The sequence below is a fragment of the Heterodontus francisci genome, chromosome 3, assembly GCF_036365525.1.
Source record: "Heterodontus francisci isolate sHetFra1 chromosome 3, sHetFra1.hap1, whole genome shotgun sequence".
Classification (NCBI taxonomy): Eukaryota; Metazoa; Chordata; class Chondrichthyes; order Heterodontiformes; family Heterodontidae; genus Heterodontus; species Heterodontus francisci.
The window spans coordinates 80,682,680-80,788,921 of NC_090373.1; the positions used below are offsets into that span (position 1 = coordinate 80,682,680).

The 106,242-nt window shown below is 42.6% G+C and overlaps 1 protein-coding gene across 3 annotated transcripts; it reads right to left on the bottom strand.

Moving 5' to 3' along the window:
* Positions 1-15,704: 15,704 nt before the first annotated feature.
* On the bottom strand, positions 15,705-86,272 carry selenoi (selenoprotein I). 3 transcript variants are annotated; one of them, XM_068023721.1, is made up of 10 exons: positions 86,097-86,271; positions 45,197-45,265; positions 42,650-42,758; positions 33,088-33,162; positions 30,589-30,851; positions 24,788-24,896; positions 21,814-21,862; positions 20,986-21,166; positions 17,903-18,085; positions 15,705-17,000 (listed from the first exon to the last, which is right to left on the bottom strand). In XM_068023721.1, exons 1-10 carry the CDS (start codon positions 86,151-86,153, stop codon positions 16,935-16,937), a joined length of 1,161 nt encoding a protein of 386 aa, XP_067879822.1. In that variant the 5' UTR covers positions 86,154-86,271; the 3' UTR covers positions 15,705-16,934. The 3 variants fall into 3 exon arrangements, with proteins under 3 accessions (XP_067879822.1, XP_067879832.1, XP_067879839.1); XM_068023731.1 differs by lacking the exon at positions 17,903-18,085 and having other exon boundaries at positions 86,097-86,272; XM_068023738.1 differs by lacking the exons at positions 42,650-42,758; positions 45,197-45,265; positions 86,097-86,271 and adding an exon at positions 33,273-33,315.
* Between the last annotated feature and the right edge of the window lie 19,970 nt (positions 86,273-106,242).

Sequence of the window (106,242 nt, forward strand, 5' to 3'; positions counted from 1 at the left end):
GGAGAGAGGGCAGCCCTGTCTGACTCCAGATTGGATCGAGAAACTTTGATTCCCACCCATTGATTGAGACTGCGCTACTGATGTTTGTGTAGAGCAGTTTCATCCAATTGCAGATTCCCTCCCCATACTCCATTTTGGAAAGCACGGCCATCATATAGGTGTGCGATATCCTGTCAAAGGCCTTCCCCTGGTCCAGGCTGATGAGGCAGGTGTCCACCCTCCTGTCCCGTACATATGCAATCGTATCCCTGAGTACAAAGAACAAGGAACAGTACAGCACAGGAACAGGCCATTCAGCCCTCCAAGCCTGCGCCAATCTTGATGCCTGCCTAAACTAACACCTTCTGCACTTCCGGGGCCCATATCCCTCTATTCCCTTCCTATTCATATATTTGTCAAGATGTCTCTTAAACGTCGCTATCGCATCTGCTTCCACCACCTCCCCTGGCAGCAAGTTCCAGGCACTCACCACCCTCCGTGTAAAAAACTTGCCTCGCACATCCCCTCTGAACTTTGCCCCTCGCACCTAAAACCTATGTCCCCCAGTAACTGACTCTTCCACCCTGGGAAAAAGCTTCTGACTATCCACTCTGTCCATGCCGCTCATAACTTTGTAAACCTCTATCATGTCGCCCCCTCACCTCCGTTTTTCCAGTGAAAACAATCCAAGTTTTTCCAACCTCTCCTCATATCTAATGCCCTCCAGACCAGGCAACATCCTGGTAAACCTCCTCTGTACCCTCTCCAAAGCCTCCACGTCCTTCTGGTAGTGTGGCGACCAGAATTGCACGCAATATTCTAAGTGTGGCCTAACTAAAGTTCTGTACAGCTGCAGCATGACTTGCCAATGTTTATACTCTATGCCCCGACCGATGAAGGCAAGCATGCCGTATGCCTTCTTGACTACCTTATCCACCTGCGTTGCCACTTTGTGACCTGTGGACCTGTACGCCCAGATCTCTCTGCCTGTCAATACTCCTAAGGGTTCTGCCATTTACTGTATACCTCCCACCTGCATTAGACCTTCCAAAATGCATTACCTCACATTTGTCCGGATTAAACTCCATCTGCCATTTCTCCGCCCACGTCTATATCCTGCTGTATCCTCTGGCAATCCTCATCATTATCCGCAACTCCACCAACCTTTGTGTCGTCCGCAAACTTACTAATCAGACCAGCTACATTTTCCTCCAAATCATTTATATATACTACAAACAGCAAAGGTCCCAGCACTGATCCCTGCGGAACACCACTAGTCACATCCCTCCATTCAGAAAAACACCCATCCACTGATACCCTCTGTCTTCTATGACCGAGCCAGTTCTGTATCCATCTTGCCAGCTCACCTCTGACCCCGTGTGACTTCACCTTTAGTACCAGTCTGCCATGCGGGACCTTGTCAAAGGATTTACTGAAGTCCATATAGATAACATCCACTGCCCTTCCTTCATCAATCATCCTCATCACTTCCTCAAAAAACTCAATCAAATTTGTAAGACACGACCTCCCCTTCATAAAACCATGCTGTCTCTCGCTAATAAGTTCGTTTGTTTCCAAATGGGAGTAAATCCTGTCCCCAAAGAATCCTCTCTAATAGTTTCCCTACCACTGATGTAAGGCTCACCAGCCTATAATTTCCTGGATTATCCTTGCCACCCTTCTTAAACAAAGGAACAACATTGGCTATTCTCCAGTCCTCTGGGACCTCACCTGTAGCCAATGAGGATGCAAAGATTTCTGTCAAGGCCCCAGCAATTTCTTCCCTTGCCTCCCTCAGTATTCTAGGGTAGATCCCATCAGGCCCTGGAGACTTATCTACCTTAATGCTTTGTAAGACACCCAACACCTCCTCCTTTTTGACAAATGAGATGACTGAGACTATCTGCACTCCCTTCCCTAGGCTCATCATCCACCAAATCCTTCTCTTTGGTGAATACTGATGCAAAGTACTCATTTAGCACCTCACCCATTTCCTCTGGCTCCACACATAGATTCCCATCTCTGTCCTTGAGTGGGCCAACCCTTTCCCTGGTTACCCTCTTGCTCTTTATATATGTATAAAAAGCCTTGGGATTTTCCTTAATCCTGTTTGCCAATTACTTTTCATGACCCCTTTTAGCCCTCCTAACTCCTTGCTTAAGTTCCTTTCTACTGTCTTTATATTCCTCGAGTGATTCGTCTGTTCCTAGCCTTCCAGCCCTTACAAATGCTTCCTTTTTCTTTTTGACTAGGCTCACAATATCCCGTGTTCTCCAAGGTTCCCAAAACTTGCCCAACTTGTCTTTCTTCCTCACAGGAACATGCTGGTCCTGGATTCTAATCAGCTGATGTTTGAAAGACTCCCACAAGTCAGATGTTGATTTACCCTCAAACAGCCGCCCCCAACCTAAATTCTTCAGTTCCTGCCTAATATTGTTATAATTAGCCTTCCCCCAATTTAGCACCTTCACCAGAGGACTACTCTTATCCTTATCCACAAGTACCTTAAAACTTATGGAATTATGGTCACTGCTCCCGAAATGCTCCCCCACTGAAACTTCGACCACCTGGCCGGGCTCATTCCCCAATACCAGGTCCAGAATGGCCCCATCCCTAGTTGGACTATCTACATACTGTTTCAAGAAGCCCTCCTGGATGTTCCTCTCAAATTCTGCCCCATCCAAGCCCCTAGCACTAAGTGAGTCCCAGTCAATATAGGGGAAGTAGCGTGAGACTATCAGAGATCTACCTGCCGGGTATAGTGCAGGTCTGATCAGGGCAAATCACCAACTCCAGAGCAGATTTGACTTGACTGGTGATGGCTTTGGACAGAATCTTGTAGTCAGCATTAAGCAGTGAGATGGGCTGCCAATTTCTGAATTCTGCCCTCTCCCTCTTCCGCTTGTAGATGAGGGTGATGTTGCCTTTCCTCATGGATTCGGACATGCTGCCAGCCGGGAGCATCCTGCGTATACTTCCAGCAGGTCCTGGCTGACCCAGTCCCACAGGGCCGAATACAACTCAACTGGTAAGCCATCGCTTCCGGGAGTTTTACTCATCTCTAAGGACTTGACAGCCTTTGTCAGCTCATCCAGAGTTAGCGACTTGTCCAGTCTCTCCCTCATGCTGTCATCTAAGACCTCCGTGATAGATGATAGGAAGGACTGAGAGGCTCTGCTATCTGTGGGCTTCGCATCATACAGCCCAGCATAAAAGGATTTGCTGATGCTTAGTATGCCGGACTGCAAAGATGTTACCGAGCCATCCTCTTCCTTCAGGCTGCTGATAACAGAGCTCTCTCTGTGAAACTTTTCGAAGTAGTAACGCGAGCACGTCTCATCCTGCTCAATGGAGCGGACTCTGGACCGGATGATGATCTTGGAGGCCTCTGCGGCAAAGAGCGAGGCCTGCTGGTTCTTCACCTCATGGAGGTCCTCCTTGACCTCGATCCCCATGGTCTGCAGCCGGAGCAAATTTTGCATACTTTTCTGGAGTCGGGACATTTCTGTTTCTCTCTCGCCCTCTGGACACCTTTGAAGATAAAGAACCTTTTGATGCTCGCCTTGATCGCCTCCCACCAGTGGACTGGAGACTCAAAGAGGGGTTTCACAGTCCTCCAACCTTTATAGTCCCTTTTGAGTTCCTCAATGTTCTCCAGGGTTAGCAGTGCAGCATTGAGCCTCCATATACCCCTGCCAACCCGCTGGTCATCCTGTAAGTGACAGTCAGCTAGTAAGAGGCAATGGTCAGAGAAGAATACCGGCTTGAAGTTGGTGGATCTGACCGTGACAGCACAGGACAAAACAGGAAGTCAATCCTGGAACGGGCAGACCCGTCCGTTCTTGACCATGTGTATCTACACTCTGCTGCGTCTGCAGGTTTGCTGAAGACGTCGTGCAGCTTGGCATCTTTTACTGCTTCCATTAGGAATCTGGACGTAGCGTCCAGTTTACTGTAGTCACTGCCGGATCGTCCAACTGCATCAACGATGCAACTGAAGTCATTGCCTAGGATGACCGGCCTGGACTTCGCCAGCAGCAGTGGGTGCTGCTGGAAGACGGTCAGCCGCTCGCTGCATTGAACCGGGTCGTACATATTGATCAACCGGAACGGAGCATTGTTGTACATTACATCTGCTACGAGGAGGCGACCGCCCACCACCTCCTTAACTTCGGAGATGGCGAAGTTCCCTCCCTGCAGCAGAATACCCAGGCCGGAGGAACGGGAATCATTTCCCCGACCAGATCGATGGCCCATGGGACCACCATCACAACCATTGCCTGTAGGTGCTGAGGTGTGGTATTCCACACTCCTGTAGAAACAGTAGGTCGGCTTTGACCTTGGCGAGGTAATCCAAGGTTGAAACACATCGCGTAGTGGATTTAATTGAAGCAATCCTTATACCCATTTTTAAGTTAGTTGCTGCTTCCAATGCCATTTGTCCTTGCTAGTCCCAGTCTTTCGGGATGTTCCTGCATACCCAGTGTACGCAAGCTGTTTCACGATCGTTGGGCTCAGAAACACCTCCTGGTTTTTCATGCAGGGTTTGTTCTGCTGGGGTGACATCGGGGGGTCTTGGAGGCAGCAAGGATTGAGCTATCCTCTGCTGTTCTCCTCTGTTCCTCCTCGAAAACATCACTGCTCCTGGCTTCCCGGAGCTGGGGTGCGCCAGACATGTCTTTGCTCTCGGTGTCCCAGAACTGGTATGCGCTGGCCATGTCACTAGGTGTGGCGCTTTGGGTTTGGGGCACGCCGGGCCCATCACTGCTTCCAGTGGCAGGGGCTGGGGGGCTTCATCTTCCAGCTCCTTTGAGTTCTACCACCTCTTTTGAAGGTGCCGTCGTTCCGGCACTTCCTCGTCCAATGAGGAGGAGCTGCTGTAGTCTGTTTCAGACAGTAGCCTCCTCTTGCCACTGGTATGGATGGTGGCCTGTTCCGCTTTTGGAGGTTTTTTCTTTGTGGTTTTCCTTGGTACCACTTGCCACTGACCTGTTTGTCCATCTGCTGCCTCGTCCTCCATTGATTCTGTCTGTGGAGGGGGGGGGGTGGTTTCCGGGCACAGGGTAGGTGCTCGGTTGCTGGTTTCAGCAGCCTCCCCTTTCTTCTCCTTCTCAGATAGACTTTCCTCGCTGCGGAGAAGGTTGCTGGTCTCCTTTCCAGCACCAGATGCCATCGTCATTCCTTCTCCCAGCCTTTCCTTGGACCTTGCCGCCTGAGCATAACTGAGGCAGCATTTGGGGCAGGTTTTGTAGAGGTGGCCTGCCTCACCTCCCAAGTTGCAACACTAACTCTGCTTACAGTCCTTGTTCTGATGGCCGTCCTTCTTGCAGACAACCGTGCTGCAGTTAGCTGCCACGTGACCAGATTTGCCACAGGAGAGACAAATTCTGGGCTGCCCAGCGTAGATCAAGAAGCCTCGACTTCCCCCGATAGCGAAGCTGGATGGAGGATGGATGATGGCTCCATTGGCATCAACCTTCAAGGTCACCTTGACTTGCCGCTTGCTGGTCCAAATCCCAAATTGGTCCTTGACATCAGTGCTGCTGCTGGCCACCTCGATGTACCTGGCGAGATAGGTGAGTACATCCACCACAGGAACATGGGAGTTGTAGAGGTGAATTGTCACCACCCAGTCACGTTGTGACGGAAGCGTGAAGAGTGGCTCCGCTTTGAGGATGGACAGCGGCGCTAGGTTCCCTTTCTCCTTCAACACCTTCAGGAACTTGATGCATCCCGTTACATTTTTAAATGTCACGTCGAAATATCCACTGCTGGGTAAGTCCTGCAGGCAGAAGATGACTGTAGCTTGGAATCCACAGCAATCAATGAGGATTTTCTTGATGAAGGTGCTCAGACTCCAGCCCATCAACTCAGAGCTGGAGTTCTTTAAAGCAGCCAACACTTGCTACAGATGTGGTCACTAGGGACCCCATTGTGGTTCACCAGCTCCCACATCATGCAGGTACAACACATCGCCTGGCCCTGCATCTCTATTTTATTTAATTAGATTTTACTTTGTTTTTTAAATTTCCGACTGGTCTTTAGTTTTTAAATCTGTCATATATTTCTCCTATTCACCTTTAATCTGAAATCAACTTGGAACAAATAATTCAAATTAGCAGTTATTTACCAACCAATGAACTTATGGTTTACCTGTGATGTCACTGTTTTTTTTCCACTCTGTTTTTACTCCCTTAAATTGGTTCCCCCAAAAAACACTACCTACTATATTAAAAATTGTAGACCTCTCTCTTTACTTTAGTTAGTTATGGAGCTATTCAGAGTTATTCCCTAACAGCTGTTACTCACCAATCACCTTGCAGCAATCCTGTGATGTCACGACTTTTTTTTCACAACTCTGGCGCGCCTGAACTGCTCCCGGAAGGTACGCCGGCTCGCTGAATGAACTCACTCTCTCTCTCTCCCGGTCTCTTTATTCTCTGGCTCCGCTCTCGCTGTTTTTCACTCGCTGAAGTAGAATTGCATTGAGTTGAAGCATCCATGCTGCATGAACCCAAGATTCAATTGGGGAAAAAAATGCAAAATAAAACCCAAGAATATTGATACATACTTATCTGGTTCCAGAAAAAAGTTTTGAATATTGCTGAAAAGAAAGACTTGCATTCACAATCACCCAAAGCACTTTACAGCCAATGAAGTACTTTTGAACTGTAGATACTATTGTAATGTAGGAAATGGAGCAAATTCCCACAAACAGCAACACGATAATGACCAGATAAAATGTTTGTGATGTTGATTGAGGGATAAATATTGGCCAGGACACTGGGGATGGGTCCCTTATTCTTCAAAATAGTGCCACTTTTACATCCACCTGAGGGGCAGAAGAGGTCTCGGTTTAACGTCTCATCCAAAAGACGGCACCTCTGACAGGGCAGCACTCCATTATTTCACTGGAGCCTAGATTGTTGTGCTCAAGTCCTGCAGTGGGACTTAAACCATCAACCTTCTGACTGAGAGGCGAGAATGCTCCCAACTGGGCCACCACTGACAGGAGTATTAACTTCTTAGTAGCTACTTTACTGGATTTATTTCACTTGTGTAGAAATTTACATCTTGCAATAAGTTTCTAGTTTAGCATGAAAGGCATTGTACTTTTCCAAATATTTCACGATTGAGGTATACAAAATTATGAGGGGCATTAATAGGTTAAATAGGAAGAGAGACTTTTTCCCTTAGCGGAGGGGTCAATGACCAGGGGGCATAGATTTAAGGTAAGGGGCAGTAAGTTTAGAGGGGATGTGAGGAAAAAAAATTTCACCCAGAGGGTGGTTGGAATCTGGAATACACTGCCTGAAGTGGTGGTAGAGGCAGGAACTCTAACATTGAAGTATTTAGATGAGCACTTGAAATGCCATAGCATACAAGGTTACAGGCCAAGTGCTGGAAAATGGGATTAGAATAGGTAGGTGCTTGATGGCCAACACAGACACAATGGGCCAAAGAGCCTGTTTCTGTGCTTCATAACTGACGCTATGGAGGAACAAGGAGTAAGGTGGACATCCCATGCCTCTTTTTCATGTATAATTTAAGAAAAATGTAACTGTTGTCTTATGGCGCGCACACCAATTCATTCCACACATACTTTCAATGTAGGGAATCATGAGGCCATCCACTTTGAACCTAAAAAGGACCAAACAGAAAAGCTAGAAACTGTGGCAGTGCAGGTACATAGGTCATTAAAATGTCATGGACAGGTTGAGAAAATAATCAAAACAGCTAACGGAATGCTGGCCGTTATCTAGAGGATTAGAATACAAGGGGATAGAAGACATGCCTCAGCTATACAAAAACCCTGGTTAGACTACACAGAGAGCAGTTCTGGGAACCACATCTTAGGAAAGATATATTGGCCTTGGAATGAGTGCAAAGATTTACCAGAATTATACCAAGGGTTAAATTACCAAGAGAGGTTATATAACTAGAGTTGTATTCCCAGAATTTGGAAGGTTAAGGGTGATCCAATCCAAGTTTTCAAGACATTAAGGAGGATAGGGTAGATAGAGGCTATTTTCACTGATTGGGGAGTCTAGGATTGGGGGCATAGTCTAAAATTTAGAGCCAGACCTTGCAGGGGTATAATTAGGAAACACTTCCACACGCAAAGGGTCATACAAGTTTGCAACTCTCTTCTACAAATGACAATTGATGCTGGGACTGACAGCTTTGGTATCCAAAGATCCTAAGGGATACGGAGCAAAGGCAGATATATGGAGTTAGATCCTAGTTTAGCCATGGCGTTGAATGGCAGAAAAAAATCCCGAGGGGCAAAATTGTCTACCCGTTATAGGAAGATAGATTCTTATGATGTTTATACATTTCACACTATAGGAGATATCGGCTTGTCCATGGATACAATACCATTTTTGCTGTAAAAATGAGCAGTGTTGGAAGAAGCCTGAATTGTATTAGTGCAAATTTAACCACTGATGCACTATGAAGTGTTTGACTTGACTAGATCATTGCCCAATTATTCTAGCATGAAGATATTGTCCGTCCTTCTATGAGATGTGGAAATGAGTAATGTAAAACAATTTTAGCACCATAGGGTTCAAAAACAGCTGCATCTAACTAGCATGATCAGTCGCAAAAATACGAAAAGAGCTGTAATAATGCTCCGCTTCTGGCTCATCTATGATCCAGCACATCAAAGAACCCAAGTTCAACTTCACAGAATCGTTACAACACAGGTGACCATTCGGCCCATCGTGTCTGTGCTGTTTCTCCAAAGGAGAATTCACCTAGTGCCACTACCCCACTTTCTCTCCATAGCCCTGCACATTCTTTTCAGATAATAACCCAATTCCCTCATGAATACCTCGATTGAAACTGCCTCCATCACACTCTCAGGCCATACATTCCAGACCCTAACCACTTGCTGCGTAAAAAAAGATATTTCGTCAAGTCTCTATTGCTTCTTTTGCCAATTACTCAATCTGTGCCCTCTTATTCTTGATCCTACCACTAGTGGGAAGAGTTTATCCCTACCTGCCCAGACCCCTCATGATTTTAAATACCTCTATCAAATCTCCTCTCAATCTTCTCTGACGAAAACATTCCCAACTTCTCCAATCTATCCAGGTAACTGAAGTTCTTCATCCCTGGAATCATTCTCATGAATCTTTTCCAAACTCACGCTAATGCCTTCACATCTTTCCCAAAGTGTGGTGCCCGCAACTAGACAATACTCCAGCTGAGACCGAACCAGTTTTTTTTTATACAAGTTTAACTTCCTTGCTCTTGTACTCTACCCCCCTATTAATAAAGCCTAGGATGCTGTATGCTTTATTAACCACACTCTCAAACTGTCCTGCCACCTTCAATTACTTATGGACATATAGAGGTCCCTATGCTCCTACACCCCCTTTACAATTGTACCCTTTATTTTATATTGCCTCTCCATGTTCTTCCTACCACAATGAATCACTTTACACTTCTCTGCATTAAATTGCATCTGCTAAGTGTCCAACTTACATTAAATTAATGAAAATGTGTCTGCAAACTTTGATATTCTTTGGGAATGCAGAAATTGTGCGTCAGAATTTAATCATGTTTTGGGGATTTTTTTTCCAAGACGACAATATCTCTCATACTTTGCAGCTGTTAAAGAACATGGACACCAAAATGAAAATGATTTGTATGAAGGGCAATAAAGGGGTTGCATTTTTCAATTAAGTGTGAAATGTAATTGACATAACCAACTATATTCAGGAAATCACAATACAATATCCTATGAGACACAAGATGACAAATCAAATTGCTATTGTTTTCCAACTTTATTAAAATTTCACAAACTTATTCTTTACAATAAATACATACCGTAGTAGCATTATACAAACTAAATTAAAGCTACTACAGACCTTATCCAACAGTTGACATACATTTTGTTCTGATGGTCACAGCGGAGAGGGATTCTACAACAGAAAGATGCACTTTATTTTTTGCTGAACCAGTGCACATCGATCATTGGATGTAGCACATTCTGTGTGCTATATGAAGTTCCCAGCCAAGTTCAGTGAAAAATGAGACATGCAGGTTAGCAGTGTGGAAGTAATGCAACTAACTGAATATATAGTTTTGAAGAAATGGCATATAGAAAATATTCAGGGAGGAAGTAGTCATATTTCCATAAACATATGGCATGAAAGTTTAATGACCTCAAATACATTTTCAAACAGACCATAATCTATGCAATATTTACTTTCTGGGAGCATGATAGTACTGATGTAACAGTACTGTGAATTTGTTATTCATTACAATGTAGATCACTATTTCATGTGAAGATAACAAGCAGCACCTAAAATGTGTATTTTTTGACTTTTGAAAACGAATACCAAAAGGACAATTAACAAATTATTGTACCCTAGAGACCTGCAAAATGAATGGGCTTTGTATCCTATTTTGCTCTATTAAGAGTTTTGAATTATAAGTACATCAGACTTTGAAAATGCACTAATTGTGGAATACAAAACTGACAATATGTAAAATACTGCTCTACATTTCTCGACTCTGCTTGACAGCAAATTTATTGAGTTGTAGAATGTGTACCAGGGTGTCTTCAAGCAATATAACAGTCTGAATCAGCATATACTTAGTTTTCAGTATCAAATTAGTATTTGATATTATCTGCATACGTAGTGTTTACAAATAAGTGCGTACAGCTTACACTATATATATGCTTTGTGTTTCAGATGCTGTTATTTTTGTATCAAAATAAATTAATGATCTGCAGGAGAGTGAGAATGTTGTCAATGGCCATTAGAGATATTACTATCAGCTGGGGTATTAATACCAGTGAGTCCAATATCAGTCATCCCATGTTATCCTACTTCTAATAAAATCTAACGAGGTAGAATGGGTATTTCAAGCAACAAAGGCAGCAAGGGTTTCCTTAATAACTTGTTCTTCAAAACAATTCTATATATTCATAAAGATTGTAGATGGATTCGGGGACAAAGGCAGATCAGACATTCAATCCTCATGAAACAATAGTAAATTAAGTGGTCAGTTTTAGTGTGACATGTTTTTATATATTACAAGAATAATCTCACAATCAGCAATTAACAGTGTTATCAAATGAACAGCATACATTCAAAACACTAACTCTTAATTGAACACTGATTATTTAATTCCTTAGCTGCATCTCAATTTGACAAGGTCTCATTACAAGAACATAATTAACACCAGCCACTTAAAGGTAATTGATTGCCAATTTACCAAAACTATAACTGCATCATTTTGAAGTGCAATCTGGGCTCTTTCAAAATTCTCCTAGGATGATAGCTATACCTTTAGCACAGAACGGTGCATACATTTATGAAGTCTACCTATGAAAAGCCAATTAAAAAACAATTTAGAGATTAAATAGTGCAAAAAGATGAACTGAACTCATTGAAAAATATAATTTAAGGCTTTAAGAGAAAATTTGCATTGTCAAAAAGCTTCTTGCTCTCAAGAACAAACTGTTACTGGTTTTCATCATAAAGGCAGGTCTTTTTCCAGGAGCCCATAATTAGCAGGTGTAGCAGTTATACACTTTTTCCTCTTTGTGCCTTATGTCATTGCCACATTAGCTTGGAAAATATAATTTAACAAGGTGATGCGTTCTTCAACCTATTTACAAATAGTGCTTTTCCTCCCTCATTACAGTTACATAATCAATGAAACCTCTGCAGTTGGGTAAAACATGGTCCTAGCCACAACTAATAATGCCAGTGTTTAACAGCAGGAAAATATTACTCAATCTAAAAAAATTTGAACATTAAAACTTGTTTTACTGAATTTCATAACTTTTTAAGCATTTCATTCTTCTCAAAGTCTAAGTATGCTCTTTAAGAGTTAATAGTCAAGTATCAGATAAGGTGCAATCTTAGTTATTTTTAAACATTGTTTAATCAAAAAGGCTATCTGCAGCAATCAGGCTTCTCTGAAACACATGTATGCAAATAATCAGTTAATAATCAGATTAAATATCAGAAGTGCCAAAGAAAACAAAATTTCATGACAATGCAGAGCATGTGTATACCAATACGGAATGATAAAGCTAGGCATAAGAAACATCTGAATGAAATTCCTCCCAATGATTAGCAAATTCATCAAAATAAACATTCAAGTGTTAATTAAAACACTTGAAAATTAAAACACAAGATTTTCAAAACACTGCCTTACTAGCATGAAATTGTTAACTTATGTTAATGTAACCCAATTGAAAGCCTTCGAGTGAAAAAAGTACAAAAGTCACAAAGGTCTTTAATGTACAAAGAAACAATTTGAATTAATTCTGAAAAAATATGCATCAACTCTAATGTCACAAAAACTGAAAAGCTGCATTAAAATCAGTTAATAAGTTAATTTCAATTTTATTAAATCTTCCAACAAAAGGGGTTGTGAAAATCTGAGATTTTGACAAGTGTTTAAATTATGCTCCCTTATGCAAAACCCCTCGTAAAACCTCAAAAAAATGCTACATCTGCAAACTAATACTATAGTAATTTAGTTTTTCTAAAAAAAAATTCTTAATCTTGTTGACCAACTCTTTCTTCTAAAATATTACTCCTTTCTCAAGGTGAAAACACATTGTATCAATCACGAACAATTTATGATAAAAGGAAAAAATTGCCAATTGATTTCATAAATCCAGACAGATCCTGAACTGAAAACAATACATTTTTAATTGCCATTCAAGTTTATAGACGAGCATGTGAATCTTTTCTTATCGGACTTTTTTCTTCATATTCTCTTGTTCCCAGAACACCATTATAAACTTGTGAGAACATGTGGGAGGGAGAAGAGACATAAAATGAGCAGCCCTGAACATTCACAGTCTCAGAAAAAGATCAGGACAGTTAAATATTACTGCCAAGCACATATCTAATCAAGATAAAACTGTAAATATTCAGATTAAGTTAATTGTATGGATAAAAGGTTAAGTATCAAAATTGAATACCTTTACTGAATGTTTAACTGTAATCAGGCTTCTCTGAATTATTGAGTATGCACATAAATAATTAAAGCAGTTAAGCAATCATCCACATAAGTGAGCAGCAAAATGGTTTATTAACTAGATTAATAAAATCTGCTTTCAAAGGATAGAAAACAGATCTCAATATAGTTGAATCCTAATATTATTAGCTTGCCAAAAACATTTCAAGATCAGTGTGCAAATTGAACTGAACAGTGCACTGGAACATCATGCTTGAAAAGCACTTCATAATCGAGTCAAAGTTCAATATTATAGAAACATTAAAACATTGTGTGTGGAAATAATCAGTGACTGTATAGGCCCTCTTGTACTTTGGGTATATAGAAGCAACCACAATGTACCTTTGGACCCAAAACTACAAAAGGCAATAGTTACTGCATCCACTTCATAATTACATCTAAAAGATGTTTGCAGATTTCAGTGCTAAATACAGTTGAGATAATTGTGCTAATAGAGGGGGATGTAAACAAAGCCAAAATTGACCATCAGCCCTTCCTATCCAATATTTTAAGTTTGAGAAAATTTAGATGGCCACTGCTAAAAAAAAACTGAGTTAAGGTTAAGAGGCTACTCTGTTCTTTCTGCTATATGTGCATGGTTCAAAAGAAAACAGAAAGGCCAAGGAGAATACTGCAGTCCTGCAAGAAATGTCAAAGTCCGAGGTGAAAACTGCACCCACTGCATTATCTCTTTCAGAGAAAAGCAAAAAAAAGAGTATGTACTGCATTGGAAAATGTTCAATACTATCTATCTTTTATAAACAAACAAAAATCAGTTACACGCGTCACCTCTGAGTGCAGCAATGTTCACAATTTTTCTCCACGCAGCACCTGATTAATTGAACTTTTATTTAAAGCTTACAATTTAGGGGAAAATTATATTTCAGGTTACTACTGCAAATTTAATATAAAATATAGTAAAATCCTGTGATACTTCAACACACAAGCTACCTCACTCTTTACTCAATGCCAGAAAATTTGAGTGCAGTGTGCAACAGAAGAACCCATTTACATGAGAATATGCACATTCTCCAGTAATTTTGTATCTTCCAAGTCAGAATTCATAGTATACTTGTTATATCATGGACCCAGTGTACTTTAAAATAGCTTCCTTACCCATGGATTTATTCCTATCAATAGGACAACAGTTCCATTTTTCATTAACAGCAAGAATAAAATTGCATCCTGCATATTTTGTACAATATAATGGCTGGTTGGGAATGATTCACAGAACATGCACCTACAACAATTCGAAGCCATTGAGATGGTTCACACATCAATGTTTCACACCAAACAATTAACAATTACCAAAGCAAAAAACTTCAGATGCTGGAAATCTGACATAAAAACAGAAAATGCTGGAAACACTCAGCAGGTCTGGCAGTATCTGTGGAGATAAACAGTTAGCATTTCAGGTCTGTGACCTTTCATCAGAATGAAAGATCTGATGAAAGGTCACAGAGCTGAAACGTTAACTCTGGTTAATAGTTGTGGTGAGAGAAACAACGTTCCATTGGACACAATCATGCTTGTGGCAATAAAGATGGAAGATGGAGAGGAAAATAAAAAGGAATTGCAAACAGCTACATGGACAGTGACATTATCGTAGAAGACAAATATTGACAAATGTTACAGTAATTATGTAAGCAGCAGTTGATTAAAGCTACTTTCTGTATTAATTATTTAGTAAATGTCTGAAGCCACAAATAATCAGACCTTACTGGAGTTGACGAAGAATGTGCTGCTTGCATTTAGATACCGAAAGTTTCTTAAAGGTCTTGCATCCCAGTTCTCTACATCTACAATGTACAGGCCACTGCTGGATCAGCCAGCCCACTATCTCCAGCCTGGTTTGAACCAATGCACTATTAGGATTTAATAACCTCCATGAATTCAAAAGGGATAAATTACATGCACTGAAAACCAAAGCTGAAAATTAAGAAAAATAATGATATTTGGATATAGAGTTGCACTCTTCAATAAATATAAAATAGCCGAGTCAAACTATCTGTAATGCACTCCATAGGACACATAATATGAATGACAAGTGGGCTTTGAAACATGTGTTTTGGTTGAAACTCGAACAGTCGAATTGAACACTTCGATTTACTTATGATCTGAAGTTCAGCTTTAAAACAGAATGAATTACACCAAAGCTGAACTTTAGGTACTCGTCCATGACAACATATGTACAAAATATCAGAAATAAACATGTGCAAACCACAGTTGAAATATTAAATGATAAATAAAAACATGATTACTCATAATTCCACAGAAGGAAGATACTGCACAACAAAAAGGCAATATACATCAAGTGGGATTCTTTTCACTATATTCACAATTCCCCACTTTAGTACTGCAGGTAGTTAAAGTGGTCAATCAAAAGGATTTGAAGTTTTGTAATAATATTAGTACAACAGTCTAATCAGTATTTTTAATGCTTGGAGACAAACTATTGATACAACTGTGGTGCACATCTGCAAAACAACTTCGAATTGTAAATTAAATTGGTGCAGTATGCTGTCTCACAAGCATTGCATGGAAGATGTAATATAAATAAACTTTTTATTTGATGGTAAATTCATTTGGGCCAGTTGAATTGCTTTAAACTGAAATTGGAGCCAGTTCAAAAAAGGGTTAGTATGGAATAGTAAACAAAATATTAGAACTGACACTATTCTACTGGTCCAAACTATATTTTGAACAGAAATTACACTGATGTAATATGAAAATGAATATTGCAATATTTTATTGTGGCAAACTTCACTGGTAATGGATACAGTACCTCCAAAGAAAAGAGACCATTGACTAAATTGTACTCAACATGAAAGGATCCATCAAATTAGATTCAAAAAAGTATGAATTCTTATACCATGAAGCACGACTGTCTGAACATTCCCCCCGCCCCCACTCAGAGAGCAATTGCCAAAATGTGAAAATACACACAATATATTCATTGCCCTTCCTAAACAGAGTTTAGGTACAAAACCTCTAGTTTTGTAAATTGTGTTTCGTAAACTAAACACAATTACTGCTAGTCATGCTTGTTCTTTCCAAGTATACTTTGCTCTGAGACTTTTAATATACTCTTCATTCAAGCACAATCCTCCATTAAAGAAAACTAGAATTTATAGTAGAAAATCGGCATGCATTCACCATCACAAAACTGAAAAGTTGAAACAGATGTGAAAACAGCAATTTGAGGTTTTGATTTGTTTCTGATAATCAAAAGTTTAACAATTACTTCACATTTTCAATTCCCCTTGCAAATTCTATAGTTTACTTACTCAAAAAAGCCTTCAAATGCATGCTTAATAGGAGTTGTGGCAAACTCCTATATACTCAGCTCCATTACTATTCCATCTTTTAAAAAACCCGCTATTTCAAAAATCAGCAGTTTTGCTCAATTGGGCTGCAAAGGCAAGTGAATATTCAGTCTCCAATATTATAAGCAAGGCAGAATTGTCTTTCAGAACACATGTTTAAGTAAAGATGTGGACAGAACTTACAATGAGTAAGTTACAAAAACATAACCGCATTGCCCAAGGACTAGGTTGTGAACCGGTAAAATGGAAGTCTGTTAAAATGTTTATTTGCCTGTTTTCTTGGATACAAGTTACTATCGACTTTATTGAAAACTCCAATGGTATTAATAGAACTTTAATGAGGGGATCATCACTCCAAAAGAAAACTCCAGTGCCAACCAGTTGCACACAATCTCTGCTTGTGCACAATTAATGTCTATTTAAATACTTCATTGTGTTATTAAGCCTTTATCAGCAAATCTCTTACAAAACAATATTTTAATACTTATAAAGGGACCATCTGAATCTTCTGTTTTCTACTGATGGTGGGCACAGTTTGCAGTGATGGCTGAAGCATTCACAGGCTGCTGGGATGGTCATTCTTTACAATACTTCAGAAGCCTGCAAGCCAATTTTCTGTTCCTCCTCTAGTCATTCTGTATTCGGTTTCTTCAGGGAGAAGACGTAAATGTGAAAATGTTTGCTCAGCTGATTCACCTATGTAAGATAAAATAAAAATACTGTACTCCCAAAAAGAGGATTTTTTTCACTTACGAGAAAGTGACACATCTAATTCCTTTATCTATTTACAATTCCAAGGTGTTTTGGGTTATTTGGGGCGTTTTTCTTTCATTGTGAACTGTTCTGAAACTACTTAGACCTCTTAACCCATTCACCCTGATTGAGTAATTTTCATTGGTTCAATTTTTGGTCACTCATGCTTGGAATGTTTCCCTTACCTGTCTCCCTTCCATGGCAATCATGTTATACTTGTGTTTGTCAGTGTAACAGTTTGAAAATTCTGTTTCCCTAGGGACAAGTATATGTTTTTTTCTAATTCACTAATGCACATAGCCACAGCCATTACATGAAAACCAAAGATAGAGACAAAACAAGAACAGTCACAGGAACAAAAGCACAACCATAGGAATTACTTCACATTTTTTTTTTTCTTTAAAGTTTATCCTGGCCCAAAGGAAAAAAAGCTCTAAATATTTAGCGACACAACCATGCAATGAAAACGTAGCTGATGAAATGGAGATAAATCAAAAGAAAAATTAGAACCACATCTCGATGACCGGTGATGCTAACAAGCAACACCAAACAGCAGCAAAGAGAGAGAACACTTTCATTCCATCAGTCTGGATACCTTCTAAGCTCCAGAAGTCTAACAATATTATGCTAATTCACTGAGCCATCCAGCATCTATTCTAAAATTAAAACAGAAATGCTGCAAATACACAGTACAATCATCATTGGTAAAGAGGTTTTGGGTCTTTATCCTTTAACAGAATTGCCCTTTAAAGCCACTGTGTACCATGTACTACAATTAACAGTAATGAGTTAACTACTGCATAACTAGAAATACAAAATGTGGCAAAAAACTCAAATCTACTCACCACACATACTCCATAGTGAATATGTGCGAGGGTTATAACTGTAGTCAAAACAATGAGAAGATAATATTCTTTGTCTTCTAGGATACCAGAGATCTCAAAGATGACACCTGCAGCCAATGGCAGGAGAAGGCAGCTAAGGGGCTGACAGCGAGTGCTACTCATCTGGCAAACTATGAGTTTACACTGTAAAGTAGAACAAGCAGTTAGTCATATTCATAGAAATAAAAAAGGACAAGAGGGTTTCTCTATAATCCAAAAACATTTACGAATATTTTCACGATTTGAAAACCAACAGGAAATGCTCCCAATGTACTAGCCAAGATTTATAGGTTACCCAATAACATTCATTTCATTTGCTCTTTGTGGGAATTTGTGCACAAACTGCCTGCTATATCTGCATCTGCATATGCAATTGTGACTGCACTTCAAAAATGTTATGATATATTAAGGCATTGTATAAATGAAACTTTCTTACAGTTTACAGAAACAAGAGTAATTGTTGAATATTGTGATGGAGTCTGCGGTTTGCGGGACCAGTAGGGGAGGTGTGCGAGCCTTTGTCTGAACAGGTGCCTTGTCAAATGTTCTGTTAAGTGCACAGACCCTGGTTTCAAAGCTTTATTTTTTTGAGACAGGCTCTAACTGAAAGGGAAACCAATAGAGGGGAAGGGACATCTCTCTGTATTCTCTGCACCACTACATCAAGCAGACATTGACTACTTGTGCAATCCAAAACAATGCCAGGTATCTCACTAAACAGGGAAAAACTTGTTTTAATGGCACTAGGTTGGCTATACACTTTAGATGCAGATTAATTGCACTTATGTCCGTAGCCACGTCAATTATTTTCTCAACACGGTTCAACATGTTGGTGCCTATCCCTGGTTGAGTTCATGGTTTGTTTCAAAATGCTTTGTCGAGTGACAGCAGTAGAAAAAGTCACATGAATAAGCTCAAATTGAAAGTAATCTAGTGAATAATTACCACATTGTTCTCGTGACATCAATTGTATCAAATCCATTTAATCAACTAAGTGTCCAATGTTAATTTGTCAGCTATCTAAAGAGTCTAATCCTAAATTAATAACCAATGTACATCAATCTCAAATGGATCTTAACTGTAAATGAAATAATGTTGCGTTACTGAGACATAACGGAGTTGAATTTGTTGTCTGACTTCTTTCATGATTTGGCAAGGAAGGGTTAATTACCTAGCAACTTGTACGTATTTGAATTGCAGGTTCACAAAGTAAAGGCTAATACTCTTCAAACTGATTGATTTAGGACAGTTTGTCAAGCCAAGTTTGGGCTTTCTTCATTTCTAGGCATAAATTGGGTCATAAACTCCAGATGCTTCTTTGATAAGGAGCACAGGTGAAGGGATTAAGAATTATTCTGGTGCCCTTGATAAATATTCTTTTCAGGGTATACATTTCCCATTGTTCTTACAACCCAATGACAATGACACTCATTTTCCATGTGGATTCAGTTGTCTAAATGAACAATGGAAAGCAAATCATGTCTTTTGCCATCAAGGACCTTATTGGCTGGAAAATTTCCTGCAAACCACCACCATTTTTTTTATCAGGTAAAGAAAATCTGTGAATTTCCTTTTCATTAAAAAAGAGAATCCAACATTTAAAAAGTACAAGCATTCGTGTATATCCATATTTGTGTGAGTGCTGATAATTCTTTCTACTGGCAAATAGTTCTAAAACAAGTGAATGAATCATCCAAAGTATTGAGTAGACCATATCTAACAAATATCAACAAAGTTTGTAAGATAATGGTGAACAAATCTCTCGTTAGCACAAATGAAGCACTCCAAACCATCTATTGGGTATAGAACAGCATACTGAAATTCAATCAAGGTTAACTGGAATTGTGCACCACCTGAATATGCTGCGTTTCAATAAATCATGCAAGTGAATTCCTAGCCTCTCAAAAATATATCTGTTAAACAACACAAAAATCAGTAGTCAAGGTTGTACTTCAATACCAAGTGCGCATGTGCCACTTGCTTATCCTCAACTGCAAACGGATTGTGGCACCAAGGAAGTTCAGAGAACTTTTCACTGAGCACTGCAAGGATGATTGCCATCAGTCCTACAACTTTCATACAATGCTTTGAATTATTTTTCCTCTCAAATAAGAGAGAGGCACCACAGCCTGAAGCAGAAAAACACAAGCTGAAGCAGAAAATTAATAAAAAGGATAGGGAGACTGTTGCCAAAGATGCATGCAGTTGGCAGTTAAGATCACAAACCTCCTTTGGTTCTAATTGTGACTAATTGATGAGAAACATTTTGTAAAAACTGATGAACCAAATCATCCAAATATGAACAACTCTAAGTACTGCATCTATAGATTGGTAGAAGCCATAGACAACTACTTCATAAATACTCCATCAATATTAAAGCTGAAATAGAAATGCTATAGTGTCAGAGAAATACAGCACTGAAGCAGGTCCTCCGGCCCACCGAGTCTGTGCTGACCATCAACCACCCATTTATACTAATCCTACATTAGTCCCAGATTCCCGACCACATCCCCTCCTTCCCCTACCTACACTAGGGGCAATTTACAATGGCCAATTTACCTATCAACCTGCAAGGCTTTGGCTGTGGGAGGAAACCGGAGCACCCGGCAGAAACCCACGCGGTCACAGGGAGAACTTGCAAACTCCGCACAGGCAGTACCCAGAACCGAACCCGGGTCACTGGAGCTGTGAGGCTGCGGTACTAACCACTGCGCCACTGTGCTGCCCTACGTTTCCCTTCAATGTGCCAGAGGGAAATACATGACTACAGTACATTTAAAGTTTCTGCGGGTTTATTTCCTCTTCAAAATGTCCAGTGATGAAGCAACAGAATGGTCTACATCTATTAACTGCCACCCCAGCACTGCCACAGTTTGGGGTATAAAATAAAGGAATGCTACGTAAATTCAATAACAGGCCATCTTGGGCTGCTGTCAAATATCTTTTAACAACCAGTGTAACAGTAACATTTACAGAGCAAGGAACAGCTCTCTATCTTCCCCTCATTCATGAGAAATCTAATAATATGCATGTGCAGATCTTACCGTAATATTAGAAAACGCTGTGCCAACCAAAAAGTATACTATTCTTGGATGTTTTTCTATAACATCGTATGGTGATGTACAGACCCAGAGCATACAAATACTGAAAAGCAACACTGGTGAGATGAACGGCAGCATGGCTTCATAAAAGGAGTGGTGCTTCAGGGTACTAGACCTGTATGCCCTAAGAATGAAGGATAACACAGTTAATCAAAACAATGAAATTCTACCTGTTAATCCAAATTTCCTAGGTGATGCACATAATATTTATAGTGCTATGTTGATAATAGAATGCTTTAACATGCAGTACAGCACACAACACTTCAAAAATCTAAACTCTCAGCTCAATGCAGACCTCTAAAATGATCTCTTCCCCCCCCACGCCCACAAAGTTTTGCACAAATTTTTACTATTGTATATTATTTTGCAAAACTTAAGTTTCCATGGCATTTCTCCCCTTGAATGTGTTTAATAACTTGTCCTAAAGGATCGCAGATACAACAAATTATCCAAGAATATATATGTTATCTTCATAGCTAATCTCAAAAGCTTTTAGAATCACAGACTCTATGAGTCTATGACTTTACTCGGTTAAACACATGCAGGAAATTAAGTCCTCAAATTCATTTCAAAGAATATCTGAATATAGAATAAATTAGGCTGATAAATGGACTTCAATTTGAGATTAAGGTGCATGACACCAAGTATTCAAACTATTAATAGCTTTTAAAATATTTACATATTTAAAAGAAAATGTTCAAATTATAATATTAACACTTGACAAAACCCCACAAATATGGAAACTCAAATTTATGTAAATTAGATACTTACTTGAAAACATTATACAAACTCACTGGAAATGTGATGATAAAGGCACAGCCTAGAAAACAAGATTAAATAATTTTCAATTTATAAGCAATAGTATATGTCCAATAGAGTAGTTGGGCTATATTTTCAATCTAATACATTTATAGTGACAGGCTGAACAAATCTCCATATCCAAATAGCTTAAAAAAGGAAAATGGTATGTTCAAGATGAAAACAATGCTTTGATACAGTTATGACCAAGCACAAGATGTAATACATTTCCCCACATTACTTTACATAAGTTTTAAAATAAATAAAACTAGAGCCCAATGTCATCTTCGCCCTGTCAGATTGCAATTCACAAATGTGATGTTGAAAAACCAAATACTGCACTGAGATATCAGAAATTTATGCTACTGTAACAGTTACATCATTGCAGTATACACAGTCTATAGGATCCAGTTCTGACATTCAAGTCCTGGTAATCTCGCCCAGGAAGCTCAGACATCTTAGTTTTATTCATGGTTAGATATCTTATCTTCTGCTTTATCCTGTTTGAATTTCTTATGCCTCATTAGTGAATAATTCCTAAATCCGAACACCAACGTGCATCAGTATCACTAGCATCACGTATAGCAAAACCAATGGGAACGTGACTTAAATACTATAAGTGGCTCATGAGGCTCCATGACATACACTTATAAGCTCACACGATCGGCAATCCTAATTTATAGAATTTAAAGGCCCGGATTTTGTGGTGGTAATGACAGAGAAACTGTCAGCGTTCAGCGTCAGTACTGCTCTGAAACTGACAGCAACTTCTGGAGTCCACACATGCACAGAATAATATGGAAATCTACAAGCTGCTCGCAGTGATTCTCTGCTGCTCCTGCTGAGGCACCTTCAGGGTGCAATCAATGGAAAATCTATTGAATTAACGAGAACTTCCACTCTTACACTGTTAGTCTTGTAAAAGCCTCGAAAAAGTTACACCTCGATGAATGTGTAACTGGACTTTAAATGGTGTACTAACTTCATAATTACAGCTAAACATCCTTACTCGTACTGAAAAACTAATTTTATATTTGTGGAATGTCAAATTTCTCCATTATTATAAAAGAACACTTTTTTTTTTTAAATTTAAGTTGCTCTTTATTTTAGCTTCTATCCTAATCCAATCGATCATTTACCTCGCTATCAGAAAACTTAAATTGAAAGTGAATATTGATTTCCTGGTTTGCTGTAAGAATACTTTAATATGATTGACTGCTTAACCTACATGCTGACATCATTGCCTCTACACTCAGAAATCCCCTTCACTTGGGGATATATTTAAACTGCAGCTGGGAAAGCGAAAAACCACACCACAAAGATCACTAAATCTTTGCGGGCAGCTATCTTCGAGGTCAGCAACAAGCTTGGTTGCTTTGCCGCTGACCACAAAATCTGGGCCAGATTTTTAATAATTTCTGACTTGTATTTTTGTCATTGTGTATCACCTATTTACTATCTCAACTTTTATTTTACCTATGTAGTATTTAACATGTTAACAATATTGTTTAACATATTGTTTTTAAATTTAAATTCCAATAATGCACTTGGTCTATTTTTGGGTTCCAACCTCATCTTCGTGGTAATGTTCAACTTGGGACCTGTACGAGTAAAATTCCTTCTATAATTGTCTGAAGACTTGCCCCAAAGATAAGAATGTGGAAGTTTGACCTGATTGCTTCAACAAAAAAAAAACTAGGTCAAAGTTGGCCATGATGATTGGCTAACATTTGGAATCCAAAAGCTGACAACAATCTAAAGTAAGTTTTAAAAACACTACTTCACATATTACCTACATGCTAAACAGAGAAATGGGATATCGCAGAGACTTAAGGAAGCGTGAATTTGGAACACTCCATTCCCTACAAAAAATACAATTCTCCTTAGCCTATCTCAGTTTTGTCTATGTATGGCAGACTTTTCTCTTCAGCATAAGTTGCTAGTCAAAAAGGATATCGCAAAAAGAACAAAGGCAAAATGCTGCGGATGCTGGAAATCTGAAATAAAAACAGAAAATGCTAGAAATGCTCAGATCAGGTAGCATCTATGCAGAGAGAAAGAAACAGACTTAACGTTTCAGGTGGATGACCTTCCATCAGAAGAGTTCAGCATTTACTGTTTTTATGTATGGTTATAAGAGTCCTTTATTCAGAATTTAATTTTTATGGAATTTTTAAAGCCACTCCTTTTACAGGTCTATGCACCATCCCTGAGTCATAAGGACAAGATGGTAACACTCTCCCACCCAGACTGAAAGAATGCAACTGACTGTCCTTTGACAGTTGCACGGAGATCAAGAGCACACCCTGTGGAGAACTACAGATGCAAACCTACATGAAGCAGAGGCACAACTTCACAAGTTTTATGAATTGTCAATACAAAGTGATTGACAACGCAGCCCACAGCTGACGTCATCAGACTGCACCTGCGCAGACTAGCTCCTACTCTCTGTGCATGCGCTGCATTCCGCATTGCCAGGACTAGTTGGCGCATGTGCAGATGACATCATCGTAATGCAGGCAGAGAGCGGGGGTGGGAGAAGCAGGGAGAGCGCAGCCGAAGACCTTGGTGGTCCCCACCGCCCACTCGCTCCTCCTGCCCGCTCCCTCCCTCCAGCCATTGTGTGCTGCCATGCGTTTTGGTTGCCTTTGAGATTATTTGAGCAGTGCCATCTTTAGTACTGGCAGCTGCCTGACGTCGCAGACGGTGACGTTTTAGTGGCACAGGCTGCATTTGCGCATGTGCCCCTACAGCGCCACCTAGTGGTAGCACTGTCAGTAAACGCAGCCAGTTCCGAACAAGGGTCACTGACCCGAAACGTTAACTCTGCTTCTCTCTCCACAGATGCTGCCAGACCTGAGTATTTCCAGCATTTCTTGTTTTTATTGCAGCCTTTTTAATATTGTTTTCACACCGATAACACTTATATTTAATTGAAGATACATACTCAGAATCATGATACTGAAGAGATCTCTGTACTGGAAATTAAGGAAGATGGGTCCATACCAAGCTTCAACGCCTACTATAGCAGTTATGATGTATACAATTGAAATGGTCTGGAAGAAATAAAGAGGGGTAAGTTTTTTGTTGCTTCTATTTGTGGTCTGTTTTACTGCAATGCTCTGTACTCATAAGTGGCTGTCTTCAAGAGATTTGTAATATCGAAATCATTTCGTAATTAGCTGAACATTCCTAACCATCTCTAAAGCAGCAGCACTGTAAATGATTTGATCTTGACAGTATTGAAAAGGTGGCAAGTATAAAAATGCTAACCATATGGAATCTACTATTCAACGAGGTAAATGTAACAAATATCATTAACTGGCATATTAAAGTTGCATCTTGAGCATATAAAATGTATATCTTCTTAGACTTTCCACACTGCAAACATTACGATTACAGCTGACAGGAATTATAATTTATAAGTGCATCTTTGCACATTAAAAAAAAAAATTGACATTTTATAGGATAAAAATAAATATCCTGTGGTGTTGCAGTTTGGTCTTCATTAAAATATTTTAATTTTAAAAGCAAAGACTGACATTTAATCGAAACAGCACTGGAGTCTTACTCAACTGTTTCAGAAGAACAGACAGTGAATCCAGACAGTGCCCTTCAAGGTCACTATCTCATTATGGGCACTCACCTGTTTTCAACAAAGTGTCAAACCTAAAGATCACTGTTTTCGGAACTGAAGGAAATAAGTAGAGGTATGCAAGCAAAGATAAAATGATTTTAGTGGCCTGGTTTTTGCGGTCAGCAGTGAAGCAAGGATGCTCACTGCTGATCTCAAAGAAAGTCTCGCGCAGAGATATGGCAATCTCTGGCGAGAACCTCACCTCTTGCCATGCATTTGATTGCAGCATAGTTTAATGGGGATTCCCAGTGATGAGCTGCAGTGATGTCATCAAGCTGTCCAAGCAGCCAGTCAAATTAAATAATTCTCTCATAGTCAACAGGAAATGCAAAGCATGAATAATCAAGTCACTTTTTTTTTTAAAATGAAAGCAAAATAAAGATTGGGACAAACACACGAGGTTAATTAGAATCATAGAAAGCTTAAGGGACAGAAAGAGGCCACTTGGCCCATTGTGCCTGTGCCAATCCACCTATTCTAATCCCACTTTACAGCATTTGGCCCATAGCCATGCAGATTACAGCATTTGAGGTGCATAGCCAGACTCCTTTTGAAAGAGTTGAGAGTTTCTGCCTCAACTACCCTTTCAGGCAGAGTTCCAGACCCTCATCACCTTCTGGGTGAAAAAGTTTTTCCTCATCTCCCCTCTAATTTTTCTACCAATCACTTTAAACCTATGGCTCCTAGTCATAGTCTGCTAAGGTGAATAGGCCCTTCACCTCCACTCTATCCAGGCCCCTCAAAATTTTGTACATTTCAATCAGATCTCCCCTCAGCCTTCTGGAAGCTGAAATATCATGAACAAAATTTTAAAAAAATTTTTAAATCTAGTAATTAATCATAATAGAGACATTTAACATTCCATAAATATAAAATTATCTGGTCAGGGCCAGGTTGGTTATTCAGCAGTATATTACTCAGATTGCTGTTAAAAACAGAGTTATACCTCATTTAACAAGGCATAACTTTTTATGGGGTTTCTGAAAGGAGCACTGAAAGGGGGAAGTCCTAGCCAAATCAACTGATTTCACTGATTGCCGGCTGGGTGAGGGGCTAAGGGGGAGGAGTCCACAGAGCAGCCCGTGGCAGGACTGAAAGTTACAGACCGCAACTTGAGGATTTCCATGCCAATCTGCACTTGCACTAAATCCTGAAGTTGCAGTCAGATTCAAAGGAATAATGAGATTCAACACCAACAATTTGCTGTCAAAAACTCTGCAAATTCCAGGTCACTGAAGAGAGACAGAAGGGGTTAAGGGTACCTAGTCAGACTAGTAAATGGTGTATTTGGGGATTGATGCTGGGTCATTCACAATTTACATTAATGATTTGGACTCCAGAATCACAAACAATTTCAAAATTGAAGCTGAGGGGTGATCTGGCAAAAGTAGACTGGATACAGCTACTTGAAGGAAAATCAGTGACAAACCAGCGGGAGCCATTCAAAAGCGTGATTCTACAGGCACAGTGTAGACATATCCCCACAAAGAAAAAGTGTGGTACTGCCAAATCTAGAGCCCCTGGTTACCTAGAAGCATACAGGGCAGGATAAAGCAGAAGAAAGCAAGCTTGTGACAGTCAGAAAAAACATACTACTTTAAAAAGCCTTGAGGAGTACAGAGTGCAGGGATGAAGTAAAAAAAAGGAAATTAGGAAAGCAAAGGGAGGACATGAAAAAATATTGGCAGGTAAAATCAAGGAAAACCTAAAGATGTTTTAACAGTACATTAAGAGCAAGAGGATAACTAAGGAAAGGAAGGCCTAGCAGAGCTGTATAAGGGAACTTATGCATGGATGCAGAAGATGTGGGCAGGGTTCTTAATGAGTACTTCACAAAGGAGAGGGATGATGCGGATATTGTGGTTAAGGAGGAGGGGTGAAATATTAGCTATGATTAGCATAATGAGAGGGGAAGTACTAGAGGGTCTGACATCCTTGAAAGTGAATAAATCAACACGGCCAGATGGATTGTATCCCAGGCTGTTAACAGAGGCCATGGAGGAAATAGCAGATGCTCTGAGGATTATTTTCAAATCCTCAAGATACAGGCGAGGTACCAGAGGATTGGAAGTCTGCAAGCATTGTACCATTATTTAAAAAGGGGGTGAACGATAGGCCAAATAATTATAGGCCAGTAAGTCTGACCTTGGTGGCAAATTATTAGAATCAATTCTGAGATATAGGATAAACTGACACTTAGAAAGGCACAGATTAGTCAGGGCTGGTCAGCATGGATTTGTTAAGGGAAGGTTGTGTCTTAATAATTTGACTGAATTTTTTGAGGAAGTAACAAGGAGAATTGATGAGGGTAGCTTTTTTTTTTAAATTCTTTCATGGGATGTGTGTGTCGCTGGCCAGGCCAACATTTATTGCCCATTCCTAATTGCCCTTGAGAAGGTGGTGGTGAGCTGCCTTCTTGAACCGCTGCAGTCCATGTGGGGTAGGTATACCCACAGTACTGTTAGGAAGGCAGTTCCAGGATTTTGGCCCAGCGACAGTGAAGGAACGCCGATATAGTTCCAAGTCAAGATGGTGTGTGACTTGGAGGGGAACTTGCAGGTGGTGGTGTTCCCATGTATGTGCTGCCCTTGTCCTTCTAGTTGGTAGAGGTTGCGGGTTTGGAAGGTGCTGTCCAAGGAGCCTTGCTGCATTGCTGTAGTGCATCTTGTAGATGGTACACACTGTGCGTCAGTAGTGGAGGGAGTGAATGTTTGTAGATGGGGTGCCAATCAAGCGGGCTGCTTTTTCCTGGATGGTGTCGAGCTTCTTGAGTGTTGTTGGAGCTGCACCCATCCAGGCAAGTGGAGAGTATTCCATCACACTTCTGACCTGTGCCTTGTAGATGGTGGACAGGCTTTGGGGAGTCAAGAGGTGAGTTACTAGTCTCAGGATTCCTAGCCTCTGACCTGCTCTTGTAGCCACGGTATTTATATGGTTACTCCAGTTCAGTTTCCGGTCAATGGTAACCCCCCAGGATGTTGATAGTGGGGGATTCAGTGATGGTTATGCCGTTGAATGTCAAGGGGAGATGGTTAGATTCTCTTTTGTTGGAGATGGTAATTGCCTGGCACTTGTGTGGCGCAAATGTTACTTGCCACTTATCAGCCCAAGCCTGGATATTGTCCAGGTCTTGCTGCATTTCTACATGGACTGCTGCAGTATCTGAGGAGTGACGAATGGTGCTGAACATTGTGCAATCATCAGCGAACATCCCCACTTCTGACCTTATGATTGAAGGAAGGTCATTGATGAAGCAGCTGAAGATGGTTGGGCCTAGGACACTACCCTGAGGAACTCCTGCAGTGATGTCCTGGAGCTCAGATGATTGTGCAGTAGATTTTGTCTACATGGATTTTAGTAAAGCATTTGACAAGGTCCCCCATGACAGACTGGTCAGAAAAGTAAAAGCTCATGGGATACAGGGGAATGTGACAAGTTGGATCCAAAATTGGATCAGTAACAGGAAACAAAGGATAATGGTTGACGGATGATTTTGCAAATGGAAAACCGTTTACCGTGGCGTTCCACAGGGCTCAGTGTTGGGTCCCTTGCGGTTTGTGGTATATATTGGACTTAAATGTGGGAGGCATGATTGAGAAATGTGCAAATGACACAAAAATTGGTCATGTAGTTGACGGTGCAGAGGATAGCTGCAGACTCCAGAATGATATCAATGGTTTGGTTGAGTGGGTGGAAAAATGGCAAATGGAATTCAATCCGGTGAAGTGTGAGGTAATGCATTTGGGGAGGGAAAACAAAGCAAGGGAATACACAATAAATGAGAGGATATTGAGGAGGGATAGAGGAGGAGACGCCCCTAGGTGTGCACGTCCACAGGTAGCAGAACAGGTAGATAAAGTGAAGGCGGCAAGTGGAATGCTTTCCTTAATTGGCCGAGATATAGAATCCGAAAGCAGTGATGTAATGCTGGAACTGTATAAAATGCTGGTTAGGCCACAGCTGGAGTATTGCACAGAGTTCTGGTCGCCACATTACAGGAAGGACATAATTGCTCTGGAGAGAGTCCAGAGGAGATTTACAAGAATGTTGCCAGGGCTTGAAAATTTCAGCAATGAGGAAAGATTGGATAGACTGGGGTTGTTTTCCTTAGAACAGAGGAGGCTGAGGGGTGACTGAAGTGAGGTACACAAAATTATGTGGGACCTAGATAGAGTAGACAGGAAGGACTGTTTCCCCTAGCGGAGGGATCAATTACCAAGGGGCACAGATTTAAGGTGATGGGTAGGAGGATTAGAGGGGACATGAGGAAAAAAACCTTTTTCCACCCAGAGGGCGGTGGGTGTCTAGAATTCACTGCCCGGATCAGTGGAGGCAGAAACCCTCAACTCATTTAAAAAGGTGCCTGGACCTGCACCTGAAAAGCTGTAACCTGCAAGGCTACAGACCAGGTGCTGGATGGTGGGATTAGTTTGGACGGCTAGTTTTCTCAACCAGCACAGACATGATGGGCTGAATGGCCTCTTTTTGTGCCATAACGTTTCTATGGTTCTTTGGTTTCTATGGTTCTAAAATTTGCAGATGACACCAAACTGAGATGTGTGACTAACACAAAGGAAGTAGTGACAAAATATAAGATATTAATAAGCTTGCAAAATGGACAAGTAATTAGAAAATGAATGAATCTCAATATAGCTAAGTGTGAGGTGGTTCATTTTATTAGGAAGGATAAGGAGGCCACATACTCAAATGTCTGAATGGGTAGAGAGCAAAAGAATTCAGAGATACAGATACTGATCATCAATATTAAGAATTACTGGTGCTTATAAATCTTCTAAAGTAGCTAACTCATTGCGAATGTAGCTGATAGTTACATTTGGCTGAGAAAAAAAGTTTAATGCAGATTACAGCATCACTTGTGCTGATGGATGTTATTTTATTTTCATTCAATAAAGTTTGTTGCCAGTTTTTAAAAAGGCGTCAAAAATCAATGGACTTCAATTGGCAACTTAACGCATAGAGACGGCTGCTATGCATTGCCTTACACAATAATTAAGGCGCACCAAAAGCATTCACTACATGAAGCACTTTGTGACATTTCACCATGACAAGCTGCTACATAAATTGAAGTATTATTTTTTAAAGTGACTTACCACTTGGCTAATGTCATATCCCCAAGGAAGGAAAAGAACTCCAGTATTATACTTCTCCCAGTGGGAAAGTATGAAGGAAAACAGCACCACCCACAGAATGAAAAAAAGCGTAAGGACGCTGACACCTGCTTCCCCGCGTCCAAAGATGGAATAGACGGTGACAACAAAAAATATACACGCCCAACTGTCCAAACCATGGTCAAAAAGTTCTCCAAGTGGAGTACTGGAGTTGGTCCGCCGAGCTTGCTTCCCATCAACCCCATCTGTAGAAAATTGACAGAGATTAAGCTTCATGTTAGAGTCACCATAGTATTTCCCCCACCCCCCCCAAAAAAAATCTTCGTTTTATAACCATATATTTATATTTCTGCTATCCATGTACAAAAGCCATTGTTGTAAATGCCTTCCTCATTGGGTTATGGAAATATCTGGTTAGGAAAAGAAAGTCATATCCAGAGATGCACAGTCCACATGACAAGAACAACTTGTATTTATACAGCATCTTTAGCAGAACATTCCAAAGTGCTTCACAGGGGCTTTAGAAAACAAAATATGACACCAAGCCACATTAGGAGATATTAGGTCAGATGACCAAAAGGTTGGGCAAAGAGGTAGGTTTTAAGAAGCATCTTAAAATGAGAAAAGTGAGGCACAGAAGCCGAGAAGTTTAAAATGAATTCTAGAGCTTAGGAGCTTGGCAGCTGAAGGCACAGCAGTCAATGATGGAGCAATTAAAATCAGGGATGCATAAGAGGCTAGAATTGGAGGAGCACAGATATCCTGGAGGGTTGTAGGGCTCAAGAAGGTTACAGAGATAGGGAGCACAAGCCATGGAGAGATTTGAAAAAAGGATGAGAATTTTAAAATCCAGACGTTGCTTAACTGGGAGGCAATGTAGGTCATCAAGAACAATAAAGTTAATAAAGTGTTAATCCTAGCAACACTGGAACAGGAGTAGGCCATTCAGCCCCTCGAGCCTGTTCCACCATTCGAATAAATAATGGCTGATCTGTATTGACTCCACCAACCCGCCTCTGTAATCCTTAAAACCCTTGCCAAACAAAAATGTATCAATTTCAGTTTTGAAATTTTCAACTGAGCCAGCCTCAACAGCTTTTTGGAGGAGAGAGTGTTTCAGATTTCCACTACCCTTTGTGGAGAGAAGTGCTTTCTGATATCACCCTTGATTGGCTTAGCTCTAATTTTAAGGTAATACCCCCAAGTTCTGGACTTCCCCACCAGAAAAAATAATTTCTTGCTACCATATTAACTCCTTTTGATCATCTTATATATCTCAACTAGGTCACTTCTTAAACTCCAAGTTCAAGGATCTACAAGACTATTCAACATCTTAATTTTTTTCCTCCACCATCCTATTCTCTCTTAACAATTCATTTTTGGGATGTGAGCATTGCTAGCAAGGCCAGTGTTTATTGCACTTGAAGTGGTGATGGTGTGCCTTCTTGAATTATTTTGCAGCAGTTTCATACAACTGAGTGCACCTCATAGGGAAGTTAAAATACAAACCAGATTGGTGTGTGACTGGAATAACAGAGCCCAGAGTGGAAGGCAGAAAGGGAAGTTGGGCGATCAGCAGTTTAGTGGGATTAAGGACATGAAAGGAGACCATCTCATGGACAAGATGAGTTCAGAGAGGGAATGAGGGTAGATAGGAAGGAAACTGACAAAGAGGAGAGTTCCAGGGCTAGGGAAGGAGAACATTTGGAGAAGTTTGACTTGGTGGGCAAGTGGAAAGGAGAGATGCAGCAGGGGCAGCTGAATGGATGAACTCAATTTTAGTGACAATTAAGTCCTTAAGCTCCTCCCACTTGGAGGTGATGTTGAAAGCAGCATGGGAGAGCAGTTTTAAGGTGATGGTTGGTAGTAGAGAGAAGAAGATGGGTGTTATTTTCACATTCCAGGATGATTACAGTCACAACTAAAATATAACTCCCAGCATATGCTCAATATTTTTCAAAATCATGATATTTAATAAGTTATCAATCTAAACAGAATGCAGAATCACCTAGCACAAATGTCTTAAAACTGGGGTCCATGGACACCTTCCGGGGACTGCAACATGGGGCTGGCCTTACAAATGGGTGACATGGGCAATTGCCCAGGGTGCCGTGGTCAAAAGTAAGCAAGTGGGCAGCAGCCAGAGAAGTGCCCTGCTCCCACAGTGCTCCTGCTCTTCTTGTGCTCCGTTGCTTCTACCCCGCACCTCCACCCCAACCCCAGGCTCCAGCACTCTGCTGTGCTTACTCAGCGCTCCTGCTCTCTCCAGTCTCCTGCCAAGAATATACACTCTGAAGTAAGCAGGCATAACAATCTCGCTAATATCTGTAGGTTTGCTTAAAAGCATTACTAAAACACTATTTACATACAACACTTTCATATATGAGCATTATACAGTACTATAACTTAAATGGGCGTTCCACAATTACTAATCCATTTGAAAAGGGGCTCTTCAATCAAAAAAGTTTGAGAACCACTGACCTAGCGTATAGGCTGTAAAGTTTAGGAGACCAGCAGCAACCCATACCCAACTGGGAACATGCACGTAACCTGCACCTGTAACAAAGAGGGGGATAAATGTGGTCACTCTCCAATAAGCACCAAGATTTTCTAAGCATTTCCTCAATAAAATGCGTCACAGAACAAGGTTTTCCTTTTTATGTTACCAGAAAGCATTCTACAAGCTACAGAACAATTAAAATGCTTCCTCTTCTCTCAAATTTAATAGGGAGAAGGGAAGATATTTCATGTGAACTTAGTCCCCAAAATTACACATCACAAAAACTGAAGTTACTCAGCTGACAGGTTACGTCAATAAGTAATAAAGTAACGATGGATTCCAAGTAGCACAGTGAAAAAGTTCAAAAACTGAAGGCTTAACCATTTAACGATTTGATCAGTTTTGTACTGCATTGTCTAAACAGTAATTAATTATAGTATTTAATTTCTATTACAAGATGATAAACATACACTTCCAAATGTCAAGTGGAAATAAAAGATTCATACAAGCATTTAATTTTCAGGAAGTGGACAGCCATGGCATTTAGCTAACTAAAACATTAGCAAAGTAACAGTTTGTAATGTTACTGAAAACTTGACAAAGTCATTAACAAGCCTCTGCTGCTGAGAGGATTTCAGGAACTTTATTCTTACCCCATAATTTTCTAAATATATGAAAGCTTCAACCAAGAGAACAAGCTTGCAATTAAAAACCAAGGAATTCGTCAAGGCCAAACCCAAAAGAAACAAAATAATCAATCCTGAAAACTCACGTCATCCTTAACAGATGGTTAGAGATGGTCACATATTCCAAAAAAAAACCAACTTGGAGGATGATGATAGTCCAGATATTGTGTATCTCATTTTTCTGGAAGCCTTTGATAAAGTGCTGCACAGTAGGCTGTTAAGACATTTTGCCTGTGGGACTGATGAACAGATTCTATGCTGGATAGCAAATTGATTCAATTCCCATTGGTAGAACAGTGGTAATTAATGGAAGGAGCTCAATACAGAGTCTAGGCACAAGTGGAGGGATCCGTATTGGAACTTTTGCTCTTCACAAAATTAATGAATTGGATGAAGGCATCGAGGTAATAATATTTCAACTTGCTGATTATGCAATACAAGTGTTAGGAATGCAGCTGAAATAAATAGGTTACATATGAAACAAGGGAGTAATGGGTCAGTGTGTGTCGGATGCCCTTCAATGTGAATAAATGCAGCATGATGCATCTGGCTTTGGGTAATTTGAAGCTTACGTATTCTGTGGGGACTGAGAGGAACCAAAGGGCCATAAAAAATTTGAAGGGCACAACCAAAGCCTCAAGGGAAGCCAATAGGGTGTCTGGGTATATCGCTGGGGCAAACAGAGATAAAAGTGCAAATACAATCTGCACATTATACAAGGTCCAATCTTTACTAAATAAAACTAAGTATTTCACCCAGTTTTATTTCCTTCTCCCAGAAGATTGCATAACTTGGGAGGATGAACACAGTGAACATTGGTTGCGCCATGTTTGGGTGGGAAAGATGAATGGGCTAGTGGGTCTATACCTGCTCTATTTAATTGACACATTTTTGTTCAATTTTCATATCTTCACAGGAGGAATATTAGATTGACTATGTCCTTTAGGGAAGGAAATCTGCTGTCCTTACCTAGTCTGACCTACATGCGACTCCAGATCCACAGCAATGGGCGGCACAGTGGCGCAGTGGTTAGCACCACAGCCTCACAGCTCCAGCGACCCGGGTTCAATTCTGGGTACTGCCTGTGTGGAGTTTGCAAGTTCTCCCTGTGACCGCGTGGGTTTCCTCCGGGTGCTCTGGTTTCCTCCCACATGCCAAAGACTTGCAGGTTGATAGGCAAATTGGCCATTAGCAATTGCCCCTAGTATAGGTAGGTGGTAGGGAAATATAGGGACAGGCGGGAATGAGGTAGGAATATGGAATTAGTGTCGGATTAGTATAAATGGGCGGTTGATGGTCGGCACAGACTCGGTGGGCCGAAGGGCCTGTTTCAGTGCTGTATCTCTAAACTAAACTAATGTGGTTGAATGCCCTCTGAAATGGCCTAGCAAGCCACTCAGTTGCATCCAACCTCCACGAAGTCAATAAGGAATGAAACCAGATGGACCGCCTGACATTGACCTCGGCACTGGCAAACCCAGCCCTGTGGACCCTGCAAAGTCCTCCTTACCAACATCTGGGGGCTTGTGCTAAAATTGAGAGCACTATCCCACAGACTAGTCAAGCAACAGCCTGACATAGTCATACTCTCAGAATCATACCTGACAGACAATGTCCCAGACACCACCACCATCCCCAGGTATGTCCTGTACTACCGACAGGACAGACCCAGCAGAGGTGGCGGCACAGTGGTATACAGTCAGAAGGAGTTGCCTTGGGAGTCCTCAACATCGACTCCAGACCCCATGAAGTCTCATGACATCAGGTCAAACATGGGTAAGGAAACCTACTGATCACCACCTACCGCCACCCTCCTCAGCTGATGAATCAGTACTCATCCATGTTGACCAACACTTGGAGAAAGCACTGAGGGGGTCAAGGGTGCAGAATGTACTTTGGGTGGGGGACTTCAATGTCCATCACCAAGAGTGGTTCGGTAGCACCACTAGTGACCGAGCCCTAAAGGAGATAGCTGCTACACTGGGTCTGTGGCACGTGGGGACAGAACCAAGAGAAAACCATACTTGACCTCATCCTCACCAATCTGCCTGCCGTAGATGCATCTGTCCATGACAGTATTGGTAGGAGTGACCACTGCACAATTCTTGTGGAGACGAAGTCCGGTCTTCACACTGAGGATTCCCTCCATCGTGTTGTGTGGCACTACCACCGTGCTAAATGGGAGAGATTTCGAACTGATCTAGCTATGCAAAACTGGGCACACCCATGAGGCGCTGTGGACCATCAGTAGCAGAATTGTACTCAACCACAATCTGTAACCTCATGGCCTGGCATATCCCCCAATCTACCATTACCATCAAGCCAGGTGATCAACCCTGGTTCAATGAAGAGTGCAGGAGGACACGCCAGGAGCAGCACCAGGCTACCAGGCTTACCTCAAAATGGTGTCAACTTGGTGAAGCTACAACCCAGGATTACTTGCGTGCCAAACAGCGTAAGCAACATGCGATGGAGCTAAGCGACCCCACAACCAACAGCTCAGATCCAAGCTCTGCAGTCCTACCACATCCAGTCATGAATGGTGGTGGACAGATAAACCATTAACAGGAGGCAGCAGCTCCACAAATATCCCCATCCTCAATGAGGGGCAGCCCAGCATATCAGTGCAAAAGATAAGGCTGAAGCATTTGCCACAATCTTCAGCCAGAAGTGCCGAGTGGATGATCCAGCTTGACTTCCTCCTGAAGTCCCAGCATCACAGATGACAGTCTTAAGCCAATTCGATTTACTCCGCTGTTACAACCAGGTGAGAGGGGTGTACAGGGTTCCCTTTCAGCCTGGTCTTACTGTAAGAGGGTTTTATTTTTAAACACACCGTGTTTTGAGCTCCCCATTGGTGAATTCTTGTTCACTGCTTTCCAACTACAAGGCAAAGAAACCAGCACAAACAGGCTTGCTTAGGTTTAAAGAAAAGTTGAAATTTATTAAACTTAAACTCTAATTCGGTTAACACCTTTGGATACACGACGCGCCCACGCTAGCATGCATACACGATACACACATGCAAATAGAGACAGAAAAGAAAAATAAAGTGGAAAAGTTTGAGGCAATATCTGAAGAGTTTTTGTTACAGTTCTTCGTGCTCACTGTAGAATCCTTGATTGTAGGTAGATCTTGCTTTTTGTTGGGGCCCAGCATTCTTCTGAATGCTTGTTCGCTGTCGGAGACTTTTTTCTCTTGGGGTTCATGCGCCTTCAGTGGATTTAGAGTTTGGTGAGAAAGAGATGGGAGCAGGCAGACAGAAGAGGCTATGGCGAGCCAGCCAGGAGAGATCTTCAGTCCAGGAGCATTCTGCTTTCTACCCAACCGGTTTGCACAAATTCAAAAAACTCAGGTTGCCCAGGTTAGTCTGTGAGTAGCTGGTTTGACCATGTCCGTTTGTGTACTCAGCCATCTTAGCAGTCAACCTGGAATGCGAGCTCCCCCACCTTCAACACTTGGTGTTCAAAAGTCCATTGTGGGTTGAACGTCAGGGATGGCTGCTTTGTCCTTCCAAACGCTGTCTGTTAATACGCAAATGTCTTTTCAGCACGGCTCATCTGTTTAACAAGTCCTTTCTTCACTCCAGTAGCAGCTTAAAATCAATGTTCATTACAAAATTAATGTGCCTCATTCTTGGCAGGTGGGGGCCTTGCATGACATTGCATGATATTTTGAAAACGACTGAAGGCACTGGATACTGCAAAGGCTATGGGCCCTGACAACATTCTGGCAATATTACTGAAGACCTGTGCTCCAGAACTTGCCGTGCCCTTAGCCAAGCTGTTCCAGTACAGCTACAACACTGGCATCTACCCAGCAATGTGAAAAATTGCCCAGGTATGTCCTATACACAAAAAGCAGGACACATTCAACCCGACCAATTACCGCCCCATCAGTCTACTCTCGATTATCAGTAAAGTGATGGAAGGTGTCATCGACAGTGCTATCAAGCAACAGTTGCTTAGCAATAACCTGCTCAGTGACGCTCAGTTTGGGTTCCGCCAGGACTACTCAACTCCTGACCTCATTACAGCCTTGGTTCAAACATGAACAAAAGAGCTGAACTCGAGGTGACGTGAGAGTGACTGCCCGTGACATCAAGGAGCCCTAGCAAAACTGGAGTCAATGGGAATCGGGGGAAAACTCTCTACTGGTTGGAGTCATACCTAGTGCAAAGAAAGATGGTTATGGTTATTAGAGGTCAATCATCTGAGCTCCAGGACATCACTGCAGGCGTTCCTCAGGGTAGTTTCCTGGGCCCGATCATCTTCAGCTGCTTCTTCAATGACCTTCCTTCAACCATAAAGGTCAGAAGTGGGGATGTTCGCTGATGATTGCACAATGTTCAGCACCATGCGCGACTCCTCAGATACTGAAGCAGTCAGTGTTGAAATGTAACAAAACCTGAACATCCAGGCTTGGGCTGATAAGTGACAAGTAACATCCGTGCCACATAAGTGCCAAGCAATGACCATCTCCAACAAGAGAGAATCTAACCATCGTCCCATGACATTCAACAGCATTACCATCGCTGAATCTCCCACTATCATCCTAGGGGTTACCGTTGACCAGAAACTGAACTGGAGTAGCCAGAGAAATACCATGGCTACAAGAGCAGGTCAGAGGCTAGGAATCCTGCGGCGAGTAACTCACCTCCTGACTCCCCAAAGCAAATCCACCATCTACAAGGCACAAGTCAGGAGTGTGATAGAATTTCTCCACTTGCCTGGATGGGTGCAGCTCCAACAACACTCAAGAAGCTAGACACCATCCAGGACAAAGCAGCCCGCTTGATTGGCACCCCATCCACAAACATTCTCTCCCTCCGCCACCGACGCACAGTGGCAGCAGTGTGTACCATTTACAAGATGCACTACAGCAACGCACCAAGGCTACTCAGGCAGCACCTTCTAAACCTGCAACATCTACCACCTAGAAGGACAAGGGCAGCAAATGCATGGGAACACCACCACCTGCATGTTCCCCTCCAAGCCACACACCATCCTGACTTGGAACTATATTGCCATTCCTTCACTGTTGCTGGGTCAAAATCCTGGAACTCCCTTCCTAATGGCACTGTGGGTGCAACAACCCCACACGGACTGTGGCAGTTCACCACCGCCTTCTCCTGGGCAATAAATGCTGGCTTAGCCAGCGACACCCATGTCCCATGAAACGAATAAAAAAAATTGACTGATGAGACAGAAAAGGGACAAAAGAGCACTTAGATATCAGCCATTGCAGTTAGACCTAATCTAGAGAGGTAATGCCAAAAATATGCAAGTGAATCCACCAAAAGGATGGGGTGCAGAGGTTGTGTTGCCATCCCACTTTTCAAAGAGAGAGAAGGTTGAGCAGCAGGCTAGAGAGGCAAGACAGTGCAAGGGTGGGGATAGAGGGTAAAGGCAAGCTCAAAGGTAGGAGAGGGAAAGAAATAGAGTTTCAGCTCAACTGAGCAGAAATAAGAGAAAGCACTTCAGTTGGCAAACGAAAATGAGCAATTTAGGCAGGAACAAGTTGTCCAGCCAGAACAACACAACTTTGACACCAATCAGAAGGAAAACTTATATCAGCTTAATCTGAAATTACCACACGAGGCCATCAAGAGGAAGAACAAGCGCCATCATGCTCATGAACCAAGTGGCTTCCACCACTTTTCGCAATCTGCAAAATCCATTCAGCTGTAAACAATGTCTACTGACACTTCACTAAGTGGAAAGGCATTCATGGTGTTTCCTAATGTTAATCCAGTCAGTAGCATGGACTATGATGTAAAAAGCGCTAACTTTGGTGCTTTTAATTTGACACCTGCAGCATACAGGCAGAAATGCAATAAAGAAAATATATTTTCAGTAGTTATAGAGAAATGGTTATTATGGCAAATGTCATTGGAAAGCAATGGCAGTATGAATATGAAGGTCTCAGTTATTTAATGCTGAGGAGCAGATTTCCAAATAAGGTTCCACATGCTTTAAGAATCTGACTTTTTTCAACAGGAGTCTAAAACAGTGACATAGCTACGAACATGCGTTAATCATCTTATGACCTCACAAGCACTAGTGAGCCAATGCATGTGTGAAACCAGATACCTCAAGCTGTCCCACAGATCAACTACTCAACAGGTTAGCTGCACAACCCACCCAGTCAAGTAGAGGGAGATAACAAGCACAAGATCTAAAGACAATAAATCAGATGTTTCAAATATGGAGGGGTAGATCACATGATGAGTCACTCCTAGTCTCAAAAAATTCTGTGATGCAAACAGAGAGGCTGCATGAGCTTGTGAGGTATGAGGTGGCCATTTGTTTGACTGTTGGCGTGGGTAAGTTAACTCTTTATTTTCACTTGTCGTTCAAGGCTCAAGATATTGGACTGCTCTTTCACAATAGTACATGGCAGCCTGGCAAAAGACTACCATTATGAAATTGGGCAATGTTCTTTCAGACTACTGCTGACCTCAACACTTGCATTTTAGCTTCCAGCTCCAGGCCTCAGACCTATACCCCTCAATCTCTTGTTGAAAACCTGACTGCCCATGTGTCTTTTCATTCTATTCTCTTGATCAAGGAGAGGGTTGAGATGACTTCATCCCAGTTAGTAATTTGAAGGCTCATCAATATCCTCTCTGCCTTCCTTGGAGGCGTAGGTGTATGGAAAACATCTTTTACAGACAAAATAAACTAGCACTAATTTGTCTGGGAGAAAACAATTGGTGCTCAATGATCAGCTGAGACATTCAATAAAATGGTAGGTTTGGCTTGAATACATGCTGGTCAGTGTTTTTTTTAAATAACACAATGTGCAAATTCACTGCTTTAAAATACAACAGACACTTAAGTTAATCCCAAAACAAAACAAAAATCCTGAAACAAATGAGTCTTACCTGTTCAAGGGAGTGGCATGGACGACTTTGTAATACACTGCCATGCTGGGATAGGTGAGCCATTCATTAGGCAAGGCTGCCCTTTCTAAATGGTGAGGCCCAGGAGCAGCACCCGCCTGCTGTTGAAGTGAGGCTGCATGACAATCCAACCAGAGGAGGCTTCACAGGCAATTCTGGTTCTCCAAATTGCTCACAGATACCCCCCACAACATAATACAAGTGTTTAATGCAAGAAGTCAGAGGCACCAGGCACAAGAGCAGCATGTCCCCTGGGCAGGTGCCCATGCAAAATTTGCACAGTTGTGAATGCGATTTTTCAATTAACTGCATACTTAATTACTACAAAGTCAGTCAGCTTTCTTACTGTAGCCACAGACTATTCGCGATATCCCTTGGGTTGGTGGGGGGCGGCGGGTTGGTGGGGGGTGGAAAGCTCCATACAAGCCAACAGCAGCAAGCCAGTAATGTGCTTTTGTACAGGAGTCTGTAGTTGCATAGTAGACACATGGTTTTGTGAAAGGGAAATAGTGTTTGACTAATTTATTATAGTTCTTTGAATTAACAAGCAAGGTAAAGGAGAACCTGTAGATGTGGTGTCCTTTGATTTCCAAAAGGCATTTGATAAGGTGCCACATCAAAGGTTACTACACAAAATAAGAGCAAATAGTGTAGGGGGTAACATATTAGCATGGATAAAGAGCTGGTTAGCTAACAGGAAACAAAGAGTTGGGATAAATGGGTCATTTTCAGGTTGGCAGCTATAACTAGTGGAGTGCCAGAGAGATCAGTGATCAGTTATAACAATGACTTGGATGAAGGGACTGAATGTATGGTTGCTAAATTTGCTGATGACACAAAGATCCATAAGAGATAAAGTTGTGAGGAGGACATAGGAGTCTGCAAAGGGATATAGATAAATGAGTGGGCAAAAATTTGAGTATAATGTGGGAAAATGGGAACTTGTCTGCTTTGGCAGGAAGAATACAAAAGCAGTATACTATTTAAATGGAGAGATTGCAGAACTCGATGGTAGAGGGAGCTGGGTGCCCTGGTAAATGAATCTCAAAAAGTTAGCATGCAGATACAGCAAGGGATTAGAAAGGCAAATGGAATGTTGGCGTTTATTGCAAGAGGAATGGAATATAAAAGTAGAGAAGTTTTACTGCAGCTGTACAGGGTGAGACCACATCTGGAATATTGTGTACAGTTTTGGTCTCTTTATTTGAAAAAGGAGACATGTTAGAGAGAGTTCAGAGAAGGTTTACTAGACTCATTCCAGGGATGAAGGGCTTGTCTTATGAAGAAAGGGTGAACAGGTTGGGCCTTTACCCACTGGAGTTTAGAAGAATGAGAGGTGACCTTACTGAAACATAAGATCCTGAGGGTACTTGATAGGCAGATACCGGGAAGACATTTTCTCTTGTGGGGAAAACTAGAACTAGGGGACACAGTTTAAAAACAAGAGGCCTCCCTCTTAAGACAGAGATGAGGAGAAATTTTTTTTTGAGAGTTGTTGGCCTGTGGAATTCTCTTCCCCAGAAAGCAGTGGAGGCTGGGTCACTGAGTTTATTCAAGGCTGAGTTAGATAGATTTTTGTTAGACAGGAGAGTCAAGGGTTATGGGGGCAGACAGGAAAGGGGAGTTGAGACCACAATCAGATCAGCCATGATCTTATCAAATGGTGGAGCAAGCTCTAAAGGGTCAAATGGCCTACGCCTGCTCCTGCGTCCTACAATGCAAACACCAACAGCAGCACGAAAAGAAACTACCTACCACCCATGGAAGATCTGTCTCTAGTGGCAACTGTGCTGTTTGTGTTACACTGCAGGCTTACCTCCAACAACACTCATTGGCAGAGGCAACCCAGAGAAGTAAACTGGGCATCTATGCATTGGGACTACAGAATAGGTTACCCATAAGCAGTTTAAACTATATATATATTTTTTTAAAACACAGAAACCAAGCTCTTACCTGAAGCATAAAAATCATAGTCAAAATAGGCCATCATAAAAAAATTAAGTACAAGTAGCATGAAACCAGAGAACGTCAACAGATTTGGTGCCAACCATGTAGGTAAAATCTATAAAAGCAAAAAAAAAAAAAGGTTGATAAGTAGGGAGACCAGAAATTCTCCACTGTAGGTTAACTAGTCTTTATACTCAATTAAAAATACTTAATGTGTCAGGCCAGGAAGCTGTCCACTCCTTTTTTTAAAAAAAATGTTAAACATACTGACGGTACGAATTAGGAGCAGGAGTAGGCCACTCAGCCCTTCGAGCCTGTTCGGCCATTCAATAAGTTCATAGCTGAACTGATTACTCCACATTTCCACCTACCCCCGATAACCTTCCACCCCCTTGCTCATCAAGAATCTATCTACCGCTGCCTTAAAAATATTCAAAGACTCTGCTCCCACCGCCTTTTGAGGAAGAGAATTCCAAACACTCACGACCCTCAGAAAATATTTCTCCTCATCTCGGTCTTAAATGGGCAACCCCTTATTTTTAAACAGCGACCTCTAGTTCTAGATTCTCCCACAAGGGGAAACATCCTTTCCACATCCACCCTGTCAAGAACCCTCAGGATCTTATATGTTTCAATCAAGTCGTCTCTTACTCTTCCAAATTCCAGCGAAACAAGCCTTGCCTGTCCAATCTTGCCTCGCAAAACAGCCCGCCCATTCCAGGTATTAGTCTAGTAAACCTTTTCTGCACTGCCTCCAACGCATTCACATCCTTCCTTAAATAAAGAGTCTAGTACTGTACACAGTACTCCAGATGTGGTCTCACCAATGCCCTGTTTAGCTGAAGCATAACCTCCCTACTTTTGTATTCAATTCCCCTCGCGGTAAACAATATCATTCTATTAGCTTTCCTAATTACGTGCTGTACCTGCATAGTAATCTTTTGCGATTCATCCACTAGGACACCCTGATCCCTTTGCATCTCAGAACTCTGCAATCTCTCACCATTTAGATAATATGCTTCTTTTTTATTCTTCCTGCCCAAGTGGACAATTTCATACTTTCCCACAATATACTCCATTTGCCAGGTCTTTGCCACTCACTTAACCTATCTATATACCTTTGTAGACCTGTTACGTCCTCTTCACAAGTTACTTTCCTACCTATCTATATGTCACCAGCAAATTTAGCAACCATACCTTCAGTCCCTTCATCTAAGTCATTTATATAAATTGTAAAAAGTTGAGGCCCCAGCATAGATCCCTGTTGCACACCACTCGTTACATCTTGCCAACCAGAAAATTACCCATTTATGCCGACTGTTTCCTGTTAGCTAGCCAATCTTCTATCCATGCCAACGTTACCCCCTACACCATGAGCTTTTATTTGCTGCAACCTTTGATGTGGTGCCTTATCAAATGCCTTCTCAAAATTTAAGTACAATACATCTACCAGTTCCCCTTTATCCACAGCACATGTAACTCCCTCAAAGAGCTCCAATAAATCGGTTAAACACGATTTCCCTTTCACAAAACCATATTGACTGTCTGATTACCTTGAATTTTTCTAAATGCCCTGCTATACCATCTTTAATAGCTTCTAACATTTTCCCCAAGACAGATGTTAAGCTAACTTGCCTATACTTTCCTGCTTTCTGTCTCCCTCCCTTTTTGAAGAAAGGTGTTACATTCGCTATTTTCCAATCTAACAGAACCTTCCCCGAATTTAGGGAATTTTTGAAAATTCAAACTAACGCATCAACTATCTCACTAGCCACTTCTTTTAACACCCTAAGATGAAGTCCATCAGGACCCAGGCACTTATCAGCCTACAGCTTCAACAATTTAGTCAGTACCACTTCCCTGGTGATTGTAATTTTGAGTTCCTCCCTCCCTTCTATTTCCTGACTTACAGCGAATACTGGAATGTTACTTGGATCCTCAATAGTGAAGACCAATGCAAAATATCTGTTCAATTCCCCAGACTCACTTTCTATAGGACTAACGCTCACTTTGTTAACTTTTCTTTTTTAAATATCTATAGAAACTCTTACTATCTGTCTTTATATTTCTAGCTAGCTTTTTCTCATGCTCTAATTCTGCCTTCCTCATCAATCTTTTAGTCATTCTTTGCTGCTTTTTATATTCTGTCCGTATTCTCAGTGGCTCCTTTTATAACAAATGAAGACTGCAGACTATTATGGCTTCATTCTCACCATCTAGGTGTTTGCAAATATCTCTATCAGTGATACCTAATTCCACTGTTTCTAATATGACCCTTTCCCTCCACCCCATGCAACGTAAAGCTGCTGGCATTTGAACAATCATACTGTAAAATAAGACTACAGCAATGGCCAGGAGATGGTTATCTCTGACATGACAAAACCCATGACTTCTCTTCCAAGAAAGTAATAATTTACAAGGAAACCTAGTACACATTTTCTTATTGTTCAAACTATTTCTGCCAAATTTTAGTTCAAATACGTAATGGTGTGCTGAAAATGAAGAAACCACACAATGATCTAGTAATACTGAAAGTTTGTAATATGCTCTTACCTTAACTACAGAGTTCCAAAATGGATGCATAACATATACTGACAACGGATTGGTGTCCACTGCACTATACTGAAAAGGAAACAAAAAAAGACAAAACTCACGTATATACTGCTTTAAATTAGAATCTTAGCATTTGCAAAAACAAACATTTTAAATGACAAAAAAGGTAGCTATTAAATTATCTGAGCAAAATAAGGCTTCATAACTAAACTGTTGTTGGATTGTTCCTCTATTGCATATTTAACTAAATATTGGTGCTTCAGCTGGCAGTGAAGGGATACACCATCACAAAAAGCAATCAAGTGCTCAGCCAATGATTACAGTACTGTTGTGGGGAAGGGGTTAAATGTCACATCAGCTTTTCCTTCATCAATAGCAAATTAAATAATGGAGCACCCAGACAAGCCTGCTGCAATTCATCCCATCTGCAGCAGGTGGACTCAAGGATTGGAAACTCCAAGAGCTTGAACCTCTGATCATGTAGTTAGAAGGACCATGCTGAAAGACTAACAAAATTATATTGAGTCAACTACAGTTGGTTCCCCTGCATTTGAATTAAACGAACCTGGTCACTACTTTTAATTGTGGAAAGTCCTGTACTGAGATTTCCAATCACTATACTTAAAACTAAAAGCAGAAAATTCTGGAAAAATAGCAAGTTAGGCAGCATCTGTGGAAACAGAATGAATGATTCAGGTGGCTGAGTATTTGCAGTATTTTCTGGTTTCATTTAAAGTTTCCAGCAGCCACAGTATTTTGCTTTTGTTTAAGTATACTTCTAGACCTATCAGAACTGGACGATACTGTTGATGAACTGCTTATAAACTGCCTGAAGGATCTGTCATCTTCTACTACTAAATGGGTGACAGGCCATACTGGAAGAATCTTGAAAATAAGTTTCAAACAAAACTGAAAGTGACTCCTGTACCAACTCTGATGAAATACAGCACATCCCCAAAAGTTGGCAGAACAGGAATTATTTAGGCTTGAGCACATGCTGTTAAAGGAGGATTGAAAATTCCTTATTGCACCAAATATTAAGCCAGAGAAAAGGAGGTACTGGGGCACAAAAACAGAAGTAAATACAACATTAATGTAATTTTGAAATTGATGATGGAACTTGTTATTCTTCGCAACCCTGTTCACTTTGTTTAGTCCCATAAAAAGCACTTCCTTGTTTTTCAGTTTCCAGTTCTAACAAAGGGTTAAAATCTTTATGCTGTTACTGTTTAACCAGCTGCGTATTTCTAGAATTTTGTTTTTCTAAATTTACAGCATTTATAAATTTTAAATGTTTACAATACCATAAGAGAATAGTTAACTCAATAAGTTTGATTCCAATCAGTATGAGAGCATGAAAGCAGTTGTAAAAAAAAAAAAAATGTCTAAAAAGTTGCTTCTGAAGGATTAAACATAATGGGGTGGGGGGGGGCTCAAGTGAAACCAGAATGCCAGGATAATTCCAACAGCATTTAATGTTACACCAAAAATATGAGAAGTATGGATATTGATCTTTGTTATAGGCAATATGTTATAACACAAAAGGTTCAATCTCCAATGATTTTAGTTGAAACCCAGTAAACTATCTTTGCAACAAATCAACATATTTCAAACCAGCCAAAATACCACTTAAAAACTTTTTAAATGGATATTTATGTTACAATATTAATAGTGCAATTACGTACACTGCCCTTTGTATTACTGTGCAGGCAATTTGCATAATGGGCCTGTAGCACCACTGATACATACGATGAGAAATCCTGGGTGTGGTAGGAACACAAAAGGAGTTGTGATAGTGTTAAAACCCAAAAGAGAAAAGATCAAGCAGTTAATTAACTGTACCTTCACCCAACAAGTGCTATTTCCTTGTAATACACATTAACCAGCTTGAAATATGATGTCAACCTTGAAAAGAATAAATTACAATTTGGTGGACAAAGTTTGTTATATGTAGGGCCCCAGAGCTGATCAATTCAGCAGCCACAGAAGTCATCGCAGAGCATAACCCAAGGGCATCAAATTCTCCCCTGCCAAGTCTTCCAGTGATTTTGCACTCCAGTTGCTGTTGCTCAATTTGTACTCTGCTCCCACTGAGTGCCACCTATACTTACGATGCAATGAGCAGGGCTTGGGGATGTTAGGTATATAACACAACACTCTAACTTCACTATTTTACGCCTGTAACAATCCAAGCGCCTGAACACATCTCAGCTCATTACACAGGCTCCACCTCAGGCAAGAGCTGCAGATGTGCATTTCCTGCAATTATGCTGGTTCAAAACAGATGTCAAATTAAACCCAGAATTTTAGCCTTGGCAAGAAAGTCTTTTTTTTTAAGTACATCCTCGTTGAGACGTGTACTATATTGTTTGCTTCTTTGAATACATTCTTATGGTATAAGTCACATTAAAAACTGAAACGCTTGCATGATTCCAAGTTCTTAAATATGTGCCAAATGTGCATGAATGATTAAGATGAACTGCAACTTCAATTTCCATGCTTAAAAAGGAATATATAATGAGAGATTGATGCTTTCCTCAGGACCGAATTTTACGCCGATTTCAGTTCGTTTAACCCCAATTTTAACTGCAACATTAACACTGGCAGGAACTCTGGATGTAAATGGACAGCAAAATGGGTGCAGTGTAATTTCTAGGGCCATTTCCTGATTTTACCAACAGGAAATTCTACCCCTTGGTCTGCATTTAGCCACAATCTCAGCTATTAACACAGACAGCAAACAGAACAAGCGAGAGTCAAACAGAAAGTCCCCAATCAGCAAAATAAAACAGGCCAGCAAAACCCAAATGTAGGCTAGAACTTAATTGCTTAGCTGAGAAGCTGACTTACAATTTTGGAAGGTGGCTGGTATATGAAAGTGCAATGTTTATGCAGTACTTCACTGACATCACATGACAGCACAGGCTTGGAGGGTCAAATGGCCTGTTCCTGTACTGTTCTTTGCTTGTATCACAAAATCTAGGTTGAATTGGGAGCAGCAATGAGGCGATATGGCACTCACTCACTTAGCCCTGTGAATATAAACCTATTGTGTGTGGATCAAGGAAGCAGAAACACAGCACAATTGAGGACCAACGGACAATCAAGCTGAAAATCTGGCAATGACAGATATAACATGTCAACTGAAGATGCAATTCTTGTTTTTACTCTTAGGAAAGACACTTGTTTCTGATCAGCTGTTCCTTTGCACTGGTTATACTGAATACAACATAAAATGTCAACACCTTGCTGCAACACAGTTGTTGACCCTACTCCCTGACTCTGCTTAAACTTGCGTGCACTGTGGAGCTCGGTTGTTTGCAAGAATTAAGTTGGCTGCATCTTGTTTTCCCAAATTCCACCGGAATCACTTAGAATAGATTGCACATTACAAAAAGAAAGGGCAAGAAAAAGATGACTTTTTTTTTTAAAAAGAAGTTAAAATGGGTGATTGCTTTATTAAGATCACTAAATGGATTGGTATTTATCATGACAAAAGATCCAGAGCATTCCCACACCAGCACAGTCCTACCAGCTTGAGGGAGTGCAGCAATTTTGTTTCTCCAGAGCTGCAATGTTTAAATAGAAACTGCTTCAACCCAATTGTTGCTTTCTTATCCCATCCCAATTTTGAAGCACCGACTACCAGTGCATCCTACCTCCAGTCCCAGGTCCCACTGCTCGAGCGAACACCAGGCAGTTTGAGTGTTGTACAAGCTACATCTGTCCAAAATATAGTCACCCACATTATATGTGGCAATAGGTCCTCCTTGTCTACCCTTATCCTACTGCACACCCTTCATTGCTCCTCAGTGAAATGGTTTGGAACGTTCGCTATTAGAATTAGATTACAGCGCAGTACAGGCCCTTCGGCCCTCGATGTTGCGCCAACCTGTGAAACCATCTGACCTACACTATTCCATTTTCATCCATATGTCTATCCAATGACCACTTAAATGCCCTTAAAGTTGGCGAGTCTACTACTGTTGCAGGCAGGGCATTCCACGCCCCTACTACTCTGAGTAAAGAAACTACCTCTAACATCTGTCCTATATCTATCACCCCTCAACTTAAAGCTATGTCCCCTCGTGTTTGCCATCACCATCCGAGGAAAAAGACTCACTATCCACCCTATCTAACCCTCTGATTACCTTATATGTCTCTATTAAGTCACATCTCCTCCTCCTTCTCTCCAACGAAAACAACCTCAAGTCCCTCAGCCTTTCCTCGTAAGACCTTCCCTCCATACCAGGCAACATCCTAGTAAATCTCCTCTGCACCCTTTCCAAAGCTTCCACATCCTTCCTATAATGCGGTGACCAGAACTGCACGCAATACTCCAGGTGCGGCCTCACCAGAGTTTTGTACAGCTGCAGCATGACTTCGTGGCTCCGAAACTCGATCCCCCTACTAATAAAAGCTAACACACCATATGCCTTCTTAACAGCCCTATTAAATCCCTGAAAGTTGCTACCCAGGTTATGTACCTGGACACCAAGATCTCTCTGTTCATCTACACTACCAAGAATCTTCCCATTAGCCCAGTACTCTGCATTCCTGTTACTCCTTCCAAAGTGAATCACCTCACACTTTTCCACATTAAACTCCATTTGCCATCTCTCAGCCCAGCTCTGCAGCCCTCTGTACCCTACAACATCCTTCGGCACTATCCACAACTCCACCGACCTTAGTGTCATCCGCAAATTTACTAACCCACCCTTCTACACCCTCTTTCAGGTCATTCATAAAAATGACAAACAGCAGTGGCCCCAAAACAGATCCTTGCGGTACACCACTAGTAACTAAACTCCAGGATGAACATTTGCCATCAACCACCACCCTCTGTCTTCTTTCAGCTAGCCAATTTCTGATCCAAAGCTCTAAATCACCTTCAACCCCATACTTCCGTATTTTCTGCAATAGCCTACCGTGGGGAACCTTATCAAACGCCTTACTGAAATCCATATATACCACATCCACTGCTTTACCCTCATCCAGCTGTTTGGTCACCTTGTCAAAAAACTCAATAAGGTTTGTGAGGCACAACCTTCCCTTCACAAAACCGTGCTGACTATCTCTAATGAACTTATTCTTTTCAAGATGATTATAAATCCTATCTCCTATAACCTTTTCCAACATTTTACCCACAACCGAAGTAAGGCTCACAGGTCTATAATTACCAGGGCTGTCTCTACTCCCCTTCTTGAACAAGGGGACAACATTTGCTATCCTCCAGTCTTCCGGCACTATTCCTGTCGACAATGACGACATAAAAATCAAGGACAAAGGCTCTGCAATCTCCTCCCTGGCTTCCCAGAGAATCCTAGGATAAATCCCATCTGGCCCAGGGGACTTATCTATTTTCACACTTTCCAAAATTACTAACACCTCCTCCTTGTGAACCACAATCCCATCTAGCCTAGTAGCCTGAATCTCAGTATTCTCCTCGACAACATTTTCTTTCTCTACTGTAAATACTGACGAAAAATATTCATTTAACGCTTCCCCTATCTCCTCTGATTCCACACATAACATCCCACTACTATCCTTGATTGGCCCTAATCTAACTCTAGTCATTCTTTTATTCCCGATATACCTATAGAAAGCCTTAGGGTTTTCCTTGATCCTATCCGCCAATGACTTCTCGTGTCCTCTCCTTGCTCTTCTTAGCTCTCCCTTTAGATCCTTCCTGGCTAGCTTGTAAGCTCTCAAGCGCCCTAACTGAGCCTTCACGTCTCATCCTAACATAAGCCTTCTTCTTCCTCTTGACAAGCGCTTCAACTTCTTTAGTAAACCAAGGCTCCCTCGCTCGACAACTTCCTCCCTGCCTGACAGGTACATACTTATCAAGGACATGCAGTAGCTGCTCCTTGAATAAGCTCCACATTTCGATTGTGCCCATCCCCTGCAGTTTCCTTCCCCATCCTACGCATCCTAAATCTTGCCTAATCGCATCATAATTTCCTTTCCCCCAGCTATAATTCTTGCCCTGCTGTATATACCTGTCCCTGCCCATCGCTAAGGTAAACCTAACCGAATTGTGATCACCATCACCAAAGTGCTCACCTACATCTAAATCTAACACCTGGCCGGGTTCATTACCCAGTACCAAATCCAATGTGGCATCGCCCCTGGTTGGCCTGTCCACATACTGTGTCAGAAAACCCTCCTGCACACACTGGACAAAAACTGACCCATCTAAAGTACTCGAACTATAGTATTTCCAGTCAATATTTGGAAAGTTAAAGTCCCCCATAACAACTACCCTATTACTCTCGCTCCTGTCGAGAATCATCTTCGCTATCCTTTCCTCTACATCTCTGGAATTATTCGGAGGTCTATAGAAGACTGCCAACAGGGTGTCCTCTCCTCTCCTGTTTCTAACCTCGGCCCATACTACCTCAGTAGACGAGTCCTCAAACGTCCTTTCTGCCGCTGTAATACTCTCCTTGATTATCAATGCCACACCCCCCCCCCCCCTCTTTTAATCATCTTCTCTGTTCTTACTGAAACATCTAAATCCCAGAACCTGCAACATCCATTCCTGCCCCTGCTCTACCCATGTCTCCGAAATGGCCACAACATCGTTAACAACTATGTTAACGGAGGTGCAGGAAGAGGAACTGAGTAGCCGAGTCCCAACCCTGTCTTTGCTTAACATCCAGACATTTGCACTTCTAATAGGTGTCACTAGCGAGCAACAAAGCAGAAATCTGTTAATTACACCTGTAACCCCTGGGCTCTGCAATCAATTGTCCTTTTACCACCCCTCCATTCTGAGGTCATTAAGTCAGCAAAGATCTGGGCCTTATGGCTTGTGTTGGTTTGGAATGACAATCAGGGACTAATTATCTTTTTAAGACAGAATTGTAGTGCATTTATCAGAAGTCATCCAAGTTGCCCTTTAAATCAATCCAAATTTTTGCTCATACTACTTTTTTGTAATCCTTGTGTGATTGTGGCATTTCCATATACTTGTACTGCGTCTGTATTATCTCATGTGCCTCGGTATCATATTTTGTTTTATAATACCCCGGTGAAGTGCTTTGGGCGCTATATAAACACAAGTTGTTGCTGACACAAGGTTTGGCTTTGAGGGATGGTAGCACAATGATTGTATTATTGGACCAATAATCCAAAGGCCTGCAGAAATAGTAGAGGCGTTGGTTATAATCTTCCAAAATTCCTTATATTCTGCAAGGGTCCCAGTAGATTGGAAAATAGCAAATGTAACAACTTTATTCAAGAAAGGAACGAGACAGAAAGCAGGAAACAATAGGCCAGTTAGTTGGTCTAACATCTGTCACAGGGAAATTACAAGAATTCATAATTGAGGTTATAGCTGGATATTTAGAAAATCATAATGGGATCAGACAGAGTCAACATGGTTTTGTGAAAGAGAAATCACGTTTAACTAATTTATTAGAGTTCAAGGAAATTCAAGGTGGGTAAAGGGGAACCTGTAGATGTGGTGTACTTTGATTTCCAAAAGGCATTTGATAAGGTGCCACATCAAAGGTTACTACACAAGATAAGAGTACATAGTGTAGGGGTATTAGCTAACCAGTCCTTTATCCATGCTAACAGGAAACAGACAATAGGGATAAATGGGTCTTTGTCGGGTTGACAAGCTATAAACTAGTGGAGTGCCACAGGGATCAGTGCTTGGACCTCAACTACTTACAATTTACATCAATGACTTGGATGAAGGGACCAAATGTATGGTTAAGTGAGTGGGCAAAAATTTTGCAGATGGAGTATAATGTGGGAAAATGTGAACTTGTCCACTTTGGCAGGAAGAATAGAAAAGCTGTATACTATTTAAACGGAGAGATTGCAGAACTTGGTGGTACAGAGGGATCTGGGTGTCCTGGTGCATGAATCACAAAAGGTTAGTATGCAGTTACAACAAGTGATTAGGAAGGCAAATGGAATGTTGTTTATTGCGAGGGGAATAGAGTATAAAAGTAGGGAGGTTTTACTACAGCTGTACAGGACCTTGGTGAGACCACATCTGGAGTACTGTGTACAGTTTTGGTTTGACAGTACATCAAGTTAAACACTGGAACACAGTTGATCTGGATTTATAAAAGCTCTCAGGAGTGCCCTTTGAGCTTCTGGACACTATATTTATCAAAATCTCACTTAAACATATTTAGGATGTGGACCTGCCTATTGGAAAACCCATAACATTTAAATGTAATGTTCAGGAAGCAAGCTCTGTAGGTGGATACAGGAATTCACCACCAGAGCACCAACAGATTAACTGGTTCTTAATCTGGTTTGCTTAAACTGGCTTCTGTATTCAACAAAATAAAAAATACAACACTATCCATGGAAGGTGAAGTGCTAAGGACATCAGGTACTATATAAATGCAAATTCTTTACAAGTGCCAAGTGCTCAACTCAAATGCAGAGGAAGGTGGGCAGGCAGGAGAAAGGACGACAATCAGTCTCATCCACAAAAATAAGCAGAGCCTGACCAATCAAGCAGCCTGCTCCAAGTACTGACAACACCTCAACCCATTTAGGGTACAAGCTCAATTTTTAAAAATCAATTGAAGATTATTCACTTCAGCTGAATTTCTGGTGTGATGGCATAATTATAGCATTACATGCTTACATAGGCATTTGCCATTATGAACTTGGACAGGAATTTATAATGGCAATATAAAAATAAGGATAGTCTGCATTACTTTAACATGGGATCTACATACTCAGGTGCAAATTATCCTTTGGCATGTATCCTACAGAGGAGTTTGCATCCTCCATATCTCTAACCTCCTCCAGCCTCACAACCCTCAGATATCTGCGCTCCGCCAATTCTGGCCTCTGAGTATCCCTTTTTTTAAATCGTGCCTTCAGCTGCCCAGGCCTCATGCTCTGGAATTCCCTCTTTTCTCCTTTAAGACGTTCCTTTAAACCTACCACTTTAACCAAGCTTTTGGTCATCTGCGCCAATACCTCCATGTAGCTTGGTGTCAAATTTTGCTCCTGTGAAGTGCCTTGGGATGTTAAAGGTGCTCTATAAGTACAAGTTGTTGCTGATTTTATGTTTCATTTCCCTTCCCTCCATTGTTCTGATGCTATTTAAAAGCTCGTTAATTTTTCCACTTCCATTGATGGGTTGCAGCCCAAAACATTAACATGTCTGTATCGTTCATAGCGGTTACCTGGCCAGTTGTGTTTCTGCAACATTTTTTGACCAGCAACAGCACTTGGGCTCTTTTACAATTTAACTCCCAACCTTTCATTGCCCACCAAGTGAACCTCCATCACTGAACAGTAATGCTGATTGTTATTATGGCAAATCTGCCAAGTTCACTGGGTTTGATGAGGATTTACTCAGGGTACAAAATGTTTCAGATTTTCACTGGCCGCCTACTAACATGCTGCAAAAGACAGGCGACTGTTTAAATGTGACCGAAGACCTCTCAGTTCACTGCAATTTGATGGAGCTGAAAGAAGAGTGCTGTCTTGCACATGTTGCAAAGATTTTTACTTCAGTTTAACATAGCAAGATCAATTGCCCATTCCCTGTGAGCCAGTCTCTAGACCCCAAACCCACTGCCACACTCCCTTTCCGAACCAGCTACTGCATCGGAACTAAAGACTCAGTTCATCTCTGCTGCCCAGATTTATCCTAGCACATTGTCACAAATCAAAGTCTGGCCTCCAGTTGCTGTCCATTCCTAATTTTTTTTTTTTTAAGCAGGGCAGGATAAAACCACATCCATACAAATCCATGAGCTACACCATGGAAAATCCACTTGTATGACCATATAAAACTGCACATAAATTAATGGAGGCTGAAGACCAAATAACTTACTGTGCATTGAATGTGCCTAAAATTGTATTTTTTTTAAAAAGCATGAAAATTGAGGAAGTATAAGCAAACAGGTAACCAGTTGAGATCATAGATTAGGACCCTGTCCCTTCACTTCAAGAACCTGAATTCAGATCAGTCTGAGGGGAAATATCTGTGGTGCCTGTAGACATTGTAGGAATTTTTACATTCCAATGCTAGTTCCAAAATGATGCTAGACATTACTATTGTTATAGTTTAGTACAAAGGGTGTGAGTACGAGGAGCGATGTGTGAAATTTATGCTAGTGCAGAAAATGATCATAAACTTGACGCTTAGGTACACTTATATTTCCTTTGCATGTGGCTAGTATGACAATTGGAGTGTTTTTGGAGGAAATGACCAGCAATATGAACAATGTACAAATATTGTTCAGGTCTTAACGGAAAGTGTGCGTGCAGTTGCCCACAACTACAACAGGGGGCTGCCCACAGACTTTGCTGAATTAGCAGCAGAGGTACTACAACTGGTTCATGTGACCCTGGCTGGTGATGAAAAATCCCTTTGTAGCCTCACCTATTCTTAGCCCTTAATTTCCACTAGTCTTATAGACCTCCTGTGTAAGCTGGCTTCTGCCTTTCATACATTGCAAGTCACAACAATGCAAAAGTACTTCATTAGCAGCAAAGTTGCTGAAAGTAAACATGCAGGTGCAGCAGGCAGTTAAGGTGGCAAATGGTATGTTGGTCTTCATAGCGAGGGGACTCGGGTACAGGAGCAAGGATGGTCTTGCTGCAATTATACAAGGCCTTGGTGAGACCACATCTGGAGTATTGGGTGCTGTTTTGGTCTCCTTAACTGAGGAAGAGTGTTCTTGCTATGGAGGGAGTGCAGCAAAGGTTCACCAGACTGATTCCTGGGATGGCAGGACTGATATATGGAGAGAGATTGGGTCGATTAGGCTTGTATTCGCTAGAGTTTAGAAGAATGAGAGGGGATCTCATAGAAACCTACAAAATTCTAACCAGACTGGACAGACTAGATGCAGAAAGGATGTTCCTGATGGTGGGGGAGTCCAGGAGGAGGGGTCACAATCTAAGGATAAGGGTTAAGCCATTTAGGATTGAGATGAGGAGGGATTTCTTCACCCAGAGAGTGGTGAACTGTGGAATTCTCTACCACAGAAAGCAGTTGAGGCAAAATCATTAAATAATTTAAGAAAGAGTTAGATATAGTTCTTAGGGCTAAAAGAATTAAGGGATATGGGGAGAAAGTGGGAACAGGGTACGGAGTTTGGACGATCAGCCATGATTGTATTGAATGGCGATGCAGGCTCGAAGGGCCGAATGGCCAATCCTGCTCCTATTTTCTATGTTTCTATGTTTACTGAGGAACGTTGAGGCACTGAAAGATGCTATATAAATGCAAGTTCTTTATCTTCCCAATTGCAAATTGTTGCTGCATGTATGGAAGTTATGCATCTGAAAACAGAAGATGGAAGGGACTAGCGGATATGTTGTGTCATTTCACCTTTTGTAGCTAGTTTCTAATTTTGTATCAATGCATCATAGATACATCTATACTGCAACCCTTGTGCCACATTAGACCCTGCATCTCCCTAGCTCTGAAAATCAATCCTTTGAAGTCCAGGTAACTTAGTCCTATTTGCATTTAAATTTGCTTTTTTACCTATTTAAATTTAATGGGCTTTTAGCACTGTTGTGTCATTGCTGAATAAATCCTAAATCAGAACACCAAGATTAGTTAGGAGCTGCAGCTTGAGATATATACAAATTAATGGAAAACAGACTTAAATTTTATACATGACCTCAAGTCTCCATAGTATGCACTATAAAGTCCAAAGGAGAAACGGCCCGAGACTTGATACAGTACAGGCTGTAACTGATCATGTCTAGAACGGACTGTAAAATCCAAGAGGAAAAAAACATTCCATTCCCAGTACAAACATTTTTTGCCTCAAGAACAAAAGTTCTGGGACAATAGGTACAAAACTCAGCTCCTAACGAAAATAAGTATCTATTCTAATGTTTTATACAATTGTATTATGGCCTTCCTTGAAGACATGAGGCTGCTTTTTCAGAAGAGGTTTCACTTGCTGGAAGCAAATTCAGCTGCATTCACATCCTGCTCTATTACAAATGGATTCACACGCCCATCAATGAAATGCAGTGAATTGTTCCAAAGCTTGCTGCAAAAGTCCTCCATTATCCAATCTCATCTTGGTGCTGAAGTTGTATTGCCACAATGTGCTGGCACCAAGCATTTCATTTGGTTTAGAACAGTTTATTTAACCCCAGGAGTGACAAACAATTTAGGGACTTTGTCATATAATTTTATTTTTCCATGGCCCAAATAAAATTTCCTTTGGAGCTTGAACTGTAGCAGACCACATGTACACTGCAGCCTGAAATGTGCAGTTCTGTTCTGAATCTAGCAGGTGCTAGGGACAGAAAGTCAGATCTAGAGATAATTCAATTTACCAGCTGTCATTTAAATGCCATATTGAGCATAGCTGAAAGTAGGAACCACTTTGCAGTGACGTCAAGGATAGCATCTGACAGCACCCCAAGATGCCAGTACCTGCACAATCAAGCATACACATTATCAGATGTAAAAATTAGTTCACAGGTTAAGCAATATAATTTTTCAACAGAACCACCATAAATGACCAATTGATAAATGGGCTGAATTAGTGAAACAGAAATGAAAATTAATGCAATTAATTAATGCAATACAGTTGTTCAGATAACTGGCAAACATGCAACAAACATTCTTGCATTTAAGTTTGATGTGTGGACTGGCCAGAAAACACTGCAGGTGGTGACGCAGAGATTTTTCTAATGTAAGAGCAGATATTTTAATCATTTCATATGTTAAAACCTAATTGAGTTGAAAGTTGAAGATTACACATATTCTGCAGCAATCAAGGCAACAGATTCTTGCAGGGAAAAATGACTTCAATGTCTTTCTACTGGCTTGACATATGATGAGCCTTACTTTAATCGATGATGCAAAATTACAATGACCCTTAACAACTTGGTAAATCAGATTAGCTCATGCCCAGACTTTCTGGGTGTACTTTAAAGTGTACAATTATAGTTCTAACAGGGGCCAACACAACTAATATTTAGCTTCTCTTAAAACAATAATGTTAAATCAAAGAGAAAGCAAACACCTGACAATTAACACCACCCTAATTTTGAGGGTTTGAAATCCCAGTATTTTCACTTCAGCAGCTAAACTTAATCGCCTTGTGAAATATTTTGGACGTTAGAAATTTCAGCTAAAGAAAACATCAGCTGAATATCTCTCTCGAAATCATATTGAGCGAGTTATAGGAATGCGATAATCAGATTGTGTAATCACAGGGTGATATACTGGAACTCCATAATAGCAGTGTATGCGTTACAGATAGGTGGAAAGGGTGGTTCCCACTATTCACATCCCAACTGACTGCAACCATGTTTTGTTAAAAATGATGCATTAGCCAGAGTGGCTTCCAGGTCAAATGGAGATAGTCATACAGCAAAGAAACAGGCCCTTTGGCCCATCATGTCCATACCGGCCATCAAGCACCTATCTATTCTAACCCCATTTTCCAGCACATGGCCCATAGCCTTGTATGCTATGGCTTTTCAAGTGCTCATCTAAATATTACTTAAATGTTGTGAAGGTTCCTGCCTCTACCACACTTTCAGGCAGTGTGTTTCAGATTCCAACCACCCTCTGGGTGAAAGAATTTTTCTTCAAATGACGTCTAAATCTCCTGCCCCTTACCTTAAATCTATGCCCCCTGGTTATTGACACCTCCACGAAGGGAAAAAGTTTCTTCCTATCTACCCTATCTATGACCGTCATAATTTTGTATACCTCAAATCAGGTCCCCCCCTCAGCCTTTGCTTCTCTGAGGAAAACAACCCTAGCCTATCCAGTCTCTCTTCATAGCTGAAATGCTGCAGCCCAGGAAACATCCTGGAGAATCTCCTCTGCACCCTCTCCAGTGCAATCACATCCTTCCTGTAATGTGGTGACCAGAACTGTACACAGTACTCCAGCTGTGGCCTAATTAGCGTTTTATACAGCTCCATTATAACCTCCCTGCTCTTATATTCCATGCCTTGGCTAAATGACAGGTTTTCTCGTAGGTTAAAAAAAGATTTTGTACACTATTCCCGAAATGGTTGCAACTTCACTCACACATACACAAGGATAGATAGATATAGAAAATAGGGTAGGATGTAGTTTGAAAGTCCAAAGTGAGACAAGTGTTTGTGGTCTACAGTAAACTGTTGAATCTTCTCAGGAGGAAAATCTTTTTAAAAGGTGCCGGTCTGGGTGTTTGCAGTCTTAAACTTGTTGAGGTGTTGTTGAGTTCGAGTAGTTACAGCTCAGCACAAAAGCTGGTGGTGTGGATTTTATTACCTATGCAGATGGAGAGTCTTAAAGTCACTTTGTGATGTCTCTGCTGTAGTGGCTGTGCCAGTTGTTCAGCAGGGTTCTACTTGCTTGGCCAGATCTCTTGCATAGCCTCTGACTGAGGTGTTGGTTTGACCTGCCCTCTTTCGCCACAGGGCTACCTTTTTAAAGGTAAAAATTCATCACATTAGAGCTTTTGATTGCAGACATATGGCCCTCGCCCCTGGTGTTACCACTCAATGGACCAGGATGTGGACATCATGGCTATCTGATGTCTGAATGGAGCCATTCTGAGAACATGGTGTTTTAGTTTAAACCTATTCATTTTGGTTTGGTCTGCGAGTCAGTCTGTCTCCAGAATCATTTGTTAGTTCATTCATGTTGATAAGAGTCTTTAATATGTTATAAGGCTCCTTTCAATTTCAATGGGGCTCGCCCCAAAGCCATTTCAGATGTGGTTAACAAGGTCCATCTTTGCAGTTGATATCTAGTACAGGAGGGGTCACGTGATTGCTACTCCATTTTAGCTGTGGTACAAGTGTCCACGCTTTTGTGGTTTTAACAGTTGACTTTTAATTCATATTTCTTCCATTTCATTATTTATTTCATCACGACTCCTTCCATGCATGACATGTCACAGCACAATACCATAAACACTGAAACAGCATGTTGGTGTTACCTAAAGGAATAAACGGTACCGTTGCTACTTACGTTTATTAATGAAATGTACACCCACACAAATATACAAGATATTAAAATTAAAAATGTAAATTACTGTGGTACAAACAATTAATTGGAATAGCCTGGTTTGCATTTCAATTCCAAAATGGCAACTCTGGCAATAAAATTAAAAACTGTCCATTTAAACACATCCTAATCATTAAAAGTGACAGTGATTTTAATATAGCTGTACCACAGATCAGAGTACATTTACATTCATGTTCATTGTTTCAGTGCCTACCTGATTGCTTTAAATGTGCTGAGATATTGCCAAGCACCAAATCTTGATAAGGGTTACGGTAATAATATTTCTGCAAACAATGAGACGTATGGCCTTTTCTACAATGAACTGTGCCCAAATGCATTCTAAGGTGCCCTTCACTTCAGCAATTAGGAAGACATTTTTTGCTGTTAAATAAGCAATCTTTATTGAAAAGATGTATTGTCAGTATTTGGAATCTCACTTGATGAAAGTGAAGGAGCAAGTGCTGTTAAGACTGTGCTGGTACAAAACATACCTTACAATACAGTTTCAGTTAGAGTGAGCAGTTGTTCTGTCCCAGATCGCTTTTCTCTTGTTCAAGACTCTTAAGGATGTGCACCGGCAGGCCATTTTGATGGTCAGTTTAAGAGCTAAGACATGTCAATATTTCAGGTGGGATATTACAAGCTCTAAGCATTAATCTGACAGGACGCCTGAAATGCTCCATCCATCAACATCAGAGACCACGCTCTGGAAGTGGTTCAAGAGTTCACCGACCTAGGCTCAAATATCACCAGTAACCTGTCTCTCAATGCAGAAATCAACAAGCGCATGGGATAGGCGTCCGCTGCTATGTCCAGACTGGCCAAGAGGGTGTGGGAAAACGGCGCACTGACACGGAACACAAAAGTCCGAGTGTTTCAAGCCTGTGTCCTCAGTAACTTGCTCTACGGAAGCGAGGCCTGGACAATGCATGTCAGCCAACAGCGATGTCTCAACTCATTCCATCTTCGCTGCCTCCGGAGAATCCTTGGCATCAGGTGGCAGGACCGTATTGCCAACGCAGAAGTTCCCGAGGCAGCCAACATCCCCAGCATATACACCCTACTGAGCCAGCGGCGCATGAAATGGCTTGGCCATGTGAGCCGCATGGAAGATGGCAGGATTCCCGAGGATGCATTGTACAGCAAGCTCGTCACTGGTATCAGACTCACCATGTCCACGTCTCCGCTTTAAAAGAAGTCTGCAAATGCGACATGAAGACCTGTGACATTGACCACAAGTTGTGGAAGTCAGTTGCCAGTGATTGCCAGAGTTGGCGGACAGCCGTAAAGGCGGGGCTGAGGAGTGGCAAGTCGAAAAGACTTGGCACTTGGCAGGAAAAAAAAGACAGAAGTGCAAGGAGAGAGCCAACTGTGTAACAGCCCCGACGACCAATTTTATCTGCAGCACCTGTCGAAGAGTCTGTCACTCTAGAATTGGCCTTTCTCGCCACTGCTCCACAAACCACTGACCACCTCCAGGCGCTTACCCATTGTCTCTCGAGACATGGAGGCCAAAGAAGCATCAATCCTTCATTTTCAAATGCTGATTAATCTTTTGCATACTTCAGCGTTTTCTGTTTTGTTTTAGATATATGTTCCCAATGTATGCTAAGTACAGCAACATGCAACATTATTGTAGTTTCCGAAAATAACAATGTATGAAAATGCAAACATTAAACTTTGTGTTTTACTGCAAATCACTGAAAGGATGAAACACCCAAATGGGTCACCCACATAATAAAGACAGCATTCATTCTGTACTTTTTAATCAACTCAAGGGCAGCACAGTGGCGCAGTGGTTAGCACCGCAGCCTCGCAGCTCCAGCGACCCGGGTTCAATTCTGGGTACTGCCTGTGTGGAGTTTGCAAGTTCTCCCTGTGTCTGCGTGGGTTTCCTCCGGGTGCTCCGGTTTCCTCCCACAGCCAAAAGACTTGCAGGTTGATAGGTTGGCCATTATAAATTGCCCCTAGTATAGGTAGGTGGTAGGGGAATATAGGGACAGGTGGGGATGTGGTAGGAATATGGGATTAGTGTAGGATTAGTATAAATGGGTGGTTAATGGTCGGCACAGACTCGGTGGGCCGAAGGGCCTGTTTCAGTGCTGTATCTCTAAATCACTATGTAAAGCACAGCACCAACTCAAAGTACAAAATGCATACATTAATATTGAAGGAATCTCCTGATGCTTGTTTAGCTGAAAGACCCACCTGTATCCAAACAAAATGAAAGCCCTACATTGTTAAAATGTATTATATTCTGCCATAATGAATCCAGCAGCTGCACTGTGCTATATATCTACTTTCACATTAAAACAATAAATTAGCTTGAAGCAATTATAAAAATTTAACTGCTTTCAGACACACTGTAGCCATTAGCAAGATCAATTTCACTGAGTCTACAGTATCAATTTGTTTCAATTGGAAGTACACACAAAGATGCATTCATTATATGAGGTAAGATCAGCAATTCTATTTCTTTAGCTTTCCGTAATCCATTCGGGTAAATTGGGAATTATGGTGACATTTCTATTGCTAATAAAGTCTATATCTGTTAATATTGCTGCACAAGCGTCTTGCAATCCCTTTACATAGTATCTGCTAGCTGTTTCCTCAAACTGCAAAGAATAAAATTAAAGTCTAGAATGACCATTTCAAGCACACGGATATGGATGTTTACCCATTTGATGTGTCAAGTGTGTTGAATAGGCTTTACTAAATCGAGTCAACACAGTCTCATGATCGTGTTTGACAAATCTATTGATAGTTTTTTTTCAGGGTCTAAATACCAGGGTAGATAAAGACGAAGATAACATACAATAGTAGATGTAATATTTGGATTTTCAGAAGGCATTCAATAAGGTGTCACACAAGAGGTCGTTCTACAAGATTAGGGTTCATGGGATTGGGGTAAGAGAAGCAGTGGATGAGGATTGGTTAATGGACAGAAAACAGATGGTAGGTTTAAACAGATCATTTTCAGATTGGCATGGTGTAACTACTGAAGTGTTGCAAGGATCAGTGTTTGGACCTCAACTATTTACAATCTATATCAATTTATTACAGAGCATAATAAATCCAAGTTTGCCAATACAAAGGTAGGTAGTAAAGTAAGCTGTGGGGACATTGCTGCAGGAGTGCCTCAGGGCTGTGTCCTAGGCTCAACCATCTTCAGCTGCATCAATGACCTTCGCTCCATCATATGGTCACAAGTGAGGATGTTTGATGATTATCGTGTTCAATTCCATGCTCAACTCCTCAGATAAGTGATAAGCTGGTAAGTGACAAGTAACATTCACGCCACACGTGCTGCGCAATGACCATCTCCATCAAAAGTGCATCCAACGCATCTCCCTTGACATTCAACGGCATTACCATTACTGAATCCTCCAACATCCTTTGACCGGAAACTTAACCAAACCAGCCATATAAATACAGTGGCAACAAGAGCAGGTCAGAGGCTGGGAATTCTGTGGCAAGTAACTCACCTCCTGAATCCCCACCTACAAGGCACAAGTCAGGAGTGTGATGCAATAATCTCCACTTGCCTGGACAAGTGCAGCTCCAACAACACTCAAGAAACTCAACACCATGCAGGACACAACAGCCCGCTCGATTGGCACCCCATTAAACATTCACTCCCTCTACCACTGGCAAACTATGGCTGCCATCTACAAGTTGCACTACAACAATTTGCCAAGGCTTCTTCTACAGAACCTTACAAAACTGCGACCTCTCTCGCCTAGGAGAAGAACAGCAGGCACATGGGAACATTACCACCTGCAAAGTTCCCCTCCAAGTCACAAATCATCCTGACTTGGAAATAGATCACCATTCCTTCACTGTCGGAGACAAAATCCTGGAACGCCCTCCCTAACAGGGAGGTGTACCCGCAAGGACTGAAGCAGTTCAAAAAGACACTCACCATCACCTTCTCAAGGGCTTATCAGAAATGGAAAGATCACTGACCGGATACCTTAAATCGGTTTCTCCCTCCACAGGTGCTGCCACACCTGCTGAGTGTTTCCAACATCTTCTGTTTTTATTTCAGATTTCCAGCATTGCAATATTTCGCTTCTACGTTCTCGAGTTCGGAAGAACAGATGATCTCACAAACAAAATCCTTAGACGACTTGACAGGGTAGGCGCTGAGGATTTATTTTTATTTATTGTTGGGACGTGGGCAGCGCTAGCAAGGCCAGCATTTACTGCCAATCCCCAGTTGCCCTTGAGAAGGTGGGGGTGAGCCGCCTGCTTGAACCACTGCATTCCATGTGGTTTAAGTACACCCACAGTGCTGTTAGGGAGGGAGTTCCAGGATTTGGACCACTAACAGTGAAGGAATATACTTCCATGTCAAGATAGTGCGCGACTTGGGAGGGGAACTTGCAGGTGGTGGTATTCCCATGCGTCTGCTGCCTTGTCCTTCTAGGTGGTAGAGATCTTGGGTTTGGAAGGTGGGAAGGTGCTGTCGAAGGAGCCTTGGGGAGTTGCTGCAGTGCATCTTGTAGATGGTACACACTGCTGCCACTGTGCACTGCCTGTGGAGGGATTGAATGTTGAAGGTGGAGGAAGCGGGGCCGATCAAACAGGCTGCTTTGCCCTGGATGGTGTCGAGCTTCTTGACTGTTGTTGGAGCTGCACTCACCCATGAAAGTGGAGAGTATTCCATTACACTCCTGACTTGTGCCTTGTAGACAGGCTTTGGGGAGACAAAAGGCGAGTTATTCACCACAGAAAATCCAGCCTCTGACCTGCTCTTGTAGCCACAGTATCAAAAGGGCTGGATTTTACCGTAGGTGGATAGGAATTCACAGACGTAAAAGTCGGTGGCAAACCCGCTTCCGCCTAGCCCAGGGATCTGTCCCGCATTTTACGGCTCCCCGGGCTTTAATTGTCTCAAGGCGGGACTTCTACCCGCTTGAGGGTGGAAGCAGTGGCCACTGCTGGGACTGCAGCCCAGCCAACGCCATGGAGCCAGGAAAGAAGGCAAGTTGGGCATGACTCACTGGGGGGGGGGGGGGGGGAAATCAGTCGTGCCCTGGTGAGGCGAGAGTGGCCGTTTGGGGTGGGGTGGGGGCAGCCCTCGATCAGGTACTGTGCCCGACTGCCATGGCCCCCCCCACCCCACGAAAAGGCCGCGGTGGTGGGACGAGGGCCCTTAAGTGGCTACTTAAGGGCCTTGATGGGCCTCGGGCAGGCAGGCTGATAGATCTCCCCTCACCCGACCGCCGTAAAGTTGACAGGAGGCGGGAGCGGGGCAGGTCGGTCACTCGGAGACTCCCACTTAATTTAATTCCGCCCACCCTCCCCCACGCCATCATCCGACCCGCTGGGGCAGCGTACAATTCAGCCCAATGTGACTGGTCCAGTTAATTTTCTGGTCAATGGTAACCCCAGGGATACTGCTGATGGGGGATTCAGTGATGGTAATCCCACTGAATGTCATCAGGAGGTGATTAGATTTGCTTTTGTTTGAGATGGTCATTGCCTGGCACTAATATTACTTGCCAGCCCAAGCCTGAATATTGTCCAAGTCTTGCTGCATGTGGACACAGACTGCTTCAATATCTGAGGAGTTGCAAGTGGTACTGAACACCGTGCAATTATCAGTGACCATCCCACTTCTGACCTTATGATGGTGGGAAGGTCATTCATGAAGCAGCTGAAGGAGGCTGGGCCTACACTGAGCAACTCCTGCAGTCATGTCCTGGGGCTGAAATGCTTGGTCTCCAATAACCACAACCATCTTCCTTTGTGTTATGTCATCAACCAATGGAGAATTAGAAGCATAGAAAAATTACAGCACAGGAGGCCAAGCAACCCATCGTATTACAACGGCAGAGAAAACTAGCCACCCAATCTAATCCCAGTTCCCAGTACCTAGTCCATAGCCTTGCAGGTTACAGCACTTCAGATGCATGTCTAGGTACCTTTTAAATGAGTGGTGGGTTTCTGCCTCAACCACCATTCCTGGCAGTGAATTCCAGACACCCACCGCCCTCTGGATGAAAAGGTTTTTCCTCATGTCCCCTCTAAACCTACCAATCACCTTAAATCTGCACCCCCTGGTAATTGATCTCTCCACAAAAGGTCCTTCCTTTCTACTCTATCTAGGCCCCTCATAATTTTGTACACTTCAATTAAATCACCCCTCAGCCTCCTCTGTTCTGAGGACAACCACCTAGCCTATCCAATCCTTCCTCAAAGCTGCAACTTTCAAGCCCTGGCAACATTCTTGTAAATCTCCTCTGTACCCTCTCCTGATCAATTATGTCCTTTCTGTAATGTGACGACCAGAACCGTACAGTTTCCCCCAGATTCCCATTAACTTCAATTTTGCTAGAGCTGCTTGATACCACAGTCAAATGCTGCCTTGATTTCCAGGGCAATCACTCAATTCATCTCTGGGATTCAGCTCTTTTGTCCAGGTTTAAGGCTGCAATGAGGTCTGGTGCTGAGTGGCCCTGAAAGAAGCCAAACTGCATATCGGTGAGCAGGTTGTTGCTGAGTAAATGCTGCTTGCTAGCACTGTCAATGACACCTTCCATCACTTTGATGATTGAGAGCAGACTGATGGGGCCATAATTGGCCAATTGGATTGCTGCTCCTTTTTGTGGACAGGACATACCCGAGCGATTTTCCACATTGTTGGGTAGATGTCAGTGTTGTAGCTGTTTGGGAACAGCTTGGCAAGGGGGTGCAGCTAGTTTTGGAATACAAGTCTTCAGGACTAGTGCCAGGAACCATAGCCTTTGCTGTACCCAGCGTCTTCAGCCATTTCTTTAAATCCCATGGAGTGAATCGAATTGTTTGAAGACTGTCATCTATGATGGTGGGGTCCTGGGAGGAGACTAAGATGGATCATCCACTCAACATTTCTGCCTGAAGATGGTTGCAAATGTTTCAGCCTCGTCTTTTGCTCCACCATCATTGAGGATGGGGATGGTTTTGGCACCTCCTCCTCCCATTAGCTGTTTAATTGTCTACCATTTATGCCTGGATGTGGCAGGACTGCAGAGCTTGGATCTGATCTGTTGGATGTGGGTTCGTTTAGCTGCTGCTGTTTAGCATGCATGTAGCCCTGTGTTGCAGCTTCACACCTCAAATTTAGGTATGCCTGGTGCTGCTCCTGGAATGCTCTCCTAAACTGCTCTTTGAACTAGGGTTGGTCCCTGGCTTGATGGTAATGGTAGAGTGGGGGATATACTGGAACCATGAGGTTACAGTTGTGGTTGAGTACAATTCTGCTGCTGCTGATGGCTCATTGTGCATCTTGATGCTCAGTTTTGAGCTGCTAGATCTGTTGTGAGTCTATCCCATTTAACACAGCATTAGTAGCACACAACACAATTAGGATATCAGTGTCAGTGTGAAGACAGGACTTCGATTGTGTGTGGTTACTCCCACCAATACTGTCATGGACAGATGCATCTGCGATAGGTTGTTTGGCGAGGGCAGGGTCAAGTAGGTTTTTTCATCTTGTTGGTTCTCTCAACAATTGCTGCAGGCACAGTTTGGCAGATATGTCCTTCAAGACTTGGCCAGCTCAGTCAAGAGTGGGGCTACCAAGCCACTCTTGGGATGGACATTGAGGTCCTCCACCCACAGTACATTCTATGCCCTTACCAGCAGTGCTTCTTCCATGGTGTTCAACATGCAGGAGCACCGATTCATCAGCTGAGGGGCGGAGGAGGTAAATGGTAATCAGAAGCAGGTTTTCTTGCCCATGTCTGACCTGACGACGAGACATCATGGGGTCCAGAATCAATGCGTAGGTTGTTACAACTAGGTGGAGAGTCTAGAACTAGGTGTCATATCTCAGGATAAGGGAGCAGCCATTTAGGATTGAGATGAGGAGACATTTCTTCATTCACTGAGTTGTGAATCTTGAGTATTCTCTACCCGAGGACTATGGATTTTCAGTTCTTGAATATATAAAGACTGATATGGATGGATTTTTGGGAACTAAGGGATTCAAAGGCTATGGGGGTAGGATGGGAAAGTGGAGTTGAAGTAGAAGTTCAGCCATGATCTTACTGAATAGTAGAGCAGGCACGAGGGGCCATATGGACCACTCCTGTTCCTATTTCTTATACATCTACAAGTTATTCCCAAGGAGCAAAAGATAGTTGAATGAATTGTGTTAGCGCTGAGCTAATAGTGTTATTCTGTCCAGCAAGAACCCCATATCTGTTTGGATAGTATAAATGTTCTATAATTGCAGGTCCTGATATTCCCACAACCCTCAACTCATCAAACGATGTGCTTAATAGGCATGAATAATAGCTAGATGACTTGAAACTTGAATTGCATACTTAAAGAAATATGTGTTTGAGTTCCACACTTTCCTCAGGCCCCAGTTGTTTACCTGATTTCCACTTGTTCAGCATACTCCTGAGGAGTAAAAATGAGCGTAATGAGACTGACAGAAAATTTTGGTGTCAATAGACTGGCAAAATAGGCATAATCGCATCATAACATGTTCAAAGGCATTACCATCGCTGAATCCCCCACTGACACCACCCTGGGGGTTACCACTGACTAGAAACTGAACTGGACCAGCCACATAAATGCTGCGGCTACAACAGGTCAGAGGCTCAGAATTCTGCAGTGAGCATCTCACCTCCCGACTCCCCAAAGCCTGTCGACGATCCACAAGGCACAAGTCAGGAGTGTGATGGAATATTCTCCACGTGCCTGGATGGGTGCAGCTCCAACACTCAGGAAGCTCGATACCATCCAGCACAAAGCAGCCCACTTGACAGGCACCTCATTCACCACCTTCAACATTCACTCCCTTCACCTCTAACACAGTGTCATCAGTGTGTACCATTTACAAGATGCACTGCAGCAAGTCACCAAGGGTCCTTTTACAGCACTTTCCAAACTCGCAACCTCTACCACTTAGAAGGACAAGGGTTGCAGATGCAGGAGAACACCACCACCTGCAAGTTCCCCTCCAAGCCACACACCATCCTGACTTGGAACTATATTGCCATTCCTTCACTGTCACTGGGTCAAAATCCTGGAACTCCCTTCCTAAAAGCACTGTTGGTGTACCTACAGCCTAAGGACTGCAGTGGTTCAAGACAGCTCAACACCTTCTCAAGGGCAATTAAGGATGGGCAATAATACTGGCCAAGCCAGCGATGCCCACATCCCACGAACGAATAAAAATAAACTTCACAATTGCATTGTTTGAGGAAATTCCAGGCAGTCTATCAAGTGAGATTTCAAATATAAATACTCCAATAAATGAAGGCAATATACAATGACAAATACCAAAAAAGCCCATTTATGTAACTGTCTTTGAAAAACACACCCAAAACTTAATGGTGAGGAATAAAATTTACAGTAACGTAAAATAAAATCCCAATGAAAACTTGTAATAAACAAACTGCTTGTACAATATGCAAATATGGGCCTGACACAAGGGAGGGGCCACAGAAGAAAATGGAATGGTAAATTGAAACCAGTGCTCATTAGAAAGACAACTGAGAAACTGAAGCAAAGGAGAACAACCAGTAAATATGTTGAAAACTGAACATCTTAATATGCATAAAAAATTATTGTTATGCTTCTTTAAATCTTTAAACATCTATAAACAGCCAATATGGGTTCTGAACTTTTTTTTTCATGCATCCAAAGTCATGGCACTACAACAGATTTTGAATATAAAAGTAGCCTAAGTCTTAAAATGCATTGATCAGCCTAATAGGACTGTGGTTTGCAAGTTGTCTTGAACCCACAATGAGTAGATATGACTGAAGAAATCCCATAAAAATGACTATGCCATATGTTCTGTACCTGAATGGGTAACCATTCTGGTATTTTGTATTTCGAACTTCAAAAAGAAAAATTTGACTATTCACAGCATTCATCTAAAAAAGATCCATGGGTAACGAATCAACAACTAGTACGTTAGAGACAGAAAGTGAGGTTTTGAACTTATTTAAACAAAAACAACTTCCCCCGAAATCACTGGAAAAATTTTAAACACCATTAACTCTCTGCAATTGAACTTGAATTTATACAAAACCTCATGTTCTCTGGACACTCTCCCACATTGCACTGCATTTACTTTTGGAGTTTTGTAAACTTCAGTCAGCAAGCATGGTAGCATATTCAGAGCAAATGGAATAAATTGACTTCTTTTTATTAGCGTCAGTTATGTTGTTCAGGCTAAATTGGATGATCCAAATGAAACTAATTTACAATAACTTGGAAGTATAGAGCCTTTGCATAACAAAAGGGCCTAAGGCACTTCATAGAAGAGAGTGAGGCAGAGAAAAATGACTGAGCAGGGGTTGATGGAAGAGTTCAATGCGATGATCAGTTGCAACGGTATATTTTAAAGGATGCTTCTAAAGAAGAAATAAATAACAAGGGTATAGGGAGAGAATTTTGGAACATCTTCAAGGCTTTCGGAACCTAAAGCAATTAAGCACAATCCCCAAAGAAACTAAATTATTACTTTGGGAGATCTCCCAGACTGTCACCTCCCTATAGGCGTTGCAACATAGGAATCCACAAGAGGTATGTCGAAATGTTACATTAGCAGTTAACTGAAATCAAACCAAAACAAAAAATAAAAATGGCCAGTACAGCTGCAAGTGAAGATACTTACCGTAACATTGGGCAACAAAACACATACCAACAGAAAAACTGAAGATAACTGGTCAATAGGCAACGGTTAAGTTAACTAACTAGCCTTGCTCTGTCACATTTAATTAAGATTAGAAATTTAGGACAACATTTGATACAATCTACACCAAGTCTCAAGTGAAACCACATTTTTTTCTTTACTAACAATTCTTATAAATGTAGCAGAGCTTCAAGACAGGATGGCAGGGTTGAAAACTGAAGAAACAGAAGTCAGTACAATTGGAACAAACTTCTCAATTAAAAAGAAAACACAAATCTGAATGTTAACTGATAAAAAACAGAAATGAGAATTCAACTGCTACCCTGCTCTATAATCCCACAAGAAGCAAATTCAGTTACACAGTCCTCTACTCTGACATCTAGCCAGCATGTAGTTAGTGAACAGTTGAGTGATAAAGACAATTGATTTTTTTTTTTTAAAAAGAAAAACAATTATATCAGTTCTCCCACACTAAAACCATTAATAAATGTGTATAAAATACTTCAACATGTTTAGGCAACAGTAAGGCAGTGAAATTTTAAAAACATTACCAAATACCAAAAAAATGAAGCACTTACACGTGCACACACTCATTGGACTGGATTTTACCAGCCCCACCACCTGCCCCCAATGTCAGGGGGCATGGCAGGGGGCCCAGAAAATACTTCTGGGAGAGGCCCGTCACGGGCCTAGACACCAGGAAGGCCCCATCCCATATAACGGCAGCGATGAGACATCGTAGCAGTCCCCGCCCAAAACTCAACGGCGGGAACCTAATTAAAATGTTAATTCACTTAAAATGACAGGAATAAATACATAACTTGTCGCGATAGGCATCCTGTTCAGAGATCTGAAGCAAAACACTGGTGGGGAGTGGGGACGAGTTATGTTTTCAGGGGTTTGGGGGGTGGGGGGGGGGAAGAGAGAGAGAGGGGAGAACAGCAAAAACTAAAGCAATTGGTGGAGGGGCTGGTGGAAAGGGGCTGAAGGTTAAAGTGCAGAAAGTTCGGGGGGTGGGGGGGGGGGGGGGGAAGAGGAAGGTCAGGATCGACAGTTTAATTTTTTGGGGGGAGGGCAACTTATAAATTGATGAGTCATTGAGGGGTAGGAGAGGGGACTAAAACTGATAAGATTTAAATTTAGTTTTTTTACAGACCTGCACCGTTAAAAGTTTAAATGGACCTGAAGGGCTTGAAGTCCTTTAAAATTGGTGCCCACGCCTGCGCAGTGGCACCGGACACCGTTGCTGGAGACGAAGCACGCACCCCCTCCATTTAAATGAGCCCCGCGGTGCACATCTCACGCGTGCACCACACGAGGTCAGCAGCAAGCTGGAAAAACTCAGCCCATTACATACATAAAGCTCATGTTACTGCAACTCACCCGCTCAATAAATATTTGAGCTACAGGAAATTCAGCAAAGTTCACTCTTAATAATTTGCAGCTGTAATTATAGTAAAACTGTCAGCGTTCATGGTCATTACTGGTTGAAATGGACAGCAACTTCTTGTAGTCGCGTGTGCACAGTTAAACCCGGAAATCTGGAAGCCGTTGTCAATGATATCCTGCTCCTCCACAGGATGCACGGCTGCAATCTCCACTGATGCAATCAGCACAGAATCAGTGATTTAATGTGAGTGAGCATACTGCGTAAAATGTTGACAATGTAAAAACTACTGAAAAAATTCAGCCTTGAATTAGGTATAACTGTGTTTTTAATGGTGTACTAAGTCGTAATTACTTAACAACCTGGCCCTGAAAAACTTTAGAATCTGGAGTTTCATTCCCTCCATCCATTAAAAAAAAAATCTATGGAATTTTTATCAAGTTCATGATATTTCAGCTTCTACCTTAACCCCATGTGCAGGTCCGATCTTTATTTCGCCCTCTGTAAAATGATTAAAATTTGAATAAATGCTTTTCAGTTCCTGGTTTCCTGTCAGAGGGAATTCTTCAATCTGATTAGCTGCTCAGCCTGCGCGATGACTTCACTGTCCCAGGATGCCCGAGATCCCCTGTACAGAGAACACCAGTTTCATTTGGCGCTAACAGGAGAAATGGATGCCTCAGGTCCTGCTAAATCTTTCGAGGCAGCTTTCCTCCAAATTAGCAGCAAGTGCTGTTTCTTTACCGCTGACTGCAAAGTCCGGGCCTATATGAACATCGAGTTAGATTTCACACTGAGCAGAAAAGCAACATGGTTCAGCGCTGATCTCAAATAAAGCTGCACATAAAGATCAATCAATCTGTGGCACAGATTCTCCTTTCCTGACATCAGTTTGAATCTAATGTGGATAAATGTGAGGTTATCCACTTTGGTAGCAAAAACAGGAAGGCAGATTATCTGAACGGCTATAAAGAGAGAGGGGAATATGCAGCGAGACCTGGGTGTTCCCGTACACCAGTCGCTGAAGGTAAGCATGCAAATGCAACAGGCGATAAAAAAGCCAAATGGTATGTTGGCCTTCATAGCGAGGGTTCTAGTACAGAAGCAGGGATGTCTTCCTGCAATTATACAGGGACTTGGTGAGGCCACACCTGGAATATTGTGTGCAGTTTTGGTCCCCTTATCTGAGGAACGATGTTCTTGCTATAGAGGGAGTGCAGCGAAGGTTTACCAGACTGATTCCTGGGATGGCGGGACTGACATATGAGGAGAGATTGAGTCGGTTAGGATTAAGTTCAGAAGTGTAGAAGAGTGAGGGGGGATCTCATAGAAACCTATAAAATTCATACCATTTGCCTTTTTTTACTGCCTGTTGTATTTGCATGCTTACCTTCATAGAAACCTATCAAATTCTAACATGGCTTGACAAAGTAGATGCAGGAAGGATGTTCCCAATGGTGGGGGAGTCCAGAACCAGGGGTCATAGTCTAAGGATACGAGACAAACCTTTCAGGACTGAGATGAGGAGAAATTTCTATACCCAGAGAGTGGCGAGCCTGTGGAATTCGCTACCACAGAAAGTAGTTGAGGCCAAAACATTGAATGTTTTCAAAAAGGAGTTAGATATAGCTCTTAGGTCTAAAGGGATCAAAGGGTATGGGGCAAAAGGCAGAACAGGCTATTGAGTTGGAAGATCAGCCATGATCATAATGAATGGTGGAACAGACTCGAAGGGCCAAATGGCCTACTCCTATTTTCTATGTTTCTATGCAAGTCAAGGGGATCTCCAAGCATCCAGCAGCAGTGATGTCATCAAGCAGGGTAAGCAGCCAATTGCACGAAAATATTCACAGACAGCCAACCAGGAAAAGCATAGTGTTAGACATTGCCATGCCAATAGGGAGGTGATAAAGGTTTGCTGAAAGAAATAAAAGTTCCTTCAGTAACTCCTGTACACCCCTGCATTCATTATTACTCACTGCTGACCTCTCTAAACCATGAACATAGTGTTGCTGGAGCCACACCGTGTGGCAAAAGTAAAGAAAGTAGAAAGTGAAGGGATTAATTATACGGGGTAATAAAATTGCTTTTATCATCTTTTTACACAATACAAAAAAGGAAATAGTAGATGGATGAGACTAACTTGTCTTGCATCAATAATAAATGAGGATTTTGATAATGAAGTCCTGGAATAACTGCTGGAAACCTCTACATGTTACATCACCAATCCTATACAGGATATAGATTGTGAAATGCATCCTGTATCTTTTTGCAGCTGAAAAGCAGTCAAAACAAACTGATTCAAAATAACTGCACCAACTCCGTGCAAGGATAGTTAGGACTGTCTATTTCTCCAATGTAGCTGTTTCCGGTCAGTCTTACAGTACAAAATCTAAAAAGATAATGTAATAAGCAACAGACAAATGAGAAATTAAAACAATGCCAAAAAAAGATTGGGGAAAACCATGAAATGTAGTTAAATTCAAGAAAAGGAAATCACTTAGAAAATGATTGGAAGATAATAAATTTGAACAAAAATATATTTGAACATAAAATACTTTTCAGTAAAAAGCCAATTTCAGCAATCCTCTCAACTATACCTCTTCACAAAACTGCATTACCTTGGAAAGGACAACAGAGCATCTTCGCACCACAATGCAGGAAATACAGTTTAACATTAATTACCAAAAGTACTAGCAGTTAATCATCTGTTCAACCACTACAATCAAAACTTCCATTGGAATAATCTAGTTTAGCTTCATTGTTCAAATATAGCATGAGTGAGGCAAGAAAAAAAAAAGCAATAAAACACATGTAGTATATCACAAATTGTTACTACGCTACCACTTCCACACAAACTGCACTTTGCTCTTCAATCCTCTGAGAATTTGGAAAAACACATAGCCGGACTTAACAGAATAATAATAGCGGGTTGGTTGTAAAAGACAGCTTAGGAAACACAGCATGAACAAAGCATCGAACACAGAGGTAAAAAAAAAGTGGCAAATTCCAATTACATCTACGACTAATACTGCTACCACAGGTAACAAATTTACTTGAATTCCAGCACCCTGCATCCACACTGTTCCACCTAACTCTATTGCTAAGCTACTAGTGGATCTTCCCTGGTTGTACTTAGTGAATTAAAGTTGCACTATTTTATAATGACAATACTGTTAAAAGTTGCAACCCACAAATACAATTACATAATAATGTCAAGGCAGCTACTGGTCACCAGCCTTCCTCTCTGGGAAGGCTAGGAATTACCTTACTATTGCCACATCATTGAGACAGACTGTGGCAACCATTACATGCAGCCACATCAACCCCTACCTCCCCAACTGGTGTCTGTCTGATGTGACATGGACCTCCACTGAAATCACACAATCAGCACTGACCACATTAAAGCCCTCAGCAGCGACTCCATCCTCTTCTCAGGTCATGGGGAAAAAGCATTCAGTTCATTGTTAAAATAGCAAAAATATTTTAAATGGTTTTAAATATAAAACAAGTGTAATAGAAACTTTAAAATTAAGTGACATTTGAAAACATGGCGCAATGTTAAACTATCCCTCATAAATTTTCAGTTCGAACTCAGTCAGTTTTAATTCAGATATAAAGGTTTCCTCTCCAGTGTCATTCCCTACCCAACATCTCTGTGCACTGTACAATACATCGTAGGATCTCGCATCTATTTTACAGAATACAATTGTTAGCATTCAAAGTCCATCAGACTTTACTCACTAAAATAATCAAACTGATCACTTGAAAAAAAATTGCCTTGTGACCATTTGTATAATAATTCAGAACAATTTATGTCCTCCACTGTCCTCAGGTGATTACTGATTAGTTGATCCATGCCAATACTCAAGAGTACAATGCATCAGCAAAGTGATTAATAGATTCTGTACTGCAACCATATCCAATGAACCTAGATATCGCCCAGTGGCACCCTGCAATCATCGTGGGATTAGGACATCCCCCAAAAATACAACCGTGCAACAATACCAGGGCCAAGGATGCTTATCTGGAAGTTTGCAAGTTCTCCCTGTGTCTGCGTGGGTTTCCTCCGGGTGCTCCGGTTTCCTCCCACATGCCAAGGACTTGCAGCTTGATAGGTGAATTGGCCATTATAAATTGCCCCTAGTATAGGTAGGTGGTAGGGAAATATAGGGACAGGTGGGGATGTGGTAGGAATATGGGATTAGTGTAGCATTAGTATAAATGGGTGGTTGATGGTCGGCACAGACTCGGTGGGCTGAAGGGCCTGTTTCAGTGCTGTATCTCTAAACTAAACTAAACAAAAGCAAAATACCGCAGTTGCTGAAAATCTGAAATAAAAACAGGAAGTGCTGGAAATATTTAGCAGGTCAGTCAGCATCTGTGGAGAGAGAAGCAGAGTTAACATTTCAGATGTGACCTTTCATCAGAACTGCTTATCTGGAAGTTGTCACTCATCCACGACAATGTCAGAGAAGCAATATGTCTGCTTGAAGGCAGTCAAGAGGCAGCGAGAAGGGGTATCATCATGCTTCATATGAAAACTGACTCCATATCCGTGCATGATGTCACTAACAGGCAACATGTAGACAAGGAAGGGGAAGAACAGACTTTTAAAGGCACCAACATGGAAGAATTTAGCTAGGGAAATCTGGACCGACAGCGTTTATTAACAAGATGGTAGCATTAGCAATTGTCTGTTACTCTTAAGAGCGTTCACTTTTTGCAACTTGAAATATCAAGAATGTAAGAATACATGTCAAATTTCCACTTATATTATTAATTAGTGGAGATGGCAAATTTACTCAAACTGGCAGCTACCCAGATATTATACCTGCTGCTGGAGCTATCAAAACCAAATGCTTTGAGGAGCTACAGTTGCAACAGTTATTTTCCTATCTGTTCAGCAGCAGCTGAAATGTCAGCTTGTTTACAAGTAATTGTTACCTTGGTTAAAAAAAAGGGACATTTTGCAGAAGTTTAACTTTGGTAGAAATCAAAAAAAATTTAAATTCTTTAACCTGGATAAGATTTTACCAAAGCATTCACTAAGGACACTGAATAACACTGTCAGTTAGAATCAGGGGCATGCAAATACCAAGACTGAATGTCTAATTCTGTTTTTTTTTTTTACATGAGATTCTGGGATTTTAAAACTAGCATTTTGAGGACTGAATTATGTAATTCTATACATTTTGTTATCCAAACCTTAAATCAATTATTTTGGCTATGACTTTGTCTTAATTCTACAGTCAGACCAAGAAGCTATGTCTTTCTTTTCGAAAGTAAACTACCAACACCAAAGTATTTCCGTCACCACACAAAGTGCCAAAATTCATTAATGCCCTGAATAGGAACTAATGCAAATGCTCTGTATTTTAAACATTGAACTAAAACTGCACCATGTAATTGTTATTCAGAGATATACCTTTAAATCTACTTAAATATATGATAGGAGTCTTTACAGTGGAAATACCATTTTGAGACAAGGCACTATTGAGAGTGATTATGTGCTGAGAAACAAGAGTTATACTGTCAACTCCATGTTGCTTTCCAGCTCGGCAAAATGAACCAATGCACGTGCACCCTTACTTACATGCCTGCACAGAGCTTTGTTCAACAGCTGCCATGTCAGTTTTCTGCCAACATTACTATGGCATTGGTAATTCAGAGGCCTGAAGTGACAACCACTGTGGCAGTTTGAGAATGTGAAAGCACTTTTTTTTTTTTAAAAACTAGAAATAAAAATTTGATTTCAGTAAAAGTGACATGAAGCTGTCAGATTGATGTAAAATCCCAACTGCTTCATTCATATCCTTTAAGGAAGGAAACCGGTCATCCTTACCCAGTCTGGCCTCCATGTGAGTCCAGTCGTACATCAACATGGCTGACTTTTAACAAATGTCTGAAGTGGCCTGGCAAGCCACTCAGTTACCATCATCTTCTCAGGATGAACACGGATAGGCAATAAATGCCAGCCAAGCCCACATTCTGAGAAGAACATTATGCTGAACCATTTAAAACCAAGGTAGCGTGTGATTATCTTGCCTCTGTGGTCCCAGTTCACATGTCTAACATGTCAGGTGGATTCACATCCAAATCATCCTGAGTGCAACGATATTAAAATTATTTGAAATGTCTTCCTCTGTTGAGACAGCAAAACCCAAAGTAACCATGTGTTGCTCCAGGCCTTTACTGCAATGCTATACAAGTAAAGTAAAACTACTGTATGCCAAATAATATGCAAGTTTTTTTGAAAACATGTTGAAACTGATTCCACGATGCTGTGGCACGCCATATCATAGAGTCAGAGAGAGATACAGCACTGAAACAGGACCTTCGGCCCACCGAGTCTGTGCCGACTAACAACCACCCATGTATACTAATCCTACATTAATCCTATATTCCCTACCACATCCCCATCATTCTCCTACCACCTACCTACACTAGGGGCAATTTACAATGGCCAATTTAGCTATCAACCTGCAAGTCTTCGGCAGTGGACGGAAACCGGAGCACCCAGCAGAAACCACGCGGTCACGGAGAACTTGCAAACTCCACAAAGGCTGTACCCAGAACCGAACCCGGGTCGCTGGAGCTGTGAGGCTGCGGTGCTAACCACTGCGCCACCCTATCACACATTACCTTCCAGAAGCGGAGCGGACCTGTGGGGAGAACGCCGAGCTAGAGTTTTTGAAAAAAAAAGTCAAGTGACGTCAGAGGAGAGCTGCAAGGTGATTGGTTGGTGAGTGGCAGCTTTTTTTTAAAAGATATTTAAATACACTAAGGGGAAAGTTTGTATTTTTTGTTTAAAAAAAAACAACCTCTGGTGATAAGGAGAGTACTACTAAAGTGTTTTTTTTTTTAAAAAAGGACTTTAGATTGGAGTGGGTAGAACAAGACCCCTAGTGTAATTAGTATTTTTTAATTAAGGAAGTAACTAATGAACCTAAGGGTAAGTCACAGCAGGAGAGCTCAGCCCCGTGATATGCTCCTCCTGCATTATGTGGCAAATCAGGGATGCTTCCAATGTCCCTGGTGACCATGTGTGTAGGATGTGTATCCAGCTGCAGCTACTGGCTACCCGCATTACGGAGCTGAAGCTGCGGGTGGATTCACTGTGGAGCACCCGCGATGCTGAGGACGTCGTGGACAGCACGTTTAGCGAGGTAGTCACTCCCCAGGTAATGGCTGCACAGGCAGAAAAGAGATAAATGACCACCAGACAGAGTAGTAGGCGCAGGCAGGTAGTGCAGGAGTCCCCTGTGGCCGTCCCCCTCTCAAACAGATTTACCACTTTGGATACTGTTGGGGGGGGGGGGGAGGAAATGACCTCCCAGGGGTAAACCGCAACAGCCAGGTTTGTGGCACCACGGAGGGCTCTGCTGCACAGCAGGGGAGGAAAAGGGGTGGAAGAGCAATAGTGATAGGGGATTCTATCATAAGGGGTGCAGATAGGCGTCTCTGTGGCCACAAACGAGACTCCAGGATGGTATGCTGCCTCTCCCTGGTGCCAGGGTCAAGGATGTCTCGGAGTGGCTGCAGGACATTCTGAAAAGGGAGGGTGAGCAGCCAGAGGTCGTGGCCCATATTGGTACTGACAAAGGCAGGAAGAGAGATGTGGTCCTGCAAACTGAATATAGGGAGTTAGGGAGAAGGTTAAAAAGCAGGACCCCTAGGGTTGCAATCTCAGGATTGGGAGCTCTTCTGGTGCAGAGGTGACCTGTACAAGAAGGACGGGTTGCATCTAAACTGGAAGGGGACCAATATCCTTGCGGGGAGCTTTGCTAGGACTACTCAGGAGGGTTTAAACTAGTCTTGCAGGGGGGGGGGGGGTCTCTCCGATGAGATAGTTGAGGCAAATGTAGACGTTAAAGCAAGTCCAGTAGGCAGGCCGGGCAGGGCCAGGACAGGGAACGTGGAACGTCTGGTAGGCTAAACTGCATTTACTTTAATGCAAAAACCTTACAGGTAAGGCAAATGAACTCAGAGCATGGATCGGTACATGGGATTGTGATATTATAGATATTGTGGAAACATGGTTGAGCAATGGGAAGGACTGGCAGCTCAATGTTCTGGGGGTACTGATACTTCCGCGTGACAGAGGTGGAGGTAAGAGAGGAGGGAGAGTTGCACTATTAATTAGGGAGGACATCACGGCAGTACTTAGAGAGGATATCCTGGGGGAAAAGTCTAGCGAGGCCATATGGGTAGAACCTAGAAATAAGAAAGGGGTGATCACTTTGATGGGATTATACTATAGGCCCCCCAACAGTCAGAGGGAAGTGGAGGTGCATATATGTAGGGAAATCACAGATAGGTGTAGGAATTATAGGGTTGTAATAGTAGGTGATTTTAACTTCCCTAATATTGACTGGGACTGCCTTAGTGCTAAGGGATCAGATGGGGAAGAATTTGTTAAGTGTGTCCAGGATGGTTTTCTGAAGCAGTATGTGGATGGCCCTACTAGAGAAGGGGCTACACGCGACCTCCTCTTAGGAAATGAGGATGGGCAGGTGGTTGATGAGTCAGTAGGGGAGAAGTTTGGGACCAGCGACCATAACTCTATCAGCTTCATGGAAAAGGATAGGACTGCTCCTCAGGTTGAAGTCCTAAACTGGGGGAAGACTAATTTTGATGGCATCAGACAGGAACTCTCAAAAGTTGAATGGGAGAGGCTGTTTACAGGTAAAGGGACATCTGGCAAGTGGGAGGCTTTTAAAAGTGAAATAGGAAGAGTTCAGGGCCGGCATGTTCCTGTTAGATGGAAGGGCAAGGCTGGCAAGTTTAGGGAACCTTGGTTGACGAGGGATATTGAGGGTCTGGTCAGGACAAAAAGGAGGCACATGTCAAGTATAGGCAGCTGGGATCGAGCAAGTCCCTCGAGGAGTATAGGGGATGTAGGACTACACTTAAGAAGGAAATTAGGAAGGCGAAAAGGGGCCATGAGATTTCCCTGGCAGTTAAGATAAAGGAGAATCCTAAAAGATTCTATAAGTATATTAAGAGTAAAAGGGTAGCTAGGGAGAGAGTAGGTCCCCTTAAGGATCAGTGTGGTAATCTATGTGTGGAGCCATGAGAAATGGGCGAGGTCTTAAAATGAATACTTCTCATCTGCATTTACCATGGAGGTGGTCATGGAAGCTAGTGAGTTCAAGGGAGGAAACAGCGATATCCTGGAGCATATCAACATTACAAAGGAGGAGGTGTTGGAGGTTATGAAGCACATTAAGGTGGATAAATCCCCAAGGTCTGACCAGGTGTATCCAAGGATGCTATGGGAAGCAAGGGAGGAGATTGCTGGGGCCCTGGCAGAGATTTTTGTATCATCGTTAGCCTCGGGTGAGGTACCGCAAGACTGGAGAATAGTTAATGTTGTGCCTTTATTTAAGAAGGGCAGCAGGGATAAGCCAGGGAACTACAGGCCGGTGAGCCTTACATCAGTGGTGGGAAAGTTATTGGAAGGGATTCTGAGAGACAGGATTTATATGAATTTGGAAAGGCAAGGTCTGGTTAGGGATGGTCAGCATGGCTTTGTGCGTGGGAAATAATATCTCATGAATTTGATTGCGTTTTTCGAGGAGGTAACCAAGAGGATTGATGAGGGCAGGGTGATGGACATTGTCTACATGAATTTTAGCAAGGCCTTTGACAAGGTCCCGCATGGTAGGCTGGTCCAGAAGGTTCGAACACATGGGATCCAGGGCGAGCTAGCAAATTGGATTCAAACTTGGCTTGGTGATAGGAGTCAGAGGGTGGTAGTGGAGAGTTGTTTTTCAGATTGGAGGCCGGTGACCAGTGGTGTGCCTCAGGGATCGGTGCTGGGCCCTCTGTTGTTTGTCATATATATTGATGACTTGGATGTGAATGTAGGGGACATGATTAGTAAGTTTGCAGATGACATCAAAATTGGTGGTATAGTGAACAGTGAAGAAGGTTGTCTAAGATTACAACAGAATATAGATAAACTGGGAAAGTGGGCAATGGATTGGCAAATGGAATTTAATGCAGACAAGTGCAAAGTGATGCATTTTGGGAAGTTAAACCAGGACAGGACATATACAGTGAATGGCAGGGCCCTGGGGAGCGTTGCTGAGTAGAGAGACCTTGGGGCGCAAGTACACAGTTCCCTGAAAGTGGCAACATAGGTAGACAGGATGGTGAAGGCAGCGTATAGCATGCTTGCCTTCATCGGCCGAGGCACTGAGTATAAGAGTTGGGACGTCACATTACAGTTGTACATAACGTTGGTTAGGCCACATTTGGAGTACTGTGTGCAGTTCTGGTCGCCGCACTACAGGAAAGATGTGATTAAGCTGGAGATGGTGCAGAAAAGATTCACAAGGATGTTGCCTGGTTTGGAGGGCTTGAGTTATAAAGAGAGATTGGATAGGCTGGGTCTGTTTTCCCTGGAACGAAGGAGGCGGAGAGGGGACATGATAGAGGTATATAAAATTATGAGGGGCATAGATAGGGTAGATAGCCAGAGTCTGTTTCCCATGGCAGGGGTGACTAAAACTAGAGGGCATAGATTTAAGGCGAGAGGGAGGGGATCAAACGGGTAATTTTTTCACACAAAGAATAGTGGGTATCTGGAATGAGCTGCCTGAGGAGGTGGTGAAGGCAGGAACAGTAGCAACATTTAAGAGGCATCTGGACAGGTACTTGAATGAGCAAGGCATAGAGGGATTTGGAATTAATGCAGGCAGGTGGGATTAGTATAGATAGGCATTATGGTCGGCATGGACGCAGTGGGCCGAAAGGCCTGCTTCTATGCTGTACGATTCTATGACTTTATGAATTCTTCAAACATATGATGGTATTGCACCATGACTCAAAGTAGGAAATGTACTTTCTTCAGCACTGATTTCAGCTCTACTAAGCAACAAAGTTTCATGCAAATGAATCTCTTTGTAGCAGTGCAGTTGAGGAGAAAAAGTCAACTCAAATTAAAGATTTAAGTCACAATAATAGTTCATTTATACTTCCCAAAATTTAGTTTTGCAATGTATACATTTGTCAACTAAAAAGGTCCCACTTAACAGCTCTGAAATTTCTGAAACTAAGGCACAAAATATTCAGCTACTGCACATACTGTTTTCAGGGATGTACATGTTTTTTAAAAATCTATAAACATGAGGAAAACAATAGGAATCAATGGCCTGGCATTCTTCAGCCATTCTGACATAATTATGGAAGCCTGCCAATCTGCACAAGCAGTTTCATTATCAGGATACATAAAACCTTCATAAAAATTGCACCAGTTCCTTGTTTAATTATGATCTCAGTGCCATTCAGAGCAAGACAACCATCTCAAACTAGCAAGCTGAAGACAAAAAATTCACTGCAGATCACAAAAACAACTTGCATTTATGCAGTTCTAAAATATTTCACAGATAAATAATTAATAAATGGACACCAAACTAAAGGAGGAGCTATTGTGAAGCATAACCAAAACCTTGGGTTTTACAGGTCTTCAAAAGGCATAAAAAGAGAGATGGAGGGGTTTAAACAAGGATTCCAAAGTCTGCAGTGTAGATAGTTGAAAACAACTTGTATTTATATAGCGCCTTTAATGTATTACAAAACAAAATATGACACTGAGCCACATAAGGAGATACTGGGGCAGACGACCAAATCCTTGGTAATACAGCTAGTTTTAAGGATAATCTTAAAGGAGGAAAGTGAGGTAAAGAGGCCGAGAAGTGGGAATTCCAGAGCTTAGGACCGAGGCAATGGTGGACCAATAAATAACAGGGATGCTCAAGAGGACAGAATTCAAGGAGTGCAGATATCTCAAAGGGTTGTCGGGCTGGAGGAGATTAGACAGATTGGGGAGCAAGGGGCGGCAAGGCCATTGAGGAGTTGAAAACAAGGATAGAAATTTAAAATAACCAGCAGCCAATGTAGGTCAGCAAGCGCAGGGGTGATGGATGAACAGGATTTGGTACATTAATACAAAGGCCTCAAGTTTACAAAGGGTAGAACGAGAGAGTCCAGTCAGGAGTGCGTTAGAATAGTCAAGTCTAGAGGTAACCAAGGCATGAATGAGGGCTTCAGCAGCAGATGAGCTGAAGCAGGGGCAGAGTCAGGAAATGTTACAGAGGTGGAAATAGGCAGTCTTCATGATGGCACAGCTATGTAGCTGAAAGCTCATCTCGGGGTCGAATATGACACCAAGGTTGTGAATAATCTGGTTCAGTCTCAGACAGTTGCCAGGCAGAGGGATGGAGTTGGTGGCAAGGAAGCTGACAATGGTGAGGTGAAAGGATGGGAAAAGCACAAAAGGCCAGAGTGGAAGACTGAAGAGAATTTGAGGTGAGCTATAGTGCTTGAGATAGTCATGTGCAAGGTCATGGAAGGATTTAAATATGAGAATCAGAGTTTTAAATTAGTTATTGGTGGGCTGGAAACCACTGCAGGTCAGTAATGAGGAGAAATGAGTAAACAGGATTTGGTGTGGGATTGGATATGTACAGCAGAATTTTGGATAAGCTGTGTATACAGAGGGAGGAGGCTGGCCAGCAGATCATTGAATAGTCGACGCTGAAGGTGACAAAATCATAGATGAAGGATTCAGGTTGGATGATATTAAACAGATGGAAGTAGGGCATGTTTGTAATGTAGTGGATATGGCGTGGGAAACTCAGCTTCAGGCTGTATAGGACATTGAGGTTGCAACCAATCTGATTCAGCCTGAGACAATGCCAAGAAGGGGGATAGAATCAGTGACGAGGGAGTGGAGTTTGTGCTGGGGGGTTGAAGATGAAGCTTCGGTATTCCCAATGTTGAGGAATTACAGCGTATCCAAGACTAGATGCCGGAAAAGCAGGTTGCCAACACAGAGACTGGGTACCATCAGTGTACGTGTGGAAGCTGACCCCACATCTTCAGAGGATCTTGCCAAGGGACAGCACATAGATGGGGATAGATCCTTGCAAGGACAGAAAGAGATGCTCTGGCTATGATCAGAAAGGCAAAAAGTAAAATTAAACAAAATCAATGAAAGTTACATAACTGACCAGCTACTGAACAGTCCATTTTCTAATAATCAGTAGAATTTGAGTGCATATTTTCATATATTATTTGTACAGAAGCAGACTTGACTTTCACAACTCTACTTAAAGATTGGTTCGAGGTGAGCAGAAGGTAGGAAGTGGTATTCCACAAGGATCGGAGCTGGGATTACTGATGGACACTACATAAATGATTTGCATTCAGAAATCATAAGTACTGTATCAAAATTTGCAGACAATATCAAATTTGGGTGTATAGTTAACATTGAGGACATTAACAGACATTAAGAATGGGCATGTAAATGGCAAATGAATTTCAGTACAGATAAGTGCGAGGTGGTGCATTTTGGTAGGAAGAATAAGGAGGCCGCAAATAGGAAAATAGTCTAACTGGGGTAGAGAAGTGCAAAGGGATCTAGGGATACAGATTCACGACTCATTAAAAACAATGCTGGTTATCAAAGCTATAATAAAAAGTAAAAGCAAAGCATCGGGGTTCATTTCCAGAGGATTAGAATACAAAAGCAAAGAGGTTATGGCTTCCTCTTATAAGTACCAGTGATGAACTATCAACCTCAATTTCACCGAAGACGACAGTCTCCCTGTTGGGTTAATAAGCGTGGGTTAATTCCTCGCCCACAATGAACGGACCGATCTTCGGGCATCACTCGGCCGGTTTGAGCACCGAGACAGTGCAACCGAGGAACACCAACACAGACATCGGACTCGACCACACTGGGGGGGGGGGGGGGGGGAGTGGGGCCGGGAGCCCGGCTGCTCCCTCCTGTTCACAAGCTACAGCTGAGAAGCGAGTGAACCAACAGAAATGCGACTGGCCTCGCCTTGAAGAGTAGCCCAGTTACCTTGTACTTGTCGAACCCCGCCAGCTGTTCCTCTGTGACATATTCGTAAGAAAACATGGCTTCAAATAGTATCAGCCGGTCAGAGAGAAGCAGAACAGTTCCCACACCAAACCCCACGGATCCCACCCGGCAGCAAGGAGCTGTAAAGGAGGAGCAATAGCGCCGTTTTAACCGGGGTCCTCCCCACACGGCGCCACCTGCAGGGCAAGAGCGGCGCCTTAACCCCACCCCCACCCCCGGTCCTCCACACAGGGCGCCACCTAGTGCAGCTGTTCGACAAGGAGAAGACCAGAATTCATTTTCAGTATCTGTAATATTTCCATTTGCCACATCACCCAATCTGTCAACTCTCTGATTGAGAATGTCAATTTAGTGCCAATTATGGGTAATTTTCTGCAATGACGCTATGGTCGCGGGAACCCGATTCAGACTGACCAGACATCTTCATGCAGAGCTACTTATTTTCATTCACAGAATCACAGAGTTGTCACAGTACAGAAGGAGGCCATTTGGCCCATCCTGTGTACACAGCCCTCTAAATGAACAATTCTAATTCCATTTTGAATGCCTTGATTGAACCTGCGGCACATTCCAGATCCTAACCACTCACTGCATAAAAAAACACGATTCTCTTGCCAATTACTTTAAATCTGTGACCTCTCGTTCTTGATCCTTTCATGATTGGGAACAGTTTCTCCCTATCTACTCTGTCCAGACCCCTCATGATTTAGAATACCTCTATCAAATCACTCTCAGCCTTCTCTAAGGAAAACAGTCCCAACTTCTCCAATCTATCTTCATAATAGTTCCTCATCCCTGGAACTATTCTTGTGAATCTTTTTCTGCACTCTCTCCAATGCTTTCACATCTTTCTTAAAGAGTGGCACCCAGAACTGGACACAATACTCCAGTTGAGGTCGAACTAGTGTCTTATACAAGTTCAACATAACTCCAGTCAGCATCTATGGAGTGAACAGAGAATTTATCATCATCCCCAGAATTGTGAGAGATGTAATGTTAGCTTATCTATGCTAATACACTTGCTGAATCTTTCCAGAATTTTTGAACTTTGAGCATTTGTGGTCTACATTTCCCTACAATACCCATGCTGTTGTCATGATTATAGTTGCATAGAGTAGAAGCATGTGCACAATAATAGTAAACACATCGCATACATTTCCAGCACCTCCAAATGCACCTGAGAAGGACATGATGAATCACAGAATGGTTACAGCACAGAAGGAAGCCATTTGGCCTGTCATGTCCAAGCGAGCTCTCTGCAACAGCAATTCAGCTAGTCACACTCTCCACCTTTTTCCCCATATCTACAGGTGCTTACCCAATTCCCTTTTGAAAGCCATAATTGAATCTGCATCCACCACACTCTCAGGCAGTGCATTTCAGATCCCAACCACTCTCTGCATAAAAAGTTTTTCCTCATGTCGCTGTTGGGGGTTCTTTTGCCATTTACCTTAAATCAGTGTCCTCTGGTCCTCAACTCTTCCACCAATGGGAACAGTTTCTCTCTATCTACCCTGTCTAGACCCTCATGATTTTGAACATTTCTATCAAATCTCCTCTCAACCTCTCTAAGGAGAACAACCCCAGCTTCTCCAATCTATCCACATAACTGAAGTCCCTCATTCCTGGAACCATTCTTGTAAATCATTTCTGCACCTTCTCTAAAGTCTTCACATCCCTCCTAAAGTATGGTGCCCAGAATAGGATACTATACTCCAGTTGAGGCTGAACCAGTGTTTTACAAAGATTTATCATAAATTCATTACTTTTGTACTTTATACCTCTATTTATAAAGCCTAGGATTCCATATGCCTTTTACCCACTTTCTAAACCTGTCCTGCCACGTTCAATGATTTGTGCACATCTATCCCCAGGTCCCACAGTTCCTGCACCTCCTTTATAATTGCACCCTTTATTTTATATTGCCTCTCCTCATTCTTCCTACCAAAATGTATCACTTCACACATCTCTGCATTAAATTTCATCTGCCACTTGTCCGTCCATTCCACCAGCCTGTCTATGTCCCCTTGAAGTCTATCACTATCCTCCTCACAGTTCACAATACTTCCAAGTTTTGGGTTATCTGCAAATTTTGAAATTGTGCCCTGTACCAAAGTCTAGGTCACTATTATATATCAAGAAAAGTACCAATCCCTGGGTAACTCAGCTGCATGCCTTCCTGCAATCCGTAAAACATCCATTCACCATTACTCTGTTTCCTGTTACTCAGCCAAGTTCGTATCCATGCTGCCACTGTCCATTTTGAAATTAGATCCAAAAGAGGCACATGAGACCGTCTCAATCATTCCAGTTCCGAAGAAGGGTCACTGACCCGAAACGTTAACTCTGCTTCTCTTTCCACAGATGCTGCCAGACCTGCTGAGTGAATCCAGCATTTCTTGTTTTTGTTTCAATCATTTCACTTCTTGTTTAAGATTTGCATAATTTTCCTGCTTTCAAACGAATCTTGAATCACTCTACTGCCTCTTGAATCAGGAATTTAGTTTACATACAACATATCAGGTGGCAATATATTCCATAATTTAACAAGTGTCAAGATTATTATTTCTTAAATTGTCCATTTCTTAATTTACATAATGTTACAACTGAGGTGGGAGGAATGCACTGTCTTTCTCTTGTGCCACTTCTCCATGGGTCACGACATATATTTAAATGTTTACCTAGTTACCGAAACGGCCAATTATATACTTTATCTATTTTAGTTTCAGAATAAAATCCACCAACCAGGTTTCTTTAATAAACAAAATTATTAATTTTTAATAAAACAAGACTTATTCAATAAAGATGCAAAGCTTATTAACGCATAGGTTGAAATATGGAAGTTCCTTTCTAAATTAACCCAACACACTTGCGCGCGTGCGCGCGCACTCACACGCACACGAAGGTTTCCTCTGCAGAGATCTCTTCACAAAAAAGACAAAAAAAATACTATGGCCAAATACTTCTTAATTCTTGAAGGTGTTACGACCAACCACTCCTGTCAAAGCCCCCAATCAAAATATACAATTTTGATTGTGGTGGAACCAACGCACTGTTAATTCAATCCCGTCATTCCACAAATCGGCTAACATATCATTTAAAACTTTCCAAATTAAAGAAAGACCTAGCCAAATTGTACCATTTATTAACCCCAGAATGAGGCTAACCAAACCAGGTGTCTTTAAATCAATAAATTAACTCTTTAATTACAGAACTAAATTCTTAAACACTATGAAGATATAAACAACATTTAAAATAGAAAAAATTAGAGTCCTTGCTAATTTACAGTCCAATGTTGCTCGAAGTCCTCACAGGATGTTGCTCAAAGTCCTCGCAGCCGTCCGATGGGGAAAAAGTTCTTCCACGTAGAACAGTCCATAGTCTAACTTCAGCAGTAGGTGATGCTTCCTTCTTCGGCGATGAATTTCAACAATTAACAACTTGCAAACACTTTCGATAGAATCAATCTGACTTTGGAGTCTTTGAGGGATAAAAGATCGTCGCAGTCTAACTTCCCTTTCTTCAATTTAAATTACCAGAGACCTCTGTCTTGGCTTGATGTTTTAGAATTTTGAGAGATAATAATTAAACAGACTAAAAATCCTATTCCTTCAGTTTAAATGGTTAAGAGCTCTTTTTTCAGGTGTGCTCATCACAGCTGACTGTCTTCTGACTGTGTGTTCTGTTTGTACAAACTGTCTCACTAAAAGCCAGTTCAAACTGAATTGAAACAAATATATTGCACCAAGCTCACTCCCAGTGGCTGTTTCCATGGTATCAAGAATGCACCCTTTGAATCACAGTCTCCAAATGGCTGTTTCTAAGGCAACGAAAATGCACCTTTCTATAACTCCTGAGGCTTGTTGGTTCTTAAAGCAATACTGATTCCTTGCAAGCCTGAAAGTCAAACCGCATATTCCGAAAACAAACGACAGGACCATGACAAAGGAAAAGGATAAGATATGGTATGTTCCCAGTCCTTTATTCTGGCATTCAAACACATGTAGACGTCTGTCACTGGGATCTTTTTGGTGCAGTTCTTTTCAGGTGACGTTGAGGATTAGTCTGGCAGGCTTTGCAGGAGAATCACTGCATCAGGGTTTCAACTATCACACTGGATTCTCCGGGCTTCTCAAAGAGGTGGAAAAAGGATGAACTGGTGGCTTCTCTGTTAGCAGGCTTACACCCAACTGAACCAAAGCAATATCCAAAATGAAACCAACTCTTGACCACCATAAATCTTGACGTCACTTCGCTGTAAATAATAGTGTATATATTGATGTCCCTCTTTTGTTTTTGGTAAAATCCCACACAGTATACCAACACCCTACTAAATGGTTCCCCAAAAACTGGTATGGGAATTAGAGGTGCTTATTATATGGCAGGTTGCAGTTTTCCCACAATCTGGCACATATGGCACATTTTACAAAACCGCACTGCATCCTTGTAAAGACCTGGCCAGTAAAAATGTCGACTTATAGATGATTGGGTCTTCCAGATTCCCACATTTCCCGCCATAGGAATTTCATGGGCTATCCCTAATATTTCATGGCGATACATTGGCGGTACCACTATGTGGTGAAGACCATCCATTCTTCTCCCGAGGTCTGTGAGAAGGTCTCCACTTCCTCATCAGAATCCCATTTTTAATAGAGTATCCGTCAGAAGCTCCCTTTGCCTTAGCTTCAGTTAGAGCTGATTGTGCCACTTAATTTAACTCTAGATCAGCTTGCTGAGCCTTGATCAGAGAAGATTTACTGAACATTTCCTTTGGATTATCCAAATCCCCAAAGAAAGTTTCAGATATGCAGCTATCTGTCTGTGGTGCCAGTTTGACCTCTGACAATGGAACTTGTTTAGCCATTGCTTGGGTCACTACACATGAAGGAAAATTTCCTGGAAACTTTTCCTGCAACTGCTCTATCTCTTTGACTTCACTTGGTCTTTCTGTGACTACTGGAGAAGCTACTACCTTCGCTCTGTCCAAATCATTCCCCAGGAGTAAGTCAACTCCATTTACAGGCAAACTATGGACAACTCCTATGGTTACCATTCCAGACATTAGGTCACACTCCAGACGCTCCCAATAGGGGTACGGGTATGTACTCCCGACCGATACCATTCACTCAAACCTTGGTATTCAATGTGCTCTCTGGTGGGAAAGTTATGCCTTTCCCCAGGAAAAGAGTTTGGCTGGCTCCTGTATCCCTAAGGGTAGGCAGTGGCGTAGTGGTATTATCACTGGACTAGTAAACCAGAGATCCAGGGTATTTCTCTGGGAACATGGGTTCTAATCCCACCACAGCAGTAGGTGGAATTTGAATTTAATTAATAAATCTGGAATTAAAAACGAGTCTAATGATGGCCATGAAACCATTTTGGATTGTTGTAAAAACCCATCTGGTTCATTAATGTCCTTTAGGGAAGGAAATCTGCTGTCCTTACCTAGTCTGACCTACATGTGACTCCAGACCCACTCTTACATGCCCTCTGAAATGGCCTAGCAAGCCACTCAGTTGTACCTAACCGCTACGAAGTCAATAAAAAGGAATGAAACCGGACGGACCACCCGGCATCGACCTAGGCACCGGAAACAACAACGGCAAACCCAGCGCTGTCGACCCTGCAAAGTCCTCCTTATTAACATCTGGGGGCTTGTGCCAAAGTTGGGAGAGCTGTCCCACAGACTAGTCAAGCAACAGCCTGACATAGTCATACTCACGGAATCATACCTTACAGACAATGTCCCAGACACTGCAATCACTATCCCCGGGTATGTCCTGTCCCACCGGCAGGACAGACCCAGCAGAGGTGGTGGCACAGTGGTATACAGTAGTGAGGGCATTGCCCTGGGAGTCCTCAACATCGACTCTGGACCCCATGAAGTCTCATGGCATCAGGTCAAACATGGGCAAGGTCACCTCCTACTGATTACCACCTACCGTCCTCCCTCAGCTGATGACTCAGTACTCCTCCATGTTGAACACCTCTTGGAGAAAGCACTGAGGGTGGCAAGGGCACAAAATGTACTCTGGGTGGGGGACTTCAATGTCCATCACCAAGAGCGGCTTGGTAGCACCACTACCGTCCGAGCTGGCCGAGTCCTAAAGGACATAGCTGCTAGACTGGGTCTGCGACAGGTGGTGAGGGAACAAACACGAAGGAAAAACATACTTGACCTCGTCCTCACCAATCTGCCTGCCGCAGATGCTTCTGTCCATGACTGTATTGGTAGGAGTGACCATCGCCCAGTCCTTGTGGAGACGAAGTCCCGCCTTCACATTGAGGATACCGTCCATCGTGTTGTGTGGCACTATCACCGTGCTAAATGGGATAGATTTCAAACAGATCTAGCAATGCAAAACTGGGCATGCATGAGACGCTGTGGGCCATCAGCAGCAGCAGAATTGTACTCAACCACAATCTGTAACCTCATGGCCCGGCATATCCCCCACTCGACCATTACCATCAAGCCAGGAGACCAACCCTGGCTCAATGAAGAGTGCAGGAGGGCATGCCAGGAGCAGCAACAGGCATACCTCAAAATGAGGTGTCAACCTGGTGAAGCTACAACACAGGACTATCTGCGTGCCAAACTGCATAAGCAGCATGCGATAGACAGAGCTAAGCAATTCCATAACCAACGGATCAGATCTAAGCTCTGCAGTCCTACCACATCCAGCCGTGAATGGTGGTGGACAATTAAACAACTAACTGGAGGAGGTGGCTCCACAAATATCCCCATCCTCAATGATGGGGGAGCCCAGCACATCAGTGCGAAAGATAAGGCTGAAGTATTTGCAATAATCTTCAGCCAGAAGTGCCGAGTTGATGATCCATCTCGGCCTCCTCCTGAAGTCCCCAGCATCACAGATGCCAGACTTCAGCCAATTCGATTCACTCCGCGTGATATCAAGAAACGACTGAAGGCACTGGATACTGCAAAGGCTATGGGCCCTGACAATATTCCGGCAATAGTACTGAAGATCTGTGCTCCAGAACTTGCTGCGCCCCTAGCCAAGCTGTTCCAGTACAGCTACAACACTGGCATCTACCCTGCAATGTGGGAAATTGCCCAGGTATGTCCTGTACACAAAAAGCAAGACAAATTCAACCAGGCCAATTACCACCCCATCAGCCTACTCTCAATCATCAGTAAAGTGATGGAAGGTGTCATCAACAGTGCCATCAAGCGGCACTTGCTTAGCAATAACCTGCTCAGTGACGCTCAGTTTGGGTTCCGCCAGGGCCACTCAGCTCCTGACCTCATTACAGCCTTGGTTCAAACATGGACAAAAGAGCTGAACTCAAGAGGTGAGGTGAGAGTGACTGCCCTTGACATCAAGGCAGCATTTGACCGAGTATGGCATCAAGGAGCCATAGCAAAACTGAGGTCAATGAGAATCAGGGGGAAAAGCCCCCGCTGGCTGGAGTCATACCTAGCGCAAAGGAAGATGGTTGTGGTTGTTGGAGGTCAATCATCTGAGCTCCAGGACATCACTGTAGGAGTTCCTCAAGGTAGCGTCCTAGGCCCAACCATCTTCAGCTGCTTCATCAATGACCTTCCTTCAATCATAGGGTCAGAAGTGGGGATGTTCGCTGATGATTGCACAATGTTCAGCACCATTCATGACTCCTCAGATACTGAAGCAGTCCATGTAGAAATGCAGCAAGATGTGGACAATATCCAGGCTTGGGCTGATAAGTGGCAAGTAACATTCACGCCATACAAGTGCCAGGCAATGACCATCTCCAACAAGAGAGAATCTAACCATCTCCCCTTGACATTCAACGGCATTACCATTGCTGAATCCCCCACTATCAACATCCTAGGGGCTACCATTGACCAGAAACTGAACTGGAGTAGCCGTATAAATACCATGGCTACAAGAGCAGGTCAGAGGCTAGGAATCCTGAGACGAGTAACTCACCTCCTGACTCCCCAAAGCCCGTCCGCCATCGACAAGGCACAAGTTAGGAGTGTGATGAAATACTCTCCACTTGCCTGGATGGGTGCAGCTCCAACAACACTCAAGAAGCTCGACACCATACAGGATAAAGCAGCCCGCTTGATTGGCACCCCATCTACAAACATTCACTCCCTCCACTACTGACGCACAGTGGTAGCAGTGTGTACCATCTACAAGATGCACTGCAGCAATGCACCAAGGCTCCTTAGACAGCACCTTCCAAACCCGCAACCTCAACCAACTAGAAGGACAAGGGCAGCAAATGCATGGGAACACCACCACCTGCAAGTTCCCCTCCAAGTCACACACCATCCTGACTTGGAACTATATCGCCGTTCCTTCACTGTCGCTGGGTCAAAATCCTGGAACTCCATTCCTAACAGCACTGTGGGTATACCTACCCCAAATAGACTGCAGCGGTTCAAGAAGGCAGCTCACTTTCTCAAGGGCAATTAGGGATGGGCAATAAATGCTGGCCTGGCCAGTGACACCCACATCCCTGAATGAATAAAAAAAAGTATAACTATAGGTTTATCTACCTCACTTGAGGGATAAGGAGTTACTTTTCCTTTTGACAAGAATTCCCTATAACTCTCAGGTATTTTGTTCACGTCCCCTGCACTCACATTGTTTTTTGTAATTTGCCTTACAGCTGCAGTCAGAGCTACAGCCTGATCTGTCATACTTTCGGTTAGAGTCCCTTTCTCTGCATTGGCCTTGTGTACCCCAATAAGTCCCATGGGTTTACCCCACAACTTCCAGCATTCTACATGAAGGTGTCCTACCTTGTGCCAATGGAAACACTTAGGCTTTCAGACCTCACCTCCGCTCACAGCATCTTCCTTTCTGGCCTGAGGAGGAGATCCCAGCGTGTTCCCAGCTGTCCCTTCTTGTCCACAGCTATTTGCCTTCCTTTCATCCTCCTACCTTCTATCCTTCTTGTGTTTGTGGGCATGATGGAAAAAGTGTTTGGGGTTGTAAACAAGTTCCTAATCATCAGCCATCTCAGACTGCTTATCTGGCTGTTGAAACCTTCTCGTTCTCTACATGAGTTCTTACCAATGGAGAGAGTGAATTTTTAAATTCTTTCAGCAGAATTATTTTCCTAAGGGTCTCATACATGGTCTCGGTCTTTAGTGCCCACATCCAACGATCAAAGTTAATTTGGTTTACCCTCTCAAATTCCATATAAATCTGCCCAGGCTGTTTCTGAAGGTTCTGAAATTTCTGCCTGTAAGCTTGAGGGACTAACTCATATGCAGCGAGAATAGCCTTTTTTGCCAACTCATAATCTGCAGAAGCTTCCTTAAAAAGCAAAGCTTAAACTTTATGAGCTCTGCCAATCAACCTGCTTTGCATGAGCAGTGTCCAGTTTTCTTTCGGCCATCTGACATGTTGAGCTATCTTTTCAAAAGAAATGAAAAATGTCTCTACGTCCCTTTCCTCAAACTCTGAGAGGGCTTGCACAATTTTAAATAGTTCTCCACTGGGTCCTGGTTTGGACTCACGTCTTTCCTCACCAGAATTTTCAGCAGGGTCAAGGCCACCCTTTCTTTTAGTTTTCGCTTTTTAAATTGGAATATCTTTTCGTGCTCCCTTTCTTCTTTTTCTGTTTCATTTTCTCCTTCTTGCTCCTGCCGCTCTGCTTGCTCCCTTTGAAATTCTAGTTCAAGTTTTCTCATTTCCTTTCTCTTTCAAGTTCAAGTTTTTCCATTTCTTGTTCTCTTTCAAGTTCAAACTGCTCCATCTGCAACTAAATTCTAGCTAATTCAACTGACCTATCATCTGGATTGCCTTTACCTTCTTCCAATTTCAAATCCTGTGCTATTACTTCAAATATGTCTGCTTTCTTTGCCCCTAGTTTTAACTCTAACTCCAACTTTTCTGCCAATTCTTTTAGCCTAGCCTTGGTTAAGTTTCAAATCAGTCAAGGATAAGTCCTCCCTCTCCAAAAAGGTCATAACAACTAACAAAGCCATTCCAGTAGTGTAAACTTGACTCTAATGCACAAGAAACCTGGTGTTTTCCTTTTCCCTTACCAATTATTATTACCATGCTTACAATTGCACGTCATTGGCTTTGGGTTATCCCGCACCAAGCCCCCAATTATATCTTATGACTGAGGCTGGAGGAGTGCACTGTCTTTCTCTAGTTCCACTTCTCCATGGGTCACAACATATATTTAAATGTTTTAAAAGCAAAATACTGCGGATGCTGGAAATCTGAAATAAAAACAAGAAATGCTGGAAATACTCAGCAGGTCTGAGAAGGGTCACTGACCTGAAACTTTAACTCTGCTTCTCTCTCCACAGATGCTGCCAGACCTGCTGAGTATTTCCAGCATTTCTTGTTTTTATTTGAACTATTTTACCCAGTTACCGATACGGCCAATTATATACTTTATTTTAGTTTCAGAATAAAATCCACCAATCAGGTTTCTTTAATAAACAACAAAATAAACAAACGTATTATAAAACAAGACTTATTCAATAAAGATGCAAAGCTTATTAATGCACAGGTTGAAATATGAAAGTTCCCTTCTAAGTTAACCCAACACACACAAACATACACACATGCACGCATGCACGCACGCACACACACACAGAGGTTAAAGAAAAAATAAAGAGGCTTTCTCTGCAGAGATTTCTTTACAAAAAAAGACAAAAATATACTTTAGCCAAATACTTGTTAATTCTTTATGAAAAGTACAAGAGATGGTATGTTCCTAGTCCTTTATTCTGGCAATCAAATATGCGTAGATGGCTGTCACTGGAATCTTTTTGGAGCAGTTCTGTTCTGGTGACATTGAGGATTAGTCTGGCAGTCTTTCTAGGGGAATCACTGCATCAGGGGTTTCAGCTATCACACTGGATTCTCAGGGTTTCTCAAAGAGGTGGAAAAAGGATGAGCTGGTGTCTTCTCTCTTAGCAGGCTTACCCCAACTAACTCAAAACAATATCCAAAGCGAAACCAACTCTTGACCACCACAAATATTGACATGTCACTTCTCTGTAAACAACCCCCCTAGTCACCAAGACTCCTGTTATTTACTTCGCTTAAGGCATGTGACATCCAGTAAAGAGTTGTTTTTAAACATAATCTCAAGTCCTACCAGTGACCTTTTAACAGAAACAAAGTCCAGCATCTATGGAATATCTTCAGTCTTTCAAATGAATCCATTTCCACAGTATTTAAACACGAGTCCACAAAACATATTTTAAAAATGGAAGCACTTTCATAACAATAGTTGAAAGTAGAGTACTTGTTATTCTCAAAATTTATAGTTTCTTAAATAGACAATTCCAAACAACGTAGCATTCAGTGTGTCAAAACTAGTTTTTTATTTTAAAAAGCTATTATTCAAGTATAGTATAAACATTATTCCTGCCAAAAATATACTTTAGTCATAAATTTCTGAAAAAAATACATTACAAAACAGTTCAAAACAGCACCAAGCTGACATTCCAGAAAGTGCAAAGGAAATCACTTTTCTTCAATACAGGAGTGAGTTGCCTCACAACCCTTCCATTCCATTTTACATACAATGTACATTTTACAGCAAAACCATATTTGGTGTGTACAGCCCGAGGGGTTTTCCATGGGTCCAGTCGCTTGATTCACTATGGCGGGAGGACCTTACACAGTGGTCTTTCCCCAATGAGCCTTTGCGGCGTCTGCCCCAAGCTTTAGTGCGTCCCTCAACACGTAGTCCTGGACCTTGGAATGTGCCAGTCTGCAACACTCGGTCATGGACAACTCTTTGCACTGGAAGACCAGCAAGTTTCGGGCAGATCAAAAAGCGTCTTTCACTGAATTGATGGTCCTCCAGCAGCAGTTGATGTTTATCTCGGTGTGCGTCCCTGGGAACAGCCCGTAGAGCACAGACTCCTGTGTTACAGAGCTGCTTGGGATGAACCTTGACAAAAACCACTGTATCTCTTTCCACACCTGCTTTTGCAAAGGCACATTCCAGAAGGAGGTGGGTAACAGTCTCTTCTCCACCACAACCACCTCGAGAGCAGCGTGCGGAGGGGGGTGAGATTCCGGGCGTACAGGAAGGATCTGATGGGGAGGGCCCTTCTCACCACCAGCCAAGCTACGTCTTTGTGCTTGTTTGAAAGTTCTGGTGATGAGGCATTCTGCCAAATGACTTTGGTAGTCTGCTCGGGGAACCATCCGACAGGATCCACCATCTCCTTTTCCCGTAGGGCCTTGAGGACATTCCATACAGACCACTGCCTAATGGATTGATGGTGCAAGATGTTTTTCCGCACAAACCTTTCCACGAAGGATAGGTGGTTTGGCACGGTCCAACTGGAAGGAACGTTCAGCGGCAATGTGGCCAGACCTATCTTTCGCAACACCGGAGACAGATAGAACCTCAGCACATAGTGACAGTTGGTGTTTGCGTACAGCTTGATACAGCCGCACATGAAGGTGGTCGTCAGGATGAGGGCAATGTTAGGTACGTTTTTTCTGCCTTTATTCAGAAGTTTGAACATCGTGTCCCTCCGGACCCGGTCCATTTTGCATCTCCAGATAAAGCGGAAAATGGCTCAGGTGACCGCCATGGCACAGGATTGGGGTATGGGCCAGACCTGCACCATATACAGCAACAACGTGATCGCCTCGCACCTGACGACCAGGTTCTTACCCACAATGGAGAGAGAACGCTGCTCCCACATGCTCAGTTTATGGTGTACCATGGCTACTCGCTCCTCCCAGGTTTTGGCGCATGCCCCGGCCCTTCCGAACCATATCCCCAGCACCTTCAGGTAGTCTGACCTGACGGTGAAGGGGACAAGGGATCAGTGGGCCCAGTTCCCAAAGAACATGGCCTCGCTCTTGCCGCAATTTACTTTGGCTCCCGAGGACAATTTGAACTGGTCACAGATGCTCATCAGTCTGTGAACAGACAGCGGATCCGAGCAGAAGACGGCGACATCATCAATGTACAGGGAGGCTTTGACCTGAGTGCCTCCGTTGCCTGGGATTGTCACCCCTCTTATGCCCGCATCTTTCCTAATGGACTCAGCAAAAGGTTCGATACAGCAAACAAACGAGACAGGAGAGAGAGGACAGCCCTGTCTGACTCCAGATTGGATCGGGAATGTTTCTGATTCCCACTCATTAATTGAGACTGCACAGCTGATGTTTGTGTAGAGCAGTTTAATCCAATTGCGGATTCCCTCCCCAAACCCCATTTTGGAGAGCACGTCCATCATGTATGTGTGCAATATCCTGTCAAAAGTCTTCTCCTGATACAAGCTTATGAGGCAGGTGTCCGTCCACCCTGTCCAGTAGATAGGCGATCGTATCCCTGAGTAGCGCGAGGCTATCAGAGATCTTCCTGCCGGGTACAGTACAGGTCCAGTCAGGGTGAATCACCAACTCCAGAGCAGACTTGACCTGACTAGTGATGACTTTGGACAGAATCTTGTAGTCTACATTAAGCAGTGAGATGGGCCGCCAATATCTGATTTCCGCCCTCTCCCCCTTCCGCTTGTAGATGAGGATGATGATGTCTTTCCTCATGGATTCTGACATGCTGCCGGCCAGAAGCACACTCTCATACTCCCACAGAGTCAAATACAACTCAACTGGTAAGCTGTCACTTCCGGGTGTTATACTCGTCTCAAAGGACCTGACGATCTTTGTCAGCTTGTCCAGAGTTAGCGGTTTGTCCAGACTCTCCCACGTGCTGTCATCTTAGACCTCCGTGATAGATGACAGGAAGGACTGGGAGGCCGTGCTGTCCCTGGGCTTCGCATCGTACAGCCCAGCATAAAAGGATTTGCTGATCCTTAGTATGCCAGACTGTGAAGACGTTAATGAGCCGTCCTCTTCCTTCAGGCTGCTGATCACAGAGCTCTCTCTGTGAACCTTTTGGAAGAAGAAAAGCGAGCACATCTCATCCTGCTCAAAGGAGCATACTCTGGACTGGAAGATGATCTTGGAGTCCTCAGTGGCAAAGAGCAAGGCCTGCTGGATCTTCACCTCTTAGAGATCCTCCTTGACCTCGATCTCCATCGACTGCAGCCGGAACAGAGTTTGCATTCTTTCCTGGAGTCGGGACATTTCCCTCTGTCTCTCTCTTGCCCTCTGAACAGCTTTGAGGATAAAAAAACCTCTTTATGTTCGCCTTGATCACTTCCCACCAGTGCACCAGAGACTCAAAGAGGGGTTTCACAGTTCTCCAACCTTTGTAATCCCTTTTGAGTTCCTCAATGTTCTCTGGGGTTAGCAGTGTAACATTCAGCTTCCATGTCCTCCTGCCAACCTGCTGGTCGGCCTGTAAGTGGAAGTTGGCCAGTAAGAGGCAGTGGTCAGAGAAGAACACCGGCTTGACGTCGGTGGATCTGACCGTGAAAGCATATGACCCAAACAGGAAGTCAGTCCTGGAACGGGCAGACCCGTCCAGTCTTGACTAGGTGTATCTACGCTGCACTCCATCTGCAGGTTTGCTGAAGACGTCGCACAGCTTGGCATTTTTTACTGTTTCCATTAGGAATCTGGACGTAGCGTCCAGTTTGCTGTCATCACTGCTGGATTGTTCAGCTGCATTGATGATGCAGTTGAAGTCACTGCCAAGAATAACCGGCCTGGATGTCGCCAGCAGCAGTGAGAGCTGCTGGAAGATGGTCAGCCGCTCGTTGTATTGAACCGGGGCATACACATTGTTTAACCGGAGTGGACCATTGTTGTACATTACATCTGCTACAAGGAGGCGACCGCCCACCACCTCCTTAACTTCGGAGATGGTGAAGTTGCCTCCCCGCAGCAGAACACCCAGGCTGGAGGAACAGGAATCATTTCCCCCTGACCAGATCGATGGCCCGTGGGACCACCATCACAACCGTTGCCGATAAGTGCTGAGGTGTGAGGTTCCACACTCCTGCAGGAACAGCAGGTTGGCTTTTACCTTGGCGAGGTAGTCCAAGGTCGAAACACATCACGTTAATCGAAGCAATCTAAATACCCATTTTAAAGTTGGGTGTTGCTTCCCGCACCAGGTGTCCTTGCTAGTCCCAGCCCTTGGGTATGTTCCTGCATACCTATAATGTACACAAGCTGTTTCACATTAGTTGGGCTCAGAAACCCCTCCTGGTTACACACGGGGGTTTTGTTTCTCTTGGGTGACATCCGACGGGTCTTGAAGACAGCAAGGCTTGGGCTGTCCTCTGCTGGTGGTGTCTTTCCCCTCTGTCCTTCCCCGAAGACATCTCTGCTCCCGGCTTACCGGAGCTGGAGTGCGGCAGATGCTTCGCTGTTCTTGGTCTCCCGGAGCTGGGGCGCACTGGGCATCTCGCTGGGTTTGACGCTTTGGGGTTGGGGCACACTGGAACCGTCATAGCTTCCAGTGCCCTGGAGCTGGGAGGCTAGCTGTTCCAGCTCCTTTGAGTTCTGCCACTTTTTTTGCAGGTGCCGTCTTTCTGGCCCTTCCTCGTCCAATCATGAGGAGCTGCCGTAATCTGTCTCAGATGGTAGCCTCCTCTTGCCACTGGTTTGGGTTGTGACCTGTTCCTTTTTTGGAGGTTTCTTCTTTGTGGTTTTCCTTTTTACCACTTGCCACTGACCAATTTGTCCATCTGCTGCCTCCTCCTCCATTGATTCTGTCTGTAGAGGAGGAGTTTCCGGGCACGGGGCAGGTGTTTGGTCGCTAGTTGTAGCTGCCTCCCCTTTCTTCTCCTTCTCAGATAGACTTTCCTTGCTGCAGGGAAGATTACATGTCTCCCTCCCAGCACCAGGCACGTTCTTTCTCCTGTCTTTCCTTGGACCTTGCCGCCTGAGCATAACTGAGGCAACGTTTGGGGCAGGTTTTGTAGAGGTGGCCTGCCTCACCGCACAGGTTGCAGTACTTGCTCTGTTTACAGTCCTTGGTCTGATGGCCTTCCTTCTCGCAGTACTTGCAGATGCCTGTGCTGCAGTTGACAACCATACGACCAGATTTGCCGCGGGTACGACAAACTCTGGGCTTCCCCACATAGACCAAGAAGCCTTGACTTCCCCCGATAATGAAGCTGGAGAGGGGGTGGATGATGGCTCCCTGGGCATCCACCTTCAAGTTTATCTTGACCTGCTGCTTGCAGGTCCAAATTCCAAACGGTTCCTTGACATCAGTATTGCTGCTGCTGGCCACCTCGACGTACCTGGCGAGGAAGGTGAGTACATCCACGACAGGAACATGGGGGTTGTAGAGGTGGACTGTCACCACCCGGTCGTGTTGCGATGGCAGCGTGAAGAGTGGCTCCACTGTGAGGATCGACAACGGGCGCCTGGTTTCCCCTCTCCTTGAACACCTTCAGGAACTTGATGCATCCCACCACATTCTTGAACGTCACATTGAAATATCCGCTGCTGGAGAAGTCCTGCAGGCAGACAACGTCTGCAGCTTGGAAGCTACAGCAATCAATAAAGATTTTCTTAATGAAGAAGGTACGGTCAACCGGTGCACCTTCTTCCTTATCCTTCACCACCACCCGAACGGTGTTACGCGCTCCCTGGCCTGAAGCTCTAGAATTGGTTACAGACATTTTCCTCAAAACTTACCTGGAACAGGATCAAAGGGCACTGATCATGGTGTCTCCCCTGCCAGATAAGGACAGTATAAACATTGACATAACTCACCCTCTTCTCAGAGGTTACCCAATCAGATTTTAAAATTGAGTCGTCTGTTTCTCTATTTCTTCCTACTTCTACCTGATACTGGGCTGAATTTTACCGACCACCACCACCCCACCACCCCAAACGTTGGGGGTCATGGCGGGGGGGGGCCCAGGAAATGTTTCCGGGGAGAGGACCGTCACGGCCTTCAACGCCAGGAAGGCCCGGCCCCATATTGCCCTCGGTGGTGAGGCCACAGGGCAGCACCCACCCACTGGAAAAGGGCTGGAAGCCCTTTAAAAATAGCGTTGGCGCCTGTGTAGTGGCACCGGACGCCGTTACCAGGGACGGAACGCCCACCCCCTCCATGTCATTGGGGGTGGCTCCGCCCCAGCCATGTAAATGAGCCACTGCGTTTAATATTGCGGCGGCTCCGCGAAGTAAAGCCTGCACATGCGGGCCGCCATTTTTTACACGGCAACATAACGTCCGGGCTTCTATTTCATGGCACAGTAATGGATACAATAAGCTCCCTAATGTGGATATAACCTGCAAACTTTGACTTAAATTCATCAAGGTCAATAATTAATGGCTCAGATTTTGCATAAGAATGAGACCAACAGCACTCAGCATTATTAAGGAGTAAATCGGTCTGCAGCTTCCAAATGTTGCAGATTTAAAAAAATTAAAATATATTTTTATTTTTTAAGGTGTTTATGCATTTCATTTTAATGTTTCTCCCTTAATCCCATGTGTATGTCCCAATCTCTATATTGCTTTCAGTACAATGATTTAAATGTGATTTATATTTCCTGTTTTTTAACTTCTTGCTTTGCTGTCTGAGTGCCTCTGTGAGAGTTCTTCAACCTGATTGGTTGAACAGCCATCCTGCCACTTTCCCTGCTTACATATGCCACAGATCCCCTGTAGAAGCCACCGAATTCAAAAAGACATTGGAAGATGGAATTTTCCAATGATAAGCCCACCACAAGTCTGTGCACAAGGCAAAAGCTATTCCATCAGCATTCCCAGCAAAATCCGGGCCATCATTACACATAGACCTGTTTGTATCCTCCAATGTTCTTGCCCTAGGGAAACATGAATAATTTTCTACTTTGCAAAAAAAACTGAAGCATTACTTTTTAACTAATTTCTTCAATATCAAAATGATCAACACAATGGGCCGAATTTTACATCAGTAGCCGTAAACGATGGCAGTCCGCATGCACGGACCGCTCGCCACGGAGCCGCCACGATATTGAATGCGGCAACTCATTTAAATGGCTGGGGCAGACCCCCACCCGATGGCTTGGCAGGGGCAGGAGGTACGTCCCGAACAATGGCATCAGGCGCCACTGCACAGGCACTAATGCCATTTTTAAAGGGCTTCGAGCCCTAAATGACAATTTAAATATTTAAAGAAAAATCAGAATAAACTTTATTTAAAAAAATGAAATTAATATTTCTAGGCTCTCTCCCATTCCCCCAATGAACATACACTTCATTCCGTTCCCTCTCCCCCTCCTTTCCTAAAATACTTACCTTGTGCAGCTGACCTTCGCCCCACGCCCCAAAGTTCACAAACTTTTATCTTTTACACTTCCCACTATCCGCTCCACCAATCATATCAGTTTGACTCCACTCCCCACCTCCGCACCATTGTCCCGCATCAAATCTCCAAACGGTGATCTGAAGGCACGGGAGTGCCGGCCACCGTCTACAATATCGGAGCGGGACAGACGGTGTGAGCGGTTAAGTATTTCATTCATTTATTTTAATAAATTTAAATATTTAAATTGGCCACCTGTCACCAAGTGGTGGGGTGGGGAAGGGGGGCCACCACGAACCCTTGCCGCCGTCGGCAATATCAGCCAGGCCTTTCCGGCATCGAGGCCCGTAGTGGGCCTCTTCTGGAGACATTTTCTAGCACCCCCCCCCCCACCCCGCCTCGACCTCTGATGTTGGGGGGGCTGTAAAATCCAGCCCAATATTTGGGTGGTTATCCATGGTCACATCTTCAGATGTAGAAAGCTGGAATAAAGAACTCTGCCAAAACTTCTTCTGGATTTAATGTACTTTTCTTGGTCTGAAGTCAAAGCTAAATTTCAAGTATCAAAACCAAAGAAGAAGGTGATTCCTTATCTCTGATACAACATTAAATTGTCTTGTTTCCAGTTTAACATTAATACTCTTCCAACTTAAATGATCACCAATGTGATAGATGGGCTTTGCTTCTTTTTACTCTTCCTATGCCAGTGAATTATTTTTTCTTATGGTATTAGAAAGGTAAGTATTAAATGTATTAAATGGTGAATAGGAAAAAGTTACTGAAATACTGATTTTACTGGATAGTCTAAGGACACAAAAAAGAAAGTAGTTTTGAAATAATTTTCTATTAAAGTGAATATTTAAAATATTTAGTTTACGAATATTTGAGATATTTCATTAAACATGAATTAAGTGTCATGATCAGGTGGGGAGGGGATCAAAGGGCTCCCCTCTTTTCCTTCTCCATGTTTGACCACAACAGATTTGTTTCTTTTTAAAGTGGATATACTTGCCAATTCAGTGAGTGTTTAACTGTTTACACGTTGTTACGAACAGGTAAGAAAGGGCTCTAGGGGTTCCCTCTCAGCCTTTTCCTGGTTTGGTCGGAACAGGGTTTAATTTTTAAAACACTGTGTTTTTAGCTTCCCCTCAGTGAATCCTTGTTTACTGCTCTCCACTTGTAATTGCAAAGAAATCAACCAGACAGGTTTTCTTAGATTTAAACAAGAAAGGTGTAAGTTTATTAACCTTGAAACTCTAATTCGGTTAAAACTACTAAAAATACGTGATGCAACCTCGGGTAGCATGTATACGCGATAAACACGCACACGCGATAAACACGCACGCAGATTGAGACAGAAAAGGAGAAGGGGAAAGGTTTGAAGCTCAGTCTTTTGAGTTCGATGTAAAGTCTTTGATTGCAGTTAAATCTTGCCATCTCATTGGGGCCCAGTGCACACTTCCAAACTTGTTTCGATGGTTTTCTGTCTTGAGGCTTCATTTCTTCCATGGGTCCCTGTCTTTGCATGATTTTGAGAGAGACAGGGAGATGCAGTCTTCTTGAAATCCAGTTGCAGTCCCTTCTTTTCGTGAGAGAAAGAGAGAGAGAGACAGGGCGAAATGCTCTCTCTGCAAGTTCAGTTGCAGTCTCATTTTAAAGTGTTCTGTGAACACAATTCAAACCAAACCTGGGCCAGCAGGCCAGTCGTGTGATTAGCTCCTTTTTTGGAACAACCTGCCCTGGCAAGGTTTTGTGGATTCTTTCAATCTAGGTAAACATCCTCAGTAGTGGGGCTGGAATACTGACATTCACACATCCAATGTCTTTTGACCAAAATCCCTTTGGTTAATTGAATCAGGGAGCAGTTCCATTGTCTTCTCCAGGCAACTGTCTTTTAGGATGCAAATGTTTCCAACCGCTGTCCTTTTAGAATGCAAGTGCAGCCATGTTTTCAGTCCAGTAAGAGTTTAAAATTAATATTCGACATGACAAACTTAACATG

Coding starts and splice junctions, on each gene's coding strand:
- selenoi (XM_068023721.1), bottom strand. CDS start 86,153: ATGTTTTCTTACGAATATGTCACAGAGGAACAGCTGGCGGGGTTCGAC. Junction 30,852..33,087: donor CTTTACAGCCTATACGCTAG/GTCAGTGGTTCT, acceptor AATTTTCTACAG/ATGGGGTTGATGGGAAGCAA. Junction 18,086..20,985: donor CAGCGTTTTCTAATATTACG/GTAAGATCTGCA, acceptor TCTACTTTACAG/TGTAAACTCATAGTTTGCCA.